Source organism: Xiphophorus hellerii, chromosome 6, assembly GCF_003331165.1.
Source record: "Xiphophorus hellerii strain 12219 chromosome 6, Xiphophorus_hellerii-4.1, whole genome shotgun sequence".
In the NCBI taxonomy this organism is placed as follows: Eukaryota; Metazoa; Chordata; class Actinopteri; order Cyprinodontiformes; family Poeciliidae; genus Xiphophorus; species Xiphophorus hellerii.
In genome coordinates this window covers 12,907,311-13,051,121 of record NC_045677.1, presented here as the reverse complement: position 1 = coordinate 13,051,121, position 143,811 = coordinate 12,907,311, and the positions used below count along the sequence as shown (strand labels likewise).

Here is a 143,811-nt window from a genome sequence, read left to right as displayed (position 1 = left end):
AAAATAAAAATAAAGAAGTGTAAAAGTACACAAAGTGTTAATAATTTGTTGAATGACCTTTCACTGTAATTAAAGCTGCAAGTCTTTAGTGGTCTCTACCACATTGGGAGACTGACATTTTCCCCATCAAGCTTAGATTTATTTAAATTGACTTGAACTTTGTTGTTTTATGTCTCATATGTAAAATGACTGAATATGAGATATTTATGTATATGTATATTTGTGTTAATGCTGTCATACTGTGAAACTGTTTGTTTTTTTCTCTCAAGGTCATCATTCCATGATATCTCTTATGGTCCCATAGCCGTTCATAATCTCTGATTGTTGACTTTTCCACTACACAGAGAATGATCGCTATTATACGCCGTGACAGCAAAACCATAGATCTGTCTCCACAGGATGAGACTGCATAACTAATAGCTTGATCATTCCCACAAAAGCTTTGTGTAGTGAGTGAAAGTCTGGAATGTTTTCAAAGGCAAAATCAAACCCTGCGGCATATTAGTTCACAGAATAAAACCTAGAGAGGCAGAAGTGGATGACTAATGTGGTATTAGACCTTTTGTGCTCCTTGCGAAATAGTTGAAGGGAGTAACTACAGCACTCACCTGCTTTTTAATTTAGTTGCAACAAGTCCTGATTGCTTTCATTTTTCTTTGTAATCTCGCATTTTTGTTATAATTTTAAGAAATGTATCTTATCGTTTCTTTGTAGACCATATGAAGTGAAGTCATAAGAAATGGATGTATTTATACCACGAGACCATAACTTGCTACCATAAGATAATTTAAAAGTTTTATCTCATTCATCTCAGAATAGTAATATTCCAGCCTGACTAAATCAATCAGTCAATCAATCAAATTTTATTTGTATAGCACATTTCAGCAGCAAGGCATTTCGAAGTGCTTTACATCATATCAAACACAGAAACACAACGCAACATAGAATCAATAATCAAAACACAGCAGTGTCAAGTTCCATCAATAAATTTGTAATTGACTACATTTCAACTAAACCAGTAATTAGGGATGCAACTAATGATTATTTTAGAAACTGATTTTTCTGACAGTTTTTTAACAAAGAAAATAGTTACATTCTACAGATTTTTTATTTAACCAATCAAACCTTTTTGATACAACATTACAAATGCATTCAAATATGAAAATAAAGAAATAATTCAGTTCTTCTTTTGTAACTAAAAAATAAACATTTTATTGCCTAAAATGCTGTAACACAGCATTCCTTTAGTGAATTTGAACCGGCTGAATATAAAGATTTGAAATTCAAAATGACTTACTGCTCGCTCTGAATGTTTTTTTTTTTTTTTTTTGCAGCATATGGAATGTTTTTGAGTCCATATACTCCAGTTAGCAGTTAATCGATTAACTTAGTTGATTATTTCATTTATTGATTTATCACGATTAATCTGATTCATCGTTTCAACCTTAGATATAATTTTCCAGCCGCTCCATTTAGTTTCTTATTTTAATTCTGCGGATTCCTACTAAAATAAATAGTCTTGCTTCTCCAGTGGCACGCTGAGTAGTGAGGCACCATGGGTAACACAAGTGACCGAGTGTCTGGAGATCGCCATGGGAAAGCCCATCGCTTCGACAGCAGCGGCAGCCACAAGGACCAGGAGTCCAGCAGCAAGATGGTGGATAGCACAGACGACCCCAACGTCTTTAACACACATGGACCTGAGTCAAAGGTATACGCCCAATGATGTGTTCAGAATCTTGGTTTTTTTTTGTTGTTGTTGTTTTTCTTATACATGATTTACATTTCAGATTTCAAACTATCTCTTTACAACAACACAGCATCCAGATGTGTTTGTTTTTAGTCTTCAGGAGACAAAGAATTCACCCCCGATCTGGATGACCTGGTTAAAACCGGTCCTCAAGCTCGACCCACTGTTATTCGCTGGGCTGGCGGGGGTAAAGAAGTCTATATAGCTGGTTCCTTCAATAACTGGAGCAACAAGATACCCCTAAATAAGAGGTGAAGAGGATTAATTAGCTCTAGTTGTCTCACTTTGTTTTATTGGAATCAATCTTGGGGTGACATTTTTCATCAGTGCCATATATAGATTTTATTCACCTAAGGAGAAACTCTGGCGTAGAACTGATGTTCCTATTTTTCCCTTTTCTTTTCTGTCTTTAAAGCCACAATGACTTTGTAGCCATTCTGGACCTGCCTGAAGGAGAGCACCAGTACAAGTTTTTTGTAGATGGACAGTGGCTCCATGATCCCTCTGAGGTACAGCAGCATTGCTGTTTGTGCTCATGTCCTTGCAACAAACTTGCACATTTATTCTGCAAGTTTTCAGTTTTTCATCAGACCTAGTTGGCCCACTTTGCATTTTAAAATTGATCAGAAATACGAACCTGGGGGAGGGAGAGAAAGCTTCAAATGTTTAAAGAAATAGTTTTTACCTGCCGTGAACTTGAATGAAGTAATTTCAGATTAAAGGCGATTGCAATGACTTGTTTGTATCCAGTAAGGAAGGAAGTGAATTAACGTTATTTTCTTTAGTTCGTCTGTTTTGGATGAACAGTCATCTGTTCATCCAAAAAGAACAGTCATCTGTTCTTTTTGGATGTAATGTTCGTTTTACTCATTTGCATCCTCAAGACAACAACACAGAGGCCTAATTCATGACTCCAGCACATTTTCAGGAGGTCATAACCCAAAGAAATGCTATTTTATTGCATTAGAATCCAGTTATGGGTTGTTTTGGTGGGTCAGGCGGGAGCAGAAAGCAGCAGAAAATCTGTTGTGCCTTCACAAAGCCATGGTGTTTAAATGTAACTAAATCGTTAGTACAGAGTAAATGTTGCTTATTTAGGCTCATATTTGACGGCCCACTAAACTCTGTTCTAATGAGCTGAGAAAGACAAACAGAGAGGTGTCCAGGTTTGCTGCTTCTGTTTTGTCACCTCCACGTGTTTAATCGCCTAACATTGCCACCTGACCCAGCAGGACAAAGCCCTTTGTGTTGATAAATAGGAATGTGAAATTAAACCCTGAGCACAGTGTGCACCATAGTTGTGTATCTAGTGTGGTGAGGAGAGGTGGATATTTGGCAGCACTCTTTGTAATACGTCAAACATGCAATAATAGTGAAAGAATAATGACAGAAATGTATGTGATCTTATTTTAGAAAGACTTTCGGGTTGATTAATTCTTGTTTGTATTTTATTATAAGATGGCATAATAAAACCCACAGCATCACAGGTCCTCCATCCTACCCAACAGTGAGGGCGAGGGGATTTTTATTCATAAATTGATCCTTTGCTTCACACCACCACACACACTTGTGGTGTTTTTCTGCTAAAAGGTTTATTCTTATTTCCTTCCCACAAAACTGTTAAAACCTTAGTTGTTTAAAGAAAATTATACATTTGTATTTGTGCTGGACAGATTTTGTTTTTTCTGGTATGCCCTGAAAATAATCATCTGTGATTTAGATAACGAGATGAATTTAGGTCTTTATTCAGGGTTTTTTTTTGTCACAGCTCCAGTTGTTTTAAACTTTTTAATCATTACTCTGACTGTAGATGTATACAGATTTAGACGAGTGACGAAATTTCTCATGGCCTTTCCCCAAATTATGAGAATCAACACAGATCCTATTTGAATGGCATGTTTTCTCTTCTTTCCCATATTGAAGAGGGGCTGAGAGACCTTTTGTCTCACTATATCAGGGAAACTGGAAGTCAACATTTACTAATTAGACGCTGGGACTGACATAGGATTAAATAATAAGTTAAAGTAATGCCTCAGTTATTTTTGCTGTATTGGGATGTATAGGCGTTTCCTTTAATTTGGCACTGATCTGGTCTAAACAGATATTTTTTATAGTTTAATTAAAAGGTTTCCAAGGTTAGATTATGCTGTTGTAATAAAAAGGTGTATTTATGGTTTGTGCGTTTCTCTTTCTGGGGTAACGGATAACTGTGAAGTGTATTCATCATTCTGATTGTACTGTACTGATCCATTGGGCTCACAGTATGTAAACTAATTACTGACTAAGCCTCTACAAACTGACCACAGTGTATTTGTTTACCACATGAACTTGCTGCTTTGCATGCACTTCTGATTCTGAGTCTCTGGCGTTACTTAATTCTGCTGTTTGAATCTGTTTAGCTTAGAAATGGCGCAGCTTAAAAACTGCTTGTTTATGATCTGCGTTGCAGCCAGTGGTAACAAGCCAGCTGGGCACCGTCAACAACCTGATCACTGTGAAGAAGTCGGACTTTGAGGTGTTTGACGCCCTGCAGGTCGACTCTCTGGAGTGCTCCGACACTTCAGGTAAGCCTGCTCTCAGAAGGTCGCTTCCTCTTACGCTGTTTTTAATTGTCTCAAGCACAGGTAACAATCAGATACCATTCTTTTATTTATTTATTTTTTTATGTTTGTGTTGTATCTTCATAGACTTGTCCAGCTCCCCTCCAGGACCTTACGGCCAGGAACAGTACAGCTTTAGACCAGAAGAGCACTTCAAAGCGCCGCCCATCCTCCCTCCTCACCTGCTTCAAGTTATTCTCAACAAAGACACCAATATATCGGTCAGTGTCTTCACTGGTCTCAGTCTTGCCTCTCCACACGTTGGATACTCGACCTGACCTCTTCCAGCTTCTGAACTAATGATTTTCTTTGTCATCTTTCTTTCTCTGTCTCCTTCAGTGTGATCCTGCCCTGCTGCCTGAACCCAACCATGTCATGCTTAATCACCTTTATGCTCTTTCAATAAAGGTAGGTTTACTAGCAGCTAAGTTTGATATTATATGAAATATTACACTCAATGTTATTTTCTCTGATGGTGTTGCTTCAATTAAACCAGAACTGTCGTTTCTCTTTCTGTTGTGACTGTCTTAAATTAAACAGAGTGGCTCGCGAAAATATTCATGTTAGAAACCCAAAGCTTTAATGTATTTTATGTGATTTTATGTGATTCACTAACCCAACGCTTATTTTTTGAAAATTTCTAAACATCAACATTGACCATTTTCAAGTGGATATACAGTTTTATATTTTATTTATTTAGCCAGCTATAAGCTATGGCGGCTTATGTTACTTTATGCTCTGAATAAAATCCAACCTATACTCCATTCCATTCTAAACATTGAATGTGGAAAAATAAACATGGAAATAAATAAATGTGGAAAAATTATTTTGGATATATAATTTTTATTTTTTGAATAATTCTTAGAATTTATTCAAATCAAATTTGTGTTATTTTATGCTGCTATCATGTTGGAAATAAATAAAATTTAAAGAAAAAGAAAAATTGGTGTCAGAAAAAAATTTGCCAAAAATGTTTTTCCTATTGAACCAAATCAAAAATGTTAGAAACCATAGTATAGTTTTACTTGGTTTATCACATAAAATCTCAATAAAACCTAACAACGTTTTTTGTTACAGTGTGACAAAAGGTGAAAAAGAGGGCTATGGATTCTTCTCCGTTTATGATTGCTATTTTAAAAACAATTAGTGTCTTTGCGCCATTTTGTCTTGGGTGCTGCTACATAAAATTCTTCAGTCGTTACTTGTTTTCTCTTGGCTTTAACCTGATACAGTTTTCCCTTAACGTGTTTTCTCCCCGTGTGCAGGACGGAGTGATGGTCCTCAGTGCTACCCACAGATACAAGAAGAAATACGTCACCTCTTTGCTTTACAAGCCCATCTAGGCTGCCGCTCATGTGCCCTAGAGTTCTTTCTTTTTAAGAGAGAAGCATGTTTGACTCCAGCTGCTTTTGTTGACTCTTTTTTATCGCGTTTGGCCGAGTCTTGCAGCGAAACACTTTTACAAGCAATTTTAGCACCGGTCGCTCTGAGTGAGACTGCACTTCTGTCTACAATAGGGCTCTGTACGAAAGTAGAAGTGTGTTTGTTTTGGGTTTCAGGGAGAGATTACCGTACTGTGGCTTTAAATCCTAATGACTACACGTGAGACTGAATCAGTCGCAGCATGTTGAGATTGTTTTTCCATCTTGGTTTGCAAAAAAAAGAAGAAAAAAAAAATCTTGTAACTTTTGTGAGGCAGATAACTCGTGAAGATCTGTGGTGGGATGTTAGTGAGGAGCGTCAGCTTCCAAACGGTTACCTCTGCATGCTTTATCTGACTGTGTTACAGTCCCCTACAATCCCCGACCCCCCATTCCTGCATGCAGAATGAGGGACAGACCCTCTCCACTGTTTTAACCTGAGTGAGATAATGCGCCTTAAAAGCAGCTCAAAGAACTGGAGGCACGACTTTCTGCTTTGATCTACTTCGCGGTGGAGTCTACTGTATCTCCTAGACCGACCTGAAAACAAAGAATCGATTTCAGTTTCCCTAGCAAAATGGTTTCTGTACACTGTGTTGTAAAAGTATTCATACTCTTTGAGTTTTTCTTTCACTGCAGCTACAAACTTTAATTAATTTTGGTGGGGATGTATGTGAGAGACCACACCAAATCTCGGGAGCTCCTCCCAAGTTACAAAGAGCCTTTTTGTCTTTTAATGCTCTCGTTTCATGTACTGTTGGTTCAGATGGATGGCCATTCCTTGGTATGGTTATGTAGTTTAAGAGTGTAAGAATTTTTATTTATCAGATAACGGATTGAACAGAGCTCTGTGAGATGTTCAAAGCGTGGGATGTTATGTAACTGAGCTTTGCTTTAAATGTTTTACAACTTTATCCCTTCACTAAGTTCCTCCAACAAACCTTCATACTGAGATTAACCAAATAGGTCAATTCTCAAAGCAATTGATAGTAAAGTGTTTTATTCAGGGGTATCAAAGTAAAGGGGTCATGCTTCAAACTTTAGTTAGTAACCAAATTTGAATAGCGTTTGTAATTTTCCTTTCAGAATTTTGCAGTACTTTGTGTTGATCTCAGATAAAAAAAATCCCAATGGAGAAAAAGTTCAAGGGGTCTGAATACTTTTTGAAAAAAATTGGAGCCGCTAAGCCGGAAAAACTCCGTGAACCGATGGAGAATATTGTTGAATAGCCCGTGTTCAATTTCTGTTGTTGCCTTTAAGCAGATGAGATTGTGAGCACTTTACCATCCTGTGAGCAGGGGTGTTGATGTGATCGTGTAACTATGCAGCAGCACACAACTCTTGCTCTTTAGCTTCTCTGATTAAATGTATGCTTGTGTTAGATTTACTAAATAGTTCTATTTACCAAACATGAATGTACTGTCTTTTTGTTGCATGTAGAGGAAACGTGTCAGCAGGCTTCTCTTTTTAATACCTATAGCTTGGGAGGACACGTCCAGAAAGTGATCACCACATGTACTGAGGGGGCTGTGATGACTAGTAGCTGCCATAGAGTTAAATGTACATTTTGTTCACTTGTGTGTTCATGAAAATATTTAAGTGTTTTTATTTTTATTTGGTGTGCTGCTCTTTGGGCTGAATTAATTGTGTGCACATTTAAAAAAAAAAAAAAAAAGGGACTCTAAAACCCTGTCAGTGTTCACATAGCAAGCTGAAAGCATTTTGTTAATGTTGAGCCTGCCTGCGACATTGCGTCCATTGCATTCATAAGGCTCAGAGAACCGATGAGGCAGTTTCAAGAAGTGCCGCGAACACAGAGTTTTAAAACTAAAGCCAAAACTTGAATATTTTTGCAGCCCTATTGTGAATGTTGCAAATAAAGATTGGACACTGATTGTAATCCAATTTCTGATGCTTTTTTTATTTGTGTTTTTGTTATTTGTTTGTCGTGTATTTCTTGTATACACTTGTCAACCAGACAAATTAAAGTTCTACTTTTTCTGCTGCTTTGAGGGGATGCTATTGGCAGATAGTTTCGGCAGATCATATTGCTTTAACAGGCGGGTACATTTTGCATGTTGGCATATTATCCATTAGGATCCATTTTAAGTCAGTTGTTATTAGTCCTGGTATTATTGACTACAATATATATTATTTTACAGATTTTTTTTTTCTGTTAGTTTTGAAACGTATACCCGCCTTTATGCCACACGTCTAACTAAATAAACAGTTTATTGCAAATAATTGTTGTAGAAAGCCCGATGCAACAAACAGATTTACATGCTTCCTAGAGAAGGGTGCCCGTACCAACATGGCTACTGCGTTAACGCATCGTCTAAGCGACCGCTACGCATTTACATTTGTGCATTTCAAGCATCGTATTTATTTCAATGTTAGCGGATGTATGGCAATAAAAAAAAACTGTATTCAAGCGAACAAGTTGTGGATATTTCAATGTTGTCCTCAGCGTATCACTATGTCGCAAATTAAAAAGACACAACTACGCATGCACAACGGTTGCTGTGGTTACCTGTACACAGGTTTTCTCTTACATTCAAAATGGTAAGTTTTGACAAGTTTTGTCTATTGAAAACGATTAATATTTAGATTATTTTTTTGTCAGAACATGTTTTACATTACTTCCGGTGGAGTTCACGTTTTTAAATGGGTCAAAACGTCCTAATTTGTTTTCTCACTATTTTTTTAAAAATGAAAATCCTACCCTGCAAAAGTATTTCTGAAGGTGAAAGAAAACTCAGCACAACAGTTGATCAGTCACTTCCTTTGTATCAGTATAACAGAAATTTTAAAAAGCATCTTCATATCAGGAGACTACATGTCTAGTTTTTCTACTAAGAGCTTTTTTTTTTTAAAAACAAAATTGTACTAATGTAGTAATGTAGTGTCAAGTTACATAAAATACCATTAAAATACAAGGAAGTTTGTAGTTGTGATGCAATAAAATGGGAAAATGTTTGTAAAGTTATAATAATTTTGCATGTAAGTTAGACACAAACTGGTGTGTTTATTGTTTAAAATCTTTTATCTTCTAGAGTGTCTCCAGACTTGGCATGACAATGATCTCTTAAACTAAAGTATTATCTGGAGATAATACTGTCTTTGTCTTTCTCTTTGTGTGTTCTTTATTTTGGTTTTCTGGACCTTGGAATCTTAAATGTAAAAATGGTCTTCTTCAAATCCTAATGTCTAATGTTAAACCTTGATTTCATTTTTTCTTGCATGTCCCTTTGTAACTTTCTTTTTCGCGAATGATAGCCACCCAAGAAGAAAAAGGTATGTGCGAGAAGCACACAGTTAGTCCATTTAATCTCACAATAAATACCTTTAATCCCTATACTTTCTTTAAATTTAAATTTTCCTACACTATCCAGTCTCTAGATAGAATAAAGCAGTTAGCTTTCTCTGTTAAACACTCTCATTTTGGATGTTTCTAGAAGAAAGGCAGGATGACTAAAGCAGAGAGGTTAAAGAAGCAGCAAGAGGAAGAAGGTAATTCTTATGTTATAACTCTAATAGCTACAATAAAGGTAGCTTTATTTATTACCTTTATTTTATTGTATAAAGAAGGTATCTATTTTAAAGCATTCAACATTTTATTTTATAAATAAACTTTCTTGCAGCTTATAGATACAATTGAAAACATGTACATACACTGTATAAAAATGCACGTTCTTATGACTTCATGCTATTCTTTTCCTGTGTTAGTTCAGCTAGAATTACCTACATTATTATTCTAAATACATGGATAATGGTATATATCTGAGCTTGTTTTGTTTGTCATACTGTCAAAGTACGTAATAATGTCACAATATCTATAGTAAATCTCACAAGTACTGTAGTCCCATTTCTTCCTCAAAATCCTCGTAGTTTTCCATTTTTTATGTTAGGACTGTCACAATAACAAATCTTGCTGGATGATAAATTATCCCATTAATCATTGTGAGAAACTATGTTTTTTTTTAGAATGTTTTCAAGTAACATAATTACATAATAGTGCAAGTTGAACCTCTCAAAGACCAATGAACTTTAATTTTGTAAAGAACACGTAACACTAGAAGAGGAAGATATTTTAAATGGCCAAAATAAAACAGGAATAAAAACCACACACACACACACCAGAAACCAATAAATAAAATAGACTGTGAAGCGTATTTATTGAAGGGCAATAGTCTATGAGTATTGCCCTTCAAAATAGTTTGAAGGGCAATACTTTGAAGGGCACAAGCGATAGGCAATTTTCTTTCATACATTTATGTCCTGATACAGATCTTAAACTTAATTCATAATAGTTTTTAAAAGTCTTAGTTTTGAATTGGTGAATTCTACAGAAACTGTGTTTGATTATAATTTGGACTTTCCCAGATTGCTTAGTAATCTTACTGTATGTAAATTTTGAAATTTGTAGAAAAAAAGTCATTTAAAAAATAGAAATAGTTTTGACCTAAACAAGGAAAAGGTTTCAAATGATTAAATGTCTAATTCTCATTATGTAGTGATTGTCAACATCTTCTTTTAATTGGCAGTGGTGAAGTGACTCTTACATTTGTTTGGTGTCCTGTTGGTCTTCAGAGGCAGCCCGGCTGCAAGCCGAAAAAGAAGAACAGGAGAGACTGGAAAGACAGAGAAAGCTGGAGGAGATACAAAGGCTAGAGGAAAAGGCAAGATCCTTGCAGAATAAGCTCCAAACTTTGGTGCAATATTTCTATTCTATTCCTAATTCACCAAATAAGATTGGTGGCATTAGTTCGGAACAACTGCATGCAACTTTGATTTCTGCACTCAGTGTAAAATAATGTAATACCTCTGCTGACAGGCAGAGCAGAACAGAGACTTGGAGCTTACCGAACTGCGCCTTCTGCTGGAGGAAAACTACTCTGCAATAATCAAATGGAAGGTTGATGCTGCAGAAAAGGCAGAGGTAGCGTTCAAGATAATAATTGATTCTTTTCAGCGTTTAAATATAAAAAAGACTTACTTCATAGCTTGAGATTTTATTTTAGGCATCTCTGCTTATAAAGTACGCGAATTATATTGACTTAGGGATTTATGTGTGACCAATCTTGATAGTTAAGCATAGCAATTGCTGTCCAATCTTTGTGCTCAGTGGGAGAGATACATGCTTTGCGATGGAGTCCCAGACGCAAAGGACCAGCGGGCGGTCAATACATTTGTCACCTTGTGGAAGGATTACTCAGACTCCAACATTGGAGAGGAGCTTCAACTATGCAACTCAGCAGTAAAGGTGTGTATCCATATTACACACTTTTAAACAGTGTTTACAGTGTTGACTCAGAGAGACCACATATTAAAAACCATGTATAATTTTCCATTCTTTTCATAATCATGCTCTACTTTGTTTGACAGTCATCTAAAATTCCAGTAAAGCACATTAAAGGTCTGTGGATGTAATGTGAAAGCATGTGAAACAGTTCAAGAATGAGAATGTTTTTGCAAGGCGCTGTAATAGCAGGGGTTGTATTTGTAGCTTATTGAAGACTTGGATGAGCTTGTGAAAGAGGCCAAAGACCCAGAGTTGGTCCCAAAGTACCACGATGCTCTCATAGAGGTCCAGGAGATTCTCCATGCTAAGCACCTTTTCATAGCTGAGAAGCTCCTAAAGGTAGGATCAAAATAAGCTTCATTTGTGTTAGCAAAGGAAGAGCCCAATATGTGGAAACCCGTTTTGCTGAATCCTCCTGTTTCGTTTTCGTCACAGGGAGCAAGCGACAACATTGACCCTGACACAAGGAACATGCAGACTGTGTCCAAACATACAAACGTGACGCTGTGTCTCTGGGCCAACCTTTTCAAAAATCCAAGGTTAGTGTGTGAATCGGTTGGGAATATTCAGATCCGTTCCCTGTCCTCGCACTGACACACTCCTGAGTTTGGATTTTCTGTTTTTAGCTTTACAGGTTTCGACTTTAACGAAGCTGGCCTGAGCTTTAAGCTTCCTGAGGAGCTGGCTGTGAGCGACATCGCCGTGCGGATCCTCCACACCCACTATGACCACCTGTCAATACTGTCCAGGCTCAGGCATGCACCTCAGAAGCCGATAGTGGAGGAGATTCCGCCGCCCGTCCAGGAGCCAGAGGAAACCCAGGTTGGTCAAACAAATCAGCTCCTGCTTGAACAATATTTTCATTTGAACTGTTTATTGTTTATTTGAATGGGGACAAGTATTTACCAAACACTAATATTTATAGCCTTAGCTAAGTTGCAATGCATGTCCCTAGATGGACTTTTAACCACATAGAGATATGATAATATCGAGACAGCAGAACCAGAAGTCATCCAGTACATCATCAAGCGATAAAACAAGGGATATGAGAGCAGAATGCGAGCAAAACCTTCAGGAAATGATCATGGCTGCTTCTAAACCTGATTCCTTTTAAGATGCTCTTTCACCCTCAGTTTAAAAAGGTGCCATTCTGAAACCTGTTCCATGTCCTCAGGCAAGAAATCCACATATTGATGGCTGATTGTCCAAAAGAAGTTTTGCGAAAGTACTTTTTCTCAACATGTGTCTCAAATTTTAGATGAGAATCCATAATTCTGCCCAAATATTTCACATGAGGAAACTGCTTAAAATACTGGCCATTAATTTTCAAGTTTCAATCAGAGCTACTGATCACCAACCAGGACATTAAAGAAAAACAAATTAATACTGTTTTTTTTTTTCCGCATTTAAAGTAAGAAATGACCTCTCAAACCATGCTACAACAGAAATGAGCAATTGTGACAACTGACATGAGACTGAGGTGATGTCTGTACCGGCCACACATACAGCAGCATCATCAGCGTGCATCTGCAAACCCGCACCAAGGCAAACTTCAACCAGGGACCAAATACTGTTTCTGTAACACTTATAGCCAGGTACATCAGTGAAACTAGTTTGAGTTTAAAGAGAAAAAATGAAGGTGTGAATGTGTTAATAGTGTCTTAATTTCATTGAGTTTAGGAAGCAGACTACTAATATTAAGCTTTCCACAAAGTATGCCTTTCGGCTTTGAGATCTTGCCTCATAAAACCTCTGCATGGCTCACAGTAGGAAGAGTGGGAGAGTTTTGAATGCTACTCACAGATCTTTTTATGCTGTAGTGTGATTTTTGTTCTTCCTGATTTGTCAAAATAGCGGCCATGTTTCTTCCAAAAGATGACTTTGTGACGACCCAAACCCGTTGCCTTGCTTTCCTTTTCCCACTGCAGGATGGTGATTGCACCAGTGAACTGCCCAGTTCCCGCCACAGTCCAACCAGTGAACCGTCCATAAAAAGCACCAGCCCGCCATCTTCAGAGGAAAGCATGATACCTACACAGACAGAAGTACTCAGTGGTCACAGTTCCAGCCTGGTTTCATCTGTTTGTCCAAGTAAAGAAACAAAACAAAAAAAAAAACTTGATGTAGAATCTTTAAAATTAGATCTTTTTTAAAGATCTAATTTAAGAGTCGACATTACTCTTTAAAACTTATGTAATTTTCCACCTTGAAATAAAAGGATTTTCTTTATCCACAGCCAAGGATCCATCTTGGCCCAGCTTGGCACAGCTGAACTGCTTGAGTTCCGCTGGGCCTGAATTCGAAGAGACAGAAAATGACTCAGAGGTTGTAAATCTGGTTCAGTACACAACCCTGGGTGGAGTTTTCTACTACGATCTGCTTCAACTCCCACCTCAGCCTATCAGGAGGAAAGGGTACACGATACTGCAGGTGATTAGAATAGGAGTTTTGTGCCAAAAGCCTCAGCTCAGGTTGACTTCAGCAGAGCCTGAGAGATCAATGGTTTGTTCTTCTAGATGGTGGACGGGCTGAAGGTGTTCCCTTACCCAACAGAAAGGCCCAAGAATGAGGAATGTCCCGATGACCCAACAGAAGCACCCAACAATGAGCCGTGCTCCCCCGTTGGGGTGTGCGTTGTGCTTCCTGAGTGGGTTATCTTCATGGAAATGCCACTTGTGGCTCGCTGGGATGCTGAAGGTACATGCATCAGAAACCAGCATAGGAGCTGGACAGTAGTTTTCATCCCTCTTGAACCTTTTCATACGTTATGTTACAATAATAAAATGCGAGGGGAAAAGATCCTTTTTCACAATAGTGATACTTTGTGTTGATTTATTGCACAGAGTCCTGATCAAATACGCTGAAGTTTTAAGACGTAATGGAACAAAATGTGAAAAAGTTCCAAAGGAATGAATGCTTTTTGTACTGTAAAGCCACTAATAGTGACTTCTGCATACCCAGATGGCCGCTGGCGAAAGGATGGCATCACCAACGTCTCCTACGAGGAGGCAGAAGGCAAAATCTCCTTTGAGATGGAATCATTCCAGATCTTTACACTGATGCACAACACCTTCGCCAACTTTCCTTTCCAGGGCTGGGAGCTGCGGCCGCTGGGCCAAAACTCAGCTGTTTTTACTGTCAAGGGGGCTCTCATTGAGGTCTCCATCACCATTAAGGCAAGACACTTTTTTCTGTTCACCTGCTGTTGGAGAAAAATATTTAGATATGAGTTAAATGGCTTTTATTTTGGTTTCTAAGAATATTTCTCACAAAAATTGTTCCAATGTACATCTTTATTGGCAAAATGTAAATTAATACAAAGTGAATTTATTAAGAAGAACAAAACGTTAACATTTTGTTTGTTATGAATTTGATGAACAGAATAGTCAGTGTATGCTGCGGCTGGCGCACAGTAGAGGCCTCTCTCACCTCGTGGGGCAGTGGATGAGCGCACCAGCTCTGCAGAAAGCCATGCTCAAGGCAGGGATCAACATCTTTGTTAACGAGAACACACACAAATACGTCAGTGTCTGCAAGAAGGTCTGCATCCTTTAGCAATTTCATTTGATCATTTTGCAAAAAAGATACAGGAATGCTCTGACTTTTGTGTTCGCTATTTGGGTTATGGGGTTAGACTTCTTGAAAATGAGCAACATGTTAACTGGAGAAGTTTTCCATCTTGCCATGTTTTTTTTTTTTTTTTACATTAAAAGGAAATGTGCCTAAAGGTCTCTTTAACGATGGACAGCATTTGATTCATACCAAAAAAAACCCTTTAGATTAACACTAGATTACAGGATAGGAACTGTTGGTGCTTCACTAACGCAACATGGGGGACCCACTACATTGAAACTGACCTAACTTGATTGTGCAAGTCAGTAAATTACATTTTGTTCTTCGCAGCATCAGAAAATATTCTGCTTCTTTCTGCTCTTTTTCAGAACCCACTTATAGAACAGTTTGCTTATGACCAGATGGCCCTCTTTGCATCAGCTTGTGCTTTTAAATGGAGCAAATGGAACGCCACATGTGGAGAGGAGAATCTGGTCCTTCAGGTATTTTTATTCACTGTAACCTTTATTTTTCTTTAGAGGTGATGTAAATCAATCAATCGATCGATCAATCGATCGACAAATAAAATTTATTATAAAAAGCAGTGCTGGACATGTACTAAGGCTGGACAATACATCAGTAACGATATATAAATTGCGAAAGAAACATGATCAATATCTTTAGATAATACATCTGATGGAATTTTCAATGTATAGAATATTCACTGAACTCTGATCCAAAACCGCACAGCATTCTGGGGGATGTAGGCAGAGTGAAAGGTTTTAGCTGCTTAACCTCACACCGCCAGCTAAGCAAAGTCGGACGGCATCTACAAACTCGCTTACTGGTTACTTAGCAACAACCTGTTGAATAACATGCGCAGCAGCAGTTTCATGTTTCGCCACTGTGTCTCATAACATAGTGGAGTGAAAACTGAGGATTAAACAGGGAAGGTCATGCCACCATGTTGGCAGTATTTCAGATATTTAAAACAAAATAATAATCAATAATTACTGATTATTGTCCAGAAGTAAAACTCATTCATTTTACTTCTGCACTGCATTAATCACCAGCAACATGTCTGGTTCACTTAACTGACTTCAGTTTTGTTAGGGCCAGGGATCAACTTGTGGAGACACTCCAAGCATAGTTATGACATAAATATATGCACTTTACAGTTTACAGCACTACTTTCTGGGAGCATGAAATGCCCCCAAATATATTTAGCAATTTAGATGGTGTGTGACAAATAGTGGAAAAGTTCAAAAGCCAAGAATACTTCTGCAAATACTGTAGCTGAGTGGCTTGAACAAAGACTAAGGAAAGACCACACAACCAAATGTAGTACATCTTAATTGTTCTGTTGTACTCATCTGTGTTCATCTTCTCTGCTAGGGGTCTGAGCACCTTAAAATCTGCCTTGTACCTGAAGACTCTTGGAGTACTTACTTTATGGGTTCACAGAGGACAAGGCAACTGGAGATCACTGAGAACAGTAAAGACTTTTCCATAGACCACGCAGCTGGCAGCGAGTTCCACTCCACACTCATCCATCTTCTGCAGGATAGCATGAGCCCTGATGGGTTAGCTTTGGTCAGACAGTCCCATTACTGCTTCATTGACACTGTGCAAACCCTGCTTTCTGCTATTAGACCCCTGGTTTTTTCATAAATTGTGATAGACCAGGGGTCAATAACTTGCGACTCACAATGGCTCAGCTAATATCTTTAAATACAGCTATGATAATAACAAATGCAAGTCTCAACGGTTTGTGCGTTGAATTTCCACAGTATTGACACTAAAAGTACCAGTAGCATATATTTTATCTTTTTTTTCCCACAACACCCTACAGAAGAAAATATGTTTATCCTTTTTTTCCACAAAGGTTTCATGCTTTTCTTTATTTACTTTTTCAATTTTGCTCTACTGCCTTTTTAGTTTTTCACATAAAATTGGAATAAAATAGAGATCACTTTATGGTTGTAACTTGACAGATGAATTAAAAGGGTACGGAAATGTTTACACACTATTGCAGATGTTTCAATTCAAGACCTTTAAGCCCCCAAAGCTACTTCACACTCTTTAAAAATAATACAAAAATTGTAATTCCACAGCATTTGGTGTTATAAACCAGTGTCTGCAAATCCAGACTGAATTGATGCTGCTGTATATAACTATTGTTTTTTAGATCATTTTAAAAACTGTCACCATGTTGTGACCGTATATTATGAGATAGATCATCAGTAAAAACATCAAGCTCCTTTACCTTTCCTTTTAGCTGTTATTGAAATGAAGTGGGTTCAATATTTTAGCATTAAAAACATTTATTACCTGTGAATAGTCCTTTGATACAATATAGGACATTAACTTTTCAAGCAACTGGACCACATTCGTATAAATATGTGTTAATACAGAACTGCGTTACAACTCAAAGCGCTTCATTATACAAAAGGCAGACATTTCAGTTTACAATGCACCGATAACAGAGGTCACACGGCTCTTTGAGTCTAAATAATTACATTCTGACAAAAACAAGAACGTGAGTAAAAAATATATAAAGAAAGTCTGATTGCACCAAAACTTAAGCTTAAACTGGAGTCCAAGTTCTAGTGCACAACCTGAACGGCTGCAGGAGAAAAAATTTATGGCCAGTGGAGACAGAGATCAGATATTTAGGCCACATTGACATACTAAGTCAAGAAGAGGCTTCATCATCTAAAGCTGCGTTTGTGCAGTTTTAGAGTTTAAAGTTACATACATTTTTAGTTAAAAAACAATAAAGAAAAATGTAAAAAGTAGATTTTTTGAAAACCAACTTTTGGGGTTTTCTGCAGACAACATTAGGATACTTACTTAGTAGGGCTTATTTAAAATTGTGAAGAGAACAGTAATTGTATTGCAGCTTATTTCGCCTCGTCTCCATGTCTCTTTTGTATGAAAAATATAGTTTGTTCTCATTTCTCGGGGTCATAGTAGCGCTTCTTCATGGCCCGATATTTTCTGAGGAAATAAAGGGCCTCCAGCTCTTTGATGACGTGGTCTCCTCTGGCAACCAGCTGTTTGATTTTCTCAGGGTCAGTCTCATCTTTGTTCTTCATAAACGCATACTTTAGTCGTTCTCTGAAATAAGCCGCTCCTTTTGGGTACTCACGGCCAAGATACAGCAGCTGGAAAATTAGAACAAAAAGTCAAATAAGAAGTTTTACTTCAGAGCATTTAGTTTTTTGACCAAACCAAAGGTAAGTACGGAGCTATGGTTCTGTGAACTCCTACGTGTCTCCTAGACAAAGTGGATAACTCACACCAGCAATGTCACAAGGTCAATCAAAAGAAGCCAGCGGTGTAGACCTGCAGTTAAGGCATACAGACATTTGACCTCCCCCCTCGAACATAAATGGGGAACATTATTCAGACTGTTCAATAGCTGCGTTCATATAGTCTGGGGGCAAAATTTGAGCAAGGAAGGTGCTACTTGGTAATTGATCACCCCTGATCCAACAACCTTCTGTAGGACCAACAACCAGAGGAGGGAGCAACAACACATTAGGTTGACCAAAATGAATGAGTGTGTAGCCAGCAAAACCTGGACACTGGACAGGCAGGGTAATTTGTCAACCACGGTTGTAACGCGCAAGAAATCGTGGTCTGGTAGTCACACACCTGACTTTTTGGGGTATTTTATCAGACTGCTCGACTGTTTATTCAGGCCTCAGATATCAAAATATAGTTTATGAGTGAATAATTTAGTTCATAATTACAGTTTAAAAGAAATTATATAGAATTAAATCAAACATGAGACTTCATTTTGAACACTAGCTTAATTTCAAGAAAGATAATACCAATCTTAAAATAGTTCGTTTACATACATATGAACTGGAAGTAGAAGAAGACGTCATGGTAACGTGTCTGTACAAATAAAGATACGAACTGGTAAAAAAGGAGAACTGACTTGGTTTTGATCAAAGTGTTAGTTGCAGATTTCGCATTCACTTTCACAAATAAAAGTTTATTAAAGACTCCTTCCTTTTATTGACCAGTTTTACCTTCAAGCCTCCTAATTGTTTAGTGGTTTATGTTAAGTTTATTCTTTTATCAAGGGAAAACATATTTTAACGTGAATAATTTTCACACACCACATTATAATGTAGGCTAAGTCACTATATAGGCAAGTTTATGTGTCAAAACACCAAATTCATAGATATTTTCCAAGTAAATCTTAAGAAATGCAGGGCATTCAAATATGAAACATGTTTGCATGTCTAACTGTCTCTATGGTTACCACCAGCAGTCAGAAAGGAATGAAACAAAACTTACAGTTTTGTACAGTCTGATAACTTCACCCTTTAAAGGGTTTGCCATGTCACAAACAAATGTGGCCGATCACGTCTCTGGAATCAAAGAAAGAAAAGACGGAAGTGTGAAGGGAAACAAACAGCAGCCAGAGTCACTGACATTTTAAGTAGCATATTAATCTCAAACTGACTCATACTGACGTGTAAACGTATTAAAGCGGACTAGCTTGAATGCGGATCTTCTTTTCTCCTTTTCCACCTTGTCCGCGTTCACGTTTTACTCACTGCCGTGTGGCGTGTCGTAGTGTCGCAAATAAAAACATGCAAGCACGCATGTGCAACAGTTCCCGTGGCCGTATTCATGTGTGTGGCCGTGGCTACTTGTTCGCCTCATAGACATGAATGCGGCTGTGCAGTTGGTTGAAATCATTGATCATATGTATCCACCGTTGAAATAGTATAATTTCAGTTTATTTTTCTCGTAAAAATGAATGATACAAATTAAAAAATAATTACTTTTGAAAAAACTTGGTTTACTTTATTTACAGTGGGCGTTACATTTTTTAAAAATATGCCTATAAAGAGGTTTTGTCATCTTATTTCTTAATGCAACGAATTGCTCACTGAAACTGTATTTTTGAAGGTATAATAAGCTCCACGGTCGGTTTACATCCGCACTGATTAAAAATCCTCCTACGCCTATTAACTTATTCTGTTTCACATTGACCTAGTGTTCGGTTTTATAGTGTGTTTTACAGCGTGTGACGTGTTTTAAACACTTAAAAATGTGAAAACACTGATCAATATTTTTGTTGAATAACTTTGTAATGATATAGCCGTCAATACCAGTTTTAGCCACTAGGTGTTAGTATTTGATTGTCACATGGTGAAGCTATAAGCTTAAGAAATGGTTGTGAAGGTGGTTATGTAAATAAAATGGTGGTGAATGATGAAGTAAAGGCTTCGTTCTTTCCACAATGGAAGACAACACGTTTATTGGATAATTGTAATTGTAGAGAACCCTTTGCTACAAGAGCCTGCAATAAATAGACATTAACACAACCTTGGAGGTCCTTGAGCAAGGAAGGTGCTTAACGTGTACCTATCAGTTTAATTTTGTGTAAAATAAACTTGTGGGGATAATGTACCTAAATTTGCTGTATCCCTGGGAAATTGCCTTAAATTCAGACCTATTCAACAGAAAAATTAGAGAAACTTTGCTGTGCTCCATTTTGACTTCCTGTTACCTGCTGAATGTCTCGTCCTCTCTAGTCTGAATACAGAGTAATCATATCTAAACATGTTGTAGAAATTCCAATAATAATAATAGCTTCATCTTTGAACTTCATTTGAACATGTTGAAGTTTAGTGTTGAAGTGGCTAATGGTCATCTATGGAGTGTTTGCGGTTGAGAAAATCTAGGATTTTTGAATCTCTAACTTGTGGGGCACTGGTCAAGGACATCAAAGGTAAAAATCGTCAGATTACGGTCACCTAGTTAATTTCTTGGTGCTTCTCCAGTCATTGCGTTCATGAGATCTTGCTTATCAGAAACCACATATGCAGGTGAGTTTTCAGACTAAAAATAAATCAGTGTCACAGGCACACTGTAATGAGGAGAAAACCATAGAAGTTTTTAAGTGTTTTATTCATTCCTTCTCACAATTCATCATTGATAGAACTTTTTCCATAATGCAACACACCTGATCAGACACAGGACTCAATAGAGTCCTGTATCGGCCAACTACTTCAATAAGCATAAACTCAGGATATACCTGCACCAATCAAATAGCTCTATATACATATGCAATTCAATACCAACAACAATCTACTGTTTGGTTCCCTTTTTATTAGCAAATAGCAAAAAAAAAGGCTTTGTTCACGTTCTAACAAGGTGCTCTGTTGATTCAGTGTATTACAATCATTTCAGAAGACACTTTTTAAAACAAAATTCCTCAAAACAGTCTCCCATTAACTTTGAAATACTTGGCAACGTTTGTCTTTTTTCTGAAAACTCAAGCGTGAACAAAACCCACTTCAACAGAAATCAAGTAGACGCTTGGTCAAGGCCATTTCTACCACTGAGAGCAAACTCTCAGGCTAAGGTTAAAGGCAAGCGAAGCAACATTAATTAGAGCCTTATAATAGGAGATACATGGTCAGTGTATTACATATGATGAAGGCATAGTTTACTTAATCAGGTGGAAGCCTATGCAGTTAATTAATTCATTCAAAGTGGCTTAATCCTCTAATACACACTGCATACGCTTTGTACACTGGAGGAGATGAATAGCAAACAGACACACCATAATGATGTTTAACATCAAAATAAACCAAAAATAATCAAGCTATTGCACAGGTACCCAGATAATCAACTTTGCAAAAAAAGCAAATGTTGGATGTTTTCACACATATACCCACACATGCACACCAAGCTGGTATTTACAGCACAGAATGGCATCATGTACAGCAATAAAATGCAGTAAGACAAACGGGAAAATGAGCTTTTTAGGTGATAAGTGAAAGTTTCCATCATTTGTAAGAATTTGTTGTTTTTTGCCTTTGCTCAGGGGATACTAAAAATAACATTAAGAGACATTAACAAATAGCTTGACTGAAAAATCTGCTGGAGTGCTGGTCCAAAAAAATGTTTCAATAGGTGTCTAACGGTTACCGTCTCTATGGTTTAAAAGGAAAACATGACAGCTCGGTAACATTGTGGCTGATATAAGTTTTCTCATTCATGTGGACGAGGCAAGTCAGAGTGAATAGTTTGAGGCTCAAACTTTGGCAAGAATCGGCTGCGACTAGTTCCAGTGCTCCGATTTTCATGTGCACAATCTTTGTCATGCATCGACACTCAAAAAATAAATACAATCATGACACCGGTTGTGTCCAAACCATGACAAACGCTGTGAACTGTGATCCAGTGCAGCTTAGTTACTGAAGAAACATCGTTATTGCACATGCTCGTACGAGAAGCCCCCTGGGGAGTGAGTACGACCTGGTTCCTCTGGCACACGCAGCTCCCAGTTTCTGTGATTTTGCAAACTTTGGGGACATTAAAAATGAGGCGTGGGACTTTGCTGTAGCATCACTCAACAACAAATAATCTTAGCTATTGGCTTTCTCCACAACAACAGCAAGCACACATCGTACACAGTACATTCCTCCGGCATGTCTAACGAGAGATTGTTGGTGTCACTTTTCTTTGCATTGCATTTGTAAAAATTCAAAATTACTGCCACAAGGAGGCGAGTTGCATTTCAGTGGCAGCTTTAGGGGAAATGAATTTGTCTTTGAGTGAACCGTTCGATCGCCCACAAACTGATGGGACTTTACATGTATGCGTCTGTGTGCAGAGTACATCTCAAAAGCCATTTTAAACATGCGCAAACCCTCTTTCTCTACAGGCTGTCTGGCTCTGTGTGGGCGCAGATCAGATGAGAATCTGTATCCTGAAATATATCAGAGACCCACAATAAATGTGTGCAATCCTTGAACCAGAGCTAAAGGCATCTTCGGGACTGTAGGACGCACATCCCTGAAACCATCAGAAGCACTTTTCAATCAGCCCCTCGATCTTACACACAGCAAGCAAATTGCTGACTGTTTCACTCAAAGACAACAACAGAGGTGAATAGGGGTGAGGGGAGGGCCAAGGTGCAGCTTATACTCTGACTGTATTGTCCAGATGAACAAGGGGTGGTTGGATGGAGAAAAGTGGGCAGGGTCAAATGGGAAGGAGTATGTGATGAGGAAGGGGTCTGTTTAAACAGAGAGGTCAGACATGGGAGCACTTAGGTTGGTGCTTTGGAAGTCTAAAGTAGACAATGGCTGCTGCGCTTCCTTGTTGCCAGACGCTGAGTAGCTTCTGCTCTGGTGATTCCAGGAAAGCCGTTGCTCATCAGGACACCGCGATCAGGAGGCCGTGCTCTGGCAACACCTCCAAGCTCCTCAGCTGGGGACGACAAGAAAACCCAAGCACGTTCAATGATCAGAGCTTGTAAAAAGTGTCAGGAAAATGGTGGGAAATTAAAGAGGTAGTTTGACACTTTCAGCAACATGTTTACTTTGTTTTTAAGAGCTAAATGAAAAGCGTTGGCAACTTTTATGCTGGATAATTTGTCTACCTTTTTCTTTCAAGTATAAGTCGTTTTAAAATGGCTGCTACTGTTCCCCAAGTTGGATGTTCAATAATTCCCTTTGCAAAGCTTGTTTGGAAAGCATTTATTATGCTATCATAAATTTTGCTATCACAAAATTTATGATAGCATCAGTAAGAGTCGGTAGGTTGCTGGTTCAACCTACCGAACCAACTGTGTGGTACAGCCCCACTTGTGTAACTGGAACTACAGCATCACTTCTGCAACTCTGCTCCAGGGCAACTGTGGCCAGAATGTAGCTCACCACCATCAGCGTGTGAATGACTGATTGTAGTGTAAATGGCTTTGGAGTCCTCGAACTTAATAAAGCGCAATTTATTTACCCATAAGAGTCAAAGTGAGAACATGTTACTTCCAAAATGTCAAACTGCTCATTTCAAGTGAAACCCAACAGCAAGATGTGGTCTGCAGTTCGGACTGTGACGTTTGTGAGAATAACTTTCAAAAACAGAACAACTTGCAGATGACGAGCTGAGAATGAGTGATTAGATGAAAAGCAATGCTTTCACCCAGTTAGCATAGCATTCACTCACAGTGCTGTAGTTGTATGGTTATGATGTAATATATCTATGGTGTAAAGCAATTCAGGGTTTTATATATAGTAGCTCCTCATTTCTGCTGAGATTTTCTTATGTCTGTCTGACACTGATCCATGAAACTAAGGCAGCACACACACAAACACACACACTGTGAATACAGGTTGATTTATATGTATTGCAGGCTTTATAAAAACCTTGTGAAGCCTTCTACAAAGCTATTATTATTCTTTTAAAGTTTTGTGAAAGTAGGAGGTGTTTTAGACCAATCAATCATTTATTGGCATCACTGGTAAAAAAATGAAGAGCCTTAAAATAAAGTCATCTTTTTTATAGTAGAAAATGTTGCGGTGATTAATTTTACGATTTGAGATTATGCTACTATTCTTTTCCTGCAATGAAAGATATATTAATTTAGTGGCTTTTTTACACATAAGGAGTACCAATAACAGAGGCTGAGCAAATCATGGTTATGGAAGCATTATGTGAAGAAATATGTCATAACCACCTAACTGTCCAATATCTCTTTTATACTAGCTGTATGATACAAAATAATAAAGAACATAGTCTATAAAAAAAGATGGTAAAAATACAGTTCTGAGTTTGTAGGATGTGAAACATTGATGTCATTAGGAACCAAAAAGGGCAGCTCCAGTTCCTAGAATCGCCTTTGCCAGAACAAGAACTCCATAAACCATCATCTTTGAGATAATGAAAAGTGGAAAGCCTGGGGAGGCATGTACCCGTGTGGCACACCACAAGATGTCAGACAATTACCAGCAGGAGGAGAGGAGGGGGAGGAGCTTAGAGAGGAGAGCCTCAGCTCGTTCTTCTGAGGGATTATAAAGGGGGAGAAAGGAGGAGAGACAAATTCAGAATGAAGGAACAAGGAGACAGTAGTGATGACTTTGTAACACACATTTCAGGACACATCAGACATAACAAGTAACCCTGATCACCACGGAAGAACAACATGGAGCACAAATAGATAATCTAATGTTTCTAAGAGAATAAGAGCGTGGTTACCTCTAAATTAGTCCTAGCTTTTTTCAGCACATCGCGAGTCCTTGATACTGCAAAAACAAAACAAAACAAAAAAAAATTAGTTCAAGCACATCTAAAGATGAACAGTTTAACCTTTGACATTACAATCACAAATTTACATGTATCGTATTGGGATTTTATACAATATTCCAACACAAAGTAGTACACAATGTGAAAAGGAAGGATAAAACTGTAACTCAACGTTTTATAAATAAGAATATGAAAACAGTGGCACACATTTGCATTTAGTCTCCCACAATCAAAACATTGTAGAATAAACTTTCACTTCACTTACAGCTGCAAGTCCTTTAGGGTATTGATGTGCTTGTTTTTCCATAAAAACTACAATATTTTATTTTATTTTATTTTTTTTTTTGGAAAAGCAGCATAAGCCCAGTCAGGTTGAATGGAGAGCAGCTATGAGTGGAGATTTTCAAGTTCCAACAGATTCTGAATCAAATTTATTTCTAGACTTTGACTAGGGCATTTTTAACATAAACATGTTTAGATCTGAACCATTCAGATCTGTTGTTGTCATGCTTTAAGGTGAACATCCTCCCCAGTCTCAAGTCTCTTCCTTTGTGTTTAACTCCATCCATCTTCCACTAAACTCTGACCAGCTTCCCTGTGCCTGCTGAAAAAAAGCATCACCACAGTATAATGCTGCCACCACCATGTTTTGCAGATCTGAATCTGAATTTAATGTCGGATACCATGAAGTGACAAACAGATTAATTTATTGAACATACTTCTTTCATTAAAACTTATTAGGTCTCTTATCCACTTTTTTTTTTGCACATAGATGTACTTAAAAACTCACACTGATTGACTATGAAGTGCTCCATGCTCTCCTTGGTGCGGCTGGTGCTCCTAAGTCTTTGTACTGTGCCTTTAAGAACTTCTTCCTGCTCAGATATACGCAGCTTCAGGGACAAAATCTCCTCCTGCAGGCACTGCTCCTACACACACACACACACACACACACACGAAATACTTTTAACATGTTTGATTAACCGTCAGTAAATTAATTTAATATATGTTCATGTTTCTCAGACCTTCTTAAGGTTTTGGATGGAGGGATCTGTGTTAGGAAGAGCTGCTCTCCAGAACATCTTCAGCAGAGACATGGCCTCCTCCAAGATCTGCCTCAGAGTCTTGGTGTTGGACAGAAGACTCTTTACACATCCATAGTCCACGGCCTGCAAACGCACCTCGTTTAGTTAGGAGTATTTCACAGTTTTAACATGACGAGTGCGAGTCAGTGGTGAACACAGACCAGGTCGCTGCCCTCTATCTGTTTGCCCTCCAGCAGCGGTGGGGTGAGGCAGGCCTGCAAGGTGGCCTCCATGCGCTGGACGAGGCTTCGGCCCTCCAGGACCTGCTGCTGCAAAGCGCTGAAGTCATCCACGTGGCCAATGGCGTGGCGACCGTTACGGTTTGCAAACGACCCATCTGGTGCCTCCCCTTCCAGTTCCGAGTGAGGGTCAAGAGAGTCTGCTGGAGAAATAGAGGTGCGTTAGATTATCTGCAGGCTGTCATGAGAATTTGCTTTCTTTTTAATGGAAAAGAGAATTAGTAGAGCTTAGATTTGATCAAAACTGTACAGAAACAGGTAGATAAAAGTAAAACAAAGAGTTATTGTTATTATTTTTAATAAAGCATGCATAAACCGCTGTAATGCAGGAGCGGTTGAGGTCACACCATTAGCAGGGCTATGGCTGTCATCCAGGTCTGAGTAGGGAGGACCAGGAGATCCACAGTTAAACAAACCGATGTCCCTGACCGGTGGAGACGGCGCTGGGTCTGTGGAGCACACAGACACACAGAGGAGGCTTGGACACACTGCAGTCCACACACCACGGCACGCCGAGCATCACGAGCAAGTTGCTACATTTAGAAAGCTTGGTCTCACCGTGCAGCAGTTGTCGTCTGTAGAAGGTTTCCCTCTGAGGGCTGGCGGTCAGCGCAGACAGAGACGGAGCCCGCGGTGACCCCACGCCTAACTTCTGCTCCAGCTGCTTGTGGAGCTCCAGCTGTTTGAGAGCAGCTGTTTTCCTGGACGCTGCTCTGCAGCTGGGCCCGCAGACTCCTGACCTCCGCCAGCAGCTCCCCCAGCTCCACTGGGAAGCCCGCCACCTCACACAGAAACCCTGAACAGGAAATATACAGGAAAAAGCTCTGGATGTGGGGCTTGGAGTCGATCTTCAAGGTGTCGTTCTGGTATTATCCTAATTTATTTAAAGTGCCTGGCAAAAATAATTTTGAATTTGCCAGGCATAAACTTTGTTCGAATTTGTGTAATAACTTTGAATCTTCAGTGTATTTTGTGTGGTTTTTATGTGGTCGACTAACACAGGGTAGCAGATAAATCTAAAGTGGGAGGAAAATGATTGATATAAACTCTAAAAATCTTTATGTAAGAGTTGCAAGAAGGCAGTCATTGTTGTCATTGATATATTCATAGGCTAGAGTGGCCCAGTCAAGGTCTGGACCTAAAGCCAAGTGAAAATCTGTGGAAGACTTTAAAAGAAATGCTCACCTGATCAACAGTTTTGATTCTACTTACAATGTACTGTATGTGACTAAGAATAAAGGGGGCTGAATATCACATAAGTGAAAATGCGTTGGTCTACTAGTAAAATGGTTTTCAGTTCAGGTTTTATTGGCGTCTTAATCTAAACAGATTTTTTGACCCTCTCTAGGCATTTTGGGAGTGTATAGTTGTGCCAGAAATGCCTCGGCTAAGTATCATGTAAAATCGAGATAATAATGTGGCAAAATATAAAATAAAGCATAAGTTGTAATTAATCACCCTACTACTAGATGGAGCCAACAAAGGGACATTTACAATAAACTGTAGATAGACATTCAAATGTCCTTAATAAAATGTAGGTAAAAATGACAGACCGACCTTTGTTAGCCTTGGTGCTGGAGCACACTCGATCATAAACATGCAGTTCGCTCTGCAGCGAGTGGATCAGTTCTCTGGTCTCACTCAGCTGTTGCTGCAGCAGAGTCGTCTCGTGCTTGGAGCCTGTTGAGGTGAAGTTTTATAATTCATAAAAGCAACACAAACACAACGAGCAGAACCGGTGTGGGAAGCGACAGCAACCTGTTGGTTTTGTCCTGGTTGGCCTGTCGCTCCTGCCTCAGAGCGTGAATCTGCTGCCCCTGGTCCTGAGTGTGAGCCTGCAGGCGCCGCAGCTCCTCCTTCCACTGCTCGGCCTCCAGCTCGGCCTGCTTCAGGCGGGTTCTGGCTGCAAACACGGCCTCCCGCAGCTGCACCACCTCCTCATTTGTGTCTGAAGGCAAGAACACCCGGTAGCTTTACGGGAACAATTCGTGAAATTAAAATGAATTGTGTTGTTTGGAAGCTTCTCAATGATGTGTACCTGTGCTGGCCTGTAGGCGAGACTGCAGACTAAGATTTTCCTCTTTCAGGACCCTGATTTCACTAGAAAGCTGGGTGACTGTGTCAAGTCCCTGAATGTAGATGTTTGTTGGTGGTCCTGAAAGGCAAAGATAATTATTCTCATTAAATTTGAAGAAAGATGCTTCCGACGTATCCTGGTCATGCTTTACCTCCATCCCGCCCAGTGGAGGCCAGTTTATCTTCCAGCTGCTGCCTGAGCCTCTCATTGGTCCTGATCGACTCCTCCAAGCGCTGACGGAGACATCTCACCTCTCGGAGGTGCTCCTCGATCAAATTTACTCCTGCAGACAAGCAGCACATCAGCGTTGTTTCTCCCTCCAGGATGGCGAAGCCCATGATACAGGGTTCACGCCGCTTACGCTTTTTCAACGCCTTGTCACAACACAACCAACATTTTCTGTCTGTTTAATTGGAAATTACATGTGATAGACAAACAAAAATAAATAAACATTTGAAAACTTTGGCGTGAGTGTGTATGTGGAGCCCTGTAAACATTTACACCTTTCTCTACAGAGAGCCCAGCAAATCTTTCTTGGGGTTTATCGCTGCCATATTTACGTATCAAAAGAAGAATTTATGCTCATTCTGCAAACTCATTCTCAGTTGGATTTAATTTCAGAGTCTGCATCCCCACAGCATGATGCTTGCCATAACCGTGTCTAACAGTGAGGAGGATGTGTTCCGCTTTGGTGCGAACAGAGAACTTTCTTCTGTTGGTCGATCACCTAAAATGACTGAAAACTCAGAGTCAGATTTTCCAGGACGTGGGCTGGAGATCGTTTTGATGCCCTATTCACTAAAGAAAAATTATTTTGCTAATGCAAATTACAGAACATTAACATGTAGTTCTATACATAACTAATTATGAAATGATGATACCAACTGATGATGGTAGGTTTAATACGTCCCTTGCCCAGTAACACCATGTTGTGCCTCCCAAAAATGACAATAGCTTCCTCGTTTTCAAATACTTGAGTATTGTTTATATGAATTAAAATCCAGAGGTATTACTACAGCTTTCCTGATATGAGCAGGTGACTCTTATATAAAATACAATGTTTGCAAGATTCATTAAAAAAATAAAAATCTGTGGACCCACTCAAAAAAGCATGGTCCTGGGCTACTGCTCCTGTAAGTCGTTTCTAAAGTCTAGCCCAGACCAAAACTGCGTTAAAGTTCCTGGTTGTCAAGTAACAAATAGTGAAAAAAGTTGTTTTTCCATACTTACTTGCCTCACCTGTTTGGCTGCTTGCTGTTTGGTTTCCAGAAAAGGTCCCAGTTGGCTGAACTAAGTTGTCCATGTCCCACAGAGGCTGTCCTCTCAAAAGACCTGAGTCAGATTTAACGGAGTGGCACTCAGGGATGCCACCTTAGCTGGTAGTGTTGAAAGGCATGATGGGATAGCTGGTTGTAGCTCGAGAGGTCGTGCTGGTTATGAGGGCCAGGCGAAAGGCCGAACAGGGTCTGGTCCTGGGGAACGGGGAATCCTGTAATCAGACACATGTGGACAGGAAGAGAAGAGTGAGAAAGAGGCAGAGTGAAAATGTCCAAATCCAAAACATTTAACTACATGACACACTCTCTGTGGCCCCTCACCCCTGTTCTGCTCATGCATCTGTCTGTAGAGCATGTCCAGCTCTGGGCGAACAGCGGCAACAGACAGGGCCCTGGGCCGGGGGTTAGAAATGACTTCATAACCCCAGACGTCAGGGCCGGAGGACACAAAGAGGGAGGAGATGGGTGCACTGAAAGGGGCTGGTGGAGAATGACAGGAAATTAAACATTACCAAACACAAAAGAAGAATTTATTTTATTTTTCTTTTGCGGTGACTCCCGTACCTCTACCTTCAGGAGTGTTCAGACCTACAGCGGCAGAGTAAAGCATGTTGGGACAGCTGTTGGAAGCCTTGAGGAGGCCACGAAGAGGTGGGAGAGATGGACGGACTAGGAGAGGGTGTATGGAAGATGAAGGGACAGAACGATGCGTATCGCAGGCAGAAAGAACAAGTCAGTTTAAGAGTTTAAGAGTACCGTCTGGTGGTGACGCGTGGCCTTGCTGCAGGAGCCGTTGCTCCTCCGGAAACTCTGTGGCTGCCATGTCCGAGCACAGCTCCAAGTCTTCGTTGCTTTGGTATTCATCAGACACCATGGAGGTCCTGTCCGATTGGTCGGTGGTCTCAGAGAGGGCGTGGCAGCTGGACGGAGTCTCAGGACGTTGGTGGAGTTTGGTGTGGAGTGACTCAATGAGTTTATCTTTCTGCTGTAGCTCCTTACTCAGCCTGCAAGAAAAAATCAGGACTTATAGTCAAAGCCAGTTACTGGTTATTCATTCAACTAAAGTATCTGGAATAACCAAGGAGAGAGGATTAACTTTTAGTCACCTTCAGCAACCATGTGGTTTCTCATTGTGTTACATGACAGCAACTTAACGGCGGGACACGAGAAAGGACTGTGCAAAGTTAACGAGCTAAAGCTGGTGACCTTAAAGGAGGTCAACAAATCACAGAGCTGTGAGTTATTCTTTATAACTTTCTGAAATAATATTGAAAAGCTGAAAAGGTTAAAATTATAAAGCAGGGTGCACAAATCAAAGACCAGGTGTAATCAGTCCAAATAAAGTTTTTACTTGATCCGAATAAAAAAAATGGTCCTACTACTAATAAACATTAAAATACATCTTTTTGTGTGTTGTCGCAATTTTTGTGAATGGTTTATGAATCTGTAAGTATTTCTGTTCAGTGCTGAGTCATCCAGCTCAGGTCAGTCTAAGTAAAGCAGCTGGTCTAAATGAACTTTTCCAGAAGAATGATCAAATATTCACCCTGAGTTCTGCCAAGATTTCACTGATGACAGAAAAAAGCTTGTGCTTATTCTGGAAAATGACTGAAGTTACACCAAATATAGTGGAGTGATGTTATTTTTTTTTTTTGCATGTGTAACTTTTACCCTTTTTGGATCAGAGAAAATCTGCAGTAATTGAAAATTGTGCAACAAATTTTATATATTTAAACTTCACTGAAGTTGAAAAAGAGTGACGTGATGGCATCATCAAAACCACAAAATTCAATGTAGTTTCCCAGGTGACGATGAATGGATACAAACTTCTGACAAGTGCTGTGCATGTTCACACACACACACAATAGGACTGAAATATGAAAATCGATGAAATGACGCACCTTAAGGCAAGCAGCTCATGGCCTGTTTTCTCACTATGGTTCTCAGGTCCCCTCACCTATGATTAGGAATCAGGAAAGTTGGAACACATTAAAGGAGCAAAAACTGCAAGGGATAAAAGTAAATATGGTTCCCCTGCTTGGATATCTGACAGAAAGGTTCTTCTTACGTCCACTTATCTTGGTGAGCACTCTCTGAGCCAGGGCGCTGCTCTGAGCCAGCTGCTCCCTGAAGCTCTGACCCATGTAGTAATCAACGTCGTTGGCCCGCAGGAGCTCTTCAAAAGCCTGAAGACAGTTAGAGAGCGAATATGAAACCATAAACATGAAGTCTTCTCTCTGCCCCATGTTGTAGAAGATGGAAGAAATTTGGCAGAAACATAGGAAGCTGCAGCACCTTGGTAGTGTCCCCCAGGTGTTGTGTCAGGATGTGGCAGACCCCCTGGCCCTCTCTCATCCTCTGCCTGAGGTGGGACAGCTCACGAGCCTGAGCCTGGATCAGAGAGTTGTACTTCCTAAGGAGAGGAAGAGACGCCCGAAGGTTTGAAGTGAACCAGCTGTGTGAATAGAGATAATAGTTTTCTGAGTCTTATGACTGAACTCATGAGCATCTGCTGATAAACTCTAGAGAATAGAGAAAGCGCATCTGCCCAAGTGAATATGTTGTTCTCACTGTAAGAACTTTCCCCTACTTCAGTCTATGTCTTCTCACCCAGGCCAGGTGGCACATTTCCCCTCTTCTGGTTGACCTTTGCCCTGTGCAGCAGTGGTTTTCAGCTGAGCCTCAAGCGACGCGACTCGCTCCATGAGCTCCTGCAGCTCCCTGCTGTGCCTGGAGCTGGAGCGGACTCCCTGCGTGTCTGACATCCATCCTTCATCTTCCTCCGCTGCACTGGGGCCTTCCGACCTCTCAAACGCCCAGTTGACCTAAAAGGTGGGCATCAAACGGAGCAGCTAGTAGGGGGGGACTGCAAAATATCATTCAGGGAAAGCTCCTTACGTCCACTTACGTCCTTTGGTCAGTCTGTGTTCTCAGTCCGAGCATCAAACCATTAGAATTAAGAGACATCACATCATTGAACTGTTTTAGAAAATCACTTAAACAATAACTAATCAAAACTGCATTCATGTTTTAAGTGAACGTCTATGAATTACAAATGTTTCAAATCGTTTTTTTTTTTTGTTTTTACTTGAGTGAAGTTGGTTCCTCCCACTTTCTTCAAATTAAATAACATTGGTGTGAAAGGCTTGTGCAGCAAAAATTTTTGCTCAGTGATATTCATAAATGTCTCCAAAGGTCATCAAAGGTCAACTTACTCATCTACATTTACAAAATCAAATGAAATATGGTGTCAGTCAACTATGTTATGTTTGTGCAACAAAATTGTTTGTTTAGTATTCACAATTTTGTTTTACTTTTATGTGTTTTCCAGCATAAGGACCAAATCTGCTTCTCCTCACCCACATGAACAAAATTAAGCAAAATCCTGCAGGGTGATGTGTTGGTCACCTTGCGTGGTGTGCGCTCCAGGCTGGAGGCGTAGTCGCTGGTGGCGGACAGCGAGCGGACGCGCAGCTGCAGTCCACGGATCACCTTGTGGCAGCGGGTCAGCTGGGAGCGCAGATCCTGGATCAGATGCTGGAGAGACGCAGACTCGTCCCCCGGGTTGTAAGCCCCTCTCTTCACGCTACAGTTCCTGGCGTACCAGCTTGCCACCTGCACCCTCACAGTCCTGAGGCTGGGACAGCGACGTGCACATCTCCAAGTCGTCAAACTCTGATCGGATCACAGAGGACGAGGCGTAATGAAGCCCAACAAATCAGGAGGGGTTGAGAAAGAACATTTTGGCCTCAGAGAAGCCAGGTCTGTGTGGATCACCTGGACTGCTGGCGTCTTCTCTCTCGGCTTCGTTCTCACTGCGGCCGCAGGTCTCGTAGCCGAGATCCTGGAGATCCACCTGCACCTGCTTACTGGCCTGCTGCACGGACGTTTCTGCTGCATTAACACAGGTACAGTCATAAGCTGATTGTGTTTTTCAGCATAAGATCATCTTCCATGCAGGTGGTGTCACAGACGGACACCAGGGGGTGCTAGATTACCTTGCCCTTCTCCCTCTGGATGAAACGTCCCCTTCTGAAAAAGTTCTGTTTTACAGTGTTGTGTGTGGCTTTTAATAAACCTCACACTATTAAGGCAGTTGGCAGGTTCCAAGTGCCACACAATGTGCCCTTTTTTTTTATACTTGCACACCTGCTCCACAAAATGTGCGCGCATGCCACTGTGCTTATGACAAACTCACTTAGCAGATCTCTGTAGTCCTTGAGCTGCTCAGCCTGAGCCTGAACGGTGGCTTCGGACACCATCAGCCTCTCTTTCAGCTCTCTGTTCTCCTGCAGGCTCAGGGTCAGGTCAGAGAGAAGACGAGCCGCCTGCTCACGGAGACCCTCCTCTATATCCTGCCAAATTGCTCCCACCTCACTGCTACTGCCGGTGGACTCCACAGTCTGCAACAGGACGGAGATTCAGCAACAGAACAGGTTCAGATATGCACCACTATGGACGACATTAATAGCTGGCTGTCTACAACAAACGATGGCCAAAAGTGACTGAAAATTGGAAATTTATAAGTAAACAATTTCTTAAAATGTTTATGAACTTGAACTCTTTTGAAAAGCAGAATTGACCAGAAATGTACACGGTAAACGACTAAATGGTTAAATGCAAGCCTGACGGGGCAAGATGCTTCTTTTGTCACACTTTTCTGTTTTTTATTTGTTAAAAAATATAAAAGTGATGCATCTTTTCCCTCACAGTTTTATGCTGGTTAGTGTTGGTTACATAAGATTAAAATAAAATAAAAGGAAGTTAGTGACTTTAAAGTGGCAAGACTTAAAAAAGTTCACAGGGTGTGAAAACTTTTCCAATACACTGAGATTTACAAACATATTTAGTAGTGACCTGAACCACTGGGGAAAATAGGATAATGAGTTTTACTAGGTACATAAAATCCCATTTGTGATTGTGTTGGATTACAAATTCAATAACAATTGCTGTTAAAGTAAATGTGAATAAAATATTACCGTCTCAGCCTGTTTGGACTTCAGGTCCAGCGAGCTCGGCCTCATGCAGTGCCTCTTCCCCGACTCGGTGCTCAGGCCGACACTCGAGGGACCTCGCTTCCCCGACACCACTGGAGATGATTCAAACTCTTCATCGTCCTCCTCGGCACTGCTCCTCTCTCTCTCCTCTCGTCGGCTCGGTTTAGTCTCCGCGTTCCTCCTCTGCCCCCCAGCTCTCGGACACCCCCAACTTTCTCTCAGAGCCTCATTCTCCTGCTGCAACCTCTGCAAGGCACTCCTACAACAAGTAAAAAAAAAACCACAAAGCCACCAGAGAAAATGATGATGAATCCACAGAGAGGAAGAGGAAAGTAAAATAAAAAAGTTTCAGGAAATCTGAGGAGATTCTGAAATATACACCTCATGTCAGATAAAGACGCGTATCCATCCTCTTCCAGCTGCGACTGCACTTCTTCAAGCTGAACATCTAGAGTCCTCTTGGCTTCTTCAAGCTGCTTTAGGTGGTGTACCGTCTCCTCTACCAGTCGCCGGGACTCATCACCTGCTCTTTGAGGCTTCGCTGACGCCTAACAAGACAGGAAAACGTCCATTTTGATCTCATCACAAACAGAAAAGGCAAATTTGTTTTTTAAAAGGAGTGAAAATGGGCTTTTACCTGAATGGAGTTCAGGCTGTTATCCTCCTCCTCTATGCTGTCAGTGAACTCCTCACTGCTGCCGTCTTCATCGTCTTCCTCCTCCTCCTCCTCTGAGCTGAACTCTGGAAGCACAATAACCATGTAAGGACAACATCCACTTCCTCTGGTTCTGTTATGTAATTATAAGTTTTTATTTCTGTTCTTTGTTTTGCTCCTGCACCACCGCTCCATTCCACAGACCTCTCAACTCTAAACCACCTCACTGGAAGTCATGGGACTGAAGGGAAATGTTATGCCATGTTTTGTTAGCCTGCCAGAAAAACACACTCACTCTGAATGAGTGTGTGGATGTGCTTATGAGACCAACGTTAGAATCAACACAGACTCATATAGATTTGGACGTTTGAAGAACTCTGTGCTCACTGCTCACCACATTTAATGGCTTTGCTTACATTTTTACTGAAGCATTGTGGGTAATAATCCATGAGTAAGAGAGGAACTGGAGAATACTTTTGCTTTGCAGGAAACAGAGGTTCAGTGGAAAGTGACTCAGCAGGAACTTTAAAGGGAAATAGATGCACGCACTCGTTCCTACTGACAAAACAGACTCACACGTCACGAAATGTCCAGTGAGAGTCATGTTTGTTTTTAGTCATTCAGAGCATTTTAGAGTGATTTATCAAATCACTTAATATCAGAAAAAGTTAGTTTCTTTATCTGTAAATAAGTGTAAGGAGAGTGTTTGTGTTGCTAACGACAAGGCAGCCAACTCTCACAGCCAAATAAGGTGTTTATTGATTGAACAACGCGCTGTGTGCGCTGAATGTGGGACTCTGTTGTTGTGGCTCTGCAGACTGTATTTAATTCATACAAGTTTTATAGCAAAGAAATGATCACTTCTATTATATTATCAAAGATTCTATAAAAATCAGGAATAACATTATGACTACCAGCCTAATAAGTCACTCTCAGTTCAAGCATCAAAGTCTTTAATAATTATTAATTTAAAATATTTTTTTATTTCTTGCTGTAAGTTAGCTTTGTCATATTCCAAGCATACTAATTTATGTGCACTAGAAACTAAATCAAAAAAATACTTTAGATTTTGTGTTTTTTGGACCACAGCCTTTGCTCCTCACTTACATCTGCCCCTGAATATGTTCTTCCTTGGATTATTATTTTTGAATAATCTACAGACTGGGACCACGCCACCAGAGCTGCAGTATTAGAGAGCCTTTGACCCAGTTGTCAAACTCGATCACATCCTTCCCCCTTCCCTGCTTTTCCTGATTTGAGGGCAAAATATTAACTTGTTGCCCGTTACATTCCAATCAAGGGATAACTAGTTGTTCTCAGTGGTCATAATGTTATGCCTGATGTGTGTATATATATCCCTTATTTGCATAATGGGAATATGAAACAGGGTGTTAAAATCAGAACGGTCATGCAAACAGGACAACCATGCCACAGTTTCATGCACCAGGAAGCAAAGAGATGGAGGGAAGTCTAATTCGGACAAGAACGCATTTTCATTTAGTGTTCATGGATCTATCTTTTTTTTCTTTTACAAAAATAAAACAGAATTCAGAAAACCTGATTCAGTTGTAAGATCTCAAAAAGAAAATCACTTCGAGGTTGGATCTCAGGAGGGGTAATCAAGGACCATTTTGTGGATTTATCTTTTGGCATGTAGCATTTTTATGACAACTTTCTAATTAAACACAATAAAAATAAGTCAATACCAGAGGTCCTTTTGACAAAAAACAGTACATTTATTTGTATTGCATTTATGAAAAAAAAAAATAATAAAGTTGACATTTATTCCATCTCTGAGGCAAGATGAGGTTTCCTGGATTATGTCCTCTACCGATATTAATTTCTAGCGGGCAAGCAACGTTTCACATCTGGATATTTCTCACTACAACACAGAACTGATAAGCACATGTTGCAAAATGATGCATTTATTAAAATAGTGACATTGCTTTTCTATATGAAGCAGTATCTACCATCTTATATTTCATAGGTTTCATCTGTTTCGTGCACACCTGTTAGACTAAAATAAAAATTAAATAAACTGGAGCGAAGCAGGTTTTACGTTACAGAGCGCTGGGGAAAAAAAGCTGAAGCTTTAGGTTAACCCTTAAGAGTTGAAATCCTACGCCATCTTTGTTAAATGCAAACACACAAATGACATAAAACAAACGATGGATGGTGAGACGTTTCACTGTAAGGCGCGAGATTGAGAGTCTCCACAGGACGAAACTTCACTGTGTAACAGCACGGCCGGCGAGACACGGCAATGCAGAGCAGGCAGTTATCGGAAACAATGGAAAACACATCCACACAATGATCACAGAATATATATATATATATATAGATATAGATAAAAACTCTGAGGTGCACATTTTTCGTTTCAGAGAGGTTAATGTGAACAGAGCTTGTTCTGTGAGTAGAGCTGGTGCTGACTGGGCAGAGCTGCCTCCAGGCTGAGGGTCAGACTCTCTTCCTCATGGTTCTCTCTTTATGAATTCAGCCGTTTCTTTGACCCTCAGACCTTAGAGGCAGCTCTGTCTCACTTTAAGACTTTCACTCTGAAGTGCTGAGCATCAGGGCAGCGTTAGTGAGTGCCGACTGCAGCCGTGGAGGCTAGTCGCCGCCATTCCCACCTCCAAACTCAGGCTGCCTTTTAGCTGCCCGCTCCAGTGTCAGGGCCATGCTACGGGTCCTGGCCAGAACCTCCTCCAGCTGCCCTCGAAGTGCCTGAACGGAGTCTAGTTCGGTGTGAAGGGTCTGGATCGTCTCTGAGCTGCTGTTGCTGCCGAAAAACAAAAAAGGAGAAAAGAAAAAAATGCGTGAAATCCTAAAAGAAGACATTTTGTATTTGGAGAAATGAAAGCATCCCTCCTCCCCACTTACCCATCACTTCTGCTAAGCTGGGTCAGATTTTGGTAAAGACTCTTTTCTGTCCTCAGGGCCTCATTCAGCTTGTTGTACTCAGACACCAGCTGCTCTAGCACACACTGGAGACCCGAAGTAGAAGTTAAAAATATATAGACTTTTAATATATTGACTTTTGCTCTGCAAATGTCTTTTTTTCCCCCATTTTGTAATGTTACTTCCACAAACGTAAATGTATTTTCTTCTGATTTCATGTGATAGACAAACACAAAGTAGCTCATGATTATCTCTAGTCCAGTCTCAAGTCTTTTGCAGCTTTTACAAGTTTTTTCTCTTTAGAATTTTTCGATATTTAGTTTCCATCAACTGCGTAATTGGAGTTATTTAGGGGTTGAATGGAAATGCATGCCACATTCTTTTGTTTAAAAAAGAAATTATTAAAAATCATGTATAATTTTCTTGTAGTTCAAAATACATGCACTTTGCATCTGATTTTGGCATAAATACCAATAAAATATATCAAATTCTGTGGTTATGTGAATAAAACTATGAATAAACCCACAGAATTTATTCATAAATACAAGCCATTGTGCAAAAGGATAAAAATGGAAAAATAATTTGTTTCGTCTAATTGAAGCACTCTTACTTGCTGATGAGCTCCGTCTTTTGTCGCCGCATTCTGAATCTGCCGATGGGCCAGAGAGGAGCGCAGGTCAGCGATCTCTATCTGCGTGAAGAGAACGACTCCGTGTAAAAATAATCGCAAACATGACTTTGGTGCAGCATCTTGGAGGTCAGACGAAGATACCTGAGCCTCCTTCTCCTTCTTCAACACCAGCTGGATCTCGTCCTTCAGAGCCTTCACTTCGGCCTCCCTCTCCTCCTGCACAGCCTCCTCCTGTTCCCGAATCAGATCCTGACACAAAGTGTACCGTGGCGTAAGATCAGGAATGTAGAAGACAAGGTGAGGGGAAAACTCAAAGAGCGAAGGATCAGCAGGTACCTTAATAAAGGCTTCCTTCTCTTTGAGCAGGCTTCGTAGACGCTCCGCCTCTCCTCCCGTCTCCCTCTCTCTTTCTCGCCTCAGCTCGCTCAGCTCCTGCTCCGTCTGTGTCAGCTGCTTGCGAAGTTCCTGCTGCTCGTTCGTCCGCTCGGTGATCACCAAGGAGAGCCTGTACGAGTAATCCTGAAAGAAATAAAGGATGGTGAGATTTTTTGTAAGATTTTTTTTAGCTCTGATCGATCCATTTAGGTGCATTTTCTTTCCATCTACACTGCAAACCTGGAGGTACTGGTCTTTGGAGCCGAGTGTGCTGAGCAGATCCAGGATCTGTGCTTGGTGTTCGTCGGTCTGCCGGGTGCGGTCGGACAGCAGCTCCTGGAGCAGTTTCTCCTTAAGGGCCAGTCGAGCCTTCATCTCCTCTACGACCCCAGTGGGGCCGGACTGGACTCGGGCAACAAGGGCGGTCGTTAGATCCTGCATGTGTACACAAAACAGAAAGCAGTGTCGGCACAAGTAAAACTAGTAACACAGGTTTGGACAACCAGCAGCACCTTTGGAGGCCCGTATGACAGAGGATGTGTTGGGCGTTACCTGCATCTCCTGGCTGCGCGCCTGCAGGGCCGCCTGCAGCTGGTGGATGATGGTGTCCTTCTCCCTCAGAGCCGTTTTCTCCTTCTCCTCGCTCTTCTGCTTCAGCCACTGCAGGTTCCTGTAGGCCTCTGCTGCCTGCTCCAGCTCCAGCTCCTTACTGCGCACCAGAGCATCCAAACTCTGGCGGTAGAGGAAAAACAAGCCCACACGGATTCATTCGTACAGATAGCAAAAGAAAAAGACATTCTTAAAAAACAGCTCTGACATTCACCGATGAGCGTACCGTGATGGTTTCCTCGTTGTTGGACAGGATGCAGCGGAGCCTCTCCAGGTCGCGCTCCTTCTCCCTGAGGGCGAGCTGCAGCGCCCTCACCTGGCCCTCACGCTCCTCCAGACAGCGGAACTTGTCATCGATGGAGCGCTGCGAGGAGAAAACCAATTACTTATTGGGTGCAACTCCAGAACATTGTGCTTCTTTGGAATAAGAAACAAAAATAAACATAAATAAATAAAAAAGGAAAGTACTGAACACCCTTTAAATATCCTGTTGTTCTGATCTTTAAGTTCCAACAGCCGACTGAAGCCAACTGTGTGAATGGTTTGCCCACGTTCATATTACAGGTCGTAAAGTTGACTCAAAAGGCTTTCAATGATATAAAAACTAATTGACACTTTTAAAAGGGGAAAAATGATTGTCTAGAGTAATATTTGTAATTTTCTTAGAGGGGTTTGTGTGGCTGCTTCACCTCCAGAGCTCGGTCTCTCTCCTTAATCCGCTCCCTCAGCTTCTCTAGCAGAACATCTCTTGGCTTGGAGCTTTTTGTCGACTCCAACATGTCACAATAATCCTGAAGACAGCAACAGCAAAGATCAACACCCGCTCCGTGAAATGTATGAACATGAGCGTCTGTGTCTTTGTGAATGCAAAGTGTGTGTGAGATCCTGCCTGCAGCTGCCTCTCCTTGTCCTGCAGGGAGCGCTCGAGCTGTGCAATGATCCCGTCTTTCTCTTGCGTCACTGCCGTCTTCTCTGCCTCGCATTCCTTCAGAGCCGCCTCTTTGGTCTGAAGCTCGGAGCGAATCTTCTGCAGAGCACTGCGCAGGTCCTGCAGCGGGAATAGGAGCGATTACACACACGCGTGCGCCTCGTGTGTCCAGGTAAACCGCAAGTGAACGGCCGTGCTGACCTGGTTGTGTTTTTCTGTGACCTCCCTATGTTGCAGTTCCTCTTGTAGGTCAGAGCTGAGCCTGTCCTTGAACCTCAGCAGGTCGTCGCCTTGTCCTTTGGCTCTGTCTTAGACTCCTCTGGCTGGCCTCCAGCTCCAGACCGAGAGAGAACAGAGAGCTCTGCACCCGGACCAGCTCATCCTGCAGCTGGCCAAGCGTCAGGGACTCGCTCATCCCCACAGGAGTCTTGAGAAAATATAAACGATCAGGCTTCACATCTTAACCATGAATACAGATGGATTCTGGGACGGGAGACATGACATAAAACACGCTGCAGGTCTCACCTGGCTTTGAGCGAGCTGGTTACGATGGGCCAGTTCTTGCAGCTTGCACAGAGTGCTGTTCTGGCCTTCGATCAGATGGTACAGCTCCTGGGCCTTCAGAGAGACGAGGAAAACAGGAGTCAGCTCATTTAAAGAAAATATTTTTCAGATTTCTACATCTGCAGACACGGACCTCGCTGTCTTTGGTGGTGATGGACTCTGTGAGGCCCTGAATGGTTCTTTCCTGACTCTGGGCCGCCTGTCGGAGCAAACGCAGCTCACACTCCATCTCGTTCAGCTTCTCCTGCAGCTTCTAGGAATGGGAAAAAAATAAATCAGACCTGCAGTGTGATTAAAATGTAGCTATTTTTACTGCGCCTCACCATGTTGTTGGCCTCGCTCTCCAGGATTTTTGCCTGCAGGGATTGGACCTGGAGCTGGGCCTTCTGCAGCTCGCTGACGCACTGACCTGCCGCACATTCGTACTGGTTGAGCTGACTCTGCTGCTCCTCAACGAGGCTCTGAAAAAGATTATATTAAACCAGATTTATTTTTATTAAACCAGTTAATTAGTAATTAACTCGTTGTTTTGTTTCATATTCATATAAAGTGTACAAAAAGAATAATCTCTACTTAAAGGTATACATTTTAACTTTTTGGGACATTACTGTGGTTCATTCAGGCTGCAGATAACAGGAGAACATCAACGGCTAATCTCTTTGAGCTTTCAGTCTCGTCATAGAATAAACTGAATTAGGACATTTTGTCCATTAAAGGTTCTCCTTTCTCTTGAGAATGCAGGGACTGCTGTTTTAGTACAGAAGACTACTGACTGATCACGGCTGAGTATTCACAGAATCACCTCTTCGCAGATTCACAGATAAATTCAATTATTTATTGTTTTTTTTCTATTTGTTTCATAAATTATATGAAAGAAAATGTAGAATGGGAATTCCTAGATGCAGTGCAACTTGGCAGGCTTTTGGTAGGCGTTTGCAAGGCAGCCAATTTATTTTTCTTGGCACTAATTAGCTTAGCGGAGTTAAGGAAGACTGTATATAATAGTTTCTGTGGAAGTGCAAAGATGGTTTGCTTGGTGTTTGAACGATTAAAATAGGTAGTCATGTAAATTTTTCAGAGATTTCAAGTATTCGCAGATTTTAGTTATTTGTGGGGGACTGTGGCCTCCAGGTCCCAAGAATACCGGGAGCCCAGTGTAATGCTAGCTGTGCTAATAACACAAACCACTAATATAAGATTCTAAAGGCAGTTCAAAATGTTAACTTCATTTTGTTTTTGGTTTGCAAATTTATGCCAAATTTACATCCTTTTGTATTATGCTTCTTAAAAGAAATTTAAACGGATGGACTTCATTGCAAGCAGGTTAAAGCTTTGCAAAAATATCCGCGATTGGATATCAGCCACAAACCTCTAATTGTTCATCTCTACAAGCTAATGGGCCACATGAGGCAGAGAAGACACTGGAGTGGTTTGTGAGCACGGTCATGCATGACTGCACCCAAAGTGTTTCAATAAAAGCATCATTACGTGATAGCTTATACTTCTACCAACACTGAGGTTAGCATGTTGTGAGGTTCATAATTTAACCTAATAGATAAGCAATGTTTTCTTTTTCAAAAACAAACGAAAAAAATTTAAAGCCTTGCATTGTGTTGCTGTAGCAGCAAACCAGGGCAGAGATGAGCTGAGAAGGTCTGACATTGTGTGGATCACTTTGCCTCAAGGTCCCCAGAAAATAGGTCAGCAGTGGAGCCACTCTGTCTTTAAATGTCTCCCCTTATCTAACCTACTTCAGTCATCGGTCTGTGCTTAAGAGAATTAATGCATCCCCCTCACAGAAGATTATTGATTGGAGTGAGCTGAGATTTGTTGTAGTTTTATCTGAGGAAAACGTGACGAACTGAACAGCCTCTTGTTAAGGTGCAGACATTAATATCTGCCAACATGGCGTTGGATGCCAACGTTACGAACATTTTCAGTTCAAGCCATTTTTAAGAGCTAAGACTGGCTAAAAAGTCAGCTTTCATTTGCTGTGTAAATGCCGCAAACGTGCCATGCAATATCTCTTCTACAAAAAAATCTACTCACAGAATCTCAGCTTAGAAAGTTCAGTCTATCTCGGTAAGATATTTAAGATCAATATAAAAAATGGTTGCACTTTCATTTTCCGTTTCCTCTTTTGACAGACGCAGTCATTAGGGAATCAGGCCATGCCATGTGCAACTGCCTACCTAAACCTCACTGCACTTGCTAAGTGTGGTATAACCACACACAGAAGTCTAAGCACATCACACACACACAAACCACAGCTCACATCCTCTTGAGCTGAAGCTATTTGGAGAGGCTGTGGGTAGTGTAAGTTACTGACAGCTTGATTATGAAACTTCTTAAACTAAAAAAAAAGAGAAGGGAGTAATTCTTCATGGACGGGGGTAAGCAGTCAAACACTGAAGCCTGTTAGCCAGATTCACTCAGGGTGCTGCAGAGTAATAAAATAGTTCCTCTCAGCAGCAGCACCGTTTTCTGTAAGGTCTAGTACCTGATGTGGAGGTGGGGGAGGATACTCCTTGTATAAATCTTTCAATAAATCCTCCATGTCAGCAAAGTTCAGGTCGTGATCGTCTTCCAAATTCAGCCTGACCAAAGCTGGCTCGGGAGTGGGCATGTGGTTGTCTCTCTCTCCATAAGGCATCCCAAGAAGAGGATCTGGGAATCGCAGCCGAGCCCCTCCATTCTTGGAGCTCCGCCGGATGAGGACGGGTAGTTTGCTGCCCTTGGTGTGCTGGACTGGGCGGTAGGTTGCGTAGCTTTGCAGCAAACAGAATGTCAGAGAAAGACTGGGCCCAGGTGAGGACAGCGTCGCTCCCATGTGCTCCTCAGACAGAGAGTCAGATATGTGGTCGTCTATTGCTGCTTCCCCAGAGGAGATCAGTGATCTGTCTCTCAGTGCTCCAGGTTGAGTGTTGTCTTCGGTCATCTCCAGGGATGCAACTGATGGGCTGGAGCTGCCTCGTCCAGCCAGAGTGCGATCACTGTCTGAAGTCCGGGAAACGTCCTGAGACCCAGGGACCAGGGTTCGAGATGACGGGGCCTCTTCTGAATCGTCCAAATTCTTTCTCTCCACATCTCCATCTCCTCCAGTCACACTCCCACCAATAATGCTGGCTGAGTATCTGGTTGATGGCCCGCAAGAGGTGCTTCTTGCCAGCTTTCTGGGCACTTTGCAGACCGCTTCATAGTCAGAGTCCGCTACCCGCCAGTAGGAACATCCTCGACACCTCCTTGGAGTGCTGGGTCGACAGTGGTGTGAGCCTGTACCAGTGGCCTCTGACCCTGGACCAGCAGAACAGGTAGGGTGGTGGTGATGGTGGCAGTCCAACCCATCGTCAGCCCAGGACTCATACAGAGAGTAGACCAAATCCTCCTGGAGCAGGGCACAGTACTTTGCATGGGTTAGACCCGAGATATCCACCATCCCATCTCCAGACTCTTCATTAGTGCCGGTGAACGTCACAGCACCCTCCTCCGGATTAGTCCTCCGGTACAAACCGCCAATGCACTGCCTCAGTCGATGCTTCTCCTGCAATAGCCTCTGCAGCCTTTCGATGGACAGGGCCTCCACTCGGGCGATGACTGTGTCGAAGCGGTACATGCGGTCCAGCATGAAGGTGCACTTGGAGCAGGCAAACTCCCCTCTGCCATCCCGGGTCAGCTCTCGACCCAGGGCATGGGACAGCAGCACATGTAGATTAAGTTTGGAGGCTGGGTGGAAGATCCATCGCCTCTGGTTACCGCAGAGCTCCCGGCCACAGATTCTACACGTCTCCTTCATCTTGACATCAAGCATTCTCCTGGCTTTCCAATATGAAGTAGTGGGTTATATCAGACAGGCAACTCAAACATATGAGAGGATGGATCCTTAGATCAGTTTAGATCCCTTAAGGGTGACAAAAGACACCTTAAATTAAGATCTGTGAGTCAACAAAAAGTAACAATAAAAGTCCTAATTTAGTCTTTTCAAGCTTGGATCCAATCAGGAGAGCATAAATAATTCCTGTAGACTTCCTTTGGCTGCACATGTAATTCCAGATGGGACAGCAAAGATCGGGATAAACGTAGATGAAGTGATTCTCAGATATCCATCAGTGCAGGATCCCGCAGGACGTGCAGGTGCAACGTGAATATGGCGCACGGAGAAAGAGGGCATGTCTCTTTAATTTAACCACACTCGGTTTCTCTCTGTGTAGTGTCTCCCGGCTGTCAGTAAAGCGACGTTTTGTATTTCCCAGCAGCGCCATCCTACACGCCTCTGCAGCAGCAGCAGCACAGCTCGGCTGACACGGACAGGTTCATCCTGACCGGGGAGCGGTGACGATCCGCCGGCCTCCACGCGGACGTGCCGCGGTGGCACGCTGGTAAATGGGGCGATCCTCTGGCTCCTCCGTTCCTTCTCTGCGTCTCTAAAGAAGCCGGTTTTTTTCATTTCAGAGCTACTAACGACGGCTACACGTAGAGGCACCCAGCACACAGCCGTAAAGTGCAGGAGATTCTGCGGGGAGATAACGCCGTGGCTTCCGAGGAGACGGACCTGCAGCGGCGGAGCGCACCATGCAGCAGGAGCGGGGGTGGAGCAGCCCGGTGCAGCTACTCTCCCACCTTCTCTGATAAATTATCACCTCAAATACCGCTTAGAATGGAAACTTAGCTAATAACGCGCCTTGATAAATCAAATCTACATTTCTGAATTAAATAATGTTTGATCTTATTGCTTTAGAGAGAGAGTGACGCTCCCCCGTCGGGAGTCTGTTTTTCGCTCCTGCCGTGTTGACTAATATCTGTGCGCCTGAATACACAGGTGAAATGCTCAGTAGCCTGCGATGTGAAATCAAGTGACCCGAAGAGCAAGGGAGACGCAATCACAATGATTTTAGACCAAAACTGTAAAAGTGGAGGATCAAAAGTGAAACGGTTTAAAAATAAACAAGTTTTCAAATAATTGTAGATAGGTTAAATAAAACTGCAATACAAGCCTGAAATAATTAATAATAATAAAATATATATATTTGTATTACCAACGACGTTTCAATTAAAACCTTATATAATTATTTCAGCGAACTGATTATGATACTTAAAGCTGGAAGGAAAAATAAATCCCCCATCCACTGCAACAGGAACAAGAGTGACAACTAGTGTCCAACAAACAATGTCATAAAAAATTTAAATAAATATATTCATAATCTAATTATTTTAATTTAAAGAAAAATCATAGCTTAAACTCAATATATATTAAAATCCTGTAGAAATATTACAATATTTTTTTCTTTATTTTATATACCGAGTGGTATAGTCCATCATGAAAGTCCTCAAACTGTAATTATGACTCCTTGAATGACAGTAATTTCACGATACTCCGCATAGGAGGAATATGAAACAGTCACATGTAATAATGATATATATATATATATATATATATATATATATATATATATATATATATATATATATAGATATATAAAGCTTACAGTGCAGTGCCTGATTCCGATCCTCTACATTCCCTGTTTTCATGGCAACAGGAAGCATCATCAAACACACAACTTGCATGTGATAATCAAACAATCAGAGCTTTATTCTCTATTTCAGAGTCCCAGCTTATCCTCACAGTAACTAATTTCCTATAGCACAACATCCATATACGTTTCACCCTCTGTGTTAGGTTGCTTGATACGTCTGTTTTATCATGCTTGAATGCTGCTTAATAATGGCAATGACTGAAACTGAGGCACTTCCTCTTAATTCAGATCTCTCTAGAAGTGATAGCTACATTTGTGATGGATGTAAATGACATATTTTCCAGGTTGTATATGTAAAACTGCTATAACGATGGCCACTGATAAAAGTGTGTAGTTTTTATCCATTTCAAGCTGCCTCCCTTCTCCTCCCAGCATTCACATCTGCGTGTCTGGAGGGTCAATTAAGATGAGGTTGTATGGCTGGTGTCGGTCTGAATCAACAACACAACTTGATATCAGTGTTGGGGTCCCTGAGCACTCAAAGGTCAACCTGACCTATTGACAGCCCAGCTGAAACCTGAGCTTTTAAACGGCTAGCCAGGGATGTGCCTGCAGCACTCACGCAAATATGAAAGAGACCACTTAATGGAAAAATGGACGCACACGCCCACACACACGCGCACACACCATATGTCAGTGTCTTTCTTTGAAAGAAAACCTGAATGCTGTCACTGTTTCTCCTTATGTAGAACAAAATGGGCAGACACAGAAGCGAGCAGTTTCTCACAAAACCATAAAATAAAAAAAGAAACCTTCAGAACTAAATTCTATAAAAACTCTGTTTTCTACTTTGTTTAAACTCTGCTTTACATGTGGGCAAAATATTTCATTTAGAGGTTTGGGATGAGCTGTTTTCATTTCAAAACTGTCATCATCTGTTATTTGTCACATTATTCAGACTAGTGTTAGTTTTCTAATAATTTTATAATTTATGGATACAATAATATATATTTGATTTACCTTTGGCCCCCTTTTATTGTCAAAATGTGCTGCTAATTTAATCAATAACAATAATAAACCTGTGATTCGTAAAATTGCTCCGGTTTGCTTTGTTTTCCCCACTAGCTGTGTGTTTTCTACTTTTACTGACAGACTCTGTGCATCTGCAGATTTTCTTTTAACTGTGCGCTTATGTTTTTTATTGGGCCTGAAATTTTGCTTGTCTTTATGTTGTCTTGAAATAAAATTGCAAAATAGAATAGATTAGTTTTTACAGATTTGCCTTTCTGAACATCTTACCAGTTTTTAGGTGAAAAGTTACACCAAACATTAAATGTTTAAGAGCTGGCCTGTTGCATTTGCAGTGAGTCAATGAGTCTTTTGGTTTTCATCGAGTCATTCTTCATAGCTGAGTTCAGTGTATGCTTGTTTGTTTCTTTTCAGTTTTTATAATAAATCTGGTTTCGAGAGGCTGACAAAAAGATAAGGGTTTAGTATCGCTGTTTTCTATACTTTCTTATTCTCTCATGCTGCCACAAAATTTATGCCACCATAAATACTGACCAGCCAGGTGGTACTCATCATATATCTTTATCGTATTTAAACTCTGCACACCCTTACAAACTCTTATGACCTTCCTATTTTCCACGTTGCTTACCATAAACCAAAACCTTGTTAATGTTTTCTCCAGGCTCAGAGATGCACATTTTCCTTTCATCTTGTTTCAGATTCAAACTGGGAACCTGTTTGGTGGGTCTATTTGCATCTTTCATTTTAAATTGATTTACAAGTAAAAGTGGATGCAGAGGCACCCTTTAAATAGAAATCTGTCTGTGGGAAACACACCCAGCAACAAGAGACAAAGGCTGGGACATTTAGATCACAACCAAATTCACTCAAGTCTTTATGCTGCTGAGATAAACGCATCTGAGCGGTTGTGATTTTGATTTTATAAGAATAAAGCTGGGTTTCTGTGCTAGGGCAGAGAATAGTGGTCAGGATTTGATTTGGTATGAGGAAAGCTGTGTGTCCTTGAAGATGTCATTGCAGAAACAGCTTGAGAGGTAAATTAAATTCTGGCACTTTCTGTGATGAGATGAAGCCTCTGTGACACAATGCAGCACACGCAGCAGGCTACATAAGAGCACACTTCTTTTATGCTTCGTCGCTGCTTTCTGTTAGCTTTAGAGGACTGCAGATATTAATCAGTAAACATGGTCGCAGCAGACTGCACACAGACAGGCTGCGGTTCAGCTCAGAAATGTCCTGTGGGACGTTTCTCTCTGTTTCACCCCTGGCGCTACGGACAACCGCTGCTTTCAGCTACTGTGAAATGATGCCTTTGTGTCTGACAATATCCTGCACTTTAAATAGTTTTTGTACCGATTATTTCATGTTAATTTTTTGGGCAAAATAAGAAGATTTAATTTAGAAAATAGTTCAAATTTTGTATTTGTTTAACTTCCACAATTGGAAAAAATGTGTTACAAAAATAAAACAAAACTAAAACTAAAAATCAATAAAATAGGTTTATATCAGAAATAGGCAGAAGTTTTATCTATTTTGTCCATAAGGAGGCAGTCTCTCCAAGGAAGTTTTCTTTTTACATGATTTATTTAAAAAGAAATTAGAAAGAAACACAATTTTGTTTTTCTATCCAAAGCTGGTATAGCTGGGTTCTTGCTATGTGGAACAGCTGGCAAAGATGTAAAAAAGTTTTAAATAAATTCCTGTTTTCTTGTAGCATAATCTCATAGTAGACATTTAAGATAAATCTAACAGGGGTCACTTGGTTTTCCCCTTTCTTAACCAAAGGGATAGAACTTGCTCTTGTTTTATAGCATTTCACAAGTTCAGAGCAAAAAGAAACAGGCAGCTTTGACCATTCCTAATCAGAAATCTCTTTAATGGTGTTCAAGACTTTTGCCATGTAAGTCAAAAGTAACAGGTTGAAAGTGACAAGAATTAGATTTGAGTAAACGTTGCTGAATGTTTGTGGTCCTATTTGCTATTAAATTAAAGCAAAAGCAAAAAGTGTGATAAATAAACTAAACATACTCTGTGCTGTATTTAAAATTTCCCTTTTTGAGAATATTTAAATTTGTAGGCTGCAGGGTTCAATTGGTATAATGTTTCAACTGAGACAAAATTATTCTGAGGGTTGAACTTTGGACAACCTCGCTTCAGGGAATCAAGAGTCCAAGATCCTCAATTTTCTCTTCATAAATTTGTATATAAAGAGTATGCAAATGTTCTGCTTTATTGTCTTGCTGAAAGACTAAATGATTATCTATTTTCTGTTTCGCAGCAGAGCCCAGCAGATTTTAAATAAATAATCTGCTGGTATTTTATAAAGATGACATCCACTCTAACAAGGATCCCAAGGCTTTTGGAAGAGAAACATGCAGCATCACAAACCCTCCACTCTGCATAATGATGGGCATGAGTTGCTTTTTCACATATTCATCCTTTGTTTCACACCAGACCCACCTGGGGTGCTGCCTTTAAAAGCCCAAACTTTGTCTCATCTGACCAAGAAAAAACAGTTTTAGGGAAAGTGCCAGGTTTGCGATGGCAGAAAATAAATATTAAATTCCAGCATGCCTCTCAAAGAACTTTGGCATGTACATAGATGGATATTATGGAGACTTGGTGACTGCTAGATGTCACTTTTTGTTGAAGTTCCTCAACTTTACACTTTCTTTATCTTACATATAAGCTCCTTACTGAGGGGACAAGATAAACTCAGGCCCTTCTCTTGTCTTGCCATACTGCCAGTTGTTTCAGTTTTTTTGGATTATTTCTGCAGCTGCAGATATGTGCAAGTTTAGGCAAGTATTTATGCACCTAACATCATCACACATCTGCCTTATGTCAGCTGCTGTCTCTCTTGTCTTTCCCATTCTGAAAAGTGGGATAATGTCACAATAATTTCTCAATGGAATTCATACATCACTAATTAAAAATTCATAGACAATCTGATCAGGTTTAAATGTTTTTTTAAAAAGGTTTTTCATACATCTTGAACAGGTTTGTCAGCTGTGGGCGAGGCCTCTATGAGTATTACATCAATTCAGTGCTTTCAAATACAAAGTATGTCTGGTTTCCTATTAAGTAAAAACACCAAATTACGTTATTTCCTCAAGATTTCTTTTCTACAAACGACTTTTATATTGTTTTGTAGGCAGCACTCATATTAACCTTTGCTTATGCCAGAAATCAGTTTTTGTTCAGAACTGTGTGGGAGGAACGATACCAAGGTTAAATGATCCAGTGTTGTAACAAATCCCCAAACAAAGCAGAACTAACCTGCATCTCCTGTTCGATGCGAAGCCTCTCTTGACTGAGCTCCTCCTGGTAAAACTGTCGAACAGAGAACAGATCATATTCCAACCCAAAACCTACACGAGTTTCTGCTTGTGAGACATATTTTTTTGAAGGAAAAACTGAATTTACCTCAACATCCTTGTCCTTCTGCAACAGAGAAGAAGACAGATCCTGAACTTGTTCCTCCAGCTCTCCAACCCTGTGTGTGAGCATCGTTTTCTCACCACACAGCTCCGTGATGAGAGCCTCCTTGGAGCGAAGTTCTTTAGTCAGTTCTTCTATAAACCTGAGGGTAAACAGAGAGGAGTCGTTAATGGTAAAGAGGGATTCATATGAGTATTTCTTTCTATGTCTTCTTTGCTGTTCTGTACCTGTCTTTGTTGGTGTTGGACGGGAACAGGATGTTTGGAGATCTCTCGTCCTCAGGGATGTCCTCCATGGTGGCGTCCAGGGAAACGAGGGAGGCGTGAGAGTGTGATCCAGCCAGCGAGGCCATTCTCTCGGCCTCACTACGCGCTTGCTGGGCCTCCTAAAAAAAAACCCCACATAGACACATCTTAGATTCATTAAAATGAGGCTCATGCGTGAGATGTACACCAAGGGACAGGTCTGGCGGACCACACCAACCTCCTGCAGGAGCTGAATTTTCGTCTCAAGCACCTGCTGCATGTGGTCGATTTCCTGCTGTCTCTCTTGACAACGCCTCTGTAGCTCTGCCTCATTGTTGTTGGTCAAGCTCTCTGCTGTTGTGCTGCAAGAGTGAACAAAATTTTTAAAAAATAGAGCCATCAGAAGACAAAATAAAGAGGTCAATATACACAGGATTCATTTCTATTATCTTTTGTTTTCCAAAATGATAAATGTTCTTCATTTATCTGATGAAACTTGTTCTGAATTTCCCTCATTCTGTAAGAAAATGATTATAAATGAATATTGTTTGATAAAGCATCACATTTTATCCTTTTCAGTGTTGCCAAAATGGTTAAGTTATCCATTTAACAAAATCCTCAGCTAACTTTTAAATGCAGAATCTAAAGAATAACATGGCGATTAAACGTCTTTCATTTTAGTTTCTCTGCTGCACTCCATCCAGTATGGACTCATTCTTCTCAGGAGGCTCAATCACATCTCTTGGATGCTCATTTTCCCCACAGAGCTCTTTGTGCTAAGGCTGCATGTTTACTTCTTGCTTCTGGAGTTTTTATGCAGTAAATGGTGGTGTTCAGTTTCTCCGCCCTCAAGCCAAATGTAACCTGAGACGTCTAAATGACATGTCCATTTGGTTGAAAACATAAAAGGTGAAAAGACGCCTCTATTGATGTCTCTGTTTGCGTTACATTGTCAAAAGAGAATGCTACATTTTATGGGCCTTAATAAGATAAGTAACAGACATCATTGAAATTCCCAATATTAAGGGGCTTCCAGTTTTTGAAAGATGCTTAGCAAGACTCTATTTTTATGTAGTTTTCATGTTACATGGAGTTTTACATTTTGACTCTTTAATCTAAAATATGTATACTGTAATCAGTTACTTTGCCTGCGAATGATGAAAGTATAAGGTCCTCATTGTTTAACGGTGCACACATACAGTATATCAGAAGGGTCAGTTTCTCATGTTTAGGACATGATGGAGACATCATGGAGGGCCAAGTGAAGATATTATGTCACCATGTTTCTGTCTGCTGCCGGCTGCTGGTGTATCCTTACAGACGGCCACTTATAGCAGAGATAAAGTGAGTGTCACGGCCGTTATGACAGCTATTATCACTATTCACGGTGATCACATAGTGGTGCGATCACCGTGAATAATGGTGAATATGAAACACTTTCATTGTCATTCTGAAGGTATTTGAAAAATGTGGGATTTACTTCAACTCAAGACCTTTTGTACCATGATGAGTTCACGCTGTAATGCACAAACCCTTATAGAACCTGCATCTAATTGATTAAAACTTGACCTTTTTAAGTGGTGTAACATTTCTTGATAATATTACATCACTCTTGGTGAGCGTCCCTCACTCCTCCAGTTGTCTGTGTGACTTAGTTAACAACTGTATCCCAGAATGGCCTGCGCCTCGCTGTCGCCATGAACCCTGCCCCAGACGCTCTCTACGAACATTTTTAACTCCGTCCGCCACATGCAGCGGCTTCAATAACTGGGATATTTTGAACCCGTGTAAGCAGTTTAAGTGTGTGTCTTACAGACGACTGCCCTTGTGTGAAGGGAAGCCTCAGGGATGCTGCTTAAGTAATTTTGGCCCGTCAGTCTTTTGGCGGCTATAAATGATGGTGTGGAAATAAGAAGACCAAAAGTCTGGAAAGTAGGCTGGATCACTTTAATCCTTTACTATTTGTAATATGATTGTAATTTATAATATAACAGAATTATGGAGGAGCTTGTGCCTGTCTCCAGTGGTCAATGGGCGAGAGGCGGGGTACATCTGGGTCAGGAAGGGGCATTTTACTAAGAAATCCCTGTGTGCCAAGCAGTTCAATTATAAATCCTGGGTGTTACAACACTCAGGACACAAATATGTAGCAAATCATTAGACAATAGTAAGCAGATTCAGGTTTCCGTAACATAATTATACATCTTTGGATAAAGTCCATCTTGACCTCAGCAACTACAGCTGAATTTAATGAATTAATTCTAAGGCTGTAGTTGTTCAGCCAGAACTAACATTGAGGAAGTATTTGCAAACTCACAGGGCTTTGTCCAGAAGTTCTTGTTTCTCTTGGAGCTCCTTCTTCAAGCTCTCTACTTCCACCTTCAGCTCGATGTTCTGCAACAGATGGAAAGCAAGAAGCAATGAAATAAACCTGACAATGTTTGTTCTAATATCTGACACATTGTTAATGATGATTAATGTCATCATTAACAACATTAATGATGATAATAAAGTAAAAGTGATTCTATTTACTTTCTTTATCCCTTTACATATATTGCCTTAGTATTTATTAGAATTGCCTTTCAGACGGGCTTGGACTAAATGCTTTGGATACGCTTCCACAACCCTCTCACAATAGTTTAACTGTAATTTTGACCCATTCCTCCTCACAGAACAGGTGTAACTGAGGCCAGTTTGTCAGAAAAAACATGTTTTCTATACAGTTTATTTAAGCATCTGCTTTCAGCTACTTCAAACTACTTGAGGTCATTTCAGCCACTGAAAATCTGTGTTTTTTAGCCAGTCCTGTCCCATAAACGTTTACTTATTCAGATTAAAGTCAGGCTAGGTTGTGTCATTTTATAAACTTCCACAAATTTTCATCTGAATGTAAACATGAACTGATGTAATTATCTTGATGCATTGTCACATTTTACTTTTCAACTAAATTTGAACATTATCTTTTCATTTTTTCATACCTATTTAGCAGAGAGTTGGCAAAAACCTGCGACGAATTACAGTTTTTCAAAATACTGATAATATATGGGCCAAAACTCCTTTGGATAAAAATGTTTTATGCACAGTTACATAGAACAAAGATCTCGCAGTGAGACTCCACTACCTCATGCAATTTTGTCTAAAACACACATTTCATTGCTTAAGCGTTTACTTGTGTAAATAAAAAAGCAGTTCTGTTTCCTCAGACTCTCCCACTATGCTGTGGCCTCTCTGCTGTGTAAATCAGCACCGATGGGTGTTACGTGTCATCGGTACAGCAGGACATCTGACTGTGCTGTCATGGCTTTTATATTTAGACCTGGGGAATTCAGAGCAGCTCAGATATTCACTCATAGGGGCCAGAGGCTGAAGTCCGCAGTTTGTTTACCTGCCAGAGCCCAGAGGGGGCATTTAGGGGGTAATTGCTTTGCTTACATGGGGGGTAGAGAGGATTTAATAAGGGGGGGCATGGTGAAACTCATTCTTTCCATTCTGTCCACTGACAGACAGATGAGAACCGTTTATCAGATCATCTTTCTCTTGCATATTATCATGGATTAATGTCTTTTCTGACTGTGATGTTTAGAAACAACCGCAAGATCTAAAAAATCTGCAGCTCCTGCAGCCAAACTCTTAGAAAACCTTTACAGCTTCCCTCCACAACCATGAATATTTATTCTGGAGCTGTGGCCATTGACCAATGTTGTTTAGAGGTGAGGATCAATGCAAAAGTTACATATCACTCATATTACAATCACTTCTACTGATCATGATTATACTAATTCAATTAATTCAATTTTACTCAGATTTTAAACAGCACTGTAGTAGTTCAGACATTTTTAAGTGGAGATCTAAGCACAACCCACTATTTGGTATGAAAGTTGTTAACAGAGGAAAAAGACAAAAGTTTTGCCATTTTCAGTTTTAGTAAGGTTGAAGTCTTTCTTTTTAATAGACACTTAAAAGAAAGACATGCTTTCTTTATACAGAGGTACTTCTGCTGCTACAACAAGTAGTTAGACTGCTATTTTGCACCTGTGATATTTCAGAGTTTTGCCATTTTGTTCATTTTTATACACAATTTATAGTGGTACAAAAAAGCAATTCAAGCCGTAAATTTAAATTCATGTCAGTTTTGTGGACATTTTGTCAAACTGACAAAGGAGCAAACTGATTTATAGCTCGATGCGGCAGACATCTCTGAACACATTACAGCAAAGCTCCTCTGTTTTCTCCTTTTGAGCTTCTATCTGTCCCTGAATGTGCTGGATTTGGAAATGCTGGCAGCCTTTCAGTGATTTAAGTCATAGGTTTACATTCCTGTGGAAATAAACACAGAGACTCTTGCTAGCAATGCTAAACATGGTAAACATGGCAAGTCCTCAATTTAGATTTTAAATGTGATTTTAATCCCTGTTTTCATGGTGTGACATCACTTCTGGTCTTCCTGTGGATTAATGACCACTGACATCAGGAAGAATAAATTCTAACATTGTTAATTCTTAAAATTAAATCAGTCAAACATTAACAGAAAAACAGAGAAAATTATAAAACTCTGATTGGTGCTTTTAAGTATAGAAGTAAAGAAATATACGAGTTTCAATCCAGAGAAATTTCTGCTTTTGTTTTATTCTATCATATGTTATTGTAAGACCTTTAGTAAATCTCTGAAAAACTGTTGATTAGTGACATAGGAGAAAAATACCCCTCGTTCTCACTTAATTATAACAAGCCATGGGCATAAGTTGTTTTCTTTCTCCCATGTCACTAAACAGGTTAAGCAGATTAGCATACTAATTATTTAGGAAAATTGGCCTGTTTGAATTTGATTACATAAATCAATTTTACAAAATGTTTACCATTAGCAATTTAGCAATTCAAACAACACTAAATCTTTTGTTTTGAAAACAATTCTGACTTAAACACTCTGATTGGATTTTAACTAAAGATGTCGGTCCGACTGACATTTCGCCACGTTTCTCAGTCATCTTACAGGATGTTCGAATGATTTCATCATGACAGAAATAACAAAACCGCTTAAGCTGCTTGTTAGTCATGAGACTAAAACCAACCGGGACCCAGCAGAGGACTGAACAACTATTGACACACTCTCTTATCCTGTTGCTTGTAAGCCGTTATTTGATTATACAGATGTTTTTCTTATTCTCTTGTTTAATATAAAAAATATTGTATAATAATCTAAACATTATTATACAATCTGATCTATCTAAGCTTAAAGCTCAATAGAAAACTCAAGTTAGAAACTAATCTATTTGTGTAGTTAAATTAATCAACTTCCCTAAAATCATTTTGACATTTTTGATTTAACGTTAATAAATTTCTGTGAATTTTAATAGTTGGTTGACATTTAAGTACATATTCAACCAAGAGTCTTTAAATGTTAAGTCTAAATGATCTCTAGATTAAATCTATCCAAATGTAATGGATGCAAAGCGGTTCACTGATTTTATTGGTTAGACCCCCAAAGTTTATCAGTGAGCATTTACATTTGGTACTTACAGGTACATGAATGAAAGTATAACACAGATAAGAGCCGTCTCTGTGTCAATAACGTAGTTTACCAGAAGACAGATGTCTTCCTATCATGAAGACAGATCTAAATATAGATACTCATCACTGTGCACCTGCTATTTACACTCTTCCTGACCTGAGGACCCTCAGCAACAGCTCTGCTTTTAACTACGAGGGGAAAAAATGGCTGATTGCAGGGGTGCAATAAACACACATAATATGCTGATAATCATTTATTAATTAGGTACTATGAAATAGTATGACAGTCTACTTTTCACAGGTTAATTAAACTGTGATGTCATAACATCTTATTTACATGAAAACAGGGCACGATAATTTGCAGATTTTTAGCTGACAACGTCTATTGTTTTCACAGGCAAAGTGGATTTCTACTACAATTCACTCAAATACTGGAAATGTTAAAATACAATCTAATCTGTTTTTGAGTTTATGAGGTTTAGGCATTCTGCTTAAGCCACATGTGGACATTCAGAGGTGATAAATGGCCTGATATGGTAAAGGGGGATGAGGAAGCTAATAGCACGTTTGGCTCGTGGACATTCATCAGGATACATGTGATAAATAAATCAGCGCACTGAAGCCTGATCTATAAATAGAGATTCTGGAGCGTGATGTACCCAGGACTCACACACCTCGCATGCAGCGTGTTTCGTTGCCAAGTTTCACAGATATGACAGACTCAGGTCAGGGCAAAATCACAGCAAAATACGATTTAGTTTTCAATAAACTGAATTTTCTTATTGACCTTTAGCCGCAGAGATTGAGAGATTGCAAAATCCCATAACAGTGCAGCAGGAGTCCGTTAACTCAATCTCTACTGGTATGTTGTAACAGTGGAAGATAAGCAGCAGAAGGCTTACAGTAGGTCTTGTTTAGATGGATCTCACAGACTTTAAGTTGCTCTTATTGAAGAGCTACAAAGAATCAGGAAGGATTTTCAATAAAGGGAATGAAAATATCTGAGCTTTAAATGCTGGCTTGCGCAGCAAAACAACAGCTGGACCGGGTCACCTTACTGTAAATGCACATTTTACACGCCCAGACAAACACAAGGACGAAATGCATTTAGAAATACAGCAACACATTCCATAGATGGATTTTTTTTTCATTGCTACACTAATTTCTGAGTCAGTAATTGTGTAATCTCAAAAATATCCATTCCAAAGGTCAAAGACTGGAAGCAGGAAATATTCAAGTCCACCCAAAAGTTGCATGAAAACAAAATAAGCAGATATAAAAGTGTAAGCTGACTAGGATTTGAAAGTATAAATGAAGCCGAAGAGCTGATTTTGTGCGATTCACATAATACTGAGCAAAATTAGGAGGAAATTTTGTTATTGTTATGGCAATAAGATGGTATTATCTCATGAAGGTTTAGAGATCGGGACTTTGCCTGCGGCATCAGTGCATAATGGTTCTTGCGTATTAAAAGTCATCTGTGCTTGAACAAAGTTGATCAAATTTTACAAACTAATGAATCTATGTTTCAAAAATGTTAACAAAACTTTATGACATGCTATTTTTCCCATATTGTAAATCATTCATGATGTTTTACAAGTCAGGTCTGATTAGTTCATCTGGTTCCTTTTTCATTATCCACCTGTCTCAGGGTCTTAAGGTCCTGATAATTCATTATCTGCAAAGGTCTGTGACAGTTTTGAGTCTTAATTGTTTCAGAATTTCTCCACTTAAAATTCTAGCAATTAAAGAAAAGAAATCATAGAGCACCACCATGTATACCTCTCACAAACACACCCCGCTGTATGTCTACTATTAAATTAGTCAGGAATAAACTACAGTCTGCAGCCTGAACACATTATGAACCCAGTCAACAATCAACAAACTCAGATTTTTTTTAATACACGGTCTGTCATGAATTACGGTGAAGGTGGTGAGGAAGACGCTGTGGACCCAGGTTGAAATGAAGGATGAATGATGAATTTAATGAAATTGTCAGAAATACAAAGTTCAAAATCCAGGCAGCACAGAATGAGCAGAAGGCTAAAGCTCAAAACTGGTCAACAAGAGACATCTGACAAAAGACTAGATGCGACAAGACAAGGACCCGACAACCAACAAGGAACACAGGTGGGTTTAAATAGACAGAAAGTCAATCAGGGGAAATAAGGAACAGGTGTAACTAATCAAGAGGTAGTCGGGACAACACAGAGACTCCACAGAACACAGAAACCTAAATAAACACAGAAAAACTTAAATCCTCACACATTCACTAAAGAGATATAAAGGTTTTAATTGTAATTCTATTTTCAACTATACCAATGCTAATATGCTAAAATGGTAATAGTTAAATCCAGTAACCATTACATCCTAGATTCATATGACTTAAGTTGAAAAAAACAAACAAAAAAAACAAAATGTATACATCTGAATAAGTGAATACAACTGCAATGCCTAAAATTTTGATTAAAGACTGTCTCACAATCTGCTTTGGAAGCTCATCAACATTTCTCAATCTTTCACAATTGAAGATCATCATATTGCCCATCCTGTTGGCCCCTGACTAGTTACTAGCTTCAGTCTCTTCAAGCAATCTGGATTTATACTAAATGAAGACATCAAATGCAGGTCCAATCATTTATTGTTTTTAATCCTATAACTCAATCTCTCTGAATTATTCCTTTAATAATGCCTTAATATTGCATAAAATGCAATGACAATTTAGGATATGCAGCAAATGTTTAAATCATAGCACATTTTATTTGCTTACATCATGATCCAACACCCAGACTTGTTTTTCAGTTTCAGTGTTAACGCAGAAACTAAGAAACAAAACAAACAAATTGATTATTATGTAATTTAAAGCTTGCCTAAAGTAGTTTTAAAAACAGTGGTAGCTAAACATAAGTAATGGATTATACTCCTTTAGTTTCCACTTTTTACAGCTCACGTTTTCCAAATTAACACCAAACAGCTGAATTTGAAATTTAGTTTATATCCGAAAAGTTTAAGAGCTTTCATTCCACCAGCTGTCTGGAGGTGTTCAGCAACAAGTGGAGGAGGGGCAGCACTGTGTTATTCCACACTTCATACGATCCAAGAGAACTCAAGTGGATACCAACTTTGATATTTTTACACTGTAACAACCTCATGTCCAAATACATTGAAGTACTACTATATGTGAAATGAAGTGCAGTTTGACATATTGACAAATCCTTCTGGGTACTGCCAACGAAAAGCAAAACGGGTAAAACTGCGATAAATATATTAAGAAAATGTGTGTGAGAATTTCCTGCTTGAAAGTAAGTTAGTAAGTATTTCTGAGAAATTAGCCCCAGCTAAGCTGCACTTGAATAACTGGTCAATCATGGTAGTTGGGATGCTCAGAAAACTGAAACAGGAACTTATTTTAACAGACGTATCTAACAAATATTAGTTTTCCACAGAGCAGGTTGGAGTATGAGAAACAAACAACGCAGTTCACCACACCTAAGCGCATCAGTGTCACAGCTGTACAAACAGACAGAGGCAATAAATCAGCATCTGATCAGAATCACTAACTATGATTAAGGTACAACTGCTTGATGATAAATTCCTCCTTAAAGCAAAAAAAAAAATCCCATCATGTTTGTTCACGCCCTGGCAGCAGCTGTTCTACTCACCGTACGGTAGACATCCTCACTGCTCTCCTCGTACTTCTGCTGAATCCTCTCCTCCAGGAAGTAGATGCGGAGCTTGAGGCTGAAGTTCTCCTTCTTCAGGTCATTCAGGTGCTGCGATAAAGTACGGTAACCGTTAGACATGACTGTCAAAGCGCACCGACACTGTTCAACATGTCCGTTATAGATCAGAAACAAATGGACGTCTCTGCATCACGGCAGAATGACGAGTCCATGTTAAAGGACAGCAACGGTCCCGGCCTGTCCTTTTGTTAGAGTCCCGCCACAGACAGACATGCTACCTCCGTCTCCATGAGAGCATACTGTCAAAAAGAGAAGTACTAACAAAGTGACGTCCTGGCTTCTGGCAGACCGTAAGGCCTGGCTGCTGTCTCCAAACCAGATACTTACTAAAACTAAAACACAAGCACACAAACACTCAAACTCTTGACACTTGGCGGACGTTTTCAGGGCAGAGAGCTACTCTGCAGCACAGCCGTCAGAGATGCAGCCGCAGCAGCTCCATGGTGGGCTGTGGACTGCCTAGGGATGGGACAGGAGCTTATTTTACAGGAGGAGACATCCCAGGAATCCCAGACCGCCAGGGGAGACAAGTGGAAAAGAAGGAGAGGGAAGAAGGGAGGAGGAAGGAGGAAGCAGAGGGAGTTGTGACACAGTGAGAAATCTCATCCCTCTGCTAAAAAGGCGAGGTGAAAAATACAAACAGGGGCTGGATGAGGAAGAGGTTCATATCAGAGTCACCGTTAAGCTTACAGTCATGTTTATCACAGCTAAATGAGTCAGAAGAAAATCTCATTGAAGTGATCAGTTTAGTGATACTTTAACAGGCGTATCTATTGTATCAGAATCAATGTATATGTAATCATATCGACCTGGGTGATTGGTTTTAGGTTTCAGTTCTGCTTTACAGAGAGAACACCCCACTTTTAGCTGAGGGACATCACTTATTCTTATATCGCTAAATATAATGCTCAATGCCCTTCATGTCACATTGTAGCTTTAGGGCCAAATGGCATAACTTATCTTGCTGCAATAAAAAGACCTTAAAAGAGAGGATCTCATCAACAGCTCTATTTTTTAATTCCTCCATTCATAAACACACGTTTATGAATGTGTGTAGAAAACGTTGATATTCTTCTCCTCAGCTCATTCTGGGGGACTATGGGCTGTTTCAAGACCAGCAGGAAAATAAAATCCTTCCAGTAGGTTCTGGGTCTGTCCCAGAATCCCCTCCCAGTGGGAGATGATCCAAAAGCAGATGTCCAAAAGCTGATTTCAGTCTGACTATATGTAGTTGGTATCACTCAACCTCACACACTAACTTCGGTTTCTTTCCCAGCCAGCAAGGCAACATTTAATATTTCCAAAATCCAGATTATCTTACTGAAAGTTAGCATGCTAGCTGCTTGGCTAACATCTTACCCACCCCAGATGTTTTGCCTCTCAGATGGTGAGCCCACGTAATGCTAAGAATAAAAATGGGAAACAACATAGAAAGGTGCCATCCTAGTCAGGAATCAATGATGTTCTTGCAGGGAGGAACTACCATTAAAAAGTTTCCCACCATTTCATCTCCAGCTGATGTAAAACAAAAAAATGGCTCTGACAAGGATGGGTCAGCTAAGAGTTAAAGTTGGAGAAGCTGCTGGGACAGGGATAAACAGGTGAGTATAAAGAAGCTGGAGAAGAAACAGGAGAACTGGGACCTCTGAGCCAGGAGGCTATAAATAGGGAGGTGTCCTGAATCTCACAGAGCAGTGAATCCCGAACTGTCCCGCAGAGATATCAGTAACCCGAAGAGAGTAAAGAGCAAAAACAGAGCATGGATCTTCATAAAATGTGTCCTTTTTTGTCTTTTACCAAACTGCAGGTCTCCAGAACCAAATAAAAGGGTCTGATAAGGTTGTGATGAAAATAGATTAATTACCTCATTTCTAGTTCTGGCCATTAAAGCGTCACATTTCGTCCTTTTGCTAAATAATTCAGAACAGGGATAGGCAAGGCGCCAAGATTAGTCCCCACATGACATTAGGGATGACATCATGTGTGTGGGTTTAACTATTCACTATTCATAATAACATCATCTTTTCTTCAACAACACACACACAGACACACACATGCTTCAGCTCTGGAACAGTAGTGGACAGCCCAAGTTTGAGTGTGTGTGCTCAGAAACTTTAAAGTGTGTGTGTCAGGAGAGCGACACATCCGTGGACTTCAGCCATGCAGAGACTCTCCTTTTCTAACACGGCTCAGCAGCTCCGCCTGCAGTTTGTTTGTTTTCATGTTCAATGTTTCTGGATTAAAACCCCTTTTTGAAATTAACACTAAAGTGTATATTTAAAGGAAAGGTGTGAGAATTAAATCAAAACCTTTCTGAGCTTTGATAATTGTCGAGCACAGAAATAACAACACATCAATAATCATACATGCCTGTGGTAGTGTGACGGTCTGGGGCGTAATTGATGGAAAGCTAACGTTAAGCACCTCTGAACAGCTCCAAACAGAAGAGCATAAGATGTACTTTTGGGAGTGGCCTAATCAAAGTTTGGACCTAAATCTGATTGAAATTCTTTAAACATACCATACGTGCTTGGAACCTCTCCAGCAAAGAAGAGTGGGTCAAAATACCTTTACAACACTCGCTGGCAGTCATGCTTGATGACAGTTGTGGCTCTCCAGGGTAGAACAAGCAGTTGTTAGCTTCAAGAGGCAAATGCTTTTCACACAGAGCAGGGGTAGTATGTAAAGCGTTTACTTTCATCAAATAAAATAGTCGTTTAGAAACCTCCTTTATCTGATATGACATTTGTGTTAGCAAAAATTATTGTATGTTGTAAAACTGTATCCTTTAAGCAATAAACTGTTTAAAGAAGTGCCTTTCTGACAAACATTTAGCAAACTTTTTAAGAGCCACATATTTTCTAGTGTTTAAAATGTAATATGCTAGCCATGCTAGTATGCTAACCAAGGCCTTTTTTAATTGTATGTATTTATTCACTTCTGGGCACATGGAAGACTGAAAAATGTCTTTAATATGTTCAGCTTATGGAAAAACTTTGTCATTGTAATGAAGAAATAGTATGAATGCAGAGCAACAATTAGCCTACATCAGTAAAATAAAACATTCTCTTTCTCTGTCTTTGAATGTGCATTAGGCAAATTCCACAAACTTTGCTTTTTTTGTAAGAGTTCACACTTCCTGATGATTTGCTTACGTGTATTTAATTGGCCCCACATGTTTGCAAACTGGACTTTTTAATTGTTTTACAAGCAACAAGAGCAAACTTTTCACTTTCTGCAATTTATGGGAGGTTTTGTAAAACATTGATGACACAATGTCATTTGTTGCTCATCTAGTATTCTATTTATTACATTTTAGAATATTATAAGGACATCATTTTCATTTCATTTTATTTTATACCTGAAATGAATGAATTTATCAAATATGACAAAGCTGGAACATCTTTGTTCAAAAGCACCACAACCAAAGGTTAACATTACTTTAAATTGCCACATAAAATATTATTTATCTTTGCTTTTACTCATCTTCAGAACTCAACCTAAACAGGAAAACATACAAAAAGATAAAGTGAATTATAAACAATAGTTGGAGTCACAAATCTTTTTTATTGCTCGAAACCTGAAAAACAGAGATAAAGTTAATAACTTTCTGTCTTGTCGAAATTTAACCAGTACATAAATAAATAAGCAAATAAAAATCTTACATTTCCATTTTTATACATTCAGTTAAATTGTTGACTGAGTAAAATCTATTATTCCATTTATTCTCTATTAGACTATTTAATTTGCAAATTCCCAAAATGCTATTATCTTCAAAAACAAAGATTCATAATGTAATCCTTTTAAAGTAAGAGGTTTGAAAGATGAGTTACAAACTTTAATGTCTACAAAATTTGCAAAACTTTATGAGTATCATGGTACTTTTTGGACTTACTGTAAAGTTCAACTCCAGAAAACAACTGAAAAAGATCACAAACTTAAGACAGTTAGTAAGTCTGTGAGTATTTATGAACAAAATGTGGCAGCTCGCTTCTTACTCATAATAACATTAGAATTACAATGACTAAAAATGATGTCCTTCTGAAAATATATTAAAATGTAGTTGGGCATCGCCCAGGCATGTTACAGACGACACTGGATTCTTAATTGAGTCCCCAAAGGAAGATTAAAATAGAGTTCTGGGTGTTTTCCATTCAACACTTAGAGCTTCACGTGCTTTCTTTGTCTTTTCAGTCTGTCCTCTACTTGAATTTGTATTTTATTTTTTATATTAATAATTTCTGGCTAAATTAGGCCTAACTATACATTGCCTCCTTTTAGTAGCAAAGATGCCATTCATCTAGCTGGTACAGCAAAGCACACTTACGTTTTGCAGAGCATTTAAACACAGTAACACGTATCAGAGGGAAGGAAAAGAGTCTCACCTGCTCAAACTGCTTGAGTGTGTGAGGCTGAAGAGGAGGAGAGTTGTCTGCTTCATCACTACACAAATCTAAACAAGGGAAAGCAGTCAAATTAGGAAAATCACCAAAAAAACAAAAAAAAAAATAAAGTAATATTTAGAAAGTTTATCTTTTTTACATACGGCTGATTAAATAAAATTTTACCTGTCATGTGACCTGTGGTCTTAGATGATGAATTCCCCTCCACAGTACTGTTAAAGGAAGAATAAATACATAAGTAGGGAACGCACTGAAAAGTCACTCATGCACCTAAAAAGTATCTATTAATCCACACTATTTTCTTAATTAAGCAAATTACACAGAATAATTGACAGCTGACCATTCTGTATCCAGGAAGAATGAATTCGGAACTAAAATGCAACAATTACTTTTCACTAAAACAGCAGGATGTGATTTATAAACGTAGAGTTGTAAAGCTCAGTGGGGAGTCTCAGCAGGGGAGATATGTGGTGTTTGGGGAGGTTACTCTTGGGGTCAGAGTTCAAATAATCCTAAATACCAACTGCTAAGAGACCAAAACGGGAAATTCACATCAAGGCTACGTTCTGATCATAACCACAGTTAATAGGAGAAGCAGTGAATGATAGACAAGCAGAGATAATAGTGCCTTGCAAAAGTCTTTTCAATGTATTATATGATATGACATAATATTATAAATTGTATCATTTTATTTATATAATAATACTGTAAGGCAGAGAAAGCAGATGCATGGTGTTTAAAATACCTTAAAGCAAAAGAATCTGAGAAGTGTGGTAAATATTTGCATATTTGCATAAAGTATTAACCCGAGTTACTTTTACTTTGTAAAATCTTTACATGTCTAGAGATTTACATTTTTTAGCCAGATTAGATGGAGGATGCCTGTAAATATTGATTTGATTTTCAAGCCTTCCCTCAGATTCTTATTTGGATTTAAGTCTGGACTTTGACTACACCAGACCTAGTGGAACCCCCCCCTCTCAAATGTTTTGAAGCTTTTTTACAATTTTTCCTTCCAAGATGGTTCTGTAAATGCTTGCAATCATCTTCCCATCAACTCTGGCAAGCTTTTTTCTCCCCCTGGATGGAGGAGAGCATCCCAACAGCATGCTGCTGTCAGCACCGTGTGCAGAGTCATGTGCAGTGTTAGTTTTCCTCCACCCAATTTGTGTATTTCTTTAAAAAACAAAAAATGTTTTTGCTTAGTTTTTTCCTTTTGTTTCAAAAATGTGCATCCTTTGTGTTGGTCTATTTAAAATCCAAATAAAATGCATTTGCATTTTTCACTGTGATGTGGTAAAAGTTCCATGGCTATTAAAACTTTTGCAAGGCAGTGGATGTACAGTCAGTTAAACAGAACTACTAACCAGACAGACACACCCCAACATGCAGCAGCAGAGGCACTTGTGCACACTAATTTGCGAAGACTTTGCTAAGGTCAGTGCTCCACACTGACTCAATGCATGGTAAATTCTCCTGGCAGCTGCCGGGCCGTAAAACGTAAAGACAGCTGCTGCGTGCCAAAGATTTAAAACTTCACTAAGAAGGAATAGAAGGGGTCTAAATGTAGCATAAGTGTTGTGGGCTGGCCACTGCACAACTGTTTTCTAAATGAAAATATCTGCGGGAAAGCCCAGTAGTTAGTGTTTCACGTGGGAGGACTCTATATTGCAGCACAAAATATCATAAGATGAGCCAGCTCCTTATTTCAACATGCTTATATTGACTCATTTGATCCCTATAATTTGTTCTGCTTTATCATTACCTGAATGTACAGCATGAAGAAATGTGATCCAATCAGCTGTGTTAAGTGGTTCCAAGGCCAAAAGAAGAATTGGCCTACTTTCCCTTTACATCCCAATTTATGTCCAGTATTGCAAACTAGGTCAAATTCCTGCTACATAACATTCAAATGTAGTCCCTGTTAACGTATTGGTTTTATTACATCGACTAATTGAGAAACACTAAAGACTATACCGCTGTGAATGTAAAAAGCGGCATCATCAACTGCATCTGATGTATAGAGCATGCAGTGATAGAGACAGCCTCACATTGTCAGCAGAAAATGGCCTGCTGTGTGATGGGCTGAGCCAAACATGGCTGATAATGAATAAATCAGCTCTATTCTGTTACAAAGAGGCGCTCATATTAGCCTAATCCGCAGCTTGTCAGTTGTGTTTTGTATAAAAGGTGAAATAAAATAAATTGCCCCATGAGTACGCCTCCTATATGTTTCCCCCTCTCTCCTCACACATCTCCGCCTCACCTCTCTGAATTTCTCCAGATTTGCTCCGGCGACGTTGAGCTCCAATCCATAAAGGCTGCTCCTTCAGTCAGCGGACATCCATGCCGCAGAGTCGCTATATACCTTCAAACCGAGTCGTTCCTTGCTGCCGGTGGTCACAGAGGGGCATGTTATCTGCAGCGGCGCCGCACAGCACAGCGAGCTGGATGGGAGGGGGCGTGAGCGCGTGTGTGTGTGTGTGCGTGTGTGTGTGGGCGTGCGTGTGTGTGTGTGTGTGGGTGTGTGTGTGTGTGTGTGTGTGAGGATGCGCGTCCCCGAATATGTGTGAAAAAGGAGGTTAGAGAACCCCCCAAAGAAACACAGCACACAGACCCCCTGCTGTTCATCCAGCCAGGAAAATATGCTTCCACAAGATGAGCCTCCATCACAGAAACAATGTGTTCAAGAGCATCAGCTATTTTATTTGATATAACAAGAAATAGTGGATATATTCCAAATAAAGGTTTTTAACTTCGTGGATTGTAAAATGTCCTTTAAATCCTCGCAGTCATATTGCAGTGTGTTGTTCACATTACATGTTCTAATATGCCTGTACAGAGAAAAATGTTTCTAGAGTTTTATTAAGATGGTATCATGAGTTTTCAAACATTTTCTAGACTAAAGTCTTTGTAGGAATAGAGAGGGGATTAAGTAGTTAGAGTTAATCAGATTAAGTCAATATATCCATATTTTAAACCAATTGTTTTTTATTTTTCTAAAAAAAAATATGACATTAATTGAGCTGAATATTCACAGAGCTGAAACTAAAAACAAGTCAGCTTTACTTTTTTGGCAGCTATCTATCTGTCTGTCTGTCTGTCTATTGATTGGTAGATGGATAGATATATCTATTTATATAAAGTAATGGTAATATTAATATTGTAATATTTAATATTAATTATAGAGAGAGCAATGGATAGTTACAGTATATCTATAAGTAATGATAATATTTGTAATGGTAATAAAATAATAATAAGTATTATTATTATTATCCATCCATTATAATCGCGCTAAATCTTTTTAGATTGTGGGAGGAAGCCGGAGCGCCCGGAGAGAAACCTAGAAATACGTCTTAATAATGTAGTTTAAAAAACTTCTACAGTATTGGTTTATCTGTATTTTATTTTGAAGGCGAATTTTGAGGTAGCAGTGCATTGTGGGTAGCAGTGGCAGTTAGGAACAGGTGTTTGCGGAGAGAAAACCTGCCGGTTAATGTACAGACTTCGCCTCCTGTGTGGTAAATCTTTTCTAACACCTCCGAAAGCAATGGCTGTAAGTTCAATCTGTGTTCTGTTTGCTGCTATTTATTTATTAGAATTGATTTAGAGATCGTTTTTCAAATGTGTTTATTCCAGTAATTAGCCACGTCTCAATAGTTTTTTTTGCATAGTAATGATCGCTAACGTGACTGTTTCTTAACAACAGCTGGTGTAACAGAGAGAAAGGTGCGTATGAATGTGTATGTGAATTTTGCCCAAAATAATAATAATAATAATAGTGTGTATGTGTTTTTAATGAGATTTTTGTATCCATGTGTTTGGAGCCACCTAGTGGTGTGATGAGTTACTGCATGCAACGGGTCCTTCAGGCGCGAGAGAGGCAGCTCTTCGCTATTTTTTTTTTTAACTTAAGGTCATATTTTTCTAGTTCAACAATTAATTAAATACTGTAGATCATTTAACAATTACAAATATAATTTATAAAGTTTCCTTGTGGTTGGGCTGGAAAAATATGACCCCATGAGTGAGAGCAGCGCCAGTTGGTGTTTGTGGCTGACCACTCGGTCACGACGCTAACTGTGTCTTTTGTTTTTCAGCCGACGGACCACTTGCGTGCAGTCAATCACATTGCGAGAGTTTCATTTTATATCGCACTAGGTGGGTTCAAAGTGTAAATTTATGAATGTATATATATTTAGAGGAAAAAAAAAGTTTTGTGAATGTAACTGTTAACTGCTGTGGCAGTTGTCTGTTGTTTTACTGTTTGATTTATGGAATAGGAATGTTTTGTTGTGTTTTTGAGGAATTGTTTAAACTATACGATCACATCTAAAGAAAAATAAAGAATTCTGAGGAATGATGGTGGAGGTGACAACAACCAACCAAGGCTACACTGGCGCTGTGAAAAGCGAGAAGAGTTACACTAAGGTTAATTCGAATGTATGTTTTCTGATATTAGAAGTTTATTCTGTGCATTCAGAGCTGGTGCATATTTTATTTTCTGTTTCTGTTTATAGTTTCACTCAACGCTTTCATTGAGCCCCCACACTTGTACAAAATTGTAAGAAGACCGTAACAAAGGAGCAAGACGCTCGGCTTCCTGGCTCATGAAAATTGAGTTTGGCTTGCTGTTAATCTGCGTTAACATACATAGTGTATATAACACGTAGGGATAACAGTACAATATTAACTTTTGATAGTTTATACACAAAATTCAATGTTTCTTGCTCCTCTCCAAAACCAGCTTTGTTGTCTTTGAGGGGAATGGCAGGAGAAACCATTAGGTTGGATTTTCTGCGGAGTGTGGTGTTCCTCTTCATGTGTTTGCTTCTCATAATGAATCCCTCTTTTGTACATGTCTTCTTCAGAACAGATTCAGAATGCTTTAAAAACTGCCAACGATTTCTGAATCTGTTGGGAAACGTTTACAGGGGTTGTCCTCTGCCGTCTTTACGGCAGATATAATCTCAGAATAATCTTTTTGCTGATCATAGAAAACTTCACCATCTGGATCAGTTTTTCTTTTCGGTACTCAGTAAAGTCTGGTCCGAAAGTCTTTCCTCTTCTTTTGACAGTGAGCTACCCCGTCTGGGGTAGTTTTTCCTTTGGGAACTTTGTACAAACGGTTCCGAAAGACTTTCCTCTTCTTTTGACGATGAGCTACCCTGTCTGGGGTAGTTTTTCCTTTGGGAACTTTGTACAAACGGTTCCGAAAGTCTTTCCTCTTCTTTTGACGGTGAGCTACCCCGTCCGGGGTAGTTTTTCCTTTGGGAACTTTGTACAAACGGTTCTGAAAGTCTTTCCTCTTCTTTTGACGGTGAGCTACCCCGTCCGGGGTAGTTTTTCCTTTGGGAACTTTGTACAAACGGTTCCGAAAGTCTTTCCTCTTCGTCTGATAGTGAGCTACCTTGTCCGGGGTAGTTTTTCTTTTGGGAACAGTTCACAAACTGTACCCAAAGTCTTTCCTCATCCTCAGTGTGATTTACCTCGTCCGGGGCAGTTTTGTCTTTGGGAACAGTCTTACTGGCTGGAGCTCCACAGCTGCTTCCTGTGTGTTAAACCTGATGCCCTGTCTGGGGAACATTTAAGTTCAGACACTGGAGGATGTGCTATTTATTGATGTCTTTTCTGAAAACGCCGGAGATAAAATCGGTGCATCAGCTCTAAATGCACAGAATAAACTTCTAATATTAGAAAACATAAATTCGAATTAACCTTAGCTGTTGTTAAGAAACAGTCACGTTAGCGATCATTACTATGCAAAAAAACTATTGAGACGTGGCTAATTACTGGAATAAACACATTTGAAAAACGATCTCTAAATAAATTCTAATAAATAAATAGCAGCAAACAGAACACAGATTGAACTTGCAGCCATTGCTTTCGGAGGTGTTAGAAAAGATTTACCACACAGGAGGCGAAGTCTGTACATTAATCGGCAGGTTTTCTCTCCGCAAACACCTGTTCCTAACTGCCACTGCTACCCACAATGCACTGCTACCTCAAAATTCGCCTTCAAAATAAAATACAGATAAACCAATACTGTAGAAGTTTTTTAAACTAAATTATTAAGACATATTTTTAACTTCTAGCCTTGGGAAGAACAAATATCCTGTTTGCAGGTTTCTCTCCAGGCGCTCCGGATTCCTGCCACAATCTAAAGTCACAGTGGCTCAGTTGGTAACACTGCTGCCTTGCAGTAAGAAAGTCCTGGGTTTGAATCCCAGCCTGGTTCTGTCTGCCTGGGGTCTTCTGGTTCTCCATGTCCATATGTGGGTTCTCTCCGGGTGCTCCGGCTTCCTCCCACAGTCCAAAAAGATATAGTGCGCTTTATAATGGATGTATGTTATTATTATTATTAATAATAATAATTATATATATATATATGTCTAGCCAGGGGGAGAGCGTGTAAGGCTATGCAAGTCGATCAATATTATCATTAATATAACAAGAAATTTTACAATACTCCTCTTTCAGGAATCATTAAGAACATAATACTTAAGATGAAAAAGAATGACATATATATGTTAAAACATCCAAGATTTTGCATTTTTCTAATCCTTAACCTCAGGAGAAAATTAGTCCCTGTTACCCAACATACATGCTTATTCAAATAAATTATGAATATTACCATAATGTTACTATTGTTTATTTTCTTCTGAGAATAGCTAAACATTTCATATTCATAGCTGATGTTTTTAATTGTCATAAGATTATTTACGGCCTTTCCAGTAATTTACAGTGAATGTGACAAGTATTCACAGCACTTCACATTTTGTTATGTTACAGAATGTTCCAAAGTGTTTCAAATTCATATATTTCCTCAAAATTCTACTCACAAAATTCTGTTTATAGGGGGTCTGTTATGTTTTGGTTGGTTGTCTAAATACCTGTAATTTAAAATCAGATGTAATGACTACGAGTAGCCACAAGATGTCCCCAAATGTCCAATTAATTGTTCCACCTCTTAAACTACATCAAACCTGAATGCTTACAGCATGAAGACATATAGTTTTAGATTTACGCATAAATAATTAATGTCTCATAAATAATTAATGTCCCTATCCACTCACATTTGTCATATCATCAACATGACTAAGATCTCTTCCCAAAAACAACACGAGGTCCTTTCTTGGTGCTCCGAGGTTCTGTGGAGATGATCCAAATTGCAGGTGCTTTCATGAAGTCCCTGTCCACCATCTTGTTCTCCTCTGCCCGAGCCATTGCCTCCAGTTCAGGTGAAGTTTCTGGGGACCAGTCTGCCATAAACTTATCTTTGGCCTCACAATAGTTCACCACCACTTCTTCAGGCTGCTTCCCAAACAGCCAGTCTGGAATCACACAGAGTGAAAATAAGGGGAGATGCATAAAAAAAATCTATTGCCATCAATAAACTAATAACAGAAAATACAGTAACACACCTGCAAAGTCATGAATGAGGTCTTTGATGAGGTGGCCAATGATGGCATAAAGAACGGACACAACAATGAAGACGGCTATGAGAAGATAGATGACATAGGTGGGGAGATGGACGGCATCCCGAGAAGGTGGTACATAGGACTCATAAAGCACTGTTCCATCTTCATCCTTGTAACGAATGTTTAGCCTCTGCAATGGTACATCCATTGTTGTGTTGTTGCCCATTTCCAGTCAGTGAGTTCACTCAGTATCTCAAACCCATCGGTGCTCGAAGCCTCCAGCAAGAGGATTCAATCTGACAGTGTTTTCCATTAAAAAAGATCAAGAAGATTGAAAAAGAAATCGTCACCATCAAGCTGGTAAAAGTTTAGCAGATATTCTTAAAAACTCTTAAAACACAAATCCTTCTGTGCAGCAGACCTGCATTTTGAAGAAACCTGGTAAAAAGCAAACAGCATAAAGATTCTTACCTTAACATGTTCTTTATTTTTGACGTTGCTACTACGGACAAACCATATTGCTGTCCATGGAAGTAGCACTCATAACAACAAGATAAGCTGCAGAGGCTTGAGGCATTTTGCTCCACGTCAGCAGAACGTCTAAGAGCTCATCTATCTATCTATCTATCTATCTATCTATCTATCTATCTATCTATCTATCTATCTATCTATCTATCTATCTATCTATCTATCTATCTATCTATCTATCTATCTATCTATCTATCTATCTATCTATCTATCTATCTCCTGGTGTTTATGTATATGGTCACCAATAGCATGTTAGCTAGTGTACTAACCATTTTGTTAGTTTATTTTTTATGTCTTTAGATTATTCTTTTTCACTTGTATGAATGAATGATGAGAACACATTGTTCTTCTAGACTGACAAATATATACCATGAATGATATCGGCTGCATAGGGTTAGCGGTCTTTATAAACAAGATCACCAACTGTGACACACCTAGCTAAGTATCTTACTAGCGACCTATCTACCCAGTTAGCTGTTTGTTTATTTAAAGATAACTTCAGTTCAACTGCTGTGATTTCAAAGTATTATGAAAGGACATGGCTTATCTGGGCTTTATAATGCATAAAATGCATGGTGCATATTTTATGAATAAGGTCCTTGTACAGCTAGCTAAACAGCTACCTTTTTTTTTTTTTAAATACAGTCGGTGGCCAATATGTAACGTGGACAGTACAGTAATCCCTGACCTTTATAAATAGGGCATCGACTCTGACATAAGCAGGTATTAGAGGAAGATAAGATGGATTAATGAAAGAAGACAAGACACAACAACTCATTTATATTATTAGTTTATTTACCGGGACAATGCTTAGTTCACCTGGACAAGGAAAGTGATCACTCTGGTTTTCAGTAACATGTGATAAACAATTTTTTAAATGAGCAGATTTTCATCATTTTCCTTTCTACTTTGCCAACAATTGCTCTTGAAACATTTGTGATGAACAAAGGACTTGCATCTGAAATCAATTCATTTTCACATAATAAACTATTATTTTACACTTCTTATATTACATAGTGACATGGCGGAACTTGACTGAGTTTATGGATATGGGCTGCGTTAACCTACTTACCCTAATTAAAAATGAAAATAAAAGAGAGCAAGAAAGAGCACAAACTATAACTACACATTTCTTATTTGACTACAGCAAGGAAAGTACTGCAAACACACTACATTTGGTTAAAAACTGATCTGAGCTGCTGCTGAGATGAACTGATGAAAACTCAGAGAGAGGTGACAGAAGGGGCAACAGGGCAGGCAAAGGTCACACTATGAGTTGACATCCTTTTTTCTCCAGGGTAAGATGAAATGATGGCACTTCTCAGCGGAGGAGGGGGAGATGGGTGGTGGCAGCCCCCAACTCCCTGGTAGAAGCCCGGTAGCAGCATCTCCCTTTCTTTCTCCATCCTCAGCTCATCTCTGAACTCCATCAGGTTACTGGAAATGCTGAGTCGCCGCTCCTCCTCTATTTCTGCTTCATCTCTCTCCGGATCCTCCTCCACTGCTTTAGGGCCAAATATCCAATCTGTCAATATAGAGCAATACAAAGTTAAAATTAAATACATTTTCTTATTTCTTATCTCCTTAAATTTTAAGGGGGCACTTAGGTGACATTAATGCTTGCTTTACTTATTACGTACTCAGTCTGCAAGAAAAAGATAAAATTACCTTGTTGCAGAAATTTAAAAAAGATGCTAATCTGGTGTTTTCCCTTTAAACATTTAGACATTCCTTTGAGCAAATAATTTATATAGTATAGTACTTCAAAAGTGCCCCTTTAAGATCTCATTTCAGCAAATTACAGAATTGTTAGGTGGTATTCACCTTAAAGGACAAGCAATCACATAGTGGTGGAGGATGGATGACCACTGTACACAAACCACAAGGTACATGTGATGGAAGAATAACATGTTGAAGCCAAAGCTTGTGGATGGAAATGATTCAACTTCACCACAAACACATAAGTGCTGGGAAGGTAATCGGTTCACAATGTTCCCACAGTCGGTTACCTGCCAGGTCATGCATGAGGTCTTTAATCAGGTGACCTACTATGGCGTAAGTGGCCACTACGATCAACACTGCCCCAACTAATACGTAGACTACACTGCGAGGCAGGGTGATTGCGTCTCTTGCTGGGGGGATGTAGTCCACAAAATAGGCGTCTTCGTCCTCTTTCTGTCTGGAGAACTGGAGGAGATGTCGATGCTGGAACACCAGCTGCGTGAGGTTCAAAAGTTGACCTTTTCTTGAGTTCAGGGGCAAATATGGCATCGTGTACATGGCTTTTGACACCTTGTTAACAGGATTGTCAGATGAAAGAAAGTAGTGAGGGTTTAAGGCTGTTCCTTTTGGGGATGACGTGCTTCTTCTCTGCACTGTAAATATTCAGAAAGAGGGTGGTGGAAAACTGGACATCAGTAAAACTAAACATTTTCAGCAGCTGGGGCAAATAAACAATTTAGGAGGAGGGTCGTAATGCTGAGGTGGTTTGTAAACAAACGTCTTTTCGTGGTGAGAGTTCCCTGTATGTGAACGTCGTACCCGTTCTTATATTTTTCAGAGACAAAATCTGGCATTTCTCTTCCTACTCCCAAGAGACTTTCTAGGTGCCCTAGGGGCATGAAACTGAGAAGTAGGGGAATGTAGGACAGACAGAGTTAATAGGATTGAGTGGGTCATAGACCAATATCAGCTTTCCATCTGCAGGGATTAATGATATCTGCGAGTAGAGGTAGATAGTAATGCGGAAAAGAGGCTTATGGTCATAAGTGACCGGGCTGCACACTGAGATATTTACAGTGCCTTAGAAAAGGATTCATAACTTTTTAACTTCTATAATTTTTTTCACACTACGGTACATGAAAAACTGTAGTGTTTGTAGTGTAGTGTGTTGGAGTTTAAAATGAGTAAGTAGTGGATAATTGTAATGCAGGGAGCAAGTGCTACACTGCTTTTCTTCTGAATAAAAATAAAATAAAATGGAAAAATTTAAAACAAAGAAAGCCATAATTTCAGTTTATCATGAGGAAGAAGGTGAGCTCATTAGATGAGTTTAATTATTTGACCTGCATGCCATGTGTGGTGGAAAAAACTAAACACATCAACCACAATGTGAAACATAGTGGTGGCATCATTATGGTGTGGGATACTTCTCTTCATAGACACTGGGGAAACTGGTCAGTGTTAAAGGAATGATGCATAGAGCAACATAGAGGACAACTATGAAAGAAAATCTCTTGGAGGATGCTAAAGAGTTTCCAGAGTGGAAGTTTGACTTCCAGCAGAGCAACCCTGAACCAAAGGTTTAATTCAAAAAACATTTTTTGTTATGATGACCCAATCAAAGAGAGAGCAAAATCTAAGAATCATTTAAAACTTGAAAATCTGTTCAATCCTAAAGCTGGTAGAGGTTTCTCAAAAGACCTTCTGTCATATATAATGTTATTTGACAATGAAACACTTTGGATTTTTGTACCACATAACATCACAGTGCAATTTTCGTGATTTAAATGTCAGGATGTAAAAACAGTTTGAGAAAAATTGTATTTTCCCACAACTTTAAATAAATAATTGCCTTGTATTCATCTTGAATTCCTCTTAAATACAACAGGTCCACCTCTAGTATGTTATAATAATTTGACATCATGTCAAATTATTTTAATATCACATAATGCTTTGTAGCTTCTTAGAAAACCCAATTCTGCCTCATGAAATGTTATAAAAGAGCAAAAATGTCATCATGCTGTCCCACATGAAGAAAAATGACCAAGATGAGAAAAAGAGATGGATGAACTTACCAGTGGTCAGGAGAAATCACCGCTGCTCATCTTTTTGCTTTGATCAGGGAACAAAAGGGACTCCAAACAGGATTAAACTCTATCGTATCTCTGGAAGCAAACACAGAAAGGACAGAAAACGGTTAGTCAGGTAAACAAGAGTTACCGTGGTGAAACTGACTATTTCTGCTTTTCACCACAAGAAATGCAGTCATTTCTTTTATCCTCACAGATCTATGTGCTGTGTCTCTAAGAGGCTGGCGTCGTCTCGGGTTTAGACTCTTCTTCTTTTTGCAACTGCAAATTCTTGAAAAACTGGCGAGTGAGAAACTGCCACTCAATGATGGTGATGGTTATGTTTGCGAAGAGAATGAACCAGGAGACCGGGTGCATGCCATAGTAAAAGACAGGAGCCATGAGCAGAGGTGAGGAGACGACGGGGAGGTCAGACAGAACCAGCGGCCGACAGGCTATTAGAAGAGCAACGCTGTGTGTGTGTGCCTTTATCAAGGTGATCTTCAGTAATCCTTGACAGGATTTGGTTGGCATAAACTCATCGTCACCACCTTTTCTTTGAGTCATCAAATGACAGAATAGAGTGGTTCATTTCAGGCCACCCTAACAAACCACTACCAATATGAAAGATGATAAGGGAAGAAGACTTCATTAAAATTACCTGTTAGGAAGATTCCTGGTGCATTTACTTGAAAAGACAACTTTCCCCAGGTACAAAAAAAAAGCTGAAATCAGAACAAATTCTTCTCCACAGAAAGCACTACAAGCTGAAAAGCCCCTGCAGACTAGTCCTAAGCAAAAACAGCAGCCAGTCACTCAGTCGGGTGCATCCATGCTGCGGCGCTCAGGCTGGGGTCACTATCTTCTTGGGCTTGTCCTCTGGCTCTACCATCCACTTTAGGTAAGCGTCGCCCAGGATGAAGGCCCAGTAAAAGACGGTCAGAGATGTGTTTACGGTCATGATGCCGATGATCAGAGGATGTATCATGGTGGCAGACTAAGTAACACCTACAAAAAAAAAACTGTGTTAAATCAGATGAAACAAAGTGTGTCTGGTGTGTGGGCACAGAGTTGACTGTGTTTAATCGCCTCGCCGCCTGCTTCTACTCTCTTCCTGAACTCCCCACCCTTCTATACTCGCTCTAAGTTTCTGTGGCAACAGCAGCCTAATCCTCTTCAGCAGCTTTGTTGCAGAAGATAAGGTTGCTTTGAATGCATCCTTGCAGTGTAAATGCCGTTCATTTGTCAGAAGGTGTTGCATAATGAATACTTATTCTTCACAATGAGCCCTTAAAGAGGGTGGAAGCCGATATTTATTGAAGCAAAAGTGAGTGAATGTGCTTCAGATTACACTGTTACTGACACAAAGGAATAATCTTTGTTCTGGACATTATGTTCTCCGTCCGATATAATCCACAATTTAATCAAGACTGAAAACATCAGACGCAGGAGTTCTTAATCATACACCAAGCAGGACAGATGGATCCTTGAATGAACCGCAGGGACCACCGGAGACAAGACAACATGTGCAGATGGACCTCCACATGTGCGCCTACAATCCACCAGCTGTGTGGCGTTAGAAAGCAAAACCGAAGAAATGGAGGTCAGCGTATTAAAAAGAAAAACACACCAACAGATAGGCAATTCTCACAAAGTTCTGTGTTTAACCCTGCTAAGTAACAGCGAGAACAATCTGCTGGTAAGTGCAAACATGAATTACGTTCTCTAATTGCTGTCTTTGTATTGGTTTTGTGTCTAGTTGGACATTAAATATGTCCCAAGTGTTTGCATGGTGCACCAATTATCAGATTTGTTTTCATTTTCTTCAGGTCACTGTCTTGATTAGTGACCCAGTAGCATCTTGTTGTTGAGAGATGTGTATTTTTCACCTGAGCTGAATGAACTTTCTCACAAGCACCTACGCACTCAAGACTAAAAAACCTTGCCTTATTATGAAAAAAAAAATATGTAGAATTATATGATCAGGTTTTTAGTTACATAAAACTCCCAAACAAACATATATAAATTATTGAATAAAAAATCTTATCAAATTGGGTAAATTTAATAAGTACAGAAGGGAGTCCAATTAAATAAATAAAGAACATTAAATGGAGTGAATATGTCCTGTACCACTGACTTTCCTTTAAAGGAAATGCTAAAGCTAGCATTGCTCATTGCCTAGCTACAAAAATATTGCTCATTTCAGTATGAATAGTACAGAAGAGGATTAGGGCCACTGAAAAAACAATAATTCTGACTTTAATCTCAGAATAATGAGAAAAAAGTCAAAATTCTGACTTTTTTTCCACAATTCTGAGATTACAGTCAAAATATTTTTTTTCAGTGGCCCTAATCCTCTTTCGTACAATAGCGGTGCCATTTATTATGAGTTGCACTGAAGGAACTGAACAACCACAGGTAGCTGATGGCTGAATATAGATTCACCGATAGGGGGCAGTGTGTGCAAACGTCCCACTGACCTGCTGTGAAAATGACAAAAAAAAAATAAAAAATTGCTTTAATCTTTGTATCTGTATCTTCTAATGTCTGTGCTAAAAATTGCGCTTTTATTTAGGAAATTTTGGAGGTCAAAAAAATAAAATTTACCATTAGTCACTACAACAAAGAAATTGCATGATTATTTGATTAAATTGACTAAATGGCGCATGCTGAAGTTTGCGGCAGATAGAGGGAGACAGACAATAGAAATGCTCCTCTGTTTTATATCTAGAGATGACAAACAAGCCAGAGGATCCAGGCTAAATGATGAAATGCGGATGCAATAATAAACCACAGCGTAATAATTGGTTAGTCTCTGTTTAAAGCGGCATTTTTTTTCATCCCTCTGCTCTGACCGAACCTGCGAGAGGCAGCAGCGCGCTGGGAGGCCTTTCTCCTTTCTGACAGGCGCCAGAGGAAGAGGAGTCCTAAGCTGAACTTTGAAACGTACAACCTGATAGCTGGCGTGTTGGAGCAACACCATTGCTTCATCGCAGATCAAAAGGTAACGAGTGACACTCCTTTAAAGCTTCTACTTCCCATCTGCCGCACTGGAGAGAGCTCTTGGCTTTGGTCATGCCTCTTTATGCCGCCAGTGAGCACCTTTAGGCTGGGAACGCTTCTGTCTGCAGCGTGTTTCTTTTTTTTTTTTTTTTTTTAAACACACCTGGAGTTTGAAGAACACGGCTACAGAGATGAAGCCACCGGTGGAGGTCAGCGTCTTTCTGCTCTCTCTGTTGGGTCCTGGAGTTTTATTCACAATGAATCATATCCCTGCATTTCAGGAGTAAGTTCACCATCGTTTATCCTGTCTCCACTCTACAGGTGCTTCTCTTAAGTTTTTTTTCTCAGCAATTTAGATCGAAAAGGGAAACTCGCACAACACAGAGATTGACATATTTCACTTGTTTATTTCTGATCTGATCATTTTTGATGAATACGGCTTGCAGATATAATTAAATCTCCAGAAAGAAATCGTATAGAAAGGTCATGCTGTGACCACCACAAACTGCTGACTTGACAGTATAGCCCAGCAGTCAGGCATTCCGACCAGCTTCAGTGAAGGTAATGGAAAAAGGGTCATTGAAAAAGAAAGCATGACTAATATTAATGGAAAGTTAGGTGGAAGAAAGAAGGCTGAAAGCAGCATAGATAACAGCAGCCCTGTTAGATTTGGACAACTGCTTTGGTGAAATAACTGCCTAGGTTCATTTTGGGCACAGCAATTTACTGAAAGTTATAATCACGTAGAAATTCTGTTTTATTTGTGAATTAAAAGGATGAAACCAATCAGCAAATTCAGAGCAACTCATTCTTTTCTTTCTTTCTTTTTTTTCTTTACATTTCTGTGCAGTTTCAGGGAGGTCAGTGCATCTAAATTTATATGGCACAAAATTAAAAATGCAGCTGATAGCTGACACATTTTGGCTGCAGGCAACAACTAGTTAAACAATAAGCTGAGCATAAAACCACATTTTTATCAGACATTCATGCTTATTTGCTCTAACTTGGATAAATTGTGAACTTCATCAGAGAAATCATTGTTCCCTTTGTCACCGTAGACCTCTTCCTATCCTGGGAATGGGAATGTTTGTCCTGGGATCCGTTCTTCTTTTGCTCATCCTCACAGTGCGACACAAAACAAAAGTGGACCCCTTGTTCTACGGTACAGACACATTGCTTAATGCTAATGTGCAGAATAAATAAGTAGTTCTATTATTTCATTGGTTTCCTCTCTATTTGTAGTATTTGCAGAGTTTACGTTTGGCGGCATGGTGGGTTTGACCAACGCTTTAGAGCAGGACGGGTTCATCTCCGGCTTTATGGACTTCTACCTAAAGATGGTAAAGTAACCAAACTCAGATTTATGCAATTAATCTTTTCTTTTAAAAACAAACACAATAAAACAGTATTTTGAAATCTTTTCTCTCCAGGGTGAGCCTCATCTTAGCACCTCCTATGCCGTGATGATGTCTTATTGGGAGGTTGTTCACCTCATCCTGTTGCTCACAATCATTCACCGCATGTTTTCAGGGTGAGCTGCTGCACCAGAACCATCCCAGATGTCTCACTGTGTGTTTTCACCGAGACCCCTGATGGACTCTGTGGTTTCTTTCACAGGAAGTCCTACCGAAGCCTGGGTCTGTTGTGGGCTGGGTCCTCCATCGCCAATCAAATTGTCCTTATTCCGGGGGTGGTAATTGGTGAGAAATGCTAAACATTTAACTCCTCTGATTGGTCTGAATGTCTCTCTATGCAGATTTTTATTTTTTTTGCTTCTTGGTTTTTGCAGGAAAGTATGGGTCCAACATCCGGCCAGCCTTTTGGAGGAATGCCCCCTTCTTCTTGGTGTCTTTTTGGGCAGCATCGCTGCTCTTTAGCAGACCCAGAGAGATGCCAATTGTCACGGCAGACAAGGTGCAGTTCTGTCTCAACTCTAAGGATGGGATTGATTTGTTTTATTTATCTAGACATGCTTTCATTAGTGATAGGAAATCTCTATTTTATGATTTAGAAGCTTGTTGTTTTTTTTCTTCAACATTTCAAAATTTTTACTATGAGTTACTCCAAGTTTTCAAAATGACTAGCCTAAAAATATTTTTGATTAACTAGCTTAATATCTGTCATATGTAAGATTTTTTTTTAAATAGATATATTTTTGAAAAACCTAGACAAATTGAGATATTTCAATAATCAAAGCTTTTTTAATCTATGTTACAAAAAAAGAGCATTTAATATTGATTATTAATGCAGAATTTGAGTAGCAGGACGAACTTAAGATTTATTGTAGATTTATCTTTTTAATTTTATTTTAATATTAGAGAATATAAAAGGTTCCAGCTTGGCTGATTAGACCTTCAAATAAGGTAATTATAGTCAAATAAAATTTTGATTTAAAAACCAAAATCGTATCTCAGGAAGTAAATTTGTCATAAAGGAAAACATCAGAATCAGCTTAATTCACCAAGATTGTGCAGACAAACAAGGAATTTGATTTTAAGTCAGTAAACATGATATTGCTAATAAAATATTAACATTTATTTATGTCCTTTTTACTTCTGCAAACAGTTATGAGTTTCACTCATAACATTCACTGTCCAATAAAAGTCCATTTGAACCACACTGCTTTTTCTAATTCTTTATTAAGCTGGAAAACAGAAGCATAAATTGTGATTTATGTAACAGAGCAATATCTGCGTTTGTTGGTGTTCAATCACAGTGTTGGATTATTGCATGTATGCTATAATCAGTAGCTACATTAAGTTATATTGTTTCTTCTGATCAGATCGCTGCAGAGCAGAAGAAAGGTCTGCTGTCTCGACCTGCCGACCTGCTCCTGTCACTCCTCTTACTGGGAGCTGTGGCTTTCTTTGTGTTCAGAGGCTTTGTGAGTAACACAGCACAGGCCTGACTCCTTCTGCAGACTCATTAGGTCACAGGTTTGAATACCTGTCTGCCCTGCTGTTTTGCTCCAGGTGGTGTTGGACTGTCCTCTGGACGCTTGCTTTACCTACATCTACCAGTATGAGCCGTACCTCAAAGACCCAGTGGGCTTCTCCAGGGTTATGGTCAGTCCAGAAACTTAAAAAAATGATCCCACGGCTGAGATCAGACACATGCATCCTGTTCACAAACTGTATCTCATCTCATTTATTACAGATGCTGGTGTATTTTTTCTACGCTGTGCCCCTGGTGAGCATTCTTCTCTATGGCCTGAACACACCTGGATGCAGCTGGATGTTGGACTTGACCATCTTCTTTGCTGGAGCCATGGCTCAGGTACAGAGCATTGCAAAACAAGTTTTACTGGGATTTTATGTGACGGATCAAAGCAAAACATTGGGCAGTTGTGAAATTAAAATGACAAATCTTGCTATTTGTTATAAGTCATGTAGGGGACACAGTAAAATAAGACCAAAATTTAATATTTTGGTCTTCAGAAAAGTAACAGTGAAAGTATTGAGCTGAGGGGGAAGGGTGCTTTTTTCAGCTAGTCAGAGTTAACAGGAAGACATGTAACAGAACAATGACATGGCATGCAGCCAGACCTCCTGTAACAAGTTTTAAATAATATTTGTTTATTAGAATGGTCTAGTCAATGTTGATACCTTAAACCTTAATCTAGCTGAGAAACTGTGGCAACAATGGAAATATGATGTCTACAGAAACTCTCCAACCTTTTCAGTTGAACTAGAGCTTTTTTATAAGAATGGATTGAAAATTTATGGAAAGCTGGTAGACATATATCCTAGAAGACGTGCAACTGTGATTGTAGCTAAAGGTTTAGATGTCATTTTCCTTCCATTTCTCCATTATCCTAATTTAATACATTCTGTGCCTTGAAAACAAATGTAGGAAATGGATACTTTTCCAAGATGCTGTAACTGTATTTCTATTTTTGCTGTTGTTAATGTTTCACTGCCCCCTGATGACCTCTTCCTCCTCGCCTGCTGCTTTACCCCCAGACTCAGTGGTGTCATATCGGAGCATCTCTGCACTCCCGTACTCCCTTCACGTACCGAACCCCGGCAGACAAAAGATGGCCGGTTATCGCCCTCAATGTGCTGCTCGCCATTGTGCCCGCTCTGCTGGCCCTCCGCTGCCGTACCAACCCGGCTTTTCTCATGAAACCTGTTCCCAAGGGACAGAGCAACGACGACAAGAAGAAAAACTAGGACCACACACCTGGCACTGAATGTTGAAGAATACTTCACGTGTTGAAAAGGCGAATGCTTTCAGGGGAGCGCACCAACTGAAACAAACGGTACTCTTTTTCTCCCCCTAATCTTAAAACCCAGAGGGGATTTAGAAACTTTGCTCTCTGGGTCAACTTTTTCAAATCGGCCATCTCACACGGCACTCCCTCTGTGGACTGTTGGACCCTGATTAAGACGTGCCGCTGATGGAAGTGAGGGACTGCGATCAGATCAGCTTTCAGGCGACTCATACAGATACCTGGTCGCAAAATTTAGATTACGAATCTTGACCTAACAGTTTATTTACACGTGTCTGTATATCCCAACTAAAATTCTATTTATTTCTGCTTTTTTTTACTGTTGTGAAAATGTTCAGATTTGACCCTTTTTGAAAACAAGTGTGTGAGACATTTAGTGGTATTCCATCAAACACAAGGGTGTGTCCTCATTTTCTTGTCTAGTCCAAAAATGATCTCACTGCAGGTCAGCGTTCACGTTTCTGACCTTTTGCTTAGTAAGTTAAACAGTTCAATAACCAGATTTACTACTTTATGCTGTACCGGTCGGTGCATCTCAGTGTTTCATGTTGTGGTTTATTTTGTACAATAAAGAAAAAATAACACAGAACTGTGAATATTTTTTGCACTGATGAGCAGGAACATTGATATTCTCCCCTCGTGCTCCTTGTCGTTTGTGCCTCTAGAAAACCGTATATAAAAAATTAAAATGACTCGGGCTTTTATAGATTTAACAATACTGTTTCAGCAGCTGTCAATATTGTCCCCAAGCAGAAACGTATTCAGCGCTGTGCAGAGTGCACCGCTGCAGTTATCAACCTGATAAGAGGTGAACCCTGTAAATAGGTGAGCTGTTGCATGTGGTTGTCACATTCACACAAAAAAAACCCCGACTGGTCAGGAGTCCATATGCCTTAATCAGTGAGCCAAAATGTAGGTCACACGTGTTGAATTCAATGTGAAAATGGATTTAATTAATCAAATATGTGTCGAGCAAAGTGTGATTTTTTTATTTATGTTTTCTTAAAATATCTTGTTCGTAGAAATGCAAAAGGTTGAGGACTGATTTTTGCGGTTGAATCAAAAGTGTAATTATTGAATCTAGAGACTGTTTGGCTGTTAAAACTATAGACTGTGTCAAAGCTCATGGCTTCACAACACGACTGGCAGCATTTTTCATTCAACATTCATGGCTTCATTATGAAAGTCACAGGTTGTTTTCAGTTCCAGAGCTGTTTTTATTTTAACCAAGCTATGTGCTTCTTTTTAAGCACAAAAGAAAAATAAACCGCATGAGATGACTGCAGAAGACTTTGATTATTCAATAGCATCACATTACTAGGGATCTTGTTCATCCCTAGTCCTCAGCACAGATGCATTTATTTTTATATGGAAAACAATTTTAAAACCAGCCTATTATTCTCCTTCTACTTCTTAGTGATGGCCTATTTTTTGTTGATTTATCAGATAAAATTCAAATAAAATGTAAATAAAATTCGCAGGGTGCGGAAACTTTTCCAACACCTAGTATATGTTGTTGGTCTCGATTTAAAGAAAACGTATAAAGTTTTGCTTTTCCTTTTGTTCACTTTATTAAGAATGAAATACAACAGCAAGACAAAAAGTCATTGGAACACCAAAAAAGTAGATGACTGATCCAATATCAAAGGGACTAAAGAGAAAAAATAGTGACATTCTACTCATCAGATACACACAGCCGTGCAAATTTTCAAGATGTTTAGCAAATCCGTTACAATCAAGTGTTTAGCTCAAGCTTTTTCCTATCCCAGCCACACAATCTGCTGTATGTCTACGGGACACATCCATTAAATCATTCTGAAGGAGTTGATTTGAACAAAGTCCAGCAATGGATCAGCTAATAACACAGAACATATTTACAAACCAGAGATTAGAGAAAAATCAAAGGATTTGCTACTAACTGGTATAGAAAAATGGTGTTACACAGACTTCCTGGAGTGTAAGTACAAAAAAAAAGCTTTTTCACTAGCAGATCATCCGTAATAAATAGTAACATTACACAAACAGCACGTATTAGAAAAAGCATGTCAGTAAGAATAAAACAGAGCAGCTATTAAAAAAGCTTAATGAAGAAAAAAAAAAGCAACAGCTCACAGCAAAAGCACAAACAGCTCAGGGTTACAAAGAAACGCACGCTAGCTTGCATCGTAGCCGTCTGTGGGAACAGAACACTAGGACGAGTTAATTTTCATGTAGACCAGTGGTTTTCAACTCCAGTCCTCAAGAGACGGTGTCCTGCAGCTTTTAGATGTGTCCCTCGTCCAACAGACCTAAAGCAAACGACTGAATCACTTCCTCGGTATTCAGTCAACTCCTGCTAATTAATTGGAACAGAAACACATCGAAAAGTTGCAGAACTTTACACGAGTTGAAGACCCCTGATGTGGAACAAAAAATTGAAATTAGATTTTTTTTAAATGAGACATTTCTCTAATTTTCCATCTGACATGCATACACTCACACACATTTACACACTGATGTCTACCTGACAGAAAGGGACGGGGTCATCGTTAATTAGGATGACAAGTTAGAAAGGTGTTCACAGCCCAATTAAAAGAAGCATCAAAACAACCAAACTCGGAGATCGGACAGTGGAGGTTAGCTGTATGTTAGAGACGACCTTATTTATCAAAAGTAGTAAAAGCTAAGCTGAGAGCAAGGGGAGAAGCAGGAACATGGGAACTACTCTCTTCCTGTATGGGCCGTGGTTAGCACCTAGGCGTCGCGGATGTTGTATTATTTGGTTCAGTAGTAGCTTTGAGCGTCCTCTCTGGGTTTGTGGCCTTCTCCTCCGTGTCTCCGGTTCCTGCGATGTTCATGGTGCTGGTTGTGATGATGGCGTCTGTACCGGTGCGAATGCCGAGCTGGAGGAAAAATCGTCAGTGTCAATTTTCTTTGAACAAAATGTTTCAGTGTTGGACACAAAATGATCACAAGGAGAAATAAAGTTGTTTTTTTTTTCATACTATGAAACCACAAACTCAGCTTTGTCAGCCTGCACAGGAGCTAACAAAAGTAGCAGCATTTCAGAAAACAGAAAAATACAGCCGTAAATTAAATTAAGACAGAGGCGAAAAGTTAAGTGCTGTTGTCAAGCTGCACTTGAGCTGAACGCAACAAAGCAAAATGCTTTTCATATTTCTAAAAATTAAACAAAAAATTGCACATCCTTCTGTGCTTTGGCTCAAAGATATAATTGAAAAGAGTAAAGTTTTAAGAGGAATCCAAAACATTGTATAAGCCTTCAGTTAATGATCAATTAAACGATAAGAAAAGAAATTGTGTTACTTAACCCAGAATAAATAGCTACTTTATTTAAAACATAAAAGAAAGGACAAAATGAAACTTTTTTGCCATAACAAAGAATGTGACAAAAAAATAATATTGTCTTTATAACATAATTGTCTTTTAAATTGATCCCATTTGGTAGAGGAGTTCTTCTTCTAAGAGAATCTATGAGCTCTACTGCGATTCGGGTTAAGAAGCAACATGACAAACAAACCTGACAACATCACATAGTGAATTATTTCCTCATATTAGAGAATATTTTTATCCTTTCAGTGAATACCTGCACTGAAAGAAAAACTATGTTATTGTAATTTGATTATTTGGGATGATTTTTCATTTTCCGTATCCAGTAGGCTCAATTAGAATTTATTTAATTAATGGCAATTCCCCCAAGCTTTTGGGAAAAGAGATGATATTTTAGGACAGGGGTTCTCAAGTCCAGTCCTCGAGAACTACCATCCTGCAACTTTCAGATGCATCCCTGCTCCAACACATCCGAATCAAATGAATGGCTCGTTAGGCTGAATGACTGCTGGTGAATTCAGCCAGTTGATCCCGGTCTGTTAGCCTAATGATGCATCTAAAAGTTGCAGGACGGTAGCTCCCAAGGACTGGACTTGAGTACCCCTGTTTTAGGAAGTACTTGGCTTTGGTTTTGGGATAGTTTTATAGGAAGTGGCAGGATTCAGGAACCAGATAAGTTCTAAAAAGTTCCAAAAAGTGCCTGGAAAATTCCCCAATATGTATCTGATAAGTTCCAAAAAGTACCCAATAGTTCCTAGAACAGGGGTGGGCAATCCTGGTCTTCGAGGGCCGGTGTCCTGCAACTCTTAGATATCTCCCTGGTATAACACACTTCAATCCGACAGCTGAATCACCTCCCAAGTGCAATCAAGTTCTCCAGAGCCCTGCTAATATTTGACTCAGTTGTGTTGAAGTAGAGCTACATCTAAAAGTTGCAGGAGACTGGCCCTCCACCCCTGTTCTAGAAAGTGCCATGTATACCTTCCTGAAAGCAACTAATAATATCCCCCCCAAAAACAACCTTTCAGATCCAGGAAACGAACCATCTATTCAGGTTAGGTTACTGGAAAGTATCTGGGGAAAACAGCTGGTGAGTTCTAGGATGTAGACGATAAGCTGCAGGAAAGTTTCACAGAGGTTAACCTTTGAGTTCCTAAAAAGCTCTAGAAAGTATCTGGAAAGTTCCAACAACAACACAGTGTTCCCTCTAAGACCACTGACACGAGACCACAGAGTCAAACTCACACTTTGTGCAGATGATCCTGGGACGCTCCCAGCTGCCGTCGGCCCGGCAGCGAGAAGTCGGGATGTGGCGTTGGTAGAAGCCCTCGGAGCATTGGTAGCGGACCACAGAGTGGATGTCGTAGTGTGACCTCCGCCGGCCAATCAAATGAGCGTTCTCCACTGCTGGCGGGGTCCCACATAACACTGTCAGAAATATTTCAAATCACATAAATTAACAGGAGACAGCTGAATAGATATCCTTTATCCACTGTTTCTTTTTTTAATGTAGGAGGAAAACATTTAAAAGTCGCTCTAATGAGAGACAGTACATACACACTGCCACCAGATGGCAGTGTGTATGATGAGTCAAGCTCAACTACAATCAAAGGGAGGTTTGAGTATGTCTCTACAGAGGACTAATCTATGAGATTACAGACAAACAAACAAACACCTTGATCTCAAACACCCTGTCCTTGTGTTTCCTCACTCCTTTAGCACCTCATAACTTTACTTCATGTCTTAAGTGTACTTCCTTTGCTTCCTACAGGCTTTATCTGCATTCACAGTAAGAATGGTTTGGTCCCAAACTGCGAGGATGAATACTAAGGCAACCTGGTAAAAAACTATCCAGAGGACATTCAGATGATATTTATGAACCTGGCAATAACCGGCAATAACTGCAACATCAGTTCTGGAGCTGGAGTGAGCATAAATGGAACTGAAGGCACCTATGGGAGAAAGATTGAGATTAATATCACTTTCTCTCAAAAAATCAATATGGGTTTGGGCAGAATTGCAACTTCACTTAAGTGTGTGTTTGTCATAAATTTTTCTGAGTCTTTTAGGGGATGAGACAGTATCAGTAAGGTGAAGCTTTAAAGTTTGGGTCAAGCGAATGAGAAATTTTACCAAAGTAAAAAAGCAGGAACAACATGAACAGGGAACAAAAGCTGGTGATGAGCACTGATGACTAAAAGGAGGCCAGCTTGTCACACACACAAACACCCATGTGGTGTTTTTCCTATGAATAATGCATTTTACATAGCAAGGGAACTTTATTGATTTATTTACTGTGAAATTCTGAACATTGTTTTCTGAAGTTACAATGACAGGGAAGGCTTTCCCAGGTGATGTGAGCAGATTGTTCCCTACCTGTGCCTTTCTTGCAGATGTAGGGCAGATTGTAATTGCAGGGCACGTCGTTCCACTTGCCATCCTCATGGGCAATAGTCACCACACAGTCCTCACCGCCTGCAAAGAAATTATCTGGCTGGCTTTCCCTCCAGTTCTCATAAACCTGCATAACAACAAACAGCAACTGTCAATATGTGCTTTCATGTAAGTCCTGCAAGAATGGACCATTTAAAGACGTAATTCAAGTGGGTTCAGTTAAAAGCAAAAAAGCAGTTTTCTTACTTGTCGTACATAAACCCTTCTTAAGACTTCATTTAGCATAAATACCAATTAGGTGGTTCCAGAGGGCGAAGCTATTTGCTTGTTGGCAAAGGATGAAGGTGAAAGTGGATCTCTACTGTCTTAAAACGACAAAAATCCCCAAAAGGTCGAGGCGGTTTTATGAGAATATTGTTTGACGAGCTTTTAAACCGTGGCTGCTACATCTAATCTGTATGTGTACAAAGTGAAGATGCCAAGAGATTTTTGAATGAAACTAAGAAATTATAATGCATCAGAATCTCACTTCAAATTTCCTGAATTATCACTTTAAGAATGTTAATAATGCAATTTAGAAGAATAATTATGAGGTTTAGCAAACAAATAAGAACAAGTTAGAATTTTAATTCAATGTCAAAGCATGCTACCCTGAAAAGGTGTTTCCATTCTTATTATATTATGAATCAACTGTGGTCAAACAAGTTTTTTTGTTTTATTTTTGCCTTTATCTTGATCCATAAATCACCTAAACAGAGCCTGACTCACAACATGAAGTAGGCTTAAAGTTTTAAAAAAGTAACACATCATGCCCGGATCTAAATAAAATTAAAAACAGATGAGATACAAAAACGTAGTCTGGAAAAGTTTAGGAAGTCTAATGCTTTGTATGCCTTGAACTGTCCTTGGAGTGGCCAGCATATCTAAACTAAGGTCACAAAAAATGCCTGTTTTCCATAAATTAAATTCTTATTTAGAAAGACTTTTTTCTATTTATCCTGGTTATGTTGTCATGTAAAAATTTTAAAATGTAAATTTTTACATGATGATCTGAAACATTTCAGTGTGATAAGTAGCTGAAGAAATCTGTAATAAATTAATTGTTAAGTAGCTTTCAAAATTCAGTCACTCAGTTCCAAACAATCTTTTTTTTAACTCATCAAACCTGGATGTTCTGGTGTTGTTATTTAAAAGAAGAGTGAGATGCCAACTTAGTTACTGCAAACATTCAAACTTAACCACAGCATCCCTGATACAACTAAAACAACGCAGTAAAGCAGCATCAGTTCAAAGCTTAAAGAAATTATTTCAGATGAATGAAAACCTTAATTCTGCTTTTAACATGTAGATGTGGGAAGTAAAACTGCCCACATCGTCCCATTCTTTCACACACTCCATCAAAACATGTTTGCATTAAACATTCATAGGTGAGGATGAACGAGTGTGTGCCTTAATCATACATGAAGGAAACTGAGAAGACGACAATACGATGATTCAAACGATTGTTGCCCAGAAAAATTGAATTTAAAAGAAAAAAAGTAAAAACTGAAAAAGTAGTACCACACATTTCAGAAGAAATGATTAGAGGAGCATCTCCAATTAGCTATTTTAGAACATCCTACCACAGGGATTAAGACAGGCTTAAAGGGATTTTTTTCCTACTCGTCTCTGAGAGTGTGAGGATCTGGTGTAAAGATCTTCGTGAGAGACTGTGTGGGCTTTTTTCTTCACTCAGTTGTGCTGATATTCATTCTGCTCATTCAGAACATTACAGCTATGTCTTTTGGCATTGATATCTACAATGGTTTATGAAATATTCATGTTTTTGTGATCTTCTTGGGCCACATTGAAATGAAAAGAACATCCGATAATTTCAGAAAAATTCTGCAAAACTCTTTGCACTCTTTTACAGCTTACTACTTCCAAATACTTTCAGCTGGAAATGCCATTCAAACATTCAAATATACTCATATTGTTCATTGTACTTCCTTTTATTTCAGCTTGTTCATATCTTTTACTGATTTCATAAAATCCCTCTTCATGTTTTTGCTTACATTATACTCAGTCTTCAGGAAAAAAAACATGGGTTGATCTGGTCGATAAACAGATAAGCAACAATGGCTCACTAGCTCTGAGGGATCCCAAACCTGCTAACCCTACTTCACACTGCACCTGACCTCCTGGTGGGCCCAAATGGAGAGGACTTTACTAGTTCTGGTCTAAACCAGGCCAAGCACCAGGAGCCAAAGTTTGATCTAGTTGCTCCTCCTAAGCCTGACATCAGGACATTTCCAAGGTTCACCAAATGACGTGGTGTCGGTTCATTGAGGTCCTTGGATCAGCCTCAGTTCGATAAATTTTCTGTGCTCAGTTTGCCATGGGAGGCCCAAAGCTGTCCCCAGGGTCACAACCCATCAACTTGGTCGTTCTCTGGAGGTCTAGGATCAGTTTTTGCCTCAAGCAGAGGAGCTCAGATATGTTGGTTTCTTGTCCATGATTAATGATAGGATAAATTTGGAGATGAATAAATGGACTGGGGCCTTAATCAGCTTCTTCTGTAGGTTTGCTGCATTCAGCCTGAGAGGCAGGGACGGTTTGAGCTCCATCATTCAGGGTTCTGGCAAAATTGAAGAAATAACTTGAGGTTTGAAAATCCTTTTTGAAGGAGACATTAAGGCAGAACCAGAACTTGCTTGGACTACAGCAGTTCTGGTCTGGGAATGCCTTGGGAAACTCTGATGGTGTGTTCACACCAAATGCATCTTGAACATCAGGTGCATCTGGTTCACATCCAAATCTATTGGAGGTGTGTTTTTAGCGTTTAGCGCGGCGCGATTTGTACCGTTTGGAGCGTTTAACGCATCAAGCGTGCCCAACGCTCAACATAGATTTTGAATGTACACCAGACGCGTCTGACGCTCAAAACGCATTTGGTGTGAACGCGCCATCAGAATGAGCTGGAGTATGTTGTAAGGCCAGTTTTTGTATGACACTAATAGATAGATGACTGTATATTAATCATATATTATCCAAATTTTCACCTCAGCATTAATATTTCCATCAAGCAGGAGTTAGTGCTGTCCGCATATTTTAAAATCTGTTATTTGTGTAGTGTGTGTCGCAGCTGACCAGATCATTGCCGTCTGTCCACTGAAAGTCCTCCTCCACTGTGCGATCATTCAGACCGAACCAGGCGTTGTCATGACCCAGACCTAAAAACAAGCAAGCAGTGTAAGGATAAGATTTGTTTTATTACCCCAACTAGTTGATTTTAACACCTTTTATTCTGAGTCTTGTGGGATTTGCTTAGTTTTACTGCCTTTGTCTTTGTTTTCTCCTGCATTAGACTCTTAGAAGATGATGTTTTTTATGCTTCAATTTTAGTCACCTATTTGTTTTATTTTAAGTTATTGTGGTTCTGACTAAAAAGTGCGGCAGTTATTTTTTTTTTATTCTCTCTTGCGTTACGTTTTTGTTGTGTCACACATACCGTTAATAAACTCCTGCTCAGCGACAGAAAGGACGCTGCTGAGATGGGCGCTGTGTTCTCTGCAGTCCTTCTCTGCATCCTCCCAGGTGTGTCTGTGGCTGAAGTACCTGTGAGAAAACAGCGAGTGAATCCACATTTAGCACAAATTCAGGTTTAAATGGTTATTTGTGAGCAAATAATGGACAATGTGTAGACGTGTGAGCAATACAAATGAATGATATCAGCTTTTTTTTTTTTCAGCATTGTAACATCATCTGCTCTCATACCTGTAGCAGTGGCCATGAAACTTCCTCCAGCCGTGCTCACAACCTTCAACATCTGAATAGAGCGAGAGAGAAATGAGAAGTAAAACTAATCTCCCCCTCAAATTGCAGTTAAACGCAGAAGGCCAGATAATCATTAGATGAAAAGCCTGTGGAGGATGCGAGGAAGAAGGAGTGTTCTGTCTCATTTGGCAAATAAAGACTAAAATATATGACTGTGGCATCTGGAGAAGTTAAATACTTGAACCATAATTATATGTGCCTACTTTCCATTCACAGCACATGTGGCCCTGTCTCTGCACTATTGGTATTCATTAATAACACCAAGGCCTGTGCATTCATTTATAACCGCAAAGCTCAGATATTCATTAATTCTCATTAAGCTGGTGCAGACGCACACAGAGAGGCTCCCACCTGGAGCTGGATGTGACTGGAACCAGTGAGGTGAGGAGTCATTACATCTGTATGTTGGAGTGTATTGTGATGAGTGTGAATTGTTTTGTTTTGTGCACATGTCAATCAATCTGGCTGATAGAACAAATAATCTTTAGCTCATTTTTGTCAAATTGTTGACTGAAACATGCCTCATGTTTTATAGCATTGGTTTCTAGATTTTAATTTATATTCATGATATATACAATTTTTAATATTTTTTTACTTTTTACAATTTTTAAAACAAAAAATATATATACAAATTTGACATTTTAACATTTCTTTTTTTTTTTTTTACTTTTCCTGTTGCAATCACAAACTTCAATGTGTTTTATTTGTATTTTTTAAGGTCGTGCTACATAAATTAGTGCATGAGTATGGGTAGGAGTAAGTAGGGGTAAATATTAATGCTTAGGTTTGATTTAGGTCTGACTGGACCGTTCTAACATGTCATTATGTTTTGATCTAAACCATTGCATTTTTATTGATTTGGACTTGTTGGTTTCAGATAAACATTCAATCAGTGACTCTAATCTTACTCTTCCGAAGCATCAGATTTTATGCATGCACAGATAACGTTTGTTGACAAAAACTCCTACTTGAGTTGTGTTTCTTGGTTGTTTATCTCTTTCCTTTCATAGCCTGTCATTCTGGCTGGACAGCCATGTTTTGGTAGGTTGCTGCCATGAAAATCTCCATTTTCAGACAATGGGCTGAATAGAGCGCTTGGGATGCTATTTCATAGCCTCACCTTGCTTTATAATTTTCCATAATTTTATCTCTGACCTGTCTGCTGTGATGTTTGGTCTTCATGATGCTGTTTGTCCATTAATATTCTCTAACAAACCTCCGAGGCCTTCACAAAACAGCTGTCTCTACAGTGAGATTAAATTACACTCAGGGCCACTGTGCTGACTAATTGGGTCACACCTGAAGGCAATTGGTTGTACTGGATTTCATTTAGACTAAAATAGACTGCTAGTTGAATACTAATGGATGTCACATCTTTCATGTGTGTTGCTGTAAATGAAATTAAATAAAAGGATTTACTAAATCTTTTCAGTTTACAGTTTTAGGCTAAATTGTGTTGCTTTATAATATAAAATCTCAGTAAAACACATTAAAGCTGGTTGTTGTTTGGTTTCTCCATCTAAACACACTTGGGTTTAACAGGTACAAATAATTTATTTGCTGTATTTTTACTAGGAGATCGATTTTTTTTGTTGTCATTTAGCTAGCTTTGCGGTGTAGCACAAGTATTACTTATTGCTCTTTCATCTAAAGCAAAATTGTTTCTTTTATGGTGTCTAAGATTCTTTTTGCTCTTTTCATGACAGATATATCTGCAGTAAAGGGTACATGTTCAGTTACTTGTGCAATAAAAACTCTAAAATATTCATGCAAATATTTTTTTCCAACAGCTAACACTATAATATATTCAACTACACTGCTGCTGGTGCATTAATCATAATGTATGTAGTTGCTTAAAAAAAACAAAACAGACTGGAACGCAGTGCTGCAAATTAGGGATGAAATGCTGATTCCTGCTGCAAATTTTGCGATCGATTGAAATCTGCGCTTGCTCCTTTTTCTGCTGACTGGAAAAAAAAAACCGTGCAAATCATACACAATCCAGGCATAAGCATTTGATCGCTGTTGAGATTTGAGTCAGACTTCATCATCCTGCAGCTGTGTGACACGCAGACACCTTGTCAGAAAGGTGAGCTAAGACGTGGCTGTGCTTTGACACACAGCGCCAACAGATCCTGCACATTGATTAGGATTATTTCCTCCTGCAGAGCAAGCTTCAATCCTTTCAAAGCCAACAATGGGGTGACTGGAAATAGTTGAGAAGAAAACTCGTCAGCGTGGTCGCAAGCAACAAATTAGTTGCCGCTCTGCTTTCTACCAACATTTCTTTTGAACAAGCAAAAAAAAAAAAGAGACAAAAAAAATGTCACTCCCTCAGTTGGGAATCATCAGATTTCTCAATGTGTGCATGACTGCAGCACTCCCTCTCTCACCTTTCTCACATGTGTCTCCTCCGTAGCTTGGCAGGCAGAGGCAGAGGAATGAATCAATCTTGTCGACGCAAGTTCCTCCATTTTCACAAGGCTCGGACTGGCAGTCGTCGACGTCTGTGTGGAGGGGAGAAAAAAAAGCAGCAGGAACAGACCAGATTCAGATTTCATTAGGGTTCAAATTAGACATAATGTATTCTGCTCATGTCTGGTTTACTGAGAGACCTGAAAAAAAAACAAAAAAAAACCAGCGTTGCAATTCAGATTCCGAAACAAAATGAGCTGGTGATTAGTTCTGCCTTAAATAGTAAAATGTGTCCTTGTTGGTGAGTACATTATCATAATTCAAACAGGATGTGAGGGGAATACAAACAGGCTAATCTCCCCCCACTTTTATTGTTTGTGCTCATTCTCTTGTAGAGGAAGGCACTTTGAGAGGCTTTGAAGTGTTATTATGTTTACAGAGCCTAATGCTTTCTTATGCATATTGTCTTTATCTACAAATAAAGGCATGAGAGCAACACGTCTGCCTCTATACATTATGTTCGTTAATTCAATGACAGTGCTGTCATAAATTTTGTTGTATGACTCAGCAGATCAGTTTGCACCCAGCTGAGGGTCTGGGCTGAGCCCCCCTCGTTCTGGCAGATCCCCCCCTGCTGAGGCGGCTTTCAGAAACTCAAGGCAGCTGCTGTACAGTAGCGTACGCTCAGGGCAAAATCAAGGCAGGGGAAGACAGTATTTCTCTGCAGAGCTCAATAGAATATCACTTTATAATAGTAAATAGATGTCTTCTCCCTGGCACAGCACACAATCACCAGGACTAAAGAAATACATTTAAATTTAAAGCAGACGTGAAAGAAAAGTACAGCCATTTACCGGATCAAATTTACTTTCCGACATTCTAATGGTTTCTTGGTTTGAAGCAAAAACAGGGCTAAGCAGGAAAAAGGTCAGCAGCTGAGAGAAGCTGAATGTGTTCGACAGATCAAACCAAATTGACCTTCAGCCTCATCCAAGACATCCACATTTCATCATTAGACTCTGAGCGCAGGCGGCGACAGGACGTCAATATTCACACAGGATACTTTAGGCTCACACAGAGTAGGATGTACTGTTCTACTATAAAGGCAAGTGAAATTATTATATAAAATAACATTCTAAGCCGTTTGTCTTTGTTGAGGTGTTTTAGTGTTGTGTCTGACTTTAATCTGACAGCTTGTACATTTGTGATTGTTCATCTGGTCTAGTTAAACCTTTAACCTCTTAAATTTATATCCAATCGCACAGAAAATATTTGTGTTTCTGCTGTAAATAAAATGCTAATTCATTAGAGATTCTAGATTTATACATTTCTCCTACAAGTTGTGTAAGTTACAGTGTGATACTAGTTAGAAACATTGAACACTTAAGAAATAAAAAAGAAATTGATGAAGATTCTCTATTTATGCAATATATATTTATATATATCGTGTGGATTCCTACATAGCTTCAGCTGGATGATTCTGATCTTTGGAGAATAAATGTTCTCCAAAGCTGTAGTTCTCTTGCAGATGGGAACAAATTGTCTTCCAGTATTTCCTCATATTTTGCCTGTAGCATAAAGAGCTGATTGCAGCTCTTCATACCGCAATCACTCGAGTCACAATCACTGAACTTAGGTCCATTTCACTCATCGTGAGACAACTCCAGCTGAATGGACCTCTGTTGAATTGGGTCAGTCACTTTAAAGAGGGGGAATATGTATATAATCACTTATTTTAGGTGGAGTATTTTTTATTAATTTGTCATTATTTTGTAGAAATCAGTTTCCACTTTCACAGAAGAGTTTTTGTTCAATTTTGTTGCTCATTACTGATATGGAAATGCAACAAAAAGAGTAAATCTAAGGTTGTGAATAGTTTTTATAGGCCCTGTATATCTTTGTGGTAACCATTTGCCAGAAACAAATTGCATAAAGATCCAATAAAAAGCAGTTCTTTTCTAAGGATGCTGTTGTGCTTTGAAACAGCCCTAGTTTTCCCTTTTATGTAGAAGCTCTTTATCTCAGAGTGATTCATCGATAATGTTCCATAACTTAAACAACAACAACATTTTTCTAAGGATGATCATTTGCTGAGCTGAAAATTTCTAAAAAGCTGCAAAACTCCAAAGAAAAACTTTGAAAGACCTTCAGAAAAGCTGAAGCACTACAGATGAAAACAACCTTAAAAGATTAGAGGTGAGACTGGCTGCTTTGAGGCTTACAACATAAAGAAACAGAATAGCTCAAAAATTAGAACTACTTTAAAGCTATATACATACCTCTCAAGAGACAATGTGTTGTTGACCTAAATGAATAATAAGACAGCAGCAAGTAAACCCTCTGGGTGTGGAATAATTGTCTAGCAATGTACTAGATGCAATTTAAATGTTTATACAACTGAATCAAAATCGATTCTTTTATCATTTTTAATTATGATCATTAGAGGAGCTATTGTTTATTTCTCAAGGGGCAAGAGATCAATTCAACCTTAAATATTAAAAAACTCTATTGAATTGTTTTGAGTGTAATGGCAAGTTATGGAAACGATTCAGAGCAAGCAGACATTTGAGCCAAACTAGGGCACCCACCAAGAAGCAGAAAAATAAAAGAAAAACCCCCCAGAAATCTTTATGTAAACTCTGAAGTTTAACTTTGAGGAATCCAAATGATCATCCTACTCTGACAGTCTCATGACCTTGAAGCCTCTCCTCCCTTCTAGGGGGGAGCAGCGTGGCCTTTGACCTGCCAATCATCCCTTGGAGAGCCTCGTTTCATTATGTAAGGGCTGACTCACTGAAATCATGTCAAACTGTGTGTTCGCTTGGAGTGTGTGTGTGTGGGTGTGTGTGTGTGGGTGTGTGTGTGCGTGCGTGCGTGTCGCTCACCCACCGATCTCACAGTTCTCCCCAGCGTATCCTTGTGGGCAGTAGCAGCTGTAGCCCGTCCCCTGAGGAAGGCACTTTCCTCCGTGCAGACACGGGTTAGTCACGCAGGGCTCCACCTCAGCTAAACGAGACAGAAGAGCACGAGAGACGGAGTTAATTAGTGATTCTGTGAATTCATGGTCAAATAGATCCAAGCCGGTCATTATTTCAGTGTTAATCCTGGATGATTAGATGTGAGATCAGTTTATGAACCAGAAACAACAACAACAAAAAAACAACATCCGAAATAGTTTATCATCGGTGCTGTTCACCCAAAAAACATATTCCCTCCCCACGTCTGTTCAAACGGATCCGGATCGCATCAACCCCGCCATCCACTTACAGCCACCGTTGTCATGGTTACCATATGGAAAGCGAGCCTCGGCTAGCTCCGCCAGGAGTAGTGGGCAGCGTGAGAACTTCAGACATTAGCCATCCTCAACAGAAATGAGCAGACCTCCCGCTGAGTGCTTCATTCATCCCCTAAATGTCTGCGTGTGTGTGGTCGTCCCCTCCTCCCTCTCCCCCTTCTACAAACACAAATTTCCATATCAATGGGCCAGTCACCACGTGTTTCCCTCCTGATCTGCTCATTATTGCAACTTAAGGTCTTTGGAAAGCTGTGGCTCGTTCAGTCTGGGCATAGAAAAGCTCAGTTGTGGGAGTCTTTGTTCTTCCAGCTCCGTCTCCGACACTGAAGGCTGCTTTCCGGAGGACGGCCGGGGGAGTGGGGGTTGCAGGCTTGTCTGTTTGGGTTTGGTGCGGGGTACAAAATAAAAATAAAAATAAAAACATCATTACTTTGGCTTCGGTTTGCCCTGAAACTAAACCCAATTTTATGCATGGTACAAAAGTGATATAATTGTTTTAAATGAAGCAAAATCAAATTCTTGTTTTCAAAATTGACTTAAGTTTGGCTAAAAAATATATAAACTAATCAACGAACATAAAATAATTCATGAAATATTCACGATATGATGAAAGTATGTAAACTTCTCACGGGCACCAAGCTACAGCCTTGCCGCATAATTAATATGTCCCACTACTCCTCTCTGCTGCCTCTTTGAATTCTGCTGAAGTCAGGAGCTGAAAAACATCCGTGCATTTCATTTTCCGTACGTCAGCCCCAGCCAACGCATCAGTCAAGGTCATCGCCCATCCTGACAGACACATCAGCTGTTATAGCAGAAGAAGATTTATGAAAGAACTCGTGTGAGCGCTGGGTAAACCGTGCAGGAATTGGCCGTTCATTAAAGCGAGTGGTGCAGAAAAATCTATATTCTCTGGGAGGAGCTGACAGAGTGGCCTGCACACCAGCAGCAGCTCAAACAACGTCAACAATGAGCTAAAAATCCTGATAATAAGCTAATATATTATCTGCATTTGGAGAGTGATGAAAGTGTGAGCTAGTTTTTTAGAAGGACAGCAGGGTGACAACAAAACATAAAAAACCTTCGATGGAATATAAAGTTACGGAAAGAAGCTCCGGTCAGTGGAAAGTAATGTGAGAGTTGACGAGCTGCCGAATGTCCTGCAATCCAACCTGAGGTTTCTACTTTCAGTTCGCTCTCTGTGATTGAACCGACAGAGGAAGTGCTCCATCGTCCATTGAGCCGAACACGTGCTGACCGTCACCAGCATCCAAACTCTACAACCAACAGGGCCAGAACAAGTGCTGAAGTTCACGAAACAGAAGCAGAAGATGGGGGTTGTTATTCAAGTCCAATCTCCTGCATCCATTCACTTCTGCTGCTGGTGTGGCAAAGACATCGGCGTGGGTGTGCGTGTGTGTGTGTTTATGGCCCTCTATGGCTCCAGGGTCTCTCAGTCAATCAATCAGCCCTCATACCGAGCCCCAGCAGCCCAGATGGTTGCCCTCGGCTCCTTTGTCGATACAGTTTACAGCTGTTCTCCATCTGCAGAGTCCTCTCTCTCCCCCCGAGGAAGTGTTTCAAAACGCCTGCTGCAGACATGAGCCGCTTTCAGAGGCAACGAAAATACATCGGTGCGAAAATGTGCGATGGCATCATGCCCACGGGGGGTTCTTTAAAACACCCAGAGATGGGATGTTTTGTGGATCTGCCCTCATTATCAAGCAAGTAATATGTAGTAAACCAGGTGGCCGGTTCGGGGCTTGACTGAGATGTCGTCGTGCTAGCAGACTTAATCATGGAGGTTTTTTGTTTGGTGGAAGGCGCGTGCGTGGCGTCGACTTGTAGTGGAAATAAAAGGCTCGCACTGAAGAGGTGGGGCGGCGGAGCGGGGAGTATGCTGAATAAATCAGCCAATGGCAAGGTCAGAGAAAATGAAAAACAGACATAAAGGAAGATTCTGCTTCTTTTAAATGATCGGAACCAAGATTAATATCTTTTTTATTTATGCAGGCAGACATGCTGTAATGGAGGATTATTTTCACACAAAGCAACTTCAAAAACAACGTGTCTCGCTGGGACATGTGTTGTCTATCTCGCTGGCATTATCACAATAAGCTAAAAAACAGAGATTATTATCAGATGGTGGAGAGAAATTTTTATTTTTCCCATCTGAATCCCATTTTCCTGAGGTTATCCTTCCTCCTACCCTTCTCTGGACGTCTTGGCATTAAATTCAGGTAGTGGTTAAAATAATTCACTGACACATCATCTGTTTTATACATTAAGCACACTTGACTTTTTGCAGGCATGTTTTGTACAAGTCAAATATAATCTAAAAATACATCTAAGAAATGTAACAGCATATTGCCAGCGTCCAAAACATTAGACTATATTTGGTCCTGACAAGCTAGAATTTATTGATACCTCTGGGAGATTTGTTTCTAGATTTTTAGGTCATTTAAAAAAAGAAAGATCAACATGTTTCTTCTGACTGGCAGTAATATTGAAGTTTTAATTGGTCTAGCCAGAGTCCAATCTTAAATCTGATAGAGACTGATATACAAAGTGATGCTCAGCAATTAAGATGGCTTTATTTAGCTGCAACAACAAAAATGGCCCCTCTGCCCTGTCATTATTTAGAAGGGTATAAATGATTTTCAATAACTTAGTCAACTAAGAAATAACTTGTAAATTAAAATGATTACATCTTTTATATTGTTTTGTTATCTTTTCAGATATGCATGATTTTTTGTTATCAGAAACAAACTGATACATTTTAGGTTTAAAACTGGAAACAATTTTAAACCTAAATCTGCCAGGAATAAAATCAGCATGAATGTAAACTTGGTCAAAAACAGCAGGATTTAAGTGCAAAATGTGAACTTGCAATGCTTCCAAACTATGCTTTTAGGGCACACTCATGTTGTGATGATTTATTTGTGGAGCATTTTTATACCTCAAAAACTTGGGTTGGAAATTTGCAAAGGAAGAAAAAAATGGTAAAAAGGTAAACAGACCACCACCTGAGGGGAGAACAGAGTGGATGGCTCAGAGGTCAAAGGGCAGATGTTTCCTCCAGCAGTTTTTGGCAGACTCCCTCAATGTGTCAGAAAATAAACTTCCAGAAGAAGCCAAAACGGCGCCCATGATCTTAATTTTACAAACAAGTTTTCAGAGTCGGGTATGTTTATTCGGAAAGCAACGTTTTTGTTTCTCTTAGTTTTTCTGTTGATGTTTAAACTACTTTAAATAGAGTAAAAAAGAAACCCTACATTATCCAATAGGGAGAAGAATTAGCCAAGTTGCCCAACTTTGGATTAGTTGTTTGTGGTTTGATCTTAAATCACACATCGTAAGTTATGAAACTACAGCATCTCTGACTGTGAACCTTTGTTTGGGGATGCATCGGACACAATAACTGCATGAGGTGAGGTCCACCACAACAACAGTGAAAGAAGACTTTCTTTGACTTGCTTTCAAAAAACTCACATATATTGCAGCCAAGTTTAATGTCTAAAATCAGACTCATGCTTACCTGTTGGACTGACAGTTGTGGTGCTGATGTTGCCTCCTTCTCCCCGGATGCTGTCTTCATCCGATACACCAGGTAAGATGGTCCCTGATCCCACAGCGTGAGACCAAGCGGACTCCTCGTCATCCTGGGGCCCCAACAGAGACAGCGGATACTCCAGAGAGCCATTCACCTTCTCTTCTAGGACAAAGGGAAGGGATGCTAGGGAGTCATTGGAGTTGTCCTTGACATTTGCCTGAAGTGAAGGAACCAATCCTGTGGTTTGAGTCTCAGTAGTAGAGTGGGAAGAGGTTGGTGGTAGTGATGGAGTCAGGGTTGGGATCTGGGAATAGGATGGGGAGGAGGAACTGCTTGGAGGTGAGAAGGAGGAGGTAGAGGCGTGGGATGGGGATGGGTGGGAAGGTTGAGACTCTAACAGGGACTCTGCTGATGGAGAGGAGGAAATGGATGGTGAGGGTGATGAAGTTAGAGATGGAGAAGATGACAGAGTTTGAATTGTCTCCTGCGGGGTAGACAGAGAGGAGTTTTCTGTTGCCGATAGCGTGGTCTGGTCTCTGGCTGTAGAGGAGTCGTCCTCGGCCCCAGTTGTGGTCGCCTCTGTGGTCACCAGTGGACCGGTGGCTGTGGTTGTGGTGGTTGTGGTGGACTGTCCTTTTCTATGACCCCTCTCTCTGGATCTTTCTCTGGATCGCTCTCTAGGTTTACTGTCAGCCGGTCGCCGTGAGACTTGAATCTCCCCTTTTGCCTCTGCACCGGTGATTTCACCACTCCCCTCCTCCTCTGCTTTCCCTCTCTCCTCTCCTCTCCTTCTGTCTTCTCCTCTGCTCCTATCCTCCCCTCGGTGTTTCTTCCCCCTTCCTCTTCCTCCCCTGCCGCTGGCCCTGGAGGTCACGGTCTCCGCTCTCTTGTCTGCCAGCTTGGTCGTGGTCTCCATTTGGACAGTGATCCAGGGTTCCTTACTGGAGACTTCAGGTGATGAGCTGGAGGGAATGAGGGTGTGGGTCTCCGAGCTTGTGAAGGTCTCTGTTGTCAGAGAGTCACTGGAGGAAGTCAGAGTGGATGCTGGGTGTGTGGGAGAATCTTCTCTGGACGGTGCAGACGCTGCAGGGGCGCTGCTGAACCATGAGCTCCCCCAGGAAAATAGACCTGTGAAAAATAAGAAAATAACGACGACAGAGAAGCAAAAGACAAAAATAAGACTTTGTAAAAATATTCACATCACTTGAATGCTTCCAGATTTTGTCAATCTACAGCCACAAACTTTGTATGTTGGCATTTTATGAGACAGGCCAACACGAAGCAGTAAAATATTAATAATTGAGAGGAAAATAGTACATCAATTACAAAACATTGTATGTAATTAAACACTAAAGGGACAAGTGGCAGCACTGGTTAATTGAGATATAAACCCTCAAAAGGGCAGACATGCTTTATGGGTGCTTCACCCAGCCATAATCTATTTTAAATCAGGTCTCCTTATTGATCTTCAATGTCCAAGAGGAAATTCTAACCTCAGAATTTATATTTCCAACTTTGACCTTGGAAATTCTGACTTTTAAGAACACATCAAACACACAAAAATATGTTTAAGTTTCCAAAGAGCTAAATCAGCAGGGTAAACCACCTCCATCTGGTGTCAATATACAGTACACACCTCTGTTGAACTCCTGAAACAATGTGGGAATATTGTAAAAATATCTGTAAAAGGCTGTATTTCACTGCATTTCCAGAAATTACTCTGGAATCAAGTGTGAAGGAAACTTGAATTTGTCAAAGTAAATCATATTTATGAGTGCTAAAGGACAACTATGTACTTTTTAAACTAACGATTGTATCTAATGTTGACTGTAGCTGTTAGGCCTGCCATCAATCACAGCTTGTTAAGACTCCTACAGAAGAGGCAGACTGAGCCGCACAGAAAGGTCAGCCTGACTTCAGTTTGTCGGCACTCTTCAATCCTATATAGCAGTTTGCGCTTTTCTTACACATGTACCTCCTCCGCTGTTCACACTGAAATCCTTTATTTACTGCAGTGATGCCTGCAAGCATTTTAGCTTGCTTGACACCTTATTTGGCACACATTGCATGTAACATCTAAAACATATCCTTTGGATATTTCAGACCTATTTCAGCTGGAAACCACTCCAGCGCCACAGTATCTACCTGCAGGCTCTGAAGTTGAAGAGGCTGCCATTTCTTTGAGGCATGTTGAGAAACACAATCATGTAGAGTTGGACTGCAAGTTCCAACTACACTATTTCATAAAGTAGGAAAATAAAACTGTGGCGATGTGGAAGAGAAGGTGAATAAATCTCCCAATGCTAAGATTGAGCACAATGCATGGGAAAAATCTGCATGTATTAAAAAATCATATCAACCAATCAATCATAAGTCTCTTTTTTTATATTTGAGTCTCATGTTGATCAAAAGTCTGTTTCTCTGAAGAGTAAATTATCTTTTAGAAATCAGAAAATACAACTGAAACCAGGAGTTTACATACACCAAATAAAAAGAAATTTTTTTGTCCACACTGTCTGAAGTTAACTTAAATCAGACAAAACTTTTTGTTTTAGGTTAATAAACTACAAAATTATTTCTATTTGCTAAATGCCACAATACTGAGAGAAAGAATATGTCAAATGTATTTATCAATAACATAAAAATCAGAAGTTTACATACATTTCCACAGCATTTCGTAACACTGGCTTTAAACTGGATGACAGGTGTCAAACCTCTTAGGTTTTCTTCCACAAACTATGAAATCGCTTCACTCTAACGCGACTTTTCAGACCTACCAATACATTCTCTATAGGATTAAGATCAGAGTGGTGTGATGATTGCACTAAAACATTAACTTTGTCATCAATAAGCCACTTTATAATCACTTAGCTTTATGCTTCGGGTTATTGTCCATTTGGGAGACCAATCTGTGTCCAAGCTTTAACTTCCTGGCTGACGTCTTTAGATTTTGCTTTAATATTTCTACATAACGGCCTTTCTTCTTGATGCCATCTATTTTATGAAGTGCACCAGTTCCTCCTGCAGCAGTAATAAAGTCCCACAACATATTTTGAAATTGGGGTGGCGTTTTTCCTCCAAATGTAATGATGGTCAAATAGTTCCACTTTAGTTTCACCAGACCTTAGGACATGTCTCCAGGTATGAAGGTCTTTGTCTCTGTGTGTATGTTAAACTATTAATAATCACATTAGTATAATTAATAAGTAAGTAAGAACACATAAACAAACAAACTCTGAAAGAGTTGGAGATTGAACGTTATGGTTGTCTTCACCTGATAAGGATTTTATCAAATAGTCTCTCTCTGGAAAGGTAAACTCACAGTTTATGTACATAATTAGGATTTTTATCAGCATCTGACCTGACCTGGCTGTTTTCACAGGTGTTCAAACTTTTAACGTCAACTTGTAAAAAAAAAAAAAAAAAATGTGAAAATCTATTTTGATCAAAGGTTATGGGATGATCCTTTAAATAAAAACAATGCAACTGAATTATTGCCTACGTTCTAACACAAATAAAAACCAACAACCTGATTTTGAAGTTAGTGGTTTTAATGAAGAAATGAGAAGCTAAAGGACATAAATCTTTCCACAAGACAATGTATCATTCGTACGTTAGAGTAATCTGTTAAAATCCTCTTCTTCGAACTTATACCTGAACTCAAAGAGTCACTTCCTAATCTTGGTTCTTGGGGCCACCTGCCCTGCATGTTTTAGATGTTCCCTCACTTTAACACACGCGGTTTAATTGGACAAATTACTCTCTCAGCATGTCGTAAAGTTCAGAGGAAGCCTTTTAATGACCCCATCAAGTCTTGTGTAGCAGAGAAACATCTAAGATGTGCAGAGTAGTGGATCTGAAGGACTATGGTTAGAAAAAAACACATTAGCTCATTTAAAAAAGAGAAGAGGAACACAGTTTCTCCTCTCATGTTCTAGTCCCTTTCCACAGGGACGCTATGAAGCGTTAGGAAGAGATCCCAAGTAAAAATGTTACAGATATGACTTTAAGCTGCATGAATTAAATTTAAATATTACAATGTTTGGAACAATCACATAATTTTTATTTTTAAATGTTTTTGCATCAGTGGGGAAATGTGTTTAGATCAGAAAAACACCTTCTCTGCTGACTTCTAGCTCCTTCTTTAACCTCATCTGCTTTTGCACCTCCAGGTGCATTCAGGGACAAAAATATCTTTTAAAATTAGATCCATTTTTAGATTACAAGCAGAACGATGTTGGAAAGAGGACATGAGGGGGCCCAGTTTAGGAAATGAGATGAGCCTGCTGTGGTCCTGTGAAAAGCAAACCCATTCATCCTTTACACAGCAGAGTCCACTTACAGGTTTCAGGCGGTCCTGGTGTGTATTTGAAAAACTTGAACTGATTAAGATGTGCAGACAACCACACTGGTGTGTGTCTGAACAGGCTACTACTAGCTTGTGGTTTTAAAGTGTGACAATTGTATTTACCAGGAGAAACCGGGCTGGGATCTTTTTGCTCGTTTACTGTCTGTTTTGTTGTAATCTCTTCATCATGTCCGCTTGGGGCTTTGGTTCCTTCCTCATCCTCTGTTCCCATCAAATAGTTCCAAGGTTTCCAAATTGACTTCACAATTTTTGTGATCGCCTGAAGAAGTAAGACTGTGGTGAATATGTGTTGAAGCTTTTTCAAATGTTCTAAAATAATTAGAAATAAAACCAACTTTTTTCTCTGTGGGTGTTGGGTGAGCAGGAGGCTGCAGAAACTCCCCAGAATCGGGCCCAGGCTCCGGCAGCTCCCCCCAGTCAAAAGAGCTCTGCCCTGGGGTCAGCTGAAGGGTCACGAACGACTCTGAGGACTCAGAAGACCAGGGATCCAAAGCTACGAATAATCACACATGAAGTTACTCACAACTGGTTTCAATGTCAAAATCACACCTCCACATTTTTCATTGTTCCTGGCTGGTTTCTGCTGCTGATCTTCGCCTGGTTTCTGTGTTGAAATTTTTCATGTCCTTCCAGAAGTTGGAAAATTTTCCACACTCCATCAAGAATCTATCGATACCCCAGCTTTGGAAAAAAAAATTAAGAGCTCATTGCACTGAATCCCATTGAAAACCTCGTGGTTATTCCACCAAATATTGATCTCTGAACTCTTCCTGACTTAAAACATTAGTATTGTTGGTTTCCCTTCATCCTGGCATATCAGTGAAAGAAGGAGGAGTTATGAAAAATTATATTTATTTTTAAAAATTATAGACGGCCTGCATAAGATTGTAGCTTGGCCATGGCAGCAGAGGAAGTACACAAATCTATTCAGTCCATGTCGGCCACACTTCCAAAAATATTGAGCAATTAAAGTTGGATCAAGAGGAAACTTTAAGAGATTTTATTGTGGGCAAGGATATAGTGATCCTAGTCAAGCTTACAATTTCTGGTAAGTTTCATAATTATATACTTGCTGGATATCCCCAGGCTTTGTAAATACCTGTATAATTTTATTGTTTCTTTTATGCGTTTTTTAAAAATACTCCAGCTCAAGATCAAGCTGGTGCATTGCATATGTCACAACAAAACATTAAAAATTGGGTAAAATCAGGCTAGCTGTAAGCTATATTAATCGGAAATACCATATTTTTCGGACTATAAGTCGCTACTTTTTCCCCACGTTTTGAACCATGCGGTTTTTATAGCCCAGTTCGGCTTTTCTGTGGATTTTTCTTCAACCACTAGGGGGCTCTTTAGCAGGAAGTGAATCATTGGAAGTCAAAAGTCAAAATCAAAGAAGAAAGCGCTAATCTTAATGTAGAACTAAAACATGCTAGCAGTAGGCACCACGGAGAAATGTTTTCAAACTCTTCCCCCCTCATCATGGAAACAACACGAAGAAGTTCATATGATGCAGTTTTTAAGTTGAAGGCTATCGATCTGGCAGCACCGGAGGGAAACAGAGCCGCACGTAAGCTCTGCGTGAAAGGAGCCATGGTTGGCGTTGAAGACACAGCGCTGCGTCCTTAATGGCAGCTTTATTGTGGAAAACCGAAAGCGGCGGAGATACCAGCGATGCGGCTTATATATGTACGTTTCCAGTTTGTTTGTTTGTTTGTTTTTAAACTTTGTGGGTGCGGCTTATAGTAAGGTGCGCTCTATAGTCCGGAAAATACGGTATATGATTGGAAAACATCACACTGTAACAAATCTGATAGAAGAGTTTCAGTTTTTGAATTGGATGTAAGAACTGTTAAAGCAAATGATTTAACATCCATTCAAGCAGCAGTAGAAGTTCTCAAACTTACAGGTTCTGTTAGAGGACTCCTCTTCTTCGATGTCAACCAGTCCTGTCCAGTTGGACAGGACTGGTTGTCCAGTTGGGCTGCTGCTTTCAGAGGAATCTATACAAAAGCAAAATTAAATCATCACTCACTACCAGTTTGTAGTTTGTTTCTGCTGTGTCTGATAAGCTAAGTAATTGGCTGATCTGAGACCCAAGTTGTAAATGGATGTAAAACCTGTGAGCGTGGCGGTTTGCTGTGTCGTCACATTGGAGCTTTCAGTCTCTGCAGAGTCAGCATCATCTGTGAGATAGCTCCAGGGCTTCCACGGGGAGGTGTAAATCTCAGAGACGGAGCCTGTATCCTTCACTTTACCTGGGAAAGAAGTTAAAGAGCCGTTTCCTTACATTCATCCTTTAAATACCTAAAAGCTCTGTGTGTTTGGATTTAGCTAAAAGGAAAAAAAAATGGCAGCATAATTCAAGGCAGATCGTCTCGACATCTTGGTATTTAAAATTTCCTATCCTCTGTCTCTTTCTCCCGTAGTGACTGTCAATCCAGTGGTTTCTTGGATGCACAAAGTGAGGATCAGAGAAGAGTGTTGCCATAGTTACACAGATCAGCAATTACTTTTATTGTCATTTTTATTGCGTTAATAGCAGACGAGGCTTCAGTTAGAAGTGATATGGTCCTTTCAACCAAACACTCCTTTCTGTCGACATTTTATGCAAAGTTGATTGGAAGCAATATTTTCAGCAAATATCCATATTCAAATATAATATTTGGTTCTCCACACTATATATTGTCATAACAGCTGCTGTTAATCCAGCCAGCAGCTTTCTTTACATAACGAAACAATACCTCTGTAGCAGTAGGTGTCATATAGCGCAGTGGTGTTGTCATCAGTGGCGTTGGGTGTGATGGTGTGGACTCCTGGCTGACTCCCACCACATTCTGGGCGGGGCCAGGCGACGGGGTAGCGGACGCTGCCGTCAGAAAGCCAGCCCGGGGCGCAGCTGTCCAGACCGGCCCTCCACGCCAGGTGAAGCTGCCCCACGGTGGCCAGCTGGCCCCCGAGGGACACGCAGCGGTCTGAGGCTGAGGAAAGCGAGAGCCGGCCTGGAACTGAGGTGTGAAAGACTTCGCCTGGTGGGGACAGAAATATGACATTAATAAATCAATAACATTTTACTTTTATGCAATTTAGTTCCAGACATGTAACAAATAACATTTGAGGCTATTTTGAAGCCGAGAACCTGATCTGGGCTTGGTAACAGTGATGAATTAATTCTTTGACTCTAAACGGAGAAATTTTAAGCTTTTTCTGCTGCTCTACTGTAAAAACAGAACACCTGAGTCATGACTATCATAAATTAAAACACACCTCTAGTTTTGCCTCCACGCCAGGTCCTGCAGGCTCATGTGGGGGTGTAGTCAAAGGAGGAGCATCATAGTTCAGTTTTTGGCTTACTGTGTGATATCTAATTTTTTAAAACTGTCCAAAGTTGATGTAAGCTTTGTCAAATCAAAAGCAAAGATTTGTTTGAAGACTGACATTAAAAGCCTTAACATCAAGTTTGTTTGTTTTTTAAAAAATACGATTAACTTATGCTTTGGACTGATGTTTGCTCTTTTCCAATTGACTTTTCACAACAAAGCAGATCTCTGACACTGGTGGAAATAACTCTGTACCAAAAGAAAACCAGAAACAACCTTATTAATGTCTTTTTCAGAATTTTGTGAAGGTGAAAAGAAAAAAGGTTTTATAAAATACTTTATCCCCACTGTGGCGCTCTGATGTTGCAACAGAATGTAATGCAAGCAACTGTATAAAAGCCAAAGGCTGTGACAGGTTTTGATGTGTTTCATGTGTGTGAGTGTGAGGGTGTGTGCGTGCGTGCGGGTGTGTGTACCATCGAGTTCTTCTGCAAAACAGTACACATCAAACATCTCTTTCGGGTCTCTCTTCCCGTAATTCCTCACTCCGGCAGAGTACTCCTTGTGTCCATAGCAACCCAGCTCAGGCAGCTGGACCGAATATCTGTGGACATGAACATGTAGGAGTCATGAATGGGTGTTAACCTCGTTATTTAGAGCTAATAATAGGAAAATAACAGCTTAAATGACTCATGAACATTTTACTGCACACATCTTTTCTCAGCCTACATGCTAAAGGTTCTTTGCTTCTTCAAATTGCGATTTTAAATGTCATTTAATAATTTCTTATCAGTATTCACATTTAAAGGGCACAGGATTTGTTTATATTCTGGAATGATAACGAGAGAAGAAATGGCTAAAGATTACATGACAGCAATGTAGATGGAGGGTCAAAACAGAAAGACAGAAAAATAATTGAACCGGAGGAGAGAAATAAAGATGCCATATAAAGGAATAAGAGAGAAGTAGAGGTTATTTTAAGGAATTTGGGAAAGAGATGATCTGGTTCTATTAAACGTGAAATAAAATCTGTGAACCAGATTTACAAATAAGCCTGTTTTAAGCAGGGAATGCTAGTTGCTCGCACTGAGACTGAGATTCCCCCCTAATTCACACTTTCTCATGCCACATATCCAGGTTTTTACACAGTGAAAAACAAACTCACTAGCTATCACGCTGTGGTGAAAAGCAGGAGCCTCACAAGCCCTATTTAGAGACAAGATAGCTGCACTGCAAAGGAAAAGGTTTCATACCAATCAGGAGCAAGTGAGAAAATATCCACTGGCTTGTTCATTAAAAGTTTTCCACCAGAGTTATCACCTCTAAATAACTTCCACAATCACAAATAAATTATACTTTCCAGCTGAAGTCAAAGCATTTCAACCCTGCTGTACAATATCTGATTTTGTAGTCAGACTGAAGAACATTTAAGGTGTTTGGCTTCTAAGTTTTATTGTCCACAAACTCTTAAAGAAGCAACAAATTAGCATTTATTCAAAAATGTAGTTGTGCACTGAATTATATGAAACTGTAAGCTTTATACTCTAGCTTTGCATCATCAAACCAGGTAACAAATACATATTAACCACAACATACTTTTTGCTTTATTTGGAGACTAAAAAGGGTTCTGAATCCAATCTAGTCATTTAAGGGACTCCCTTTTTCTACAAAAAAGATATAGTTTGTTTATTTCCATAAAGATATTGCATGCTTAGTTTGTTGTTCAACATAAAAAAAGAATCAAAAAATGTATAAGGAGTTTGTTTTTGGTGGGTTTTTTAAAATAAACTGATTGAGATATTTATGCATATAACAAAAAACGTTTCACATGTTCCCCTTCTAAAACACACCTGGATTGGCACATTTACCAGGCCTCTCTAGAGCATGTTGACATGCTGAAGAGGTAATTTAGCTGCCCGAATCAGCTGAGTTGCAGCAGTAACTCATCTAAAACACGCTAGATTCAAGCCCTTGACAGCTGGAGATGGAAACCACTTAGGGTAAAAACAGCAACACGTGGATATGAAATTGGGATAAAAAATCTGCAAAGGACTGAAATGACCGAGAGCCAAGAGTAAATTATTGATTCAGCCCTGGTTTAGCACATATTCAGGAGGAGCACAGCGAAACGTGTAAGTAATATTAGCTTTCTGATTTGCATGCATATTAATTGCATTGTCAACCCAGTCTCTCAAAATCTCCCTTAATTATAATATTCTGCTTTAATTTAATATTCAGCCGTGGTTGTAAAACCAAAAAAAAAAAATCATCTATTTAATTAACAGATGCATCAGTAATAAAAGTAATCATTTGTTTACTGTTCACAGGCATTACGACTAGAGTGTAACTGGTGGACATCAGGCGGCGGTCGTGTCCTCACCGGACAGTCTGATCAGCCAACCATCCAGCCGAACAGCTGGCCAAGCCGTCACGGTGCGCCGCCCACAGCTGGGCCGGCGACGCCATCTGAGCCGAGTTTTCCTGGCAGGCTCGCTGGGCCTCGGTGAAGGAGAGGGCATAGCGGGCGTTTGGAGCCTGGTAGTGAAACACCACGCCTACACACGGAGACAGACACAGGTGGTAAACCGACTCACTTCTCCTCTTTTGACAGATTCACCAGCTCAGGTTTTAAATCAATAAACACGTGGAATGCATCTGCGAGCACTTCAGTGTGACTGCAAACAGATCAATCCAGCATAATCTGCGTTTGAGGGGGAAAATACGCAACGATACATGCATTCCGCGAAAATACTTTCATTAAATTATTCATTATTCAAGAGCAGAACAAGATAACCGAAGCAGCACAGGCACGGAGAGCACTAAGTTACATTAACTTAGGCACTTGAGTAGGCTGTATTAATGATATAAAATCACAAATTATCTGCTCTGTATTAACACATTCAGAATAAATGAATTAGGTTAAAGTGGCCTGCTGTGTCTGTTGCATTTCTCCTCAGCTTCCTTTGTGGAGCCTAAACCCACAGAGTGGCTGCTACGCTTACCGGAAACCAGTAGGGGCACAGCGTCCCTCTCATAGTCACCGTCCACCACAACCTGACAGTGGTAAGTGCCTGAGTCGTTGGTACGGAGACTGGAGATCTCCATGGTAGCATTCAGCGGATTGGCAGAGTATCCTGGCAGCGCGACACGGCCACTGAAAGCCTTATTCACCTTGACTACGTCACCTTTGGCGCACACACAGGGAGAGAGGTTTCTTCGTTACAAATGCTTACTGGTATTCTGTAGGTTTTAGAAGCAGCACAACTTTAAAAGTGTCGGACATAAAATGAGAGTCTCGTCTTCTGTGTCTTGCAAAAATAATGAATACCCCATGAACTTCTAATGATGTGATTATATGTGTTAGATCAACACAATGGAGTACATAATTATGACTTGGAAGAATTATATTACATCGTTTTGACTTGGCTTTTTTTAACAAATCTATCAACAGCTCAACTGTTAATTGTTCTATTTACAACTACAATGCCTTGGTTAAAGTCATGATTGAGACACAGCAAACATGTGGATGAAAGTGATCTGCTCAGATGTGAACAAAATTAACTTTTTGGCCCAACTGAAAAATGCTGTATAAATAATAAAACTAATATTACTAATAAAAACAATACATTTTGATTATTTAATCTGAATACACTACAATATGATTGAGGAATTGTGTGCAATAGACACATGCACAAAATGCAGGTACTAAAAAGCATTGACTCAAAGAGAAGTGAAAACAAATACACCTGTTTTTTTGCGTATACCCAGCGATCATTGAGTGAGAGTTGAGGCACTGGTCACCAGTCCATCAGAGTGCACACATCTTTAGAAAAACAATTACTCATTTTACCTTCATTCACAATTATGCACTTGTAACCCCCATAAACTATGCTGATCTGTCTGTATGTTTGATGTGTTTGTTTGTTAGTTCTTAGAATGTCCTGTAGGGGGCACTAGACCCACATTTCTCCTGTGTTGGTACGAGAAGAAGAGTAAAGAAGAGGGAAGAAGAAAAAAGAAATGGCAGACTAAGCACATTTCAGCAGAAGTAGAGAAGTTACTACGCATAAGTGCTGCTGTGATATGAAAGAAACCTGTTTATTTTGAACTGGATAATGTACATTCTGTTCTGAGAGTTCTCCGGTGAGTCTGTTGTTTTATTTTCAGCTGCTCACTTACGCAGAATGGCTACCTAGCTGGAGCTAACGTTGCTCAGAGCAACAAGTATGGACACTTAATACTTAATACTCCAACCGGAGTATAAAGTGTCGCTCTGTAAGCAGCATAGCTCTGTGAAATGAGACTGTTTATGATGAAGTGATGTTTATTAAGTAATTTCTTTGTTACTGAGCGTTTTTGGTTTATTTTAAACGCTAATTTGATTTTCACTGAGAAGTCATTGAAAGATTTCTATGATTTCCGTGAACCTGCCTGATCGGTTAACGCTCTGCATGCAGGTTGGGTTTTTTTTTTGGACGACCGATATCTGAACGAGCCAGTGGTTCCAGAACCAGGAGGGTTCCGCCGCCATCTTTGTGACTCGGACTGAAGCCTGGAAAGACGGAGGGCCTGGTGCTGCTGGTTCTGGAGATTTTGCGTGGACAACAGATAAGCTTATTGAACAAAAAGGGGGCCCCAAAACTTTTTTTTTTTTTTTTTTACTCCACAAACTATTTGTTCATGAACATTTTCATAATGGACAACTTATGTGCACATTGACTGAACTGACTGACTGAACTGTTATATTGAAGGACTAACTGGAATATGTAATTTCTTTTGTTGAAATAAGCTTTAAAGCTACTGTTTAAAAGAACTACCCTCAATTTTCTATATATTGATTTGATATTTTTATATAAGGGTGGACAATTTAAGTTTTATACCTTAATTTTATCAAGGTAATTAGTGTTACCTGGATTATTATTTTTTTTGTGGGGAAAGAAAAATAAACTTGAGTTGTTAAAACTTGTATGCTTATCATCCTCCTGTGTGACCCTAGAACAAAAGTAACTTTCCTACTGAATTTATTGCTAATTAAATTAAGTAGTGGTTACACACTACTTTGTTTTGAATTATCTTACAGAAGAACAATAAAATAGATTGACATTAGGGGTTGTGGCATGATAAATTGTGAAAAAGGATAGAAATATTTTTGTAAACCATGAGCCCAGTTTGCTTTATTGAGCAGAGAATTGACTATTTATATGTGGCGACGTGTTTCTGAGTTTGTCTCCAAACTGATGAGCAGATTCTTACTGAACGATGAAAGCTGGGATGAGCTCTTAAGCTGTAGGTTTCCTCGAATCTAAACCTAAGGTAAAACTGAATCTCTTTAGATGTTATTTGCTCCCAGCTGTCAAGCTGTAAACTAAGTCTCCCCCTTGTGAATATTCAGAAGGTTTTTACCAAAAAACATCTGCCAGTGCAGCTCCTGAAAGCTGTGAAACTGACTTAAATCTGTAGAACAACAAAAAACACCAAAAGATGGTGTCAAAGAAAACAGTGGGTGTACTGAAACCTTTGATCTGTGCACATTATCTGGTGTAAATATAAAACAGTTTATTTCGTGGAGGATTTTTGAAGTGTGGTTCTGTTGTGTTCATATAAGGAGATAATATCTACAACAGATGACTGAGGGTTGGTGAAATATTGCATTGGCTAAGTGAAAACTATTTTTTTTTGACTGTTAAAAGGTTCATAACAATCTTTAATGCTTAATCAATTATAGTTATTTTAAAGAGATAAATGCCCTCTTAGTTTTGAACTAAGTTTTTGATGAGCCATTATCTTCAGGCACCACTATCTTGGTGTCTTTACATTGTTGGTAAAGACACCAAGAATGTTGTCTGCTACCTCTAAGACAGTAACATCTCATAAGCCACTAATAAAAATTTATGATTTTAAAGAAAGCATTTATTACCTTTAGCTGAAAGTACTGTCTGCTCCAGTGGAGCGCCATGCCCTCCCGCCGGTGGCCTGGTGTGAGTCCACAGCAGGTGTGGAGGCTGGTGGGAGGAGCTGGTCCTGAGGGTGAAGACACATGGGAGGACAGCTTTGCCTGCAAGCATTTGCTGGACTGTGGGATACGTAATCCTACGCATGTTAACTATGGAAGAGGCTGCACCTAAAGAAGTAAACAAAAAGTAATTATTACTTTTATGGAGGGTATCTGTGTATAAATATACCATATGAAATGAAGTAAAATGTAAGTATTTGACTCTCGTAGTTTTTTTTTGGTAGTTTTATTTTTAGGCACAGAAACAGACTATTAGTCAAAATTAATAATAATTGATTTCATGCCATTTAGTGAAATAAATCTTAGATTTTTTACCCGACCAATCAGTGAATAGAAGGAAAAATTGTGAATGATGATTTTCTCTCCTGTTTTAGCAATGACCTAACGTTTTTTGCCAACTGCCAATACATTTCAAGAAGAAGGATTTTAGCAATGGCTGCGGAGGAAGTTCAGTCTGTGTTGGTCTTCCAAATATTGAATTAAGATTAACAGCTTCTTAGCATCAAACTGGCGTGTTACGTATGTAATAATTATCCAAATGTTAGCAATTGGGTAAAATTTAAAACCTCAACACTGCCCACATCTCCATGAAGCAATCGTTTCTCAACAGCAGAGGGTCCATACTCTCTGTACGAAACAAACTAGCGTAGATCAAAGGGCTTATTTTTAGTTTTGAGCCAATGTGGGACATAGATTAACTTGTCAGATAATGACTCCAGGCGGACACCGGCATCCTCATCACTAAATAGATTTTAAAGTCATTCAGTCACACGTACCCCAGATGTCTGCGTGAAAGACTTTTATGTATGCACACTTTAAACTGCTGAGTAAGGTTGCTATAATAATGGGCGTCTGCCAATTTTTGTTTTTGGACAATTTTAAGCTTTTTTGGAGTAATTCTATGAAATTTGGCTCCTTTTTTCCCCTCCCTGGTCCAACCATGTCATCTCCATCCCGTCCTAGAACTACAATCTACAGAAAAAGTCTTGCAGAAGATATTTCATTATTCTTCAAGTTTTTCAAAAAGTTAACATCTTATCTTTTATTGTGTCATGAGTGCCAACTTAAACCAACTACTTTAGCAGCATAAAGAGCAATGTTTATTAAAAAGCTAACATGACTTTAAAAACAGTCTTGCAGAAAATCACAGACAGAGAAACTGAATCCCACAGAGTTGTTTTCATCTGCATATAGATTGGGGCTTTCACAAGCTGACCCCCCAGGGAGGCGCTCTGTCAGCAGACGACGCCCTGCTGCCTCCCTTTAAATCACATGTAATCATAACAATCTCAAAAGAAAAATACAGAGCCCAGGCACAGTAACAAGCAGGAGTGATGCAGGGGAAAAACAATGCAGAAACCAAGACAGGTAGCACAACAAGCATAACTTCACTTTGTGATAACAATTAGAGAGAGACCAATAGAAATCAAGGACAATCTTGTAATTTCTATATTTTCTGTTGGATACCAAATGACGACCTTAATCAACCTGCAGCACATTTTTCTCTTTTCTGTGTCTTAGTCCTTATAATAAAAAATAAATCTGGATCAGCTAGGAAAAGCCAAACATGATGAACTACGTAGGCTTTGCTTTTAAATGAATAGTAAGCTGTAGCAGATATTAGTTATGTATTTGTAAGCTTATTTGTAATCCTAGCAGGAGCCTGTACTGTAACCCAGTTGTGTCTCTCAAGTGAAAAGATGAGGATGAAGTAATTTCTTTTGATTCTATACAAACATTTTCTTCAATATCATTTTTTTAGGTTGTATTTTGAATATTATTGTAAAACCGCTCCCTAACTTGCCGAATCAGGTCATATTACTGAATCTCAAGAGCCTTATATCTAAGAGGTACTGGCTCTTTTTACACTTACTCCTGTTATTCACCTGCTCTCAATTAACCTATTCAACAACATGCTCCTCCATATGTTTTTTAAAAAATATTGGTTACTCTTTCTTTTGTCAATACCAGCTTTTTGAGACCAACAAACTTCAGATGAGTTAGAATTTGTCATGAAAATAATGCATTGAATTAAATCCATTTTTCATTTAAATTCTGCTTTCGTTTGTCAAATGTCACTTCCATGTGCTTTCTTTTGGCCGTAATCAGTTCCTCCTGCAAATGTTAACATAAGTCCTGGTGGGAAATCCTGCTTTAATTCGCTGCATAAAACAATTGTCTGGTCTGTCCACTTTTGTCCTTCAACAGAAACAAACAGAACATGATTGAATGTGGAGAAGAACCACTATCTGTTGAGGTAATGATTAAATTTAGCAAATCATTGATGCAGGTGCAGTTCAATAACAATCCCAGGCTGAAGAGCACAATGCATGCCAATTTCAGAGAAAGTAATTAAAGCCAAGAACTTATCTGCGCTGCTCTCAGCCAGCGGGCTGCATGAGGTACAACAAACCTGTAATAATCCAGCTGCAACCTGCAGCTCTGAGATTTTCTGCCTTTTGTTTCATAATCAGAAATTTTCAAAGATAATTGTGACGGAGCAGATGTTTGGCTAAATGGCTCTGGAGGTGCTCCAGCTTTATTCCTGCGAGCTTGTTCGCCAACATCCTCTGCATGTCAGCTCTCGCAGCATTCATATTAATGCAAAATGTGTTTATTTTGTCGTGTAAAGCACTTGTTTTGTATTCCGATCCAGTTCTTCCACTTTTTTTTGTCGGTATCACCATGAACAGCTGTGTGCAGACATAACTTTTACATCCAACCCTGGCAAGGAGGAAACTAAAATATGGAGGGGAAAAGACTGAGGACTCACCAGAGCCTGAAGAGAGCAGCAGCATGAGAGCAAAAAAGATCTGATGCCCAGCTGCAGTCCGACTTAACACCATCCTGGACCTGCTGAGAGAGAGAAGAAAAACAAGATGGATGGGAAGGAAAACTGAATCAGAGGTGTTGCACCCAAAGACAAACTGCATGTACTGTTGTAACTCGCAAGAAAATATTTATATTTATGCACAACAGTAAAATTTGTTCTCATTTCAAGACCAATGTAAGCTCTAAACAAATTGTGATGTCATAATTTGTTAGGATCCAGAAACATTTGGGTCTCAGTCCTGCCCAGAAATAGTTATATTTTCATTCAAAAGCAGGAAAAGAACATTTCAGTATGTAATGACATTTAACTTTGCTAAAAAAAAAGAGTCAATTATTAGTCATGTTACATAACTAAAATGACTAATATGCTCATTTCTATCCTCATAAAACTATTTAATACTTATATAAAACATTAATACAAACATACATCTTTTATCATTTTGCAAAGCCAATCTACTCAAAATCGCTGTGGAAATAAGTTAGACGCTGCACTGCATTAGATGTTTATTCATTAACAGAATATGACATCGGGATGTAAACGTACATACCACCCAACAATATTCATGTTATCAGGCCAAATTTTGTGCTGAATCAGTCTGATGTCTGTGAATCTGAAACTCAAACTGTACGTGTAAATCCTAATTTTTAATGTAAGCATGAAATGAAAGCATTTCAGATAAACATGTTAGTCTTACAGACCTTGTCTTATTGTGGTTCTGGTGACCCAAAGCCTCTGAACTGGTTCTGAATCCCTTGTCAGACTGATAGATGTTAATGAGTCTCTTTCTCATCTGTTGGGGCATGGTGCGTTGCATTTTAAGACCTTTTAGTCTACTTCCCTTAGCCAGGCAAGTTGTAATTAAGTCTGACAGTAATCGGGCTACTAAAACTGACTAATAACCTGTGGTTGTTCACTCTCAGTTCATGATTTGACAAATCAAATTACATCTTCATTGAGGGTCAGGCTAATTGACTCATCATTTGGCAACTATATTTGTCGTGAAAATATTGTTTAATGTCTACCAATAAAACTATGATCTTGTTTCGAAAACATTTCGCCTGTTTTGTGGGATTCCATCACGACTATTTACAGACAAATCACAAACAAGAAGCTCTAGCACTCAGGATGTTTCAGACAGCACACAGCACCAAGGTCTTGAGAAACTGTGAACAAAAGAGGTGTTCTTCAAAGAACAATAAAATTAAAATTACAAATGTAAACTTTAGTATCTGAAGCACATTGCTGTTTAATTGTCTGCCATGTTTAAGAATTTGTTTACTTTTCTAATTACTAGGTATCTATAGGAAGGGCCTGCTGCCGTAAAAAACGAGGCTGCTGCATCTCTTCTGCACAACACTAGGAAAATCCTGCCACACATCAAAAATGAGTTGCTGACTTTGCCAGAGGATTTGGCTTGGTGCCTGAAGCTTTACAGTTCAATGAAGAGATGCCTGAGACACGGCTGGCATGAAATGGAGATGAAGTCGGGAGCACGAGATCTGAAGAAAACGCAGTTCTGGTGTTTGTTTTAAGGTGAAATTAGGAAACAAACAAATTTAAATTCTTAATTGACCTTCATTTGTGCCTTCATCTAACTGCACAGGTTGCAAGAAGAATCACACATTAGTCAGAGCCAAAATTAGGCATCTAGATTAGACGGTCTCAGTTTCACTTACATAAACTAAATAATTCATCCAAGACGGGCCTCTTTGCATTCACCAAGGTAACAGCAACACATGCCAACAGCATCCCTCATGCTTTGAATGACGATTATGCAACAGCAGCTCAGCTCAGGAACGACAAGAATAATGGTGGCTCTCTTTCCTGACCATGTGAAAGTTTAGTCAGACCTTCAAAACTAAAGCCGAAGTGTGTGAGTCAAAGGAGAGTGTTTCTCTGCCAAACTACACTTTCATTAAGCAACAATTTGTTGTGCAGGTGTTATTAGTGGGCAGCCATTTCAGCCCTCTGAATGTGGGTAAGGCGCCACTCTGCGGGCATCCTGGTTCTGGGGACCTCATGATGGGCTGTGACAGATTGGGGGCGAACCGTTGGACTCTGTGCATGTAGAAGACCTGAACCATTGGTAGATCATGTTGAGTGGCTGACAAGTGATTTCTAAAAGCCTGGAGAGGGTCGCGACACCAAGGAGTTTACCCGGAGAGTATTGTATTGGAGGGGGCGAGGACTGGCAGGGACCCACCAGCAGCTCTCCACAGTGACATTACTAAAGGTTTAGCTCGATGGATAACGCACCAAAGTACAACACTGTATGCCCATAGACAGCAACCATTCAGAGATTTGCCAGTGGGCATTTACAACATACAGTCTACTGGAGATGCAATCACACCAGCAGCATACTAAACCAGACTCATCCTTTGTTCAGGACGAGACATCAGATGTTGTGAACGCCTTCTTCTAAATGTCCCCCTTTCAGACTCTCGGGCACAGTTGTGTCTCAGAGGAAAAAAAGAGCCAGAAGTTTCTAAAATGCTTCAGTGGACTTCAATGTGAATGTCCATCTGACACATTTTTGTCATGTTGTCTGAATGGGACGCGTTCTAGGCTCATTGTACGAGCGAGCGAGCAGAGTGACAAAGATGTAAAAGGAGCTAACAGACGGGGCTGGCAGGCCTGCATTATGGCTGTCACTTTGTTAAAGCAGGACACCAAGTGGCCCCCGTGGTCATCGCGACACAGGCAGCAGGAGCCCCTCGACCCACATCTCCTGTAAAGCTGCAGCCGATGGGAAAACGTAGAGAGAAGCCAGCAGGATTCTGGAGTGCTACAGTTAGCTACTCATAAAAACATTATCACCCCAACCCAAAAAAACACTTAAAACTTATTGACCACAATGTGATATTTACCAGCGATTTAAGCTCAACTTCTAATCAAGCTCATCTTGCTGATTCTTGCTCTCCAAGGACAGACTTGCCTCGTTTATTTATTGTTGTAGGTTCTGTCTTTTCTTCTATCTCTTTTAGCCTCTTTTAACTGCTTACACGCACACACTGCAGCTTACATTACTATGTTTATGTGTGTCTGCCGGCAGTCATACATAAACTGTCGACAGTCAGTTTATGTGTGACTTTTCTACATAAGCATGCAGAAAAGAATAAAAAGCTAAACATGCGCTACAGTCTTTGCCTCACTTGGTTTCATCCATAAGGTTTGCTAAGTGTGGCCCCAGCGCTGGACGGTGAATGTAGCTCGGTATCTGTTCCATTTGTATGACATGTATGGCTTGTAACATTTGATCATTTTTTGGCATGAAAACCTGCTTTTATATGTAACCAAATCTCATTATTTCTCGAGCTAATTTACAGTCAGGGGTTCTGGTCGGGTCATGAAGCTGGTTTACGGACCTGGTGGAGCACAGAGACAAAAATGAATGAGCTCCAACACAGTTGAACAACTCTTTCCATTTTCAGATCATGCATTGAACAGCAATGAGATGATAACAATTTATGTATAACATATCAGGTAAAGAGACCTTTTCATTTTATGAAATAAGTCCTGACTTCAATCTAAACCCTTAAAGATCTGGAAGCCATCACCAAAGAAAAAAACTTCAAAATGACACTTCCCATCAATTATAAAAAAGGCTTTTCTAGAGAATTTTCTATCAATATATGATTCTATTCAATGAGCCAAGTAAGGTAAAAAGCACAAAAATGTTGAACTTTTTAAAAATCTTTATTTGTAAAAAAAACCCCAACAACTTCTAAAGCCTTGTATTTTATCCTTCTACTTCTACTTTTTGTCGGTCTGTTGAACAAAATCACAAGTGAATACACTGAAATATGTGGAATCTCACAACCATGAGATGTGAAAGGTTTTGCATGTGAAATACTGCATAGAGTGCTACTTAGTTCGCTTTGACCAGCTGGAGGTCCCTTTATTATCCCAAATATTTTAAACTTTCTCCATCTGGAAATATTTCCATTACACTGAATAATCTTGAAAGCTCATCTTCATACTTATGGATTCATTACACGTAACTAAATCTCAAAATGTAAAAGTCCTGGAGTCCTAAATGATTAACGCAATTTGACATCAGTAAAGCAACATGTCTCTCCTGCTAAAACCTGTAAGAGTAAGTGAACATGCAAATCAGTTTGTAAATACATACACTTGGTGCCACCGGAGGCTGCTCCATCTGGGGAATTTTTCATTTCTCTATTTAACTCGGGAAACTCTGATGTTGGAGGCCTGAATGATGCATGATTCAAGACCCAATGTTTCTTCATTGGGTTTATTGTAGGGAGACTGTGTGAGTTATGGCGCTTTGAGCGGAGCACATCAGTCAGCGGATCACGCAGAGATGTAAATGCTCTGTGGCTAGAATCGCTTTGTTTCCTGCAGTTTCATAAAACAGGCAGAGAGAGGTTTCAGACATTTAATGTTTGAAAAAAGAATTGAATTTGACAAAGTATGGAGAAAGAAGAAGCATGTGCACCCCGTATGACTTTGGTGCTTCACTGAACAAAAGGAACATCAGCTCTTGAGTAAAAGAGTAAGAAATTGTAATCTAATTTTCTAAACCAATGTGGTCCAATGGGAAAACTTAATATTAACCTATAAATAAGTCATGCTACTAAAGCTGGACCTGCTGGTGTGTTTTGGATCGTCCTGCTGCATAACTAAAGTGCATTTCAGTGCAAAATCACAATCCTGAATCAGGATTTTCATGGTTGCACCACTTATGATGGAAAAAAGAGATCTCTTATTATTGGCACCTTTTTTATTTTGGTAAGACTTTATGAGCAGATTTGCACGTTAACTAACACTTTATTTAGCACTGCACTTTATGCATAAATTAGCACATCAATAGCATCATTTGCATACTAAAAGTTCTAACTATTTGTTAAATATTTATTGTGTCTGTTCATAGTTAGCATGTAGCATTTTTTCCAAGTCTTGCACAGCTGCTCTTCAATAAGACGTGTGACAGCTGATCATAAGAAGAAAAGAGTTGCTACTTGGAGCAGAAAGGATTTACAGTGCAGTGAAAAAATGTTTGTGTCTAAAGCCAAGAGGTAAATGTGTTGTTAGTATTTTATTCTTACACTATGCAGCTGCTCTGTTTGCACCGAGGAAAATTCTCTCACCTCCTGAATATTTAAAATTTAGGCTCCAAGTGAAAGCAACCTGACCTACTTTTTGAATAATTCTGCTAATATTTTGATGTCTTGGGGTGATAAAAAAAACATATTAAAATGTGATACCAAGTTACCCTTGAATATGTATTAAAAATGTATTAACTTTTACATGTAATTTACAAAACACACACATAAAAGAATAAATATGTTATTGCTGTACTGAAGTAGGCTGTTTGATAATGGGTGTATTTGTTTGTAGGTTATATTTGTGTGTGTGGGGCTCTGACAGTGAGAGATGTGTGGCTAAAAAGTCACACAAAAACACTTTAAGGACACTTTTCAATCTCACAGTTCAACCTCCGACTGTGACCCAACAAAGAAAGCCTCAATCATACCTAATAATCATTTTCTCTTAATAGTAAGGTGTGTGTCTTTATGTTGCTTTTTGTACAGCATTGTATTTGCAACAAGCATTTCAAATACTATAAGTAACACCAATAGGGTGAGAAATCCTACACCAAAGCACGTTTTCATGGAGAAAATTGCTTTTCCAAAGACCCTTGTTGCAGAGAGAGTGGAGGTAATTCTGCTAGAAGTTACTTTGGTGACCTATGCAAGCACACCTGAAAACAGGGTAGTGTACCAACAATAACCAATACTTTAAATCTGACATGGCGAATTGCCCTCTCTGAATAATTGCAGCCATCTTTGTTCTCGCCATTTAGAGCATTTTCCTCTGCACCAGAGCAATTCTAGGCACATGTTTTCCACCTAATAATCTTGTTTATCTGTTAAAAAAGAATCTCAGGTTTAAAAATACCAGAATATTCTTTTTTTATTAAGTTGTCTCTTCATCTTCTTGCTTCAGATTTGACAGAACACGAATTATGGAGACTTAGAACTCTGTTTTCCCATAAGAGAAATGGTGAAAGAAGTTTAAAAAGAAGAGCAAATGCTGTGTTTTTCAAAGGAGGTTTTAATCCTTTCATGTAAAGAGCATGGTGACAACACTAAAGACCAAGATTAATTTGAACAACTATTAAAAAGTTCTGCTAAAACCTGCCGGAAGAACAGGAACAGACAAGAGTTACAGGAAAGGGTTTTTTTTCTCTCCTCCCTGTAGGGACCTGACAGGAGAAGGCAATTCCTTCCCTCTCCTTCTTCTTTAATCATATCTCACAAAACTATTACCTCCAGAGAGAAGCAGAGTGAGCAGCAGAATAGCAGCTCTAGATAAGTGACAGACAAAGTGGTGTGGGGAGAAGGATGAAGGAAGACGACTGAAAGGAAGGTCATCTTATCAACATTTTAAAAATAATAACGCTGCCATGATGAAAGCTTCTCAGAAAAGGCGCCTGCACAAGCTCCATGAGTCTTATTAATTTACATTTTGTCCGGGAAAAAGTAGGCAGCGGGTAATTCGTGCATAATGACTGAAATTCATGTTTTTGCTTTCACAGAAACACGTTTTGTCAACAAGTTCCAAGAATATGGAGGGAAATCCAGCCAGAGACCATATAAATCACGGTCTCTTTTGTTCCACTTCAAAAACAGAAAACCGAGAACCAGAAGCAAGGTGAACCCAGCTGAATCAGGTATTCACTGCATGAACACAGGTCCACAGCTCGTCTTTGTGTTCTGAATGCCAGCATGGCGACTAATCACTCTCAAAGCAGCTAATGACTCATGCAGGGTTCAGATCGAGGGAGAACTCTGACAAGATGCCAGTCCTCCCAGCTTAAGATTATACATGAAGAGTTGTTCAACGGGCTGCAGACAGGCCAGCGTAAACTCTGGCTTAATGTATGAGCAGTGAAACCAGGAGAAGGAGGCAATTTTGTTTCATTTTGAAGATTATTTAGCTGAAAGGTTCAAGAAGAGATAACTGGGAAAATCTCTTGCCCGCTGAGTAAAAGATGTAATTTCAGCACCGACTGCAGACGCAGCCTTGATTTAGACTTAAATTTCTGCAAAGAAGCTGTAGCTAAGCAAAAACCTTTTTCACATTTTGTCATATTACAGCTGCAAACCTTAATGCATTTCGTTGGGATTTGATGTGTCATACTGTGTCTGTATTCAGCCTTATTAAGTCTGTCTTGTTGAACCACTTTTCGTTGAAGTTGCAAATATTGGGGGGATTTGTCTCAACCACTCCACCCATACAGTCAGATCAAAAATCCAAGCTTCTTCTGGACATTTCTCATTTTAGTTTGGAAGAAGCTGCAACATATGCTAAGTATCTTCATCCCACTGCCTACATCCAAAGATTTATTGGTTCAATGATCGTTTCAGCTTCCTTTAATCACTCTTTTGGTTAAAGGTCTACAAGACAGTTTCATTAGGAGTAACTCTGAAATATGATTTTCCTTTTACAATTTGCAAAGTTGTTTTTGTAAATGAGAACTAATTCTCAATCAGCTTACCTGGTTTAGTAAAGGTTAATTGTCTTTGCGCAACAACTCAAGTTCAGTCAATAATGAGAACTTCTCTGAATATCCATTTTCAAGTCTTCCCACCCGTTCTAGGTTGGATTTAAGTCTGGACTTTGACTAGGCAATTCTAACACATGAATTAGTTTTTACTCAAACCATTGGATTCTAGCTTTGGCTGTGTATTTAGTAATTATCCTGTTGAAAGGTGAACGTTTTCCTCAGTCTCAACTGATCACAATCTCAAAAAATGTTTCCTGAACTTAGCTCCATCTACTCTGATCAGCATGATGCAGCCTCCACCATGTTCTAAGCTAAGATACACACCACAACACCATAGATTCTGCAAAAATACAAGCAAGGACCAACAAAGCGCCAGTCACTGATGAAAAAACAGTTGTTTTAAACCAATTAATCTAAATACATTTGGTTAGGAAACGTGGGTGTCACATTATTTAAATGTGTGCCTGTAAATGTGTGAGAACGGAAAATTGTCATATAAGTTCCAAAGGAAATGGAAAGCAGTGGGCGCGATAGATCCGTCTCTGTGGAATTTAGCAGAGCTTGTTTCTGTAACGCATAAATCCAAGCAACTTCAAACAATGTTTAACCAAAGACATTTTATTAATAGGAAATAAATATGTCAAAACATAGAAGGGATGAATAAATCATTAAACTCTGATATCTAAATATTGATATAGATATATAAACTGTGATGCTGTCTTTAGAGTCAGGACAATTTCCAAGTGTTCCTATCAATATAGGACCCTGTCTTACTGTATCCAAAGAAAAATGACATTTTATGGATTCAACAAATCCAGTGAAAGGACTTCTAATTAGCCTGTCTGCACAATGAGAGGCTTTCAGAACGGCAGCCAGTGGATTTGTTGGTCTAATATGATTGTTTAAAGAAAATCAATTCCTCTCTACCTTTTTAAGTAGGTGGCAATATCAGACTGAAAATGACAAGAGAGAATTGGGCTTTGTCTCAGAAAATAATTTAACAGAAAAATCCAACAAGGGAATGGGTCTGCAAATAAGCTGCAAGCTGGAAGGTATATTTATAGGCCATGTGTTGAATGAATGAATGAATGAATGAAAAGCTTAATTATGATTATTTATGGCCGATATTGAAATCATGAACCTTAACCTCAAACAAAATTCACATAAAATAATTTTTTTCCTAATTTCTTTGTGATCTTTTTCTACTTCAAAGAATCTAATCATTTGGTTAAAATTTCAATTGATTAAGTGAAAACTAGCGTATCACATCCCACAGACGGACTGGAAACTGCAGGAACCATTACCGTTCTTTCACTGTAAAAAAAAAAAAAAAAAAAGAAACCCCAGATTTTAGATTGTTTTGCATTTCATTGTAGATTCACAAGAATTTCCACTTTTCTGAATCAATAATATGTCTGTTTAGATCCTTGTTTATATAATCGTTTAGCACCAAGATTATATCTGAATAATTGTTTACCACTACAGATCATTAATCAGTTTGAAAACTTGTCTTTGGTCAAGAAGACATTTTTGTCCCCTGCTCTGCATCGTGTCTACAGTGAAACGTGTTGGTGTTTGTTTTTGGTACCATATTCCCAAATGACAAAAAAAAAAAAAAAAAATGCCTCTACTGCAACTTTTCAAACCAAAGATCAATTGGATTTATTTTCACTCACTGCTGCAACTGGAGAAACCTGAGAGTGAATACATGAACTAATGCGTTTATAAAGTTTGCTTTTAAATGAATTTTTGCTATTTTTGTGCTAATTTAAGCACAGAAAATGTGTTTAATGTAGTTAATTCATCTGGGGGGTCAAAGGTTAGAGTCCTGAGGCTTTTGAATGTCAATGAGGGCTCAGGTGCAAGAAGCGCAGCTATCACTGAATACACTAACTCTGGGGGTTTACGCCATCTATTTCTCTAAATCAAGAGATGGCCAAAGGGAGCTCACATTTCTGCCCCCCAAAAGAAAACAGCACATCAATAAAATAAAACAGAACGATGGAGACAAATGTGGACAGGACGGTGGGACATCGTCCAAGAGCTCCACATCCTTAATGACGGTCTAACTCTGCCAGAATACAAATGTGGAATGCAAAGAAAAAGAAAGCTCTGCCCTTCAAGTGTTTATCTCCAGAAGCTGGAGCATCTGCTCCTCCATACATCAGCACCCAACAATAACAGCTAAAACCTGCTGAAAGGAGTTGCTTCAAATCGGATGACATTAAAAAAACATAGAGGCGGCGGCTGCTGAGCGTGCAGAAGGTGAGTCATTTTCCTAATCCCCGTGTTGCAGAGGCTGATTTGATGCAGCCTAGAGGAGCTCTTTTCTTATCCAACTGTGAAGCCAAACATTTTTCTTCTCCCAAACCTTCAAGGAGAGCCGCAGCCAGGTCCAAAGACAAAAGGGAGGAATTCGGTCTTTGTGTGTTCAGATGTGGCCTCATCTATGCTTCTAATGATTGGCCTGTTGGCCTGCTTTGGCCCCTCCCTGTCTTAAGACTGAAGTTGACTGATGGATTGGTGCATCCAATCCCCGGTGGGTTTTGGCGTGAGGGCACTCAGTCTGAACGAGGGACTCGCTCCTCCGCATGAGAGAGAGGCAGAGTGTGAGACTAAGTCCCCATCCGGCAGCTAGAACACACCAACTAATCACTTATTACCCTGTTTCACAATGTTTGGCAGCTTGATTACAGGAGCGTAATATTTGGGAGCTGTCCAGTGCTGAACCAGGGATCCTTTTGGCTCCAGTGACTGGAAAGGTATTGCTAGTTTAAAGCATATTACAGTGAGCAAAGCACAAACTAAAAACAGATGATAAAATTCCCACGTCAGTTCGGTCTGGTTCTCAGTCAGCTCTACAGTGAAAACCTCGACAGTAAACCAGTGCACCAAATGAAATAAATTCTCCTTAAAGGTGGCGTGCTTATATTGCACTGAGCATGTGGTTTGCTCAGAGGTGTAGCTTATTTTGATCAGAAGTTGGCCGCTGTAAGTGAGAGCTGGTGCTCATTTGCATTTATATAGCCTCATTCTATTAGCTATTACCACTGTATTAGGGCAGGAATTGAAGCTATAGTCACATAAGTGACATATTAGTGTGAGCACCTCCTTACCAGAGAGAATATCAAACTATAGCTGAGTACTACTTTTGGCTTGTAGAGAAAATACAACCTCAACAAAAATCTTAATGTAGACAGCTGAATAATCTATTCACTTATGATCTATTTTGTAAAACTTTCTAGTTTTTTAATAAACAAAATGGACTACTTTTATTTCCTTTGTTTTGTTTTTTTTTTAACTTGGAAAACAATTAATTATTTGAAATACTGAGTCAGCTCAAAGTATTCTCCAGTTTACATTGGATAATCTCTCCGCGCTCAGTTGTTTACAGCAGTGTTTTCAGAAAGTTTTTGCCGGGGTTAGTCAAACGGGAGCCACTTGAACGACCTGAGGATAACATGACATCAGTTTTATTGCTTACATGCTGTTGTCATGTATCAGCTGGAGACAGGCAGGATAATGAGCCACTGATAGCTTTTTAAAATTTCATACAGTCAAAGTAAACAAATGAGTACATGAACAGCTTATAAAGACATCTGCTATCCTGTCTTAGTTATCTTTATAAAAAAATACCTCCACCTATTGTGGATTCAGGATTCACCTATTTGCAGATTTTTCTGTGGAATGTAACTCCAAATTATTCTGCAAAACTGATCTGTTTGTGGATTTGTTTTTTCATAGAGCATATCTAAAATATTCAAAGGTAACGTTGCTTGGGAAGCTGAATTATGTAATGCTGCTTGACGTATTAATGGTTGGTTTTTACAGAGCAGGATTACTGATAATATGCCACAGTGTTGAGTTTGGAACAAACTTGAGTCCTCTATTCCTCTGCCTTACCACACCCACTTACAAAGATGTAACAAAGACTTTAAACTTGACTTAGACGTATGCTTTGCTTCAATGCTGAACAGTTCAAAGTTATCTCCTCTGGGTTGCCGCAGTGTACAAAATGATTGGTTGTCATAGTATCGCTCCGGAGCGCAGGTCATTAACCAGAGCAGTAAATAAATCACCGCTGTGAAAAAGATGCACACATTTTCCTGTAAAAAGGTGTTTGATTTATTAACCTGGAATGTTTCCAGTTCATTGGACAACAATACTTCATAACAATTTGTTTCTGAACACTTTCAAAAATGACTTTGGGTCATTTCAGCATTTTCAAAACCAAACAAATTTAACACATTTATGAGCTCTGACTCTCTTGCTCTAGGGGCCATCATAAAGACACACATCAGAACACAGCACTTCCTTTTTGCATTTATTTATAAAATAAAACTTCCCTGTGATCGACTCAATACGTCATACTTCATTCCTTGTTTTGTAATTTTATCAGCTACCTCAAAGCATTTGTTGTTCAGACTTAACGAGGCTTTTAATTGCATGGTTTCCAAACAATCTTTGAAATCCTTTAATTCAAACTAAGAAAGAATCTAAAATTGTCCACAAGGGTAAACAAACGTCGACAATGGATTACAAAGATTGTAGGTCCTTAATAACAAAAGCCAATCCCCTTTAATTTTATTCAGAAAATCAATATTAGATGTTGTTTTAAGTTATCTTTGAACATGAAAGCATGTTCATATATTCCCTTTTAATTTACAAAATAATTCACAATCAGCCTTTTTAAAAGCTGAGTTGAATGTTCCAAAAAAGATGAAGCTGTTGAATGTTTTATGTGCTCAATTATTATAAAGATTTGAATTTATAACCTGCAGCAATTATGAGTTTAGGCAGAATAAACAGCACAATTTCAGTGAACATCTCTAGCTTTTCCAGAGAAAAAACTGAATGTGTTTATTTTCAAAACCAATCAGCAAATTGGACAACAAATAAAAGTAAAATTCTTTCCGTCTGCTTGAAAAATGATCGAAAGTCGACATTTAAGTTCCTCGTGATAAATGATTAACTAACAGCTCCGCAGTGTCTCAAAGGATTTGACGAAGCTCTTCCACGTTCCACTCACTGCTCCAAACTGACTCCAGGCGGTGCCGAGTCAGACATGATGCAGTAAACCAAGGGTGAGAAGATGCAAAGTGAGCAGCAACATGACGAACGGCTGGAATAAGCGGGTACTCTATTTGAGAATCGGAGCTTTCTTCTTCCTTTTTAACTGTGCTCTCTGATGCGTCTGCTCCCATGCACTCATCTGCAAACTTGGTTTATCACCCATGCCAGGTTCCATCAAAGCTAATTCTCTAATTGCTATATGTTCTCATTAACACACGTGGACAGGAAGAAGATGCATTTTGGTCCTTCCTTGCCTTATTCCTGGATGTGGTCTCATCCTGGAGGCTCCACCTCCCCGTCCCTGTGTCACCCCCTCACATGCATACATATCGCCTGAGCTCCAGCTCCTCTCCAATGTACCACTTCCTTGTTAACCTTGTCTCTCTTTGTGTCGCTGACACACAGCCAGCGGTGGGCGTGCTAACAGGGGCAGCAGGAGGAAGACAACACTTGGACTTCTCCAGACTGAAGTGGTAAATGGAAACAGAATAGGCTTTTATTGGTCGACGGGAGGTCTCTCATATTCACAGACAATACAGCTCATTTGTCAAGGTGACCTGATGTGTTCTTCCCCTCCGCTGGTGATTTGTACATGCCGGGGTTTGTTTACAGAGGGGCTCTCATCAATGAGGTGGGATGAATGTCCTCTCGGCACCACAGAATCAATCTTTTTTCCCCGTCGTTTGCTCGCTTTATGTGGCGTTCCTGCATTTCACGATTATTCAGAACTAATAAAAAGTTGGTTTGGTGAGACATGAGGTGGTTTATAATCATCCAGGGTGAGTGGCGCAAGTGTTAGCTCTGAGGGTGGCTCGATGGGACGTCTGATGTTGGTACTTCCTCTGCAACATGTTGCCTGTTGATTTAAACTACTACAGATTCGGGAAACTCAGGGGCACAAAAAAGAGGGGTTCAGGAGTGCCTAGTGCCCCTCCTTACATATTTGATGTCCCCATTGCCTGGCTAGACAGCATTATATGAAAACATAATATTTTTAGGAACATAAGTTTAACAGAAAAAAACATGAGTTGATATAACTTCTAACATGTCTTTATTTATCTAAAGATGCATATGACATTCTTTTGTCCTTTTTTGAAATGTTTAAATCTCCCTGTTCTCTTGAAGAACATTTATTTTAAAGAAAGCTCTCTTACTTACTTTTCCAGTAAATTTTAAGTCTAAATTAATGGATTTAAGTCGTTCATAGAGTTCAAATAGGCTACTGCAAGAGCGGGATTTCATTTTGGAGTATCAGAGTAAAATGGGTGAATACAAATTCACACCACACTTTTTGGATTTTTACTTTTAAAAAACATAAACTGTGTATACTCTTTCTTTGTTTTCTTTCATTTTGATTTATATCTAGCTTCACGTTGCCATCTCATGTGCACAAACTGTAATTTATCAATGAGGAGGGGCTGAGGGTGCAACTTCAATCCCCAAGAGCCTCTGTGCTTCAGAGGTTAAAAAAAAGAGTCCTGCACAACCTGATGACATGCTGAGGAAGTAATTCAGTCATTTGAATCAGGTGTGTTGGAGCAGGAAGATATCTAAAACATCGGCATAAATACTTTAACAGTTTTACCCTCTAGTAATTCATTAAAATTAAAAGTCTTTAGCCAATCAAATTTGAACTTTTTGTTGAAATCCGATTGGTTGCCCCGTGGCAGTTTTTGCCTGAATGGCGCCTTGAGCAAGTCTCTCCTTCTGCCACCCTCCAAGCTACTGAAACTGAGAAATTGAAATTGATATTCTGCTACTCAAGATGTCAGCTCCCCGCTGACGGTACATGCCTTAAAGCAACAGAAAACCTGTTCAGTGCACAACTGACAGATCATATATATATATATATTTTTTTTAATCTGGTACTTGTATAACCCACTTCTTTCCCCTACAAATGCTGCCATGTGCAACTGCCCAAAATAGCCAACTTTAAAAGCAAATCTCAACATTATTAGTGACCACCACCCTATGGCCACTCCTTACAAAAAAAGAAGAAAAAAAAAAACTTTCTGGTGTTGCCCTGAGAGGAACACCTGTTCAAGTGTTCAGATCTGCTTTTATAGCATAAACCAGCAGAAATCACCACTTTTGATTCCCCCTGTCATCGAAGAAGAAATGCAGATGGGTTATTGCTCTCTTGAGAGAGAGCTAAGTAAGGACGCGCTAACAAGGTAACTTGCTGGGTCGATGATTAATGCATGGAGCTACACAGGTCATAAATATAGTCCAATATTAAAAGCTTTGAGTTCTGAATAATTGAAGACATCCCAAACTGTGTGATTTGTGGGCGTGTGGAAAGCTCATGCCGTGATTGCGCGATGTTGATTGTTCCACATGAAAGAAAAGAAAAAAAAGACTTCTTTTTTAATTTGTTGAAATTTGTAGTTTTTGTTTCAACTCAACTTGCTCCAGAAGAGTGTTTTTCATACACAGCTATCTAAGAATGTCAAACCACTTTTTAAAAAATAAAATAAAATGCTCTGAAAGCGCACGATGAGAGAGAGGCAGGCGCCTCCGGTCACTTGAAGGCTTGAGCAATGACACACTGACCAAATGACTTGATTTCATAAAGCATGCGGGAGGTGAATACTGATTCCCAGATTCTTACCGTATTTGTGACAGAAAAGATGCGTCTCGCTGGTGCAATCCTCAGGAATGTCAGGAGGAAGCTTTGCGCCTCGGAGCAGGTGCTCTAACCAAAAGCCCCGAGCGGCTGCACAAACCGACGAATTAGGCTCGAAACAGCACTTTGCAGCTGCAGAAAAAAAAAAAAAAAAATCCGAGCTGAGTGCGTGCACTAGGCGCTCCGGGAATTTTCTCCCCGCCACACACACACATACACACACTTTTCACTCTTTTCTCATCGTAATTTTTTCCTTGCTGAGAAGATACGCGCCGGTCATCCCAGCAGACGCTGTTATCTGCTAGATCAGATACAGAGAAGAGAGAGAGAGAGAGAGAGAGAGAGAGAGAGAGAGATGCTCCGTCCGTCCCCCTCCGCACCGGTAGGGAGAGAGGCAGAATCGGGCTGAACAAAGAGGCAAGCGGGGGCAGCCAGACGCAGCGCCCCCTTTCCAAGAGGTGATGGAGAGGGAGAGAGAGTGGGGGTGGACTTTATGAGACCATAATCCGATTCCTACATAAACCCCAAACGCTGATCTAGTCTCTGAGCAAAGAAAGTAGAATCTACCCCCCCCCCCCCCCCAATGAGATTACAGTGACCATCCCCTGAACCCCACTGATGTCTCTTCTTCATATAATTTTTATACACATCCACCAAGTGACACATCTAATCTCATGTTTCTGCCAGTCTCCTTCGTTAATAAGACAGAAACCAAACATCTTGTTGCATCTTTTTTTTTTTTTTTTCAGCTACAGTGTGCAGAAGTAACTGTTTTCAATAACTCTGAGCAGATTTAAGTGTAACACATCTGTCACGGAAGCATCTCCAAATCTGCCCAAATCTCAGAGCTGCAGCTGTGCTCGTGCAGCCTCATGCAACCAGCAGCATCTTTCATCTTAACGCCGAGGACTCACTGTAAGGCTGCCTGACCACAGGTTGAGCCTCCAACACTGATTTCTGTCGGTGATAAAGTGAGGGAGAAGTGCAGAACTCTGCTCCTCTTTGTTATTCATCAGGTCTGCAGTTTTTCTGGATGGCTTTAAATAATGCATCTTTCCCCTGTGAGACTGAGACAGGAGTTGGTTTTGGAACAGATTCTTAATAATCAGTAATCGCAAAAATGGTTTTCATTGACTTATGTGACGTGTTTGTGCTTTGCAGGAAAGGGAAATTCTTCTGTTAGATCAGGGGTCTCAAACTCCAGTCCTTGAGGGCCTCAGACCTACAGTTTTTAGATGCGCCACAGGTACAAAACGCTGGAATGAAATGGCTTAATTACCTCCTCCTTGTGTAGATAGTTCTCCGAGCCTTCCTAATGACCTAATTATTCTATTCAGGTGTGGTGCAGCAGCACATCTAAAAGTTGCAGGACTGCGGCCCTCGAGGACTGGAGTTTGAGACCCCTGTGTTAGATGTTAATAAAAAGCTATTGGTCATTTTAAGCTGATTTTGACTCTGCTGACCTTCTGCTCCTTATCTTATTGAACAATCAGTCTGAATTGACAGTTTCTCTCCGCTTGATATTTTTAGAACATACCCAATAACATTTTATGGCCAGTATCAAGATAAATCATATGAAGTGGTTTTTGGTTTAGGCGGTGCAAGCCGAGGGAAGTTCCTGGTTCAGATATATTTTATTGTCTGTGTGAAGAAATGCTTCTTCATTCTGACCTGATTCATTGCAGATCTGTCTGTTTGCGTGGGCTTGTGTCTTGTGGGAAGGTGAATTTCAGACTTTGCAGAAACCTACACTGACTTTCAGCTGGAAAACAGTCACTATGAAATGTCCTGCTTCTGTACTTTTCTTTAAAGCACCAACATCATCACTATACACTTACCAACCACTTTATTAGGTATACCTTGCTAGTACTGGGTTGGCCCCCCTTTTTGCCGTCAGAACTTCCTTATCGTTTGTGGCAGAGATTCAACAAGGTACTGGAATCATTCCTCAGAGAGTCTGGTCCATATTGACATGATAGCATCACGCAGTTGCTGCAGATTGGTCGGCTGCACACCCATGATGCGAATCTCCCGTTCCATCACATCCCAAAAGGTACTCTATTGGACTGAGATCTGATGATGAGGGTGGAGGCCTTTCGACTACAATCAGCTCATTGGCATGTTCAGGAAACCAGTCTGAGATTATTTGTGCTTTATGACATGGAGCATTATCCTGCTGGAAGTAGCCATCTGAAGATGGCTAATGGGACTAATGGGCCCAAAGTGTGCCAGGAAAATATCCCCCACACCATTGCACCACCACCAGGCTGAACCGTTGAGACAAGGCAGGATGGATCCATGCTTTCATGTTGTTGACACCAAATTCTGACCCTACCATCCGAATGTCGCAGCAGAAATCGAGACTCATCGGACCAGACAACATTTTTACAATCTTCCCATGTCAAATTTTGGTGAGCCTGTGTGAATTGTTTCCTGTTCTTAGCTGACAGGAGTGACATCCGGCGTGGTTCTCTGCTGTTGTAGCCCATCCGATTCAAGGTCGATGTGTTGTACGTTCAGAGATGCTCTTCTCCACACCTCAGTTGTAACAAGTGGTTATTTGAGCTACTGTTGCCGTTCCAATCAGCTTGAACCAGTCTGACCATTCTCTCCTGACCTCTGGCATTAACAAGGCATTTGTGCCCATAGAACTGCCACTCACTGGACATTTTCTCTGTTTCGGACCCTTCTCTGTAAACCCTAGAGATGGTTGTGCACGAAAATCCCAGTAGATCGGCAGTTTCTGAAATTACTCAGACCAGCTCGTCTGGCACCAACATCCATGCCACGTTCAAAGTCACTTAAATCACCTCTGTTCCCCATTGTGATGCTCGGTTGTTGAGTCCGTTAAATGCTATTACTGTGTGCTGCGACATCATGCATTAACAGTAATTGATCTTGTGGGTGTATTAACTTACCTATTTAATAAATGGTAAGTACTTGCATTTGTGTAGCTTCGACTGTGTGCAATAAAAGTGGTATTACATTTAATAGCACATACCTTTGTGATGAAGTTTTAAGTGGTTTATCTATGTAAGCATGTGAGTGGTGAAAGATCTCAGTCTTTCTATTTTTCCTAATTAAAAACGTTGCTTTCAGATGGTTTACTTGTGGTTCAAGGTTGTTGGTGGTGATGGGGGATGTACTAGACACTATCATAACATTCACATCCCTGGAGGGATGTGGGGGTTTCATGTTGACCCCTACAAGATGCTGCCCCGGGTGGTTGCCCATGTCGCTCCCATCAGGACCCGCCACTGAGAGTAATTAATCATCACAAAAAGAATATCTTCCAATGAAGTTACTGCTTAAACGCTCGCTTAAAATAGCTCACTCTAGACTTCTGCTTAATAAAACTAACCCGACAAAGCTTTAAAAAAAAACAACGCCAAACAAGAATGCAAAGACAGATCTGAACAACCTAAAAGGACTGAAAGCTTCACGAGACAGTGAGCTGCAGGATGTTTTAAATAGGATTTACAGTTAAGTGTTAGGAGCAAAACACTTAGTGGCCACGGTGTGCTGCGCATCATGCTTATACATGATGTCTGTGAACTTCTTATCACTTCTTATTCTTGCTGCAAAATCTTCACTTCTCCACAGCTTTATTTCTGGCATGTCTGGTGTCTTTGGTAATCTTTACACAATGTCTTCACAGAACAGCTGAATTCAATACCAATTAGTTGAACCAGATTTTATTTCGGAGCATCAGAGTAAGAGGGGGTGAATGCAAATTCACACCACATTTTTTTTAGATTTTCACTAAAAACATGTAAACTGCATATAAAGGTTTTGTGTCCACTTGTGTTGGTCTGTAGCTTAAAATCTCCCTAAAGGCTGATCTGGTGGTGTTTGGATAATATATGTAAGTTTTTCTAATTGTTTATGGAAATTATCTGCAGTTCAGCATTGACTGGACGATAAATGAGATCAAACAGATACAGTCATTATAATTCAGCTGGAAATTGATCCGGTGGAACTGAAACCAAGGCAGCAGCATCTGAAGCATGTAGGAGTTTCATATAACAAGTATTGATTTCTCTTATCAAACAGTGTAGACTTACAGCTCAGAGCTCAGCTGAGGTAAAATGATATAAGCATTGTCTTAATTTTCCTTTGTACGCTGACTAAAAGCTCAAGATGAAAATGATGTGTGGATAATTGTCAATTTGGTTGCCTCTTTGTTGTCAGACTGTGTAACAGAAAGCGTGCAGCAACAAATGATCGCTCACGCCAGCGAGCCGCAGCCGGCTTCGACAACCTCGGGGCAAAGTCGTTCAACCATAGAAACATCTTTTCATATCTGTCGTTCTTTGCCTCGTGATAACCGGGCAGAATATAAATGCTTCAAAAATAAAAAAAATAAAAAACACAATCAATTTTTTGCAACAACAAAATAATAATAATAATAGCTTTTTTTTTCTCGTATCAAGTTGCATCTTTTGGCTTAGTTTGAATCCCTGAGCAGGTTTTGCTTAAAGGGCAAAAATTAGTTCTGACCAAACGCCATGAAATGTTTTCTGTTGTATTTGCGAACAAGAGAAAGAGAAGCACAAGAAAATAAATACTTTTAATCACTTGAATACAGAAAATATTTTTGCAGGCTGAACTTTTCCACATTTTGTCAAATTTACAACTGCAAGCCTTCAAAATGTCTGATTTGACTTTTATGTTGCAGACCAACACACATAAGTGCAGAGCTATTAAAAAGTATGATACAATGTTTTATAATTATGCTACAAATGTAGGAGTAAGGTGTGATGTTCAGCCCCCTCTACTATGAGACCCTCAAAGGAAATATAGTGCAACCGTCATAGAATTAGTAAACAGAGTCTCTCTACGTGTAAGTTAATATCTGTATAGATACGAGTTTTCTCTGGAGGCACCAGAGGTTTGTTACAGGACATTAGTTAACAAACAGCATCGTGAAGAGGAAGAAACACAGCAGGCAGCTCAGGGAGAAAGAGTTGGAGAATTTTATAGCATCATTGTTCGGCCTGTCATGATAACACATCCTGCTGGACTGATAAATTGTCCCAGAATTGATTGCGATAAACAATAATGTTGTTTTGAGAACATTTTCAATTAATATAATAGTAATAATGGCATAAAAATGCAAGCACACATTCACAAAGATCAATAAACTTTAAATTCTAATTAACATTTAAACACTGGAACTGGAAGAGATTTGGAAGATCCCAGATAAATACAGAAAACAACAAACCTTCCTTCCACAGGACATTTTGCACTTGTTTGTGCTAGTCTGAGAATCCCAATAAAACAGATTAAAGTTTTTCAACATAGTGAGACATGATGTGTAGCGAACTCATGGGGTTTGAATACTTTTACAGCATATTTTACAAGGCAACACATGCACAGACAGGATTGTGTCGACACGGCTTATCAGTGCTCTGGAAGTATCAGGGAAAAAGAGACAGGGGGGGGGAGAGGGCTCATAAACCTCCTGCTGAATCTTAGATTGCCTCAAAAATAGACCGAGGCAGAAGGAGAAAGATTAACAGGAGCACTAAACTCTGCTCTAAGAGTCTAACAGCAAAGACTTGAGGGAGCCGCTCCCCGGAGCTATGAGCACACGAAGCAGCCCATCATCATCTGCACACAGGAACAAACAACTATAGAGTAAAAAATGTTTGCACCGTGCTGCTTCCTGTTTGCTCTGTGGCCTTATAGCTGCAGCACAGGAGATGCTGTTGGGACAAAATACACCGAATTACATTAATGTTATTTACAGTTTCCTGCAGAGGCCGAGAGCTAACATTTAGATCTGCTATGAGATTATATATTGAATTACACAGTATGCAACTTGTAGCTCACAGACGCACAACACATTCTTGTAAAGCACTTTGTATTTTTCTTTGTGTGAAAAGCACTACGTAAATAAATACTTACTTGCTTACTTAAGTACTTGCTTGCTTGCTTGTTTACTTATGTTTCACTCAGGCTTGATGTTAGTTGTGACTTTTGGAAATGTCATGAACCTCAGCAGCACACAGATAAACACTGCCAGTCGCTCCTCTGATATAAAGCTGCTGTCCCTTCACAGAAAACTTATCGAGGGCAAAATCTAAAAGGCAACACAAGAACTATTTCTGGGAAGCTCTTCCAAGTTCTTACAGGGAGCGAAGTGATTCTGTTGGTGGAGCATGTGCAACTCTCCAAAGGATTCAGGAAAGCGTATAACGAGGTTGTCTGCAGCTTTTTCCAGTGCTGGTTGATGTGGTGTGTTCAAGCTCCTGAGTTGACTTGTTATTTACAGGGTATGGGGTTAACGTAGAAAGATCAAAAGAGCCACATAAAACGAGAGGAAACCGGATATCTCCTGGTGGAGGGAGAGGCCCCCTGCACTGGATTTTATAAAGTCTGCTATTAAGTTTGCTGATGGGGCAGATTTGGTGTTAGCCACCACGCTGCGTCTGAAACGTTTCCAAGCCAAAGCAGAGCCCCATTTGCATGGCGGCAGCCATGGAGGAAGTCACAGAGACATTGTTGGCACGGCGCAATCTACATTTCTACACTTTTTTATACAGTCAGGCCACATATTCACTGGATTCTCTTCGCTTGCACCTCCTTTTCTTGTGGTGGTTTCAGGGATTAAGGCTCGCCTGTTCCTTTTGGATGCATCTGTTTCTGAGACTGCAGCTTATTTTGGTGCTCCCTGTCAATCACTATGGCACTGTTATACCACACCGGAAATCTGCTGAATGGTTTACAGAATGTTGCAAAAGTATAAATAACCTTTGAACTGTTTCACATTCGTGTCAGATTTCCACAACAAAGTTTCAATGTATTTCATATGAAGATGAAGGATAAATGAAACATTATTTCCTCTTTCTTTTTTTTTAATGAATAGAAATCTGGAACATATTGCTACATTTTGAATTTACCTCTACTGAAAGATTTTGCTGCTAATCTTTACTACACATTGATGTCTTTTTTAGTTCATTCTTTTTGGCAAAATATCTTAATTTCAGTCAGGTTGGACAGAAAATATAAGCAAACTTCAGTTCTCAATTGGGTTTAGGACAAAAACACACACTGACATGCTTTGATCCGAACCATTTCAGTGCGGCTGAGTTGCCTGTTTGGGGTTGTTATCCAGAAGATTGATGTCTCTGGCATTAATCTTCATTACTACCAGAAACATTAATAAAGATTTCCCCTTCCAAAACGGGAAATCTTTCCTGTCAGATTTGTCATGTCGTGGTCAGTGTTCAGCCTTCCTTGTGTCTTTACGATGCTGTTTTGAAGACCTTGTCATTCTCTTCTGTTTCACAATTGTGAACCGGATTGTGTTGGTCTACCAAATAAAATCCCAATGGAAAACAATAAAACATGACGCTTGTTATGTGACAAGAAGTGGAAAAGGCGATGTTTCATCTCTGCAGATGAGTGATGATGCATCACGGCCTGCTGCTGCTCCTGCTCTCTGTAGAGGAAACATCACAGCTTTGACTCGACATGTGAGCCGTGTTGCTTTTGAAATGTAATTCTGTTGCTTAAGTTCATGTTTTTCTGCTGCTACTTCTGGTCATTACTCTGTCTGGTAGACAGGATATATATATATAAAATTATATATATATGTACATGCCTCCATTTCTTTGTGCGAGTTAAAAGATCCATCTTTGCAGAACGGGGGCACCGCAGCTCAGCGTACCTTAGCTGTCTCATTCAGTCACACATCCATGCAGCGTTATGAGTGACACTTAAGAAAATCCAAGATTTCAGTTCTTTTTTTAAATAAATACATTGAGTTGTAAACATTGACCTATTTTACCCCGATGCATGATTGATCCTTTGTGTCAGAATTTTTTTCCATTTTTAAAATTGTTTCTAAGGCATAAAAAAGGTAGGACATTTTTTGTAAAAAATTTTTTTCTATTTTTATTTTTATTGATCTTGTAATTTGTCAATACAAGTGTTATTTGAAAAATACACTCAAGATTGTTCCTTAGGGGTTTCTGATGTCCAATATTTTTTTACTTGCAAGAGTCACAACGAAGGGGACTCGGTTCTAGCTTTTTTGTCTGTCGGCATATGTATTACAAAATAAATTTCTTGGCATTGCTGTGGCATAGTTGATGGTATATTTATGATGCATTAGTGCCACTTCAGTGTTGGTGCATTTATACATAAAATCCACAGGAAGCCAAGAATGGCTTTAAAGCTGTCAGTAGTACCACTATGTTAAACGCAGTATTTTTGACTTCATTGGTAGATACAGTTTATTCAGTTGTCATGGAGACGTTTCAGCTATCGTAGCTTTTGCTGACCTGAGTTAGTGGACAGCTGGGGGAAAATGAAGGGAGACGTTCAGATCAAAGCTGACATTTTCATTTAAAAGGGGAATAAAGTATTTTCATAAATATGATTTATGAGGACAACTCATCTGAAATTCATACCTGCCCAAGGAGTTTACGCACGGTCATCAATCATAAAATGCTCTCAAGAACAAAGCGAGTCACTTACCAGAAACATTAATAATTTCCACAAAACAACATTTTTAAAAAAGCTACTTAAAGCAAGATTTTGTGTTGCTACAGTTTTATTTTAGGCCATGACACTAAATATGTCTCAGTTTCAGCTTGGATCCAAATAATGAGGAGGTCCTGGCTACCTGGGAAAGAAGTGAGAAATTAAAAGAGCAAAAAAACATCACAAAGCAGAGTGGAAGCAAACAAGGGAGCAGAAATAAGGAGGAGGAGAGAACAAAAGGCACTACAAACTCCAAATCCGAAATAGATTCGTCTCAGTGATAACACACGCTTGAGCTCCACGCTTCTGAGGCACACTGATACTATTTTTGGTTTTGCATTTCTTTGAGTTTTTCCATTGTTCCTTTCTTTCTTTCTTTCTTTCTTTCTTTTCTTCAAATGTTCTGAGTGTTTTGTTTGGGTTTATTTACGGTTTGTCAAATAATCCATCGTGCGGACTTTAAAACCAGTTTGTAAAACTATTCACTCTCATGTGACACTTCTAGCTACACAGACACATGCACACATAACACCCCCCCCCCCCCCCCCCTTCACCCCCAAAAAACAAAAAAAAATAAGTAAATATAAGTTTGTCGATATGCAAAAGTAAGCATTCGTTTACCTTGGCAGTTAAAATTCAGGTCATATGTGACGGAGCAGCTGTTTGCGTGGGTGTGTGTGGGTGTGTGGGCGTGTGTAAGCTCTCACATGAGCCCGTTCTCCTGCATGATTGGGGCGTGAACGTATGACTGGAACATGTGTGAGTGTGTGTCTCTAATGAGGTCTGCTGTGCAGCGTCTGTGGTCCGTTCACAGTCAGCCTTCATCCTGCTTCTCATCGTCTGCTTTCTTTCATCCAGCCTTCATTACAGCACAGAAAGTAAACAACAAAAAAAAGATGCTCTAT

General features: G+C 39.7%; 6 protein-coding genes and 1 long non-coding RNA gene across 14 annotated transcripts in view; 4 read left to right on the top strand and 3 right to left on the bottom strand.

Annotated features, from left to right (window-relative positions):
- Positions 1–7,671, top strand: part of prkab2 (protein kinase, AMP-activated, beta 2 non-catalytic subunit) — an 8,683-nt gene extending 1,012 nt beyond the window's left edge. For all 4 annotated transcript variants that reach the window (XM_032565599.1, XM_032565600.1, XM_032565602.1 and 1 more), the window contains 7 exons: positions 1,532–1,711; positions 1,844–2,001; positions 2,166–2,259; positions 4,200–4,314; positions 4,438–4,571; positions 4,690–4,758; positions 5,616–7,671. In XM_032565599.1, coding sequence (XP_032421490.1) covers positions 1,556–1,711; positions 1,844–2,001; positions 2,166–2,259; positions 4,200–4,314; positions 4,438–4,571; positions 4,690–4,758; positions 5,616–5,693 — 804 coding nt within the window. In that variant the 5' untranslated portion in view covers positions 1,532–1,555 and the 3' untranslated portion in view covers positions 5,694–7,671. The remainder of the gene's footprint in view (positions 1–1,531; positions 1,712–1,843; positions 2,002–2,165; positions 2,260–4,199; positions 4,315–4,437; positions 4,572–4,689; positions 4,759–5,615) is intronic.
- A 158-nt stretch (positions 7,672–7,829) lies between these two features.
- On the top strand, positions 7,830–17,165 carry dnai7 (dynein axonemal intermediate chain 7). Its single transcript, XM_032565598.1, has 14 exons — positions 7,830–9,281; positions 10,362–10,450; positions 10,606–10,710; positions 10,897–11,034; positions 11,278–11,412; positions 11,509–11,612; positions 11,700–11,895; positions 13,002–13,164; positions 13,310–13,503; positions 13,590–13,770; positions 14,035–14,249; positions 14,455–14,613; positions 15,015–15,128; positions 16,021–17,165. The coding sequence occupies exons 1-14, from the start codon at positions 9,239–9,241 to the stop codon at positions 16,294–16,296; spliced, it is 2,112 nt and encodes a 703-aa protein (XP_032421489.1). The 5' UTR covers positions 7,830–9,238; the 3' UTR covers positions 16,297–17,165.
- LOC116721706 (LYR motif-containing protein 5A-like) lies at positions 16,932–19,293 on the bottom strand. Of its 3 annotated transcripts, none has more exons than XM_032565603.1 (3): positions 19,119–19,293; positions 18,940–19,013; positions 16,932–17,792 (listed from the first exon to the last, which is right to left on the bottom strand). In XM_032565603.1, the coding sequence occupies exons 2-3, from the start codon at positions 18,982–18,984 to the stop codon at positions 17,580–17,582; spliced, it is 258 nt and encodes an 85-aa protein (XP_032421494.1). In that variant the 5' UTR covers positions 18,985–19,013; positions 19,119–19,293; the 3' UTR covers positions 16,932–17,579. The 3 variants fall into 3 exon arrangements, with proteins under 3 accessions (XP_032421494.1, XP_032421496.1, XP_032421495.1); XM_032565605.1 differs by having other exon boundaries at positions 19,109–19,228; XM_032565604.1 differs by lacking the exon at positions 19,119–19,293 and having other exon boundaries at positions 18,940–19,108.
- A 1,253-nt stretch (positions 19,294–20,546) lies between these two features.
- Positions 20,547–60,999, bottom strand: LOC116721896 (myomegalin). Its single transcript, XM_032565926.1, is given in 50 exon segments — positions 20,547–22,878; positions 24,397–24,451; positions 24,646–24,692; positions 25,484–25,622; positions 25,719–25,862; positions 25,940–26,160; positions 26,365–26,466; positions 26,576–26,705; positions 26,707–26,813; positions 27,575–27,697; positions 27,741–27,965; positions 28,056–28,172; positions 28,246–28,377; positions 29,334–29,453; positions 29,455–29,583; positions 29,693–29,851; positions 29,936–30,040; positions 30,128–30,375; positions 31,273–31,313; positions 31,423–31,557; positions 31,667–31,784; positions 31,982–32,196; positions 32,780–33,046; positions 33,120–33,265; positions 33,570–33,774; positions 34,351–34,627; positions 34,750–34,916; positions 35,006–35,109; positions 37,654–37,802; positions 37,904–38,007; positions 38,532–38,612; positions 38,694–38,801; positions 38,889–39,071; positions 39,168–39,362; positions 39,480–39,659; positions 39,763–39,900; positions 40,226–40,327; positions 40,426–40,584; positions 40,718–40,891; positions 40,990–41,082; positions 41,162–41,281; positions 41,352–41,489; positions 43,529–44,863; positions 45,293–45,538; positions 50,808–50,861; positions 50,955–51,111; positions 51,197–51,354; positions 51,453–51,576; positions 53,532–53,608; positions 60,385–60,999. Coding segments are annotated over 50 exon segments (8,334 nt in total). The 5' UTR covers positions 60,526–60,999; the 3' UTR covers positions 20,547–22,738.
- On the top strand, positions 45,288–47,760 carry LOC116721707 (uncharacterized). Its single transcript, XR_004339666.1, has 2 exons — positions 45,288–45,404; positions 45,478–47,760. It is a non-coding gene; the product is annotated as an uncharacterized LOC116721707 (long non-coding RNA).
- Positions 61,000–79,291: 18,292 nt separating the features above from the next.
- LOC116721677 (transmembrane 6 superfamily member 2-like) lies at positions 79,292–84,431 on the top strand. The gene is made up of 10 exons (XM_032565547.1): positions 79,292–79,894; positions 80,670–80,773; positions 80,854–80,951; positions 81,042–81,142; positions 81,229–81,311; positions 81,401–81,525; positions 82,394–82,495; positions 82,584–82,676; positions 82,768–82,887; positions 83,574–84,431. The coding sequence occupies exons 1-10, from the start codon at positions 79,803–79,805 to the stop codon at positions 83,781–83,783; spliced, it is 1,128 nt and encodes a 375-aa protein (XP_032421438.1). The 5' UTR covers positions 79,292–79,802; the 3' UTR covers positions 83,784–84,431.
- A 961-nt stretch (positions 84,432–85,392) lies between these two features.
- On the bottom strand, positions 85,393–134,793 carry LOC116721676 (neurocan core protein-like). Of its 3 annotated transcripts, XM_032565545.1 has the most exons (21): positions 134,637–134,793; positions 134,399–134,545; positions 119,121–119,203; positions 116,252–116,455; positions 113,337–113,519; positions 112,715–112,889; positions 110,811–110,938; positions 109,759–110,043; positions 109,135–109,272; positions 108,922–109,017; positions 107,350–107,507; positions 107,117–107,273; positions 102,631–103,773; positions 98,687–98,803; positions 95,776–95,889; positions 93,323–93,374; positions 93,057–93,163; positions 92,696–92,778; positions 89,549–89,693; positions 88,418–88,600; positions 85,393–86,724 (listed from the first exon to the last, which is right to left on the bottom strand). In XM_032565545.1, exons 3-21 carry the CDS (start codon positions 119,191–119,193, stop codon positions 86,606–86,608), a joined length of 3,660 nt encoding a protein of 1,219 aa, XP_032421436.1. In that variant the 5' UTR covers positions 119,194–119,203; positions 134,399–134,545; positions 134,637–134,793; the 3' UTR covers positions 85,393–86,605. The 3 variants fall into 3 exon arrangements, with proteins under 3 accessions (XP_032421436.1, XP_032421435.1, XP_032421437.1); XM_032565544.1 differs by having other exon boundaries at positions 134,399–134,775; XM_032565546.1 differs by having other exon boundaries at positions 119,121–119,200; positions 134,399–134,775.
- Between the last annotated feature and the right edge of the window lie 9,018 nt (positions 134,794–143,811).

Coding starts and splice junctions, on each gene's coding strand:
- dnai7 (XM_032565598.1), top strand. CDS start 9,239: ATGACTAAAGCAGAGAGGTTAAAGAAGCAGCAAGAGGAAGAAG. Junction 13,165..13,309: donor GGTTTCATCTGTTTGTCCAA/GTAAAGAAACAA, acceptor CTTTATCCACAG/CCAAGGATCCATCTTGGCCC. Junction 13,771..14,034: donor GGCTCGCTGGGATGCTGAAG/GTACATGCATCA, acceptor CTGCATACCCAG/ATGGCCGCTGGCGAAAGGAT.
- LOC116721706 (XM_032565603.1), bottom strand. CDS start 18,984: ATGGCAAACCCTTTAAAGGGTGAAGTTATCAGACTGTACAAAACT. Junction 17,793..18,939: donor TTATCAGACTGTACAAAACT/GTAAGTTTTGTT, acceptor CTAATTTTCCAG/CTGCTGTATCTTGGCCGTGA.
- LOC116721677 (XM_032565547.1), top strand. CDS start 79,803: ATGAAGCCACCGGTGGAGGTCAGCGTCTTTCTGCTCTCTCTGTTGGGT. Junction 79,895..80,669: donor CATATCCCTGCATTTCAGGA/GTAAGTTCACCA, acceptor TTGTCACCGTAG/ACCTCTTCCTATCCTGGGAA. Junction 80,774..80,853: donor AGTGGACCCCTTGTTCTACG/GTACAGACACAT, acceptor CTCTATTTGTAG/TATTTGCAGAGTTTACGTTT.
- LOC116721676 (XM_032565545.1), bottom strand. CDS start 119,193: ATGGTGTTAAGTCGGACTGCAGCTGGGCATCAGATCTTTTTTGCTCTC. Junction 109,273..109,758: donor TGACACCTACTGCTACAGAG/GTATTGTTTCGT, acceptor CTTCTTTCCCAG/GTAAAGTGAAGGATACAGGC. Junction 88,601..89,548: donor CATCTGCAAGAAAGGCACAG/GTAGGGAACAAT, acceptor TATTTCTGACAG/TGTTATGTGGGACCCCGCCA.